At 32.8% G+C, this 102,758-nt stretch overlaps 3 protein-coding genes across 4 annotated transcripts; 2 read left to right on the top strand and 1 right to left on the bottom strand.

Annotated features, from left to right (window-relative positions):
* The first annotated feature begins 19,531 nt into the window (after nucleotides 1–19,531).
* Nhe2 (Na[+]/H[+] hydrogen exchanger 2) lies at nucleotides 19,532–37,894 on the top strand. Its single transcript, XM_090107875.1, has 19 exons — nucleotides 19,532–19,787; nucleotides 22,270–22,540; nucleotides 28,215–28,478; nucleotides 28,556–28,781; nucleotides 29,499–29,726; nucleotides 30,011–30,228; nucleotides 30,313–30,396; nucleotides 30,580–30,788; nucleotides 30,856–30,981; nucleotides 31,498–31,655; nucleotides 32,457–32,595; nucleotides 32,794–32,934; nucleotides 33,460–33,550; nucleotides 33,876–33,965; nucleotides 34,751–34,951; nucleotides 35,417–35,470; nucleotides 35,654–35,830; nucleotides 36,346–36,694; nucleotides 37,002–37,894. The coding sequence occupies exons 1-19, from the start codon at nucleotides 19,677–19,679 to the stop codon at nucleotides 37,192–37,194; spliced, it is 3,330 nt and encodes a 1,109-aa protein (XP_089964001.1). The 5' UTR covers nucleotides 19,532–19,676; the 3' UTR covers nucleotides 37,195–37,894.
* On the bottom strand, nucleotides 25,603–28,023 carry LOC149903905 (uncharacterized). Its single transcript, XM_090108177.1, has one exon. It carries the CDS (start codon nucleotides 28,021–28,023, stop codon nucleotides 25,603–25,605), a length of 2,421 nt encoding a protein of 806 aa, XP_089964303.1.
* A 9,454-nt stretch (nucleotides 37,895–47,348) lies between the features above and the next one.
* MYPT-75D (Myosin phosphatase targeting subunit 75D) lies at nucleotides 47,349–96,650 on the top strand. 2 transcript variants are annotated; one of them, XM_090107738.1, is made up of 10 exons: nucleotides 47,349–47,583; nucleotides 48,921–49,012; nucleotides 72,397–72,548; nucleotides 74,117–74,565; nucleotides 76,111–76,236; nucleotides 77,067–77,142; nucleotides 77,453–77,594; nucleotides 79,283–79,400; nucleotides 94,994–95,447; nucleotides 96,423–96,650. In XM_090107738.1, the coding sequence occupies exons 2-10, from the start codon at nucleotides 48,933–48,935 to the stop codon at nucleotides 96,647–96,649; spliced, it is 1,824 nt and encodes a 607-aa protein (XP_089963864.1). In that variant the 5' UTR covers nucleotides 47,349–47,583; nucleotides 48,921–48,932; the 3' UTR covers nucleotide 96,650. The 2 variants fall into 2 exon arrangements, with proteins under 2 accessions (XP_089963864.1, XP_089963863.1); XM_090107737.1 differs by having other exon boundaries at nucleotides 94,994–95,486.
* The last annotated feature ends 6,108 nt before the right edge of the window (nucleotides 96,651–102,758 follow it).

Genomic DNA, 102,758 nt, shown 5'->3' with positions numbered 1-102,758 from the left:
TTTTATGTAGGTACTTGTAGGCTACGAATAATTAATAAGTCTTGTAGAGGTAGGTAAGGTAACGGCACCAGTCGTGGACAAGCATCCAGTAATGGACAAAATAAATATTAAATTTAAATATTAAGACCAAAATTAACGTTATATAATTTGGCAATACTTAAAATAAAAGTTTGGTTCATAAGCTATCAAAATACGACATTTCATCTTATTCGGCCAAAATGTTTGAAGATGGCAGAACGTTATGTTTAGTTGCTGCGACCCGTTTCGAAGAAATCCGTTTTTACTAAGAAAATCCTTAAGGAAGTGAGGACACAATTTTGGTTATAAGAATTTTTGTATAAATGTCAGCAAAATTTGATATTACATTTATTTATAGTAGTTAAGTGTACGAAATATTATACGATTTAGTATCATGATTAGGTTATGTTGTTTAAATAAAATTCATTAGTGTCCATAACTGGATTTAATTCTATGGATATATCCATTTATGGACATATGTCGAAAATAAACTTTTTTAAAGGTATTAATTACATGCGCTTTTCTGTATTGTCTTTTCTTTCTGATTAATAATATACCTATCACGACCATTTCAAACAAAGGGTTCCAATATTGTACAACAATTGTCCATGACTGGATTTGCTTTGGTTCCTATAATGGACATTGATATTTTTTGTTAAAATTACACTAATGGGTCCAAAAACATAATATCTATCTAAACATGAAGAATATATTTTAGAACAATGGGTCATTATGTGCTGTGCGACTCGTTCTCGGCTTCATTCTCTATCACTGCGTAGAGAAGTCGCATACTTATGCGTATTGTAACGCATCTATCATAGAGAGTTCTCTGATGAACTGTTTGGATCGTTGTCTGCTGCTAAATTCCACCACCATATAGCACACACGCTTAAATTTCATCCACACCATCTTGACAACAGTTTAAAAAAAGCTTTTCGCCTCGTGCTACAATTTGGAATCCATATCGATGGACCGATCAGATTAAGGCTGCTGGCGGATTCAGATTGGCGATTCACTTCACGAGTGTAGCGGAATGCCAGGAAACAGAGAGATATGGCGGAACATCGTGAAGCGGGTAACATCTACCCCCCTAGAGTGATATGACGAAGAAGAAGAAGTCCCAAAATGGATGGAATGGCAGTACTTTTTTAGTTATATTTTTCATCCCTGACTTATTGAGAAAAAAAACCATATTGGTGTTTCTTAGCGGACATAACTCGTATTTAACGATGCATTTGTCCAATTATTGCCTAGAAAATGGAAATTAAGACTGTTTTAAATATTGTAAGTATGCAAAATAATTAATAAGTACTATTTTTTATAAATACATCCCCGATTTATTGTATTCCAATCATCATTTTCAAGATTCTATTGATAACTATAAGTCTTCTCCATGTGTAAATAACTGGAGAAACGAAATTAGGTACAGTCCATAAATGGGTGTTCATAACTGGATGTTGTCCAAAACTGGGTGTCCATCATTAGATTTTTCACTGTCCAACACTGGTGCAAAAAAGTGGTTTTTTAATTTATAAATAACTTCATTATTTATGCATTGTAATCTTTTTTCTAACATTGGTTACGTTAAACTAACATAGAACTAAAGGTATAACTAAACAATATCCAATAAAGTTAAAAAACCTACGAGAAATTTGCAAAAAACTTCAATTTTTTCCTTAATCTGTACAAGACTGGTGCCGTTACGTTACTCGTTTTAAGATAAATATTTTGTGGTTAAAACCTACATATATTCATAAGTATACGTTAAATTAGGTGTATTAAATATGCTTGGAAATAAGTTGCGACATTTTGTATAAATCTGGAAAAAAGTGTAAGTATGTTATTAATAGAGTTTCCTGTGGAAAATACTTACCACAATAAGTGCAACAAAGTTGCCTTTTGAAACTACAGCCTAAAAATAAACGTTTACAAAGTAATTCTTCAATTCTCTAACAACATTCCAAGATTTAATAGTTTTATTTTCACTATTTTTAATGCAGCCATAATTTCATACCAAACTCAGAAATAATTTGGAAAATCCAAAAGTGCACGCCTCATAATTTTTTTTTAATAAATATTTATTAATTATTATTTTTGTTTATTTAATAACAATTAAACCACATCGAATCAGACCCTGAAAAATGAAAGGGTTCTATTCCTGAGCATACTCAAGCGTAAGAGAAAAAAAAAGACTCGATTAGTAAAGTATTTCGGTCGCTATCGTGTTAACAAGAAAAAGGATCCGCACATACAGACACACGGACGTCCAAGACAGAACTTTTTTAACCTGTTTTTTAACTAGTTTAAATAACAAAAATGACATCAAAAATATCATGAACGTTAAAAATAGTGTTTTTTCTTAATATGTGTGTGTATGTATCATGGAACTATATATACTACGTATGGAACCCACACTCCCTAAGAAAAAGTAAAGTCAAAAAATTTGACCTTGAATCTTATCGTTTCCCCTCCGTCTCTTTCTAGTTACGGTGAGTCATAATATATATAGTATGTCTATATTTCCGTGGGGTGAGTATAAATGTAAAAAATTCAGGATATTAAGGAAAAAAATAACGGATACATCAATTTTATTCGTATTAAAATTTTACTATAATACTAGATTTTGCCCGCGACTTCGTCCTCGTTGAAGTCATAAAACATAAAATCCCATTTATCCCGTGGGGATTTCGGAATAGCCTTTCTAAGTGCACCTTTAGGATACTCTAGATATACAGAGTGTGCCAAATTTCATGTCTTTAGGTCCAGTGATTTTAGGCTGTGCGTTGTCTGTCAGTCACTAAGTAACGGGAGAGTTTTATATTTATTGATTGATTGATGGTTGATGATTTACGGCGGAAATAAATTACGTAATTGCATTTATTATTCTAATATAGTTACTGTAGAATTTTTGCAAATAGATAAAAAATAGATATGTTCAAGTATTTAACATTGGAAAATTGTAATGTTCCTTTCAGCGTTTTTTCATGTTTGCGTCTTCCGTCTTGCATCTTCAGAACACAGGACCGCTATAAATTATGACAACATTTTGCTGTATAATTTGGCGTTACGTCCAGTCATTTGAGGAATTAATGAAGTAAAATATCAATGTGTTTTTATAATATTTATTTATCATTACAATGCCAACTGCCTTTACAAATTTGCAAATTATAAGATAATAACAATAAAAAGTAACGAAATCGGTTCACTGAAAATATTTTTATCATTCCATACCCTTAAGTATTTAAATAGTTTTAAGAGTACTTGAAATATGAGATCGTGGTCTAGCGCTTCCCTATCATACAATAAAAAACAAAATATAATATATTCAGGGTGTAATCGTTAAGTGTGCACAGGTGATTATTCCGTAACTATTGCAGGTATCAAAAAACTTTAAACTGATATCGATATGATACTGATATGATACTTTACCTAATGAGTAAAATAACAATAATAACTTTTTTTAAATATAACAAGAAATATCTAAAAATGTAACTTTAAACCCTCCCATACATTTTATTTCCCGTAACGTATATATTACGTTCCCACTGCTGGGACATGGCCTCCTATGAGGTTACAGCCACATCCACCACACTGGCCAAGTGCGGGTTTAAAATGAATGTTGCATATCTTCACTTTTTCAAAACAGGATATTTTTAATTCTACTATATTTAGCCGCATTACGTTCCGCTAGATTGGACGGAAACCTGTAAAGAGAAAAGAAGATTATTTGCAAAATATAAAAAAAAATGTCATTTAGATACAGATAACACAAAATTTGTGCTGTTGTCTTGTGCTTCTATTTCAGTAGGTACCATATATGTATGTACTTTGAGTTTTTGATTTTACAATATATCATTATATAAAAGTAGTAAACAACGTTTTTATACCATTAACTTTCACGCCAATTGAACTAACTCAAGTGGAGAAAGACTTCTCCTCATATAAAATACCATACCGAAATATATGTACACAATTTTATAAAGTATGGACACCCTAGTCTAATATTTATTACAATCATGAAACATTTAATAATAAGCAAATAACGATGTTAAATGGAAAAAACCTAATCAAAATTAACATTATAATCACAACTTCGATCTATTATTCCAGATTTAACAACAATTAAAGTAGAAATATTACTAAACTACAATTTTACATGAAGCGTAGTTTATGCATGGTTTTTTGTACTTACGAATGAAATATAATATCACATCCTGGATGCCATTCACTTTTGCAACCGCGCACAATATATTTACAACCATTTCTATTAATTTTGGCTCAGAATAATTCCAAAATACAAGAACAAACTCACGAAATGAACATAAACATCCGCCATTTTGCAGTAAACATTATTTGACACCTAGAATTGGGGCTGCCGCGCAACGATTTTCATAACATAATTCAAAATATGGGAAAAAAATTATGAGCGTGTTCGATAAGCAGTCCATTTTAAAAGTTGTAAACCTTTGTTATTTCAATGGAAAAGCAAACCTGCATGAATCTCGTTTAAATTTCATTTTTTTAGCGGATTTTATTAATGATTTATGTCATATAGACTATTATTACTGACAGTCGATTTTTTAATGCACGTCAATAGGGGAAAAATTTACAATCACGCTGGCTACCCTATGGGGTAAACAGGGGTTACTTGCGGTCATTCTATCAGTTTTTTATTTATTCTTAGGAGTTTGGGTTCCAGTATGACTATAGTTCCATGGTATGTATTATCTTACAAGTGCAATGTATGATACATAAAGACATTTTAAGTTTGAAAAATCAGATGTTTTGCGCGAAGTGACAGTAGTACCCACCTCAACGCTTCGCTTATGAGGCGTGCAATAAAAAAGCGTAAATAGTTGAAAGAAAGGTCTCGGAAGCATTTTCTATTGTTTTCACTGAACCATTTCAGTTAGTCCCTTTTGTTTTCATTTTCATTTGTAACTAACAATAAATGATATTTTTATTGATATATAATAATTCTATACTCTGGGAAACAAAAGCGCAGTAATTATTTAGTTGTATATACTTTCAATGTGTGTGAAACGAATTAATATTGATATAAAAACTGTCATGAAAATAAATATTGTTGAGTATTGAGAGAATTGTATAATTGAATAAGTATTGAGAGAAATAAGCCTGGTATGATAGTTAGAATGCGCTTAGCACGCAAAAACATTTTGTGTTTGCAAATTTTTTTTGCGATACATATTATACTTACTAATTGGAACTTTAAAATACTACAAAATTATTAATAACACGATAAATAGGGATATACTTCAATATGTAATTTATTTACAACTAAATTTAAATATTCTAACCGACAAATATAACGAACGAAACCACTACAACAATTAAAAAGATTTTAAAAGCTGGGAAAATCCAAAGCACACTCTTTTTTGAATTTTCTTTTGTAGGTGTTCGTTGAACATCAAGTGGGTCTGATGATTTAGTGGATGTGGAAAAAATAAATGTAAGAATATATTCGATCGATAGCAAAATTTTGTCAGGCTATATCTAGAATCGTCTTGTTATCCTTTACAATTGATGTTACTTCTGCCCACGCTTTTTTGGAAACCTATTTGCATAATCAATATTTCATTTATAATTCCTTTTATTCAGGTGTTACATTGAAAGAATAATAACCAGTTCATTTATTGGTCCCCAATGTAATAGGAAGAATAGTGTAGATTTAGTAATTTAACCAAATTGGCTAAAGTATATGCTTGGTATATTATGTCTAATTTTCGGCTTTAAAATGCCTGCTCGTACGTACACTCGATCAATGAAGCTTAGTGTACGGCGGTGTTATGTGTGTGCTAGTTTCACATCCATTACAAATTCTATTATTAGCTGAGAAGATAAAATAAACAACGTAAATTAGAATCATGTTCACGTGTAATTCATTCGGCTTCAAGTAAGTCGGTAGCCGGCATAAAAACACGCGCAGTCGTAGTTTGGACCGCTTGCGTCGGGCGGCCGCCCGCCCAGTCGCGGCTCACCCTGCCGCCGGCGCGAACATCGGGTGTCATACGCGATCGATACCCTCATAACCCTTAACCATACCATTAATTAAAATAACCATAACCATCATCGAACAACATCTATCGGTTGTTACGAACGCGTAAAAGTGAGTTTTTCAGTGATACAATTCGCGATGCTGAACTTGTCATCACCATTAATATGGCCACCATACCAAACACATGATCGTCGATACTAAAATTGTATTTTATGTGCTCGTCACTTGCATATATCGGCCGGTGTAACTTTGATGGATACGCGTGCTTTGCCGCGTTACGTAAATGTTACGGCGGACGTTTTGAAATCGATAAATTATTAATTTTACAGACCCGCAGACTCCAAGTGATGGGACAAGGAACGGTTTCTTTTTAATTATGTTATCGTGAGATAAACAAAGAAAATTAATATAAAATCATAATAAACGCTTGAAGGCAAAGCAATAGCCATCAAATTATTATTTTTTAATATTAAGTAGTATTATTATATTATAAATGAGCAATAAGTATTTGATGCGATATGATTTATAAGGCGAAAGTCATAAAGGTTTTTTGCATTATATAACGCTATCCTTGTGACGTAATTATTGTCTTATGAGTACGATACAAGTATATATAGCTTAGATACCTAGACTGGTTTTTATTAAATTGCATGCATATTTGCTCTTAATAATTTCTTATTAGCTTATATAAGTATCGTATGTGTATAATCTATCATTATTTAGTCTGGTTTCTGTCAAAGGGTGCGAGATATATAACATCTGAAACAGCTGATATCCTGCGGTACTTTTAACCTTGATATTGGAACATTGCTTGAAAAATGTTTTAAATCTTATAAGAACAACAGTAAAATATATTTATTTTTATATTACATATATATTATTGCTTACTGTCACATAGAAGGTTTATTTTTGATTTTTATAAATATTATTATTTATTATATGATTATTATTTAACTTGTATGTAAAAATAATAAAATCTTGACTAATTTACAACCGCTAGACTGTCAATTGTTTTAGTGATAATAATATATTCCATATTCTTCTTAATTTAAATAACTTTTAAAATATTTTAATAGAATGAGTACTGCAATCAAATATTGTTTTATTTTTATTTTGATTTGGTTTTGAAAAGCTCTTAATTACTCAGCTTTTTTTATTTGCATCTAAACTATGCAAGTAAAATGTAGCGAAAGAAATTTTAACAGAATGTAGAGTCGAGCGTCTCAATCTTTCCTTTAAAGTTTAAATGAAGCACATATTTAATATATAATCAAAACGGTATTTTTCGTCATAGTTCTCTTTTTATCGTATTACAGTAATTTGTTTTCGAGCATTTTGCCCCTGAAAAACTTCAAGCGGCGACCTCCATATTGGCCTTGTATATTCGACCCCTGTATATTTTGCGGTTAAAAAATTGCCAGCTCATCTAGGTCTCATTTCAAGGATGTCTAGGACTGGCTACTGAAATTTCAGCCTTAACTCTAAAACACGTAGGTGGAATAACTGCTCGAGGCGTTATAATCTTATAAACAGCTTTGTGAAATGAATACTTATCTTTAATTCATGTAAATCTTTTAAACGTTAAGTTTATTTTTTTTTTATGTAGTCCTACGATATGAACTTAAGTTCTTTAGTTCTAACCTTAAATACACAAACAAAATTAAGTCATGATTGATTAAAACAAAATAATTAAAGTAATGGTAAAAATAACACCTCAATATAGATACAGCTTTAAGTTTGTAACGAGATAGGACCAATTTCCCTTTGTTCATCGATACAAACCCTTTGATTAAACGTAAGAGTTACGGCATCTTAAATAGCATTAAAACTTTACCTGTGTAGATGTGACTGATACGTAAACAACTAAGCATGTTATTATATTAAAAATAAACTTATTTTTAAACTGTTATTGTAGGATACAGTAACAACAATGGTAATTGAAAATAGATTCATAGTCTTCAGTTTAAATGAATATTTACTGGTAAATGAACCTTGGCGTGTATAATGTTTGCTTTACCAGTATGCAAACGGCTACGGCGTCAAAGAAAAACAAACAAACATACGTAAATACCGTTGTGCCCTTCGATTCCGGTAGTGGCTATTTACGTCAAATAAAGAATAGGTCAAAGGAGTTTTTTATCTATGTTATGTTGATCTGAAGTGATAGGTACTGTATATTATACAGGGTGTCCCGTAAGTAGTGGACCAACGGGTTATGGGGAGTAGAGAGACTTACATAAAATACCAAAATTTATTGTCCTAGACCATAAAGTTTTTGATTTATGCTTTATTTTCAAAATTTGATAAAAATATCATCCACATAAGCTAAATATGAACTTTTACCATTTCTGTTTTTTATTTTATTGTTCAAGGTATTTAAGAATACATAAGTCTTCCTGATTAAAATGATACTGAAGCATAATAATAACAGCAACAAGAAAATTAGACCAAAAAATAGGTAAAAATTTTACGTTTTAAAGTTTACAGACTAAAGTTTAAACAAAGCTGGTGTAAAAAAAATGTATGGTCTAGGACAATAAATTTTAGTTTTTTTGTTAGATAATAAGTCTCTCTACCCCCCATAACCTTTTGGTCCACTACTTACGGAAGCACAGATACTAGGTATAATAGTAGTATATGCATTAAAACTATATGTATTCATTCACGGGATTTTACTAGCTAATGCTTTTATTCTGATCTTAAATATTAAAAGCTACTGTGATAAAATGCGCCATAAATATTTTTGGACATAGGTAGGTATATTTATAGGAATTCGCATAGGAAGAAGGTAGAGGTATAAGATAAAATAATAGTTTAAAATTAAAATTTGTTATGTGAAAGATTCATAGTATGTTTTGTATTTAAATAGGTACTTGTGACAAATTAGAGCACATGAAGCAACGATAGATATTTTAAATGACATTAATATCTTCTATATATTTTTAATATATATATAATAATATATTCTGTACTAAGTGTGCAATAAAGTATTTTTCTTTTCATTTTCATTTCATTTCAATAATATATTGACACATCAAATAAAAATAAATTATTTTAAAGATGAATCTTGAAAAAGAAATATATATAACAATTTTGTTACATTTTTTATAAAAAAATACCTTCACAAATAGGCAATTAATATTACATAAGATACAATTTCTAAATATAAGAACGTGTTTGATGAATCGGAATCGGTAGAGACATCGTTAAAAAAATTCTTTCATCTTGGATTCTTCGTAACTATAGGAATGAATTCTGCGTTATTATTTCCTCCGTGAGTAGGTACTTTGAGAGGTAAGCTCTAATTAGGCGCAATTAAAGTGGGGATTATCATAATTACCATATTATCCTAACAGCGAAGGTACGTCATAAATGTAAAATGAGCACGAGCATGAGATCCAACGTGAAATTCATTATTTAAATAATTAATTGAAACGTACGTCATTAACATGGCCCGCAATAAGGTTTTATTGAATTAAAAATAAGACTAACTTTCCTTTAATTTTCAGAAAATGTTGTATGTAATTTATATTGTCTAGTGTCTAGACTCTAGGGAACAGTTTCTTAATTTGAAGTTTGAACACATTTATTTATAAACAGAGACAACACTCTTATCATTATTTTAATTTAAAAATGACACATTGTACGAGAAAATGAATTATAAAACATGATAAAAGCGTGACGCTGACAAAAGATTCGATTAATCTTTTTTTATTTTCACAGCTTTTTTCACTTTGTTGTCCCTTGTAACACCCACTCTAAAGTTCAATGATACATTTTCTTTGTACAATTATGTTATGTACATTGTAGGTTGTATTGTAGATACTAAATTAAATATATTTATTTATTTATAAAACTTTATTGCACAAATTGAATTATGACAAAAATAACATTAATACAAAAGAAATGCATAGTTTGTACAAGAGGCGGCCTTATTGCTAAGCAGCAATCTCTACCAGGCAACCTGATGGGAAAGGAAATGTATGAAGTTAATGGGATATTGCATATAATAACATAGATAATTAATAACATACAAAATTACTAAGAGCACAGGTAATATAATACTATACGTAAGAGTTACAAGTAGGTACTATGTTGTATTTTTTTCCAATTCTAACTGTTACAGTAAGCTAATTTCAACTTCGGCTGAAACTAGTTATATTCAAGGAAGGTTATCTGATTGTTATTACGAAGCCATTTAATAGAGCATAAGAAATAAATGTACAATAATACAAACAATAAAAAAATATATTCATCATACATTTGAATCAGCTTTTATGATGATAAATTCATATTAAGTGAAAAGCTCTCTTGTATATTGTTATGATAATAAAGTTAATAAGATACTTATCTCGGATAATGCATTGAATTGAATTCTCCGTAAATAAGATACTTCAATGTTCCGAGTTTATAGCATACTAGCGACCCGCCCCGGCTTCGCACGGGTGCAATGCTGATACTAAATACACTACAGAAAAACTTTTAACGTTGTTTATAAAAACAGCGGCCCAGCCGGCCGGTACCGCGACAAACGGTACGTCCCGCAATTTTTAAATCTGTAATATCTTCGAAAATATTCTCTTAAATCATACGGTGTAAAGGGCCATATAGATCTATATTAAATGAACAATGTATTCAAGGTATTTAATTGGTTAAGGATTAATGCTGTATTGGTTAAAATCGCTTCGAAAATTAGCCATTATTTGTCGTAAAAAGTAAATGACAAAAAAAAGTTATTGTGGGTTATCAATAAGAGATAGACATATGCCATCGCGGACTTTTCTGTAGACCTTTTCAATGTGTACAATACTTAGTACATTATTTTGATAAAACTCGTAGGGTTCAGCCTGCGTTTGCAATGTAAGCGGAAAAAATGTAATTATTTACGACATAACATTAGAAACCTCAAAAATAACAGTACTTCTCCACTATCTCGTCGTTTCAGCCGTGGGACGTCCACTGCTGGACAAAGGCCTCCCTCAGGGTTTTCCACCACGACCGGTCACCGGCGGCCTGCATCCAGCGGCTCCCTGCCACTCGGACCAGGTCGTCTGTCCATCTTGTGGGTGGACGTCCCACGCTTCGTCGCCCAGTACGTGGTCTCCATTCGAGAACCTTTCTGCCCCAACGGCCATCGGTTCTGCGGGCTATGTGCCCAGCCCATTGCCACTTCAGCGTGCTAATCCGGCGAGCTATGTCGGTGACACCGGTTCTCCTACGGATCTCCTCATTTCTGATTCGATCTCGTAGGGAAACTCCGAGCATAGCCCTTTCCATAGCACGTTGAGCGACGCTGAGCTTGTGCACAAGGCCCAGGGTTAGAGACCACGTTTCTGTACCGTATGTCATCACTGGCAACACACATTGCTCGAAGACTTTTGTCTTCAGGCACTGAGGGATTTTGGATGAAAAGATGTTATGTAACTTCCCGAACGCTGCCCATCCGAGTCGGATTCGACGATTGACCTCTTTCCCGAAGTTGGACCTGCCTAATTGGACCGTTTGTCCGAGGTAGACATATTCGTCAACAACTTCGAGAGTAGAGTTTCCAACAGAGACTGGAGTGGGCACAACATGGACATTCGACATGATTTTCGTCTTGTCCATGTTCATGCTAAGGCCCACTTGTTGTGAAACTCTGTAGAGGTCATCGAGCATTGCATTAAGGTCTTCCATGGATTCTGCCATGACTACGATATCATCGGCAAAACGAAGATGAGAGATGTACTCGCCGTTAATATTGATGCCAAGTCCTTTCCATTCCAACAGTTTGAAAGCATCTTCCAAAGCAGCGGTAAAAAGTTTGGGCGAGATCACGTCGCCTTGTCTAACACCGCGCTGCAATGGGATTGCCTTTGTGCACTGATCTTGTACTCGGACTGACATTGTGGCGTGTTCGTACAAGCTTCTCAATACTTCGATGTACCGATAGTCAATACGGCACCGCTGGAGAGACCTTAATACGGCCCAGGTCTCGATCGAATCGAAGGCTTTTTCATAGTCCACGAACGCTAAGCATAGTGGCAAATTATACTCCTCGGTTTTCTGTATAATTTGCCGCAGCGTGTGGATGTGGTCTATGGTGCTAAAGCCTTTACGGAAACCGGCTTGTTCGGGAGGCTGGAAGTCATCTAACCTGCGTTCGAGACGATTCGTGATAACCCTTGAAAACAATAACAATAAAACAATACTCTATAATTGTTCTTCAATAGGGTCTTATCCCCCTTTTTGAAGAACAGAACAACCACACTCCTGCTCCATGCTTCAGGCGTTGTGCCCTCGAGCAAGGCGGAACTGAATAGCCTCTGGAGCATTCTGAGGATTGGTTTTCCACCCGCTCTCAATAGCTCAGAGGTAATTCCGTCCTCACCCGGCGCCTTGTTGTTCTTAAGCTGTTTCAGAGCTATCCTAATCTCGTACAGGCTGATGTCCGGGATATCTCCACTATCTAATGGATGTTATTATACATATAAACCTTCCTCTTGAATCACTCTATCTATTAAAAAAAACCGCATCAAAATCCGTTGCGTAGTTTCAAAGATTTAAGCGTACAAAGGGACATAGGGACATAGGGAAATAGGGACAGAGAATGCGACTTTGTTTTATACTATGTAGTGATAATTAAGATGAATGACGTAGGCAACTTGGATGTATTAGTATACATAAACGGTAGAACAATAGACATTAAAAGCTTCTAGATTATTCTTCTCGAAAATAATTACCTCATTTTACTATGTTTCTAACAAAATGAGAATTTACTGGCCGAATACGAGATGTTTCACGAGATTAAATGTGCTTTTATCAAGATTATTATGATATTTTATGGCTTAATTTACGCTTTATACAATAATACATATCTATAATTATCGTGAACAAAGCATATTAAGATTAAATACCTTATTACTATAATAACAATAAGTGCATTATTTAAATCATAATTATGTGTGTACGAGGGTATGCAATTAAATTTCTTGGAAATAATAAATTACTTCAGAATCTTTTTCAGATAACCTTGAGGCAAACTAGCGACGTTCAAAAACTGCTAGCTCATACCTCGATTAAGAAGCCTTGAGGGGGTGTAATATTATAAGACGTTGAAAGCATAAGCCTTAAATGTGGATAATTATCTAATTTAATAAAACTGAAACAATAAAAACGACCAAATAACATGAAATAATAAAAAGCAATCAAGAAAAAATTTATACTTTAAATTGTAATTTTATCAACATAAATTTGAAAAACCGTAACATGCGACATGTTATACCATTGTTATACGGTTTCGTATTTTAAATAACAAAAACACCCAATTTCTTACACCCTTAAAAGTACATTTCAAATATTTTGTTGAAAAATGTACCTAGAGTAAGAAACATTAACAGCGTCACGGTCAATTTAAATTGTATACCACGGTCCACGTGAAAGCGTGACTTGAAGCTCGATGTAAAATTTTTCATTAAAATTTGGTTAAACTTGCACGTGTACGCTTTCCCGTTACGAAACACGAACCTTGGGCGGGTTACGCAATTGTTTTGGCTTAAATGAATTCGGATCGATTCGTCTAAAGTTAGTGCCGATTTAAATATTGAGACTATAAAAACTATCGGCCAACCCGAGATGTTTAGAAACGAGTAGTGAAAACATCTCAACCAGTTTTCAAATGCATCTGGTTCACAAGGGATCGAAAAAAAAACGCCTACCTATTACTTTAATTTCTAATTGTTTTTCATAAACAGTCTAAAGTCTTCAAATTTCAGTTCAATTTGAGATGGTCACTAACGTACCTTTCAGTATATAGGCTCGAGTAGTTTAACTTTTTTCTTTTTTCTTCAGTAAAGTACGGAACATGTACGGACCCAAGTGCATGCTATAGGTATAAATATGCTATATAGCACGTGCAGATAAGTGCAATGTACCTATTATTATATAAAACTAGCGGTCCGCCCCGGCTTCGCCCGTGGTACATGTTTACGTTTTCTCTACATAAGAACCATCTTCGTACTTCAAGGAATATAATAAAAAAAGAATTATCGAAATCGGTTCAGCCGTTCTCGAGTTATGCGCTTACCAACACATTTTGCGATTCATTTTTATATATAAGAAGATTAAGCTTTTCATTTTGTGTATCTTTTAATCTAACAGAGTGTTAGTCTTCATATCTTTAAAAGACATCGTAATTTGTGATTATGGTATAGTTGTTGAAAAAGCGATTAAAATAAACTAGTAATAAAATTGACCGATAGTTTAGATTTACATACTGTGTCATTATAGTTAATGTTCTATAAAGCCAAGTGACCAAATCAGACCAATGTCCCTATAATAATTCCACTATGTCCTCGAGCTGTATTTCTATATTTGATTTTATAAACCATTAGATGTGACATCGCAAGGTTATCGTTATTGTATGCAAATTGACAGTCTCCCTAGTTATGGAAAGTAGAAATATGAAGTTATACATGCGGCCAAGGCTAACGGAAAGCTCTATCTATAGTGGTTAAAGGCATATTTGCATATGATAGTTAAGACGCTATGGGGTTCATATACAAGTTGTAAATTGTCACGCATCATAAACTATAAGTACAATACAATACGACGACTTTTATACCATGACTTTTCGATGTTAGTATAAAGCTTGCTGAGACGCTCAATTCTCAAAAAGAAAATTTGGTACTTAATCTTAAAAGTATATAGTTCCTTCTAAAACTAAGAAGAGTGTACATCATGAATTTCATCTCGTTTATACCTATAGATTAAATTTGACTAAACTCATTTAATTGAGGCAATAAGTTCACAAAATATAATATACAGCTCGTACATAAAATGGTTACGTGTAGGCTTGATATACCAGCCGCCTCATCTCAATAAATCTCAATATCTAATCTTATAAAGTAGGTACCCACCATGTACCCACCTACGTCATCGAATCTATGATACGCTAAAGGCATATTGAATTAGTTAAAACACGACGTTGAAAAGCGCTCTTGGAATCGGAACCCGACTCTTCATTCTGATTAAATTCCATGGAACCACTCTGTGAAACTATTATTATGTAGTATTTTGTACAAATATTCCACTGGGAGCCAGTAGCTGTCAACAACAGATGACCAATCGAGCATTGTAATGGCAATGGCAGCGTAAATATCTCACCTGTCGCAAATAATGTCTACCTATAAAATATGATATCATCTGTCCCGACAATTCGATAGAAAAGCGTGAATTTACTAGTAGAAGAATCCCGTTCCGTTAGTTAATCAAAACATTATCGTACTTGAGTACGGAATAACCTTATACGGTTCTATAAATATTTACCTAATTAATTTTCTAATTCAGTTTCTTCTATTGTTTTAACGCTATGAAAGACTTATTGACGTAGGACTATTTAATTAGTGTTAAAGTGTTGGTAAATCAAATCAAATCAGTTTATGTATGTTCATTCAACGTTGGCTGGTTTATTCCATTAGCCGCTGTTTAATGGCTGGTTGAACATAAGGTTTTGCTGACTGTTAGTCGTTTCTCTTGAAATAAGACAATCGACTGGCGACTGGCGACCTAGTTGTGAAATGACAAACATAGTGCTGCCCTATAAAAACTGTTTAGGGTTCAAATGGGGCTGAAGCATGAATGCTACGTTTAATCGTGGGTAAAATAATAATTTTTCACACACATTCCATACTTATCGTTAGATTGGATCGATTTCTCGAAAGAGAAGCCGAGTGTAATACGATAAATCATAGCTACTACATAAATTCTGTTTATTCTGGTTATATGGTATATTTATTTAACTGATGAACCGCTTAATATCGGTTAGTACCCACGTTCGCTACACGTGATGTTAGCTGTTTGGATGTTTTGTTTGTTTAACTCTTTCGCATTAAGTATCCTCACAGTACGCTATTAACGTATTTAACATGTACAAGTGCAATTCGATTCTGATATTAATTAGAATAAACATTTATACCACGGCTACTAATGAATATTTAAATTGGAATATGGCTATATATGTATTTATATTCTAAATATAATAATATAATAATTATTTTATGAATCTTGAGCGATTGTTCTAAAGCTTATTAAGTAAATAATAATAACAAGTTTTAATAAAACGAACAATGTTATAATAATATGTTTCACTTTGATTAAAATGTTAATACAGCTTACTGTGAAAGCGATTAAGCATAACAACTTAAATAACATCGCGAGAGTTCGAGAGGTAAAACTCTGTAAAATGTAGTTTTAACGCGAGCTTTTTGTTAAAGATTACGATGAAGAAAAACACATAGGTACCTATTATAATTCTGTCACACATTTATGATAATGGTATTGAGATTGATTTAAAATGTAGGTATAAATACAAAAGGGGTAGTCAAAAATGGTTTTGACCATAATACGATAGCTATACAAATAATTAGGATTTTATAAACGTTTAAGCGGGATACTTTCGAAACATATTTAATAGTAATAAATAATATCTTGTAATTTACTGAAGTTATGTCTCAAAATATTCTAAAACCGTATGAAACTTTGACTGAACACTCGCTCTTCTGATGAATGCTATTGATCATTTTCGGCACATTCTCCAAACTTCACAATGGTAGCTGGAATTCGCATCACAAAGTTATTTGAATAACACAACTCCAGTTCCAATGAATAATAATTCATTTAAAATTGTTTAAATCAAAATAAACCGTCAGTGAAAGCTAATTTTTTTGTATTAACTTTTTCCTATCATTATTTCTCACCGTGTTATGATAATCGTTTATTATAAAGGCATTGTATCTTATTACTTACTAGCTTTCCGCCTGCGGCTTCGCCCGCGTTTTCAAAAAAAAACCCGCATAGTTCCCGTTCCCGTGGGATTTCCGGGATAAAACCTAGCCTATGTCACTCAGAAATGATGTAGCTTTCCAACAGTGAAAGAATTTTTCAAATCTGCCAAGTAGTTTCGGAGCCTATTCAATTCATACAAACAAACAAACAAACAAAAAATCAAACCTTTCCTCTTTATAATATTTGTTTTATTACTTAATACTGTATTACATAAGCTAGTATATAAGTTATTATAATATGCATCGGTAATCTTCTCTTATATATATAAAAATGAATCGCAAAATGTGTTGGTAAGCGCATAACTCGAGAACGGCTGAACCGATTTCGATAATTCTTTTTTTATTATATTCCTTGAAGTACGAGGATGGTTCTTATGTACAGAAAACGTAAACATGTACCACGGGCGAAGCCGGGGCGGACCGCTAGTATGACATAAAATAAGCTCGTCATGCTTATCTGCTACGAAGCGGCTCTACATTGTCTACGCGTCTACGTCGTAGCTGGTTTAAAATGATTTCGCGCGGCCTAATTTCCCTATTTATAGGAAGATATTGTTCTTTTGAACATCGGAATAATAACAGAAAATGAAACAGTATTTTTTATATAGATCTTTATCTTAAATGTTAACATAAAAGAGACATGTGCCAATAAATGTTTCAATAACGTGAATATAATTTTATGTTCAAAGCAATGAATAAAAATAACTAAATGAAACTCATATTTCGCAATTGCTTTATAGAAACATATTTATTTTCTTTCGTTATTATTTCACCTCAGAGAGTGTGAAAATAATCTACAGAATACATATAATATAAAAATGGGTTTATAAATAGCTATGTTATTTCGTATTAGCTTTCCACCCGCGGCTTCGCCCACGCAGTCAAAGAAAACCCGCATAGTTCCCGTTCCCGATAAACCTATCCTATGTCCCGGGGTAAAAATTTGCCTATGTCCTTTCTCAGGTATCAAAATACATATCTCCATACCAAATTTCATGCAAATTGGTTCAGTAGTTTAGGCGTGATTGAGTAACAGACAGACAGACAGAGTTACTTTCGCATTTATAATATTAGTATGGATTATGGATTATGGATTAACCTTATCCATAATTGTAATAAGTATAATTAAAGCATTCAAGGTTAATAAAACAAATTGATGTAGCTATCGTGGCCATGTACTAATATAAAAATAATTGCTCGAGGTGCACTAATAAGGCGATATTACAATACACATAGCTTTTATACTTACCGTATTGTGTATTAGTAGTAGCGATATTACAATGCTTAGACATGGTGTATATATGTACTATAATATTATAAAGCTGAAGAGTTTGTTTCTTTGTTTGTTTGTTTGAACGCGCTAATCTCAGGAAGTACAGACTACAGGTCCGATTTCAAAAAAATTTTTCGGTGTTACATAGCCCATTTATCGAGGATGGCTATAGGCTTATCATCACGCTAAGACCAACAGGAGCGGAGAAATGCGAGTAAAACTGCGGGGCACAGCTAGTAGTACTATATGTACTAAATACTAATGTCCTGGAGCTCTAACATTCTTGAGTCGAGGGCGGCGTGGCGCCAATTGGACGGCATTTGTCTTTGCTCCTTATACTTGTCTAGATAGTAGAATTTCCTTCATAGTGAAACATATTAATTATTCCCGTGACATTTATGATAGAAGTTCATTCTGTATCGCTTGAAGGAAATTTTATTTATGATGCCCTAAGGATGCGTTTATTAAGAGTCATTTGTCTTAATAAAGCCAGGTAGTTTTAACGCGTGAACTTTTTAAGAGTGAAAAATACCGTCAGTCAAAGTGATCTATGGTAGTGATCCATAGTGTGGTATGGTATTGAAAGTAATGATGTTCTATAGCTATGAAATGGTAGCGAGTAATTTTAATAATTAATCAGCATCAATCGGTACATTGAAGAATAATGAATTAAGCTCTATCATGCTCGATCTCTATCATAAGTTCTACCGAAATATAATTACACAATATTAAACTTAAAGGAATATAATTTCTACAATGTCTACATGAAAATTTTGTGGTTTATTATTTTATTCTAAACTAGCTTACCGCCCGCGGCTTCGCCCGCTTTGTCTAAAACCGAATAAATTATATACTAAAACCTCCTCATTCAAATTCTATAGTAAAACTTCCTCTTGAATCTATTACAAAAAACCGCATCAAAATCCGTTGCGTAGTTTTAAAGATTTAAGCATACAAAGGGACATAGGGACAGAGAAAGCGACTTTGTTTTATACTATGTAGTGATATTGTTATTTATAGCAAAACACATTTACTCGCGCTCAAGTAAATTAATTTCCGATCATTCATATCGTAGACTGTTTCTCCGATATGAGTGACGATATCGTAGAAGCCGTTCCTACATCACATGTTTATATGGGTTAGGTTGGAATTTGTAAAGCAAATCGTATTATTTGATGCCGGTAGAGTTTCAATTGTTAAATAAAACTGCACAATGCCTCTATAGTTTAATTTTTATTTAATATGAATAAAATAATATTAAAATTCAACATTAAATAAAAATTAATGCACAATATTTAACGTTGATTTACCTCACAAAGGATCCATTATTTCAGAATACGACGTACAGCCATAAAATTAACTATGCTTTCAACTTATCAGCATCGCGAATTACAGAATTTTTAACCTGCATGAGCTAAGAACATTTGTCCGTTATCCGCAGTACTGAACAGTTAAATAGTGATATTTGTGATAAACCAAAATGCACAAGAAATAAGAAGTAAACTGGTTTAAATAAATGTGTGGGAGGTGATTTGGATTAGAAGATATGACGTCGCTAAAGCATGGCGTCAATTTGAGCCGGCGGGCGTGCAGGCATTCGCTTGGCCTGCTTACTGCCGCTGTTCTTCTCTCAATTGCTAACTCAAATCCTATCGAAGTAAGTATTCAGTTAATTAATTATAAGTATGTCATAAATGTATAACTGAAAAGTAAGGTTCATTTTTAAAATATTGCCTACCGATATCTTAAAGTATGAAAACGTTAGAATTTCAAATATTTTATCATTCAGTCAGCAAATAATCTATTTTATTTGTTCTCGTAATAGTTCATTACTTTTCACGGTCGTTTTCCTAACAGTTTGTAGAACTTTAAACGACAACGTAAATCTGTTATTTTAAGTATCAGTAAAATCTTAGTCAGAAGTTTATATTTGTAGCTCAGCAAAGTTCGATTTAGTTAACGTAGAGGCAGGTACTATAACAAATCAACTAAATAAGCAACTATTATTTTTGATTTTGTACTTGATCTATATACAAACAAATATTTTATTAAATTACAACTCTTTTTATAAAATGAAATCTCCCATATTAATACACCAATCTTTATACGAAAGATAATCAAATGTGATTCTATGTATAGAATACGAACATATTGTTTTTATATAGGGTAGACGTATTTCACATTCTTTAATCTTAGTTTTGTTTTCGTTTTTATCGATATACGATTTTGACTAGAGCAAGTCTTGAGTAAAAGACTTACTCAAGGATCTAATCTACAACTATTAAAAATTATTGTAATACTCATCTGCTGACTACTGCTACAAGAAAGCTTCAATTGTCTTGTTAAATAAGAATTATTTTAGTTCAATTCCTCTCGTTGTGCGAACACAGCAAAATGTAAGCTAACAATTTTTGCTTACAAATATTTAAAGCGAAATATTCATGCAAGTAAAATACTGCACGTGTTTTCATGGTTGTGTTGACCTTGCAAGAATATAATCGATTATTGAAGTGACGGTATAAACAAAATGTTTATATGAATAACTTTATGGCTGAGAAAATGGATGCCATATTCGTATTTTATTGGTCTGCGCATATTTATAAATAACTAAAGAGAATTTTCTTCTACGTTTTCTTATCTGAATACACTAGTGTATTGGAATATATTAAGATGCTTTTCATGTTCTTTTCTGTGAGATTTAGAAATAAACAAGCAGTTTTTAAATATTAAAGGATAATATTCTTGCAGTTATTCCGTATAGGTACTTAGGTAACTCAATGATAGGATAGACGATAGTTATATAGTTTAGGCATTTTATGTTAAATAAAGAAAACTTAAATCTATTTAAAATAATGTTTCCATGTTTGCATAGAGGTCTATGTAGTGAATTACGGACTTCAATTATAATTCCTATTGTCGTCTATAATTTCATTTACTCTCACAAAAATATAAACGTCCATTATAAGTTGAATGTTCAAGAAAGTTCTAGAACAAAGAATGTCCGGCCAAAGGTCAAGATGAACCTTCAATGGCTTGTGGCTGGCAAGAATTCAGCAATAGCGCAACGCGATTGCCTTCTCGACAGAGAGAGAACATCTAATCCAAATTTTATTGTATTTAATATAAAAGATAGACGTAATATGAAATAAGTTAAGAAATAGGCTCTTATTGAGTTGGTTATTTTTATTCATCATGTATCATGTCGTATGAACATGCTCATTTTCGAAGTGTTCGAAAAATGTAGAGTTTATGTTTTATACATATATGTACTTACATAACACTTTTATAACCAATATCATCAATCTTAATTCAGTCATTGTAGGTTATTTTTAGTTCGCAATAATTTATCACACTACTGGAATCGTAAACAAATATTATTTTCTTACATTTATCATGATTAGTTTGTAAAATAAATAAATAATTGCACTTCCTCGAACCAATTTTTATCTAACAAATATTCTACGTAAGCCAGTACAACAGAAATATTTCGGAGACTATTCCCGTAACATGCTGAGTGCTGACACAGGATTAGATAGTAATCCGGTTTATAGAGGATTGTTATATTCGCTCAGCATCCCGCAGACTTTATTTTATACATAGGTACCTTTGTTGTCTGCGATTCAAAGTTGCAAGACATTTAATATTTAAAAAGGTTTATTTATGTATGTAGACTTATAATTATCCAGGCCCCCTAGTCAAGTGGCTTTCTGTTAGCGTAGCGTTCAATAGAATAGACTACGAATGTATGAGATTGACGTAAGCTGTAGATACGTGGTATGATAGGGGGGGCTGGTCTCCCATAAAAAATACATAATTATAATATATACAAATATTGAGACTTTTAAACCAGTATAATTGTGAACCTTGTCTTGATTTGTTGAAAACCATAATGACCTAATGATAAGGATTTGTTTTTGATAGACTTCACGCGAATAATACGTAATATATATCATTTAAAATACGATAACTGTGCTTATGCATTTAAGTGGACACATTATCTTAAAAATACCAAGATTATTTTTAACTCAACCGACCCAATTAGCCCAATGTTATTTTTTAATTTCCTTGCCCATATTACTGTTTACAACGAATATTTTTACGTGAACAATATTCAACCAATAAAAACACCTGTTCCCCAGAGCACCACAAAAGCAAGTCCGTCCATAGCAGTCGATGGGATCTCAACGTATCCGGGACTCGGTTTTGGCCCCATGGGTCCTGTGGCACCCCTACCTGGGGAGCCGCCGGGCACCCAGCTCCAACAGAAGCAGGAGACCACAACTGAATTACCGGTCACTCAAGAACCCAAAAAGGAGAGTACACTGGTGATAGCCGCGTTCGAATTCCATCGCGTTGAAACACCGTTCCTTATTGGTGTATGGATATTTTTTGCCAGCCTCGCTAAAATTGGTAAGAGCTTTTTATGTTCAAACATGTTTTTTTGTTTACTAAATTTAGTCTTTCGTAGATGTGCTATAGTTATGTACTGATATGACGTCGTTGATGTAATGCGTGTTCGTAGTTAGTTCAAACTAATTAGGGACTTTAATATACATTTCATAATATATAGCATACAAGTTCTAGTAAAACAAATTCCACAACGATAACAACATGAACATATCAACAGTGAGGTTTGATATTACTTCGACATTTGTTAATAGGAGCAGTGTTGCCAACAGAACTGGCCCTAATGTCGCCGTTTTTCATGCATGAAGTAGCCTAATATCGCCGAATTTCAGTTGTAGTAGCCTAAAGTAGCCCAAACACCAAAATATCAATATGAATAAAATAAAATGTAGTTTTCATCAATTTATCTATACTTACTTATATTATAAAGCTGAAGAGTTTGTTTGTTTGAACGCGCTTATCTCAGAAACTACTGGTCCTATTTGAAAAATTCTTTCGGTGGTAGATAGCCCATTCATCGAGGAAGGCTATAGGCTATATATCATCACGCTAAAGCCTAACACTAACAGGAGCGGAGCCACGGGGGTGAAACCGCGGAGCGCAGCTAGTTTATAATATGTTCCAGTGTGATAAATAGACATAAGCCAAGTACTAGTAAATTAATCGGTTAATTGAAATACAACGTCAAAATAGACGGGAGTCAAATAATTTTACTAATATCTGGCGTCTGCGTAAAGCTTCGACCATAAATTCCAAAAACGGCCTGTGTCCGATTCTAGGACATGAACTCTCTTATTGAAATGAACGTTAACATTTTAAAAACTACATATTTTTTTTTATTTTTGAAGTGAAACTTCTTTATCGGGGTTGGAAAAAAATTTAGTGTGACATTTTTTCGTTACGCGTGACATTTTTCCGTTACGCGCCATCTTTTTCTTATCCCTACCACGCGTGATTCGACGTATTTCTGTAAAGTTGCATATAGTAAATTATTTTTTGAAAAATAAGGTCATAAAGAAGTTTCACTTCTTACGTGTGTACACTAGTACACGCACACATTTTTTTTAATTTGTTTATATAATAGACCTAACATGTACAATTTGTTTATATTAGGCCATCATTTTAAACGACGTATAATCTAGTTTCAAAATGAGTTAGTAAAAGTGAAGTCGAGGGCATAAATTTGTGGTAATAGAATTAAATTTCCAGAAAATCCGTCCAAAAAAAGTACAATTAAGTATTTTTTTTTTATTATATTAAATTATAATAATAATAACCGTGCGGCGTGACCTGTCCCGATAAAAACGTTCTATTTAAAATCTAAATTTTTTTCTAACCCCGATAAAGAAGTTTGACTTCAAAAATTTTTCCCTAGAGTAGCCTAATCGGCGACCAGTCGCCTTTTAGATTTTTTCGTCGCCGATTCTCGTTCTGAGTAGCCTAAATGGCGAAAATTCGCCTACGTTGGCAACACTGAATAGGAGAATTACTATACCGGCTCGGCGAATGATGATCCCTATGACACTGACAGTAGTTCTCAAGAGACAAACTTGTAATGGCGTCACCATTAAATTAGAAAGTTATTGGAGGCGTCTAAAAATAGCATTTATTAATTTTTACGTAGCTTTATGCCCTTACAATGATATTCCGTTGGAATTATAACAATTCTTAACATTTACGAGCAATTATATCAATCTGACTTTACGTTACTACAAAACGTACATCGTTGGCATTTATCGACTAGTGCGGAAGTATCGATTAACAAATTTCGATAATGGAAACGAGTTCACATTTTTTCCATGCTTAAGCTTTAGTTCATTCACTATTGAGTGGAACAGAAGATCGCAGCATACAACAATTGCATACTCAAGAAAATTAAAAAAATAATAACTATAGGACAAAATGAATTAAAACAAAAGCTGTTTAACGATTATTTTTATTTAAATCTGATGAAATCAGTGCTTGTGCCTCTAATTCAGAATCAGAACTGCAACTGCTGTCGCCTACGTTTATTAATAGCGGTTGATCTACAATGGTGTCGTATCGCACATCTCGATCCCAATCATCGTAGCAAAGTTTTTTAGTATATTCTACGAATTCCCTCCAATTATCCGGAGTGACTTCACTGCAAGCTTTTTCCAATAATGTCAGCATTTTATTGGCTGTAAAACAATATTTATTTAGATTGACTCAAAGTCAAAGAGTAAGACAGAAGTAAAAGTATATAATTTTACATTAATTTACGTTGTGACAAACCGACCAAATAGTATGGTTATATCATGGTTATATCTAAAAAAATGTTAATTTACTTATCTATGATAATATAAGTTTTTTAGACAAATTAAATGGGGGGCTTCCATTTTCTTGGTAAAATAATATACACTGTGTTAAACGGGTTAAAAATTACGTGAAAATGATAAGGTGCATTTTTATGTTTTGGAAAACTTTCGTTTTACTTACCTACTTAATCTATGCTAAAAAACTTAAATTAATACAACAACAACATAATAGACGTTAAAAATTTTAGTTAAAAATTCAGTTTTATGTTTACCGACGTGGCTGAATGCAAACCACGCCTTTGCCTATAAAATAGTAAAGTATCGACACGATCACACGACCCATCATACGAGCAATCACTAAGACGAACTGTCATACGGATCATCATTCGCCGAGCCGGGTATAACTTCAATGTGCATATTCATGATGAAAGCTCTGTTTCTGCTCACTGAAGTTTATTATTAGATTCGTTACGACACAAGCCAGTTACTCTATGTGTTGAGAAATCCTCTTTGGTTCGAACTACATTGCAGTAAAGTTTATTCCCGATCATAAACATATTATTAAATGCCATATCGAAATAGAAATGTTGTATTGGAAAATTGCATGCGCTATTAACTGAGCTTTTCTTCTCTAGTGTTAAATACAAAAAATAGTCTATAAATTACATCTATTTTCTAGTTAATGAGGGAAAGGTAGGTAGTAATAAAACTTCACTTTCAAACAAACGGTTATATATTTTTTTATCATAATAACAAAATATATAAATATAACAACAAATAAAAGAACTACAACGTATTTTTGTGAGATGAAGGCTTCGCTGAGCTTAAGTTGAAAATACTTTGATAACTAAGTCGAGATTTTCCCCGTCGTCTCACAGAAAATACTTTCTTGCATTTATTTCTGAGAAAACTATTACGAGAGCACACTGGGTGTGTGTGTGACCATTTTCGTGATTTATGACGTAGTTTTTTACTTAAATTGTTGCTTTTGGAAACACACAAGTTTAAGATAGGATCCTCCAAAAAGCAATTCGCAATAACGGGTGATTGTCTCGGTTCAAACCCCGTTATCGGCTTAGTATCACTAATTTTTTTGGAACCTTTCCCGTGGGAGGGGCAATGAATATCAATTTCAATAGAACTTGTTGATACTGTAGACATGGAATGATCTCCACATGATAAAGGATTAGTAAATTTATCCTCATATCGCAATGTGTGATAGTTCGAATAAAAGTTGCTAGTTTTTGAATGATTTTCATCAAATGAAGCATTATACGCTTTTGAGTGCAACAGTGAATTATCTTGTGAATTATGTTTATTTCTAAACTGACAGCCAACGTCTCTGATATAAATTATGGCATCACCACCAACATTATCTCCAGGTTCTTCTATTCTATTTCTCTTGGAATATGTGCATTCGTATTGACAGTATTTATTTGATTTTGGGAAATCGCATGGCATTGTAGATGGCATTTGATAAGGAGATCGTGATGGCGAAGTATAATTCATTTGAGGTGCAAAAAAATATCTTGGTTCATACTCATTCATATATTCACATGTATTCTGAGTTGTGTGAAAGTGATGACGATGTTCCAAGTCGCTGTTAAGTGAATCATGCTGATGTGTGGGAACGTATTTAGTTGGAGTATAAACAGGATATTCTAAATTATTGTCTTCTTCATTAGCAGTTTTGTTTATAAGTTCATCGTAGTTCAGGGTTTTGGAAAAAGGAACACATAAAGGTAGATTGATGCAGCGTGGTCGGTGAAGGCAGGGAGGAATGTATTCACAATTGTTTTTTAATACATTAAGCCTTTGACAGGAAGGTGCGACAGTGCATGGTGGATGGTGTCGGCAAGCTTTGGTGACTTTAATTGTTCTTGGCATATTCTTTAGTTTTGGTGGGTTATTAAAACATTTGGTAGAATTACTATATACTTGTTCGCAAGGAAGAATTTGACAGACAGGAACAAGTTCACAAGGTGGTTCATGTTTGCAACTATCTTTATCTGCTATAGGTTTACTTTTTTGGCTCATGTTACTGACATAAGAATACTGAGCTGGACTGAAATTTTCTTGCGTTCGATGGATAGGCGAGAGATTTAGATTTAAACTTTCTTCTTGCTCACTTATAGTTACGATTTCAACTTTCTCATTACAATTTGGACATAAGTATTGCCGAGGTTTTTTACATCTGTATTTGCCACTATTATTAGATTTAATTTCGTTACAAGTGTTGTTTGACCCATTTTGTTTTGAAACGCGCTTTATTCCCTCATCGTGTTTATTAGTTGATTCATACTCTACGTGTATATTGCTTGCTCTCGCACTTGTTTCTTTGTCCGCTAAAGTTACAGCAATATCTGACTTCACTTTTTCTTTTTGGTACGAGCCCACTTTCATAGCACTAACCACTTGATTAGCTACAGTGATAGTTTTACTATTACCGGCTAGTTTAGTTAATGATTTGTTATCAGTGCATGGGCAGGCATATGAAAATAATTGACATGGGCATGGATCTTCAGTGCGTTTACCACGATCCGTTCTCTTAGTTTTCTTTTCTTCAGGAATAGGTTTAGTGTACTCAGTACGATACTTAGCATATGACCAAAACTTCTGCTGTTTTTCATTAAACTTAATATTCTTATCAATACATCCATTATCTTTAAGATATATTTCAGATGAGATAAGAGATGCATTTGGTGACTTTTTTACTTTTTTTGTAATGATTGCTACACTGTCTTTTGCATTTATTCCTGTTTGTATATCTGTAGCACATTCTTGTCCTATTGCATCTGATTTTGTATCAAACCCATTACTTTTACAGTCTTGAACCAAATTAACGATATTATTAGTAGATATTTTTACATCCGAGCCACAATGATATGAATGTCGTTTTGCTAAATTATCTAGATCGTAAAAGAGAGTGCTAGTTGAACGAACAATTGATTTGTCGCTCGATCTTTTATTGAGAGCATGATATTTTTCGCTAGTAACGTATGGAGTATTATCAAATGTATACGACTCGCGTATTTCTGAATATTTTCTATGGGGATCATTAAAAATTTCTTGAAAGTTTGATACCTGTTTAGGTTTTGAATAGCAAGTTTCATTTTCACGTGTTTGTACAAAAATATCATAAATACTCGTATAGGATTTCGCTATGTGATTTCTTATTTTGTTTGGAGATTTTTTCCTCTCTGCCATTATAAAATAATAAAGGATTCAAAACACTAAACTAATATTTACAACTAGAAAATTTATCGTAATTTTTTTTGGATTTTTTGTTTGTCATATTAAAATCATAACACATAAAATAGCCACAGACATGCAGGAAATGTCAGCTTATACATTTAAAAAATAAAGAAGGTTTCATAATACATTATCTTTGGTTGCAGGATTTCACATGGCTCCCAGATTTTCGAAGATTTTTCCGGAGTCCTGCCTTCTTATCTTTGTAGGAGTACTTATAGGCGCTTTGCTATTAAGCACACATAGTGTTCATGTGCAACCTCTAACGCCTGATACATTTTTTCTGTATATGCTGCCTCCTATTATTTTGGACGCAGGATACTTCATGCCTAACAGGTTATTCTTTGACCATCTTGGAACTATACTGCTGTTTGCAGTTGTTGGAACAGTTTTTAATACTTTAACCATTGGTAAGTACGACAATGTTATTTTTTCAAATTCGGTTATAGTTTTCACTGTCATTTTATTCGAATTCGAATGTTTATAGGGTTGTCGTTGTGGGCTTGTGGCCAGACAGGCATGTTCGCGTTTCCAACTCCCCTTTTGGACATGTTATTATTCGGGGCTTTAATATCGGCTGTGGACCCGGTGGCAGTTCTAGCGGTTTTTGAAGAGATTCACGTAGATGAAATATTGTACATAGTAGTGTTTGGGGAATCTCTTCTAAATGATGCCGTTACTGTTGTTCTTTATCACATGTTTGAAGCTTACACGTATGTACCCATATCATTTCGTAATCTTTGCATGGTTTTTTAATGAATGTGAAATGTATTTTCAAAGTTCTTCTATATGTATGAACGATTAAATATCAGACCTTGAAAATGATATTGAAAGTAAGAAAAAAATTAATTGAACAAAAGTTTGTATTTTGGATCAACACAGACCCTTCCTATTAATTTATCATCCATTTGCCAACAATTCCTATCTCTTCTGAAGGATTGTCGTAATATAATAAAAGCCCATTTCAATAAAAATTAGAATGCTTTTAGTATAATCAAATATAAAAGTAATAAAAAATGAGGGAAAAAATTGACATTGGTAAAATCGACATTGAATAAGATATAAGTGTAGGTATGTTTTCCTTACTTTTGATTTATTTTTAACTAGCTTTCCACCCGCGGCATCGCCCGCGCAGTCAAAGAAAAACCTGCATAGTTCCTGTTCCCGTGGGATTTCCGGGATAAAACCTATCCTATGTCCTTTCTCGGGTATCAAAATATCTCTATACCAAATTTCATGGAAATTGGTTCAGTAGTTAAGGCGTGATTGAGTAACAGACAGACAGACAGAGTTACTTTCGCAATTATAATATTATAGTATGGATTAGATAATAGAATATTTATATTAGCTCCTACTTAGCACTAATTCTTGGCGGAGTGCCATCCAATATAAAAAAGGTATCCAAATAATTCTTTTTTATTTCATTGTAGAGAAATGGGGGCATCGAATCTAATGTACACTGACTTCCTCGCAGGCTTTGCGTCTTTTATAGTGGTAGCTTTTGGTGGTACGTGTATTGGAGTAGTTTGGGGTTTTGCTACAGGCCTTGTTACAAGGTTCACACATGAAGTGAGAGTGATAGAGCCGATATTCATCTTTGTGATGGCATATCTTGCATACTTGAATGCTGAAATGTTCCACATGAGTGGAATCCTGGCGTAAGTTTTCTTTTCCTTTTTACACGATTACGAAGCAAAAAACGAGATAAAATACTTTATACCGTATTACTACAAAGCTCCTTCAAACTTTGCAATCTTATTTCACTTTATTTCTGAAGTTTGTCAGTAATTAACTTAAGAACTTCTTTTTCAAGGGAATTTAATTTTGTAGCTCAGTTCATTCGTTATAATGGAATTAGGGATTTTTAAACTCAATATAATTTAACTGATTTAAAATATAAACTCTGTTTTGCAGAACTTAATATCATATTGACTATTTTTAGGATAACCTTTTGCGGAATAACGATGAAAAATTACGTGGAAGCAAATATATCGCACAAGTCTCACACCACAATCAAATATACAATGAAGATGCTATCATCATCCTCAGAGACTATCATATTCATGTTCCTTGGTGTTGCAACTGTTAATAATAATCACGTTTGGAATACTTGGTTTGTGCTATTGACAATTGTATTCTGTTCCGTTTTTCGTATTATAGGTGAGGTGAAAATATATGATGTCTCTATTTTTGTATTAATATTTTTGATATTAATAAGGTATTGTGATCATTTTCTTGTTTTAGGTGTGTACATATTTAGCGCTGTAGCAAATAAGTTTAGGCTGCACAAATTAAATACGGTTGAGAAGTTTGTCATGTCTTATGGAGGTAAGTAATAGTTAATTATATCGGTAGTAGTAGGTAGATTATATTTAAATGAATTTGTATTTTAATCGTTTCAATTGTTTTGTAAAGTATTATCTTATATATCCAGAGTCTGCTAAGCGTATTAACTGGGTGTGTTCAATAACCAGCACTAATCCATATCTAATTATTTTCCGGAAAATATAGGTCTCAGGGGAGCGGTGGCATTCGCTCTGGTGCTATTAATAGATCCGAAAGTGGTGAAACTGCAACCAATGTTCGTTACGACCACGATAGCTGTTATATATTTCACTGTATTTATACAAGGGATCACGATAAAGCCTCTAGTAAAGATACTCAATGTTAAGACGGCCGAGAAAAGAAAGCCTACTATGAATGAACGCATACATGAAAGGGTAAATGAGATTCATGTTCTAGTATTTATAAACTAGTTACTTGTACTACAATGTTTATATTTTATAGTTTATGGACCATCTCATGGCGGGAATTGAAGATATTTTGGGTAAACACGGGAATCATCACATGCGTGATAAATTCAAGAGGTTCGATAATCGATTCATAAGGCCGTTTTTGCTGAGAAATTATCAGGTATTTGTTTTCAATATACTTCATCAGTTTCGGGCTAAATGTTTAAAGTTCATTTATAAATCTTAAATTATTTGTTTTATTAACGGTTTTTGTATTTCGGTCCTTTTCACTTATTTCTAAATACCAATTTCCAATAACGTTTGTGATATCGTGACTGATAACTTCCTGTGGACAGTCTTGACCCCATTCGCGAAGCTTTGTTGTTCTGCCACTTTAAGTTTCTTTTTGTATCTTATAATATTGATTTATTACAATGTTGTATGTAGATTATACTTGGATATTTCTTTTATCTTTATAAGTGGCAAAATCAAAACAAGATTTTACTAGCCGTAGCAGTTTAAATAATTATTCAATGAGTCATGTACTACCAATACATTATTCAACTTAAAATTTTGCCCTTTATCTCGATTTTATACCTACGTATACACGTACTGTAGTTGCTTACTTATCATGTGAATCCATTAAGAGATTACCTAGAACTGTGTTTTTTATGGAATACAAATGATTTGTACACAGGGCGCGGAGCCAAAGATTCTAGAGACTTATTCCAAATTGGCCATGCGAGATGCAATAGAGTACATGCAAAGAAATGCGTCTACTATTGGAAACATTTCCGGTGCAGAGTCGATGTCGGGTATATTTAAAAACTATGCAAATGCTAATTTAAATGGAAGGTAAGTACATATATTATACTAATCTTATATTATAAAAATGAATCGCAAAATGTGTTGGTAAGCGCATAACTTGAGAACGGCTGAACCGATTTCGTTAATTCTTTTTTTATTATATTCCTTGAAGTACGAGGATGGTTCTTACGTAGAGAAAACGTAAATATGTACCACGGGCGAAGCCGGGGCGGACTGCTAGTCTTCTTATATATAAAAATGAATCGCAAAATGTGTTGGTAAGCGCATAACTCGAGAACGGCTGAACCGATTTCGATAATTCTTTTTTTATTATATTCCTTGAAGTATGAGGATGGTTCTTATGTAGAGAAAACGTAAATATTATGTACCTACCACGGGCGAAGCCGGGGCGGACCGCTAGTATTATATAAATTAGGATAATTTACCTTTGATATGATGACAATGATGCACTGTTTCGATATACAAATTAAATTATAATTATTATCTAAGTTGATTATTATTTTTTATGAATTAAGATTGTGGATAATTTGAATTGAATTAATTTTTAAGTATGTACTTGTTTATAATTTATTAACTAATAATTTTGGAATGTATTGAATGTGTTGTAACGTATTTTTTATAGTGCATGCAGTGCTCATTTTTTATTGGTTGTCCATCATGTTCTTTATTTTTTGTGTATTTTTTATGTAATTTCATCGATGTACAGCTGCTAATGAGCCTTAATAAATAAATAAATAAATACACTGTTGAGATACCATAAAATTCCATGCCATTAAATGTTTCTTTCTCTTTCTTTTTGGAATGTTTCATATTTTCTTATTCTTCCAGTCCAAGCTTCAGTCAATTAGATTCGTCAACGTGGAATATAGATATGCAAGAACTGGAATATAATCCGTCCAAAAAGGATTTAACAGATGCTAGAATTCATCACCTTCTTGCTGAAGAATTGTGCAAACCTTATAGACGGGTATGTAAATGATGATTAATTAATTACTTGTATAAAAAACAAAAAAATATATATAATATATTAACTTCAATTGAAAGGAAAAATTCAAATTGAAAAATCTTCATCACATCTTTGCAAGAATTTCCTTTCTCATATAGGCATATTTTGATTTCGTTTTATCTTTACGAATCAGTGAATAAAGGAACAACTTTCTTATAGCATCGTCGTCTGAGTTATAGCCGCCATGCCGTAAATGACCGTGATCTAGGAATGCAAGTGAACTACAAAACGCACATGAACATTAGAAGGCTGGTTGGCGATAGAAAGCACCACCATAAGCGTAGTAAGCGTGGGAAACAGGTAATAGAACCAATAAGTTTTTATTTTCCACTCTTGTAAATTTGATTAGAAGATGATATAGTAACTAATTATAATAATGGAGTGGTATCTATGAAGTGTGAGTAAACATGTATCTAAGTCGGAAAAATTTGGAAATCTTGAAATTGACCAGATTAATATCGGTCAAGCATTCCAATATGCTATATTAATCCGTATCATCCATAATCCGTTGGTACATGCGTATTGAGAATTCTGAATTACCTAAGATCGATTGGCATAAATAATGATTTGGAGTTCAGCCAAATATGACAGTAGGTCTCATTTACGAGGACTCTTCTTTTATACATAGCATTGGTTTTTATGCAAATATCATGAATATTTTTCGCGCTGTATTATACCTAGGCAATTAGGTATATATATTCATGACGGAATATATGTATGTAATTTGCCTTTTATGCAATAAACACATTTTATAATACCGAATAAATAATTTTAAATATTGGCCGTTTTTCATGAAATTATAAGTAGTTATAATTTGTTTTTCAGGATGGCAAAAACCATGTCTCCTTCCCAGAATTCCAGCAAAATGGTTCGGCAAAACAGTTCACGCACGGTAAAAAAAAGTATTATAGATTAGGTACTTAAATAAATTACTTACTAATATCACGAGTGTCAGTCGCATGCAAGCGTGGGTTTTTGGTATATTTTTTTATTTTATACTATCTATTTATTATTTGCGAAACTGTTGTGCTTCTGTGTCACTCGTATAGAGACAACTCTTCTTATATTACGAAACATTTCTATAAATGAGACTATTTTAAGTTATTACGCTGCTATTTTTAATTTTAATGCATGTGCTGCCCACACTTAGGTATAAGTAAAACAGATAAAGCGATATTTTTACACTGTATTAAGTATACCGTAATATGATAAATTACGTAAACCATAACTTTTTTCCACAGATTATATAGATGAGGTTTTGCAAGAGGATGAGGAGACGCCAAGGCGGGAAAATGATGATGGTGGTATTACCTTCACTGCCAAATCTCCACGTAGGTATTCTGCATGTTTGTGTGATCCCTTTTTGAATTTGAACATTGCTCTCACAATAGTTTATTCTGAATATAGAGCAAAAACGGTTATAATAATGTCTAATTGACGATATTTAGCTGTTTATCTTATAGTGCGTAATAGAATTGATAACTTTTTTTAGGGAATTAATAATGCGTATTTAAAATCTCCCTTTTTCTCTTTTTGCTCTACTTTCGAATGACACTATAAAAACGAGAATTGAGCTCGTTCTTATTTCGCAAGTTCAAATTCGATTTAATTGATGTTGTAAACAAATGTTTGTCGGTTTTTCATTCATTTTCTTAACAATACTAAAATTATAAAATACTAATGGATAGTGTGAATTGGTATGTACATAAACAAAATTATTAATTATACTACAGAAGATTTTATTTGGTCATCTAATATCTTCCTGCATGTGTGAAGTTGTTGTTTTCTTCATTTCTAAATAAACAGACTTTTATGGATTTCTTTGAAATGTTAAATTTATTTAGGTTTTGTTTTAATTACGCTCGACAGCTTGCTTCCTAAAAATGTTTTATTTTCTAATTAAGTTAGCTACGTTAACTATACTTCAATCTTTTTTATCTTTAAAATATCTAGAAATAGTAACAGTAGCCAGTTTTCAACCTAGTATATTTTCTTGCTCTTTCCGCTTGTTTTTATATAATTTATGTTTGATTGTCGGTTTCTTCCCTTCTGGCAAATTTCATGTGGCACCGAAAATTCCTGATAAAATCATCAACTGGCTACCGAATTGAATCAGCCGGGTATAAACAAATAAGTCCAACATCTTCGCATAAAGAAAACAGTAGTTCGTTACTGAACCAGTTGGCAAATTTGCCCGGATTCAATCCGTTGAAAGCGCGGATCGTTAAGCAGTATGCTAAAACACCAGAAGAGATACTACCAACGGCTGTCGAAAAGTCTTTACCGTGGAGAAGAGACAGATCCACGTACAACTTCGGTATGTGTTAATGGAGACCAACGTAGATAGCACCACCAGCTTATCAGATGTTTTGTTCGCATATGTCTTATTATTTTTTCTAATTCACTTTACGTATTTAGTTGTCAATGTTGATCTTGTCGCGTTTATATGTACCTATTGATTTTTATTTATTGTAGTTTATGTATATACATATATTTTATGAGTTATAGCTTATGTGTTACCTATTCGTATCGTAAGTATATGTTATGTTATTTATAATTAGCGTAATTACTAATATTGCATAACGTAACTATTAATGGCACCATTTCATCAATAAACGACTGCCATCTTGGTATCACATAGATGTAGAACTGCATCTTTTGATAATTTGCCAGGTTTAAATATAGCAATGGGAACTAACATTAGCCGCATGCCCATTCACACAAAATAATATTTACAAATTCATAGTAAGTTGCTAATTTTCATTGGAAAATTTTCTTTTAGTACCAAATGAGGATATACTCGAAGAAGATGAAAGGAGAATGTCCGATGATAACGGTAATTAACATTTTAACTTGCTTCATAATAATACAAAAAAAAGTTGTATCTCCGAATCATTAATTCGTAAGCTCTATCCCTAGAAAGGTACTGTTTAGCATTAGATCATTCTTATTTATTATAAATGATCTTTTATTGGGAATTCTCAATTTGTCATACACAATTAATAAATCGTAATTTCAGATACATACATGACGGTAGCTGAGCAAGCGCGCGTTGCGACCCCAACGGCTACGGAGACCATGTTGCCATGGAAACGGGAAGATACGGAGGCCAGTGCCCTCAAACAATTCGAGTTCCCCTCTTGGGCGTCTAACAAGGAATACTTGGCTTATAGCTCACCCTCCGCTACATTTTTAGGTACCTACTTAATCAATGTTATTAGCGGATTCATATTTTTGATGTTGAATATGGAATTTTTTGGACTTTCAATCTATTTAAATTGCTTATTAAATAATATGGTTAAATGACGATGGATTGATGATATTAAAAAAAAAAGCTTGCTAACTATTAAATCGCAAAAATGCAAAGACAAACGGTTATCTAGTACCTAATAAGTTCTTTATTATACACGTTTAACTTTAAAAAGAAAACGCTCTACTTACGACTTAACGAATTCTGCGCGAGTAGCATTTTGACCTAAAGTTAGCAGTTGTATAACCTATACCCCTTGAATTATTTTTTATTTTAATATTAACTGCATAATATGAGCACAACATGCCTTATTGCACATTTTATCCTTTCAACGTCTACAATTTTTGCTCACAGCTCAACAGAAGCAATGTAGACATGATACCCTAACTTATTAGTTGTTAATTTTTAAAACTTATTTATTTCTTTTTCTTTCCCCTACCCCTCATTCAACTATCACTCAGGTGGTATAGAGAAGCCAAAACATCCGAAATCTATCATAGGTTTGTTCCGAAGAGAGAGCTCTAGTTCCACGCAAGGTGGGAGTGAAATTCCTGTGATGTCAGATTCTGAGGGTAAAGCGGAGTCGAGCAAAGGGGACACGTCTTCGAGTAGAGGTGACATAAGTGGGCTAGCAAAGCAAGGCCCTAGTCTACTGTCAAAGAGGAGCACGAGCTTGGGAGGACCAACGGTGCTTCTTATGGAGGACGTAGCTCATTCCGATCCGTTGGGCGCGTCGTCAAGACCTGCGAGCATCATGCAGGGCCCACATAGAGGGCAGTGTCGACGAGGATCGATGTTAGAACTTACGGGGTAAGGTTTAACTAGAATTATAAGCTCGATTATGTCACTTTTGTCACATTTCTCGGCAAACCTTAGTGGTTAAATCTATACTGATTTTGTGTGCGGCAAATCAATCCAATCTGGTAAAAATAAGTCAAACTCATTATTATCTATTAATGAAATCGAAACAGCCAACTTTGGAATGATCTCTAGACTCTATTACAAAATTATACAGACAGTATAGTAAAGACTACAGTAATGATTTTAAAATACTGACTACACAAATAGGTGGATTTTTAGCAGGATAGAGCCTCAATTTTTTTTGTATCGATTTCAGTTCACTGTCACGGGATGCGATAACCAAAGAGAAATGCAGCAAATCTCTACCAGAGAGCGAGCGCATGGGTGTTCGCCGTCTTGCGCTCGGTCAACAGAGCCTTCCCCGCGAGACCTTCAGCCGACAACACACCCTCACGTCCAACGTTCTCACCAGCTCATCGTCAGACGACTCCTCCGACGAAAACACCTGAGTATCAAGACGTGGTGACCCAGATCGGTTACCACTTCTTAAATATAGGACGTTGAATTAAAAGTTAGCTTTTCTGTATAGCATTTATATAACCCGGCTAGATTCATTATTGAAAATGAAAACTTTGCTTTAGAATGAATTATCGAAATAGCCGTAGAAGTTGTTTAGCAAAAGTTGAACGATTTGACGTATACTTGTAAATATATAGATGCTTAGTAAGTAAAATCGATACCGGTATTACCCGATGCTGTAATCAATTTATATTAAAATAAATAATATAAAAAGCATAATATTCGCCTGCATTTGTGATATTATAATATTATTAAATTTCAATTTGAATAATTACAGGTTTTTATAAGAGATGGTTTTCATTTGTGTACCTAGCCGTTTTATTTTAGATGTTTCGTTGAGAAAAATGTTTCAACAGTATTTTTCTATGCAATTTGTATAATAAAATACAAATTATACAAAGTACTTATGATAAGGTAGTGAAATTATAGACAAAGTTCTTGTTATTATTTATTTAGGAGAGACGAAATTTCCTATTACGGTACCGGTTGCCAATGACAATACAAATAGAAATAGTAATTAACTGTTTGTAGATAATTAATTTGTTGTGTATAATATATAATTCATAGTATTATGTATCATAATTCATTAATTCATAACATTGTATAGATATAGTTTAAGCTTAGGTCGGAATGGAATGGAACAATTTCTTCGCAATTTTTTATCGTTTATATTTGTTGTGTAAAAATAACCACCAATTTAAATCACTAAACTACAAATATTGTGAACATAAACTATTAAAATAAAAATAATATTTAAATCCTATATTGCCTTTTACCTATTAATGATACCTTCATTTTGTGCAAGTATGAATTACCTACTATCATCAACATTTTTCAAAACACATTTTTTTACAAATAACATAATATTTATTACAAAATATTATAGATTTAACTATCTTAACTGTCATTGGCAATGTGATATTGTGTGGTTAAATCATCGGTTAAGGGTGCTATAACAGTTTTTTAACAAAAACCGCTATTTTACGGTACAATTTTAACCCAAAGCACTTACACGTGAGAACAAAGTAATATCTTAATTTAAAGATAATATATTCAGTTATACGATCATCTTATAAAAATTGTACGACGTCATACAAAATTGTCACTGAAATACGATTTTCCCAGCACAATGATCGCATAAAATGCAAAAAAATGGGGTCTAAACCGGTACACTTTTAAGAAAATTAAAAGCCTAATCTATCTTCTTACCTATAAATTATTGAGGGATATATAGTCCTTTATAGATTGTGATAATTTTTTTGTATCTAAATCAAAATTTTATTTCAATTATAAGCTAAATTAAAAATACTTGTCGATTTCTTCATACATTTTGCTCTCGCGGGTCGTCAGACCGCGCTCAGAAGCGCTCTTGGAAGGACGGGTGTATCGCTCCTCGTCCCAAAAATAAAAACGAATTAGAAAAAGATTATTGTGTGTATACTGTCGTTTTCGTGATTTGAAATATTTGATACTTTATAAGAGTAAACTGTATAAGTTTCATATTCCAGTTATTTGTAATTTAAAATTATGTTTTAAAAATTATGTTGACTGAGATCCTCTTTTTTTATGGGTTGTTGAACGGATTGGTGGGGTAAAGCAATTTGACAAAACTTAAATCCAAAATGGCGCCGACGAAAATTTGCCATCTTTTCGTCATGGGTGTCATTTTCATGGTTTTTGGGGTAGCTATTAACCAATATGAGGTCAAAAATAAAATCCAAGATGGCGCCGACGAAAATTTTACATCTTTTCATCATGGGTGTCATTTTCATGGTTTTTGGGGTAGCTATTAACTAATATGAGGTCAAAACTAAAATCCAAGATGGCGCCGACGAAAATTTTACATCTTTTCGTCATGGGTGTCATTTTCATGGTTTTTGGGGTAGCTATTAGCCAATATGAGGTCAAAAATAAAATCCAAGATGGCGCCGACGAAAATTTTACATCTTTCCGTGATGGGTGTCATTTTCATGGTTTTTGGGGTAGCTATTAACTAATATGAGGTCAAAACTAAAATCCAAGATGGCGCCGACGAAAATTTTACATCTTTTCGTCATGGGTGTCATTTTCATGGTTTTTGGGGTAGCTATTAGCCAATATGAGGTCAAAAATAAAATCCAAGATGGCGCCGACGAAAATTTTACATCTTTCCGTGATGGGTGTCATTTTCATGGTTTTTGGGGTGGATATTACGCAATATGAGGTCAGAACTAAAATCCAAGATGGCGCCGGTGAAAATTTGACATCTTTTCGTCATGGGTGTCATTTTCATGGTTTTTGGGGTAGCTAATAACTAATATGAGGTCAAAACTAAAATCCAAGATGGCGCCGACGAAAATTTTTCATCTTTTCGTCATGGGTGTCATTTTCATGGTTTTTGGGGTAGCTATTAACCAATATGAGGTCAAAAATAAAATCCAAGATGGCGCCGACGAAAATTTTACATCTTTTCGTCATGGGTGTCATTTTCATGGTTTTTGGGGTAGCTATTAACCAATATGAGGTCAAAAATAAAATCCACGATGGCGCCGACGAAAATCTGTTATTTTATTTTAGTTTACTTCTTTATTATTAAGAAAATTACACCTATGACGAAAAGATGTCAAATTTTCGTCGGCGCCATCTTGGATTTTGGTTTTAACCTCATATTCGTTAATAGCTACCCCAAAAACCATGAAAATGACACCCATCACGATAAAAGTCAAATTTTCGTCGGCGCCATCTTGGATTTTGGTTTTAACCTCATATTCGTTAATAGCTACCCCAAAAACCATGAAAATGACACCCATCACGAAAAAAAGTCAAATTTTCGTCGGCGCCATCTTGGATTTTAGTTTTGACCTCATATTTGTTAAGAGCTACTCCAAAACCTTGAAAATGACACCCATGACGAAAAGATGTAAAATTTTCGTCGGCGCCATCTTGGAAATTAGTTTTGACCTCATATTGGTTAATAGCTACCCCAAAAACTACCCACACTTGCAAATGTGTTTGCTACGTAGGAAAAGTTCAGATTTAAGAGTATCCTAGGTAATGTGTTATGTGACGAATACCTATAATTTATTTCATTCCGACTATTTTTCGGAATAACATACATTTACTAAGAATTGTATACAATGCCGGATTTAATACAGTGCCGGTAACATCATATGTATGATAATAATTCTACATTTCTTAAAAAGCTTTGATATTGTATACAATTCATAGATTATTATTCAATGAAATAATGATGTAAAATAGTCACACTTTTTTAAGTTGTTTGAATATACTAACATACTTATTAGGATCGTACCTACTAATAAAAGTAACAAAATGAATTTTTAAAGTTCCTAGTAATCTTCTGGAATCAATTTCAATAAAAATACATAATATCAAAAATTAAAAATAATATCAAGTATGAAGATGGTCTATAAAATGGAATGCGCTATGTTTACGTGAGCGTGATATTGCCGCGAACAAAGTTACGTCGTTAGATACCTAAATTTGAGTAACGCAGATTTGTGACAGCGTCCTTAAATAGGGTGTGTATAAGGAGGTCAGAGGTCTAGATAAACATAAAATTTAGTGGCTGCTATTGAATAAAGAAAACAGTATTAAAAATCAACTTTACAATTTAATTTTTTGTGTTAACTACAAATAAAAGGATCGTTGTTTTTTTCGTAAAATATATTTTTATTAAAGAAAATATATATATTTGAGGCCCAAATAGAAAACACTTAACGTGTATTACTTATTATTTATTCACTAGAATTGTGATATTGTAAATAACACATAGGTAATTTATAAATTTAGAATAAAATGAAGCTTAGGTTAGTGAAAGTAGGCAAAATTGACAATAGAGTAGAATATTTTTCCTTGCACCTTAGTACTCACTTTCCTAAATTTTTTAATAAGATATTCGAATAATTTTAATAAATATAAGGCAGTAGATCTTTATCAGGTTTAATAGATAGACAAAATTTGTTGTTGTTATATTATTATATACCTATACCTTTTTAATTTATGCAACAGTTCAAAAGTAAGTAATATAGGTACATATTTCGAATCCTCCCTGAAACATTACTTAAGAAGGGTGGAAGTATTACTTTCCGAGAGGCACTTTGTTTTATGTCCCTTTCGTACCTAATTGGTTATAAAAAATAGCTGTTGGATACTTAGGCACATGCTCATATATATTTATGTATTCATAAAATATACTGTTCTACAATCGTGTTCATAATATTAAAATAGGTATTGCATCTTTTAGAACGAGATCCGGCTGCAGGATCAGTGCGTTCATCGGTTTTTTGCTGAAAACCGAATTTTTATGTATATTTATAATTAGGAGAATATATATCGACTAGGTTGCCAGTCAAAATTTGGCCGCAAGCATGTTTAATTAAAATTTTTCTAATCGATTTTTGGGAAAAAAATTCGTTCACTTGTTTTTTGAATAAAATGTAGTCTACATCACGTCAAATGATATAAAAATTCTAAAAAATCACGGTTGCCGCTTTTCACCTGGCCGCAACATCTTGGCAGCCTGGTGCAAACAGGTATGATTTCGATTTATTTTTACGTTCATAACGCACATTATTGAATCATATATCAAATTAAAGCTAATTTTTTTCTATTTATTATCATATATGGTTGCCTAATTAAATCCGGCCGCAAATAAGGGTTGCTGGGCGCTGGCTTATAAAAATTATAATAAATAAATAATATAATAAATCTGTAAAAGGGTCAATTCTGTACATTAAAAATATTGAAAAAATAAATAGCAGGGGGTGTTACTGGATCGATATCAAACCCAAATATGTGATTAAAAAAATTTTTGTCTGTCTGTCTGTCTGTCTGTATGTGAAGACATCACGTGAAAACTAACGGTTCGATTTCGATGAAACTTGGTATAATTATACCTTATTATCCTGGGCGTAAAATAGGATACTTTTTATCCTGGAAAAATACGTAGAAAAAAATTATCTTAATTTTTCTGTTTTATCCATAGACGTTGTTCTGTAGAACCGCGAACACACGTTGCGTATTATTATAGGCCTAGCCGTATTTGGGTCCAATAGATATTAATAAGATGTCATTGTCAGAGTTAATGGAGAAATAAACCATCCACGCGAAGACCGACATCCGCGCGGACGGAGTCGCGGGCGGAAGCTAGTTATAAATATAGGATAAGTGCGTTCATCGGTTTTTTGCTGAAAACCGAATTTTTATGTAACTATATGTATTTATAATTAGGAGAATATATATCGACTAGGTTGCCAGTCAAAATTTGGCCGCAAGCATGTTTACACTCAACCTTAAATATTCAACATCTTTAACAGCCGGCAACCCTTATTTGCGGCGGGATTTAATTAGGCAACCATATATGATAATAAATAGAAAAAAGTTAGCTTTAATTTGATATATGATTCATAAATGTGCGTTATGAACGTAAAAATGAATCGAAATCATACCTGTTTGCACCAGGCTGCCAAGATGTTGCGGCCAGGTGAAAAGCGGCAACCGTGATTTTTTAGAATTTTTATATCATTTGACGTGATGTAGACTACATTTTATTCAAAAAACAAGTGAACGAATTTTTTTCCCAAAAATCGATTAGAAAAATTTTAATTAAACATGCTTGCGGCCAAATTTTGACTGGCAACCTAGTCGATATATATTCTCCTTATTATAAATATACATAAAAATTCGGTTTTCAGCAAAAAACCGATGAACGCACTGATCCTGCGGTGGGATCTTAGACTATTTTATGTTAAATATTTCATAAAACACTTCATACCTACTGGTATTATGTACGTACCTCATACCTGACACCTGTATAATATATTATTATGTATGTATAAATAATCTAAACCTACCTACCTATGTTGGAAAAAATAAATGATGCGTAATATTTAATTCGTGCACATTATAATCTCACCTACATCTAAAATAAATCTATAAGTACATTGATTTACTATAAAAAATATACCTACTTACTTAAGTAAGCTTTTTGAATAAATTTGGTGTGTCAATTGAAGAAAATAGTGCCTAGAATATTTTATGAACGCTCACTGATATTATTATAAACCTTGAATTGAGTATTGTTAAATAATTATTGTAAATTAGACGTATAGTGTGACAAGCTATGTAAAATAATGAAAATAAATAACGATTATTCAAGTCTGGTTTTTTTTATTTTAAATTACCCACTTACTTGTTTGTAATCCAAAATATGTATTGGAACATTTTAGACATTATTTGCATGGTAGTATCATCATTTAATCTGTGATTTAATCCTTTTATTTTGTAAAAATAGGTAAATAATTACCTTCTAAAATTGAAACATCGCGCCTTTTTTCGCACTATGATACATTGTTTCTAATACTGGTGCTGGCTGTCAATTATGAATAGAAAAAGAAATAGGCTTTATCCTTAGAGTATATACTACACTCTAATATATACACGTAATAATTACAGTAGTATAGAGCGCGTGTACTGCACAAATTGCTTAGTGCACATCGCAGATGAGCTATAGATACTATATAGATGTGTGTGTGACCAATAGGGATGGGTAGGTATCAATTGCGTGTTGAGCTATCGATAAGTTGTGTAAATAAATATGTATCATAAGAAAATTTTATGTTCATTATGTTATTAAAGGAGAAATGTATGAATAAAATATAAATATGTAATTTTACATTTGCTTACCAACTGAATAAAGTGCGTTTATTCAATTTGAATATTTCTTGTATTAATTATTATAAGTACTTTAAAAAAATATGTTTAATTGGAATATCAGAAATACGTGTAGACTTCTCAAATAATAATGTTAATAAAATAAAAGATCAGGTTTAGTGCAATTTTTTTAAATAATAAATCAAACAATATTAAGTAATAATGTTTTAAAAATGTTAAATAAAAATAAGAAATAATTAATAATTAAAAATGATAGTATAATAAATAATATTAATATTTTTTTTATTTAATTTTATCCATTCTACTATAAAATGTTCAAAATCAATTTAGCGGTTCAGAAAATATATCGTAACGTTACATACTTTACATTTACACTATAATACATTCGCATTCATAATATTAGAAAGTCTATCATACAAAACACACCACAAATTTATTTATAATACATTTTTAAAAGAGTTTTAATTTTAAAGTTAAATAAATAATTTGTTAAAATATAGTTCTTCTAGTAAACTTTATATCGAGTACGGCGTTGGTCAGGTCCAAGTCAGGTCACATCACTACGATCACGTGGCGGCAGTGAGGCGCGCGAGCGAGCCTGCGCGTGTCCGCCTCCCACCCTCCCTTCACCCCCGCGATGCTCGATTTATTTTCATAAAAATAAGGATAACAATCGACTTACTGATGAAATGTGATAATGGATTTCAATTTTGTGTATTTTATAGTATCGTTTTTGCAAGATAGAACTGCATATTTCACTATGATTATTCGTAAATATGAATAAAATTCCAGAGCAACGCACTTCGTCAGCAATCAACCACGACTACGAGCGCGCGCGGCGGGAACGGGGAACGTCGTGTTGTTCCCACCCACAGACATGTATCAAGATAGACTAAGCGAGTGTATGTACTTCCCGTGTCCAAACTAAGATTATGAAACTTACTTGACGCTGGCCTACACTCAGTCCGCGCTTGCAGTTCGCCAAGGAAAGACGTGAAGCTGAATAAAGTAAAATGCCGAATTACGCCGTTATAAACTGTAGAAACTCCACAGCTGTGAGTGGCCGAGTTAGCAGAGATGTTTCCTTCCACCGGTAAGTAATTTTCTAATCAGAATATGCACTATTTATTTTAAAATCAAATAAAGAATATCTGTGGAAAACGATCGTGACAAAAACGGATACCAAATCATACGAAATGATTCGGAATACATTGCGGCTTTTACTTGGCACGGTAAAGATCAAGTCGTATGATAACAAGCAATGAATAGCGTCTTCTCATTTTTCTGTTCTCATTTTTCTGTCCAATTTTGTGGTTAGTGATGTTCATTTGATGCAACAGTTCTCGATTCTAATCGATTTTATAATCGAACAGAAAAATGATAATTTGAAGGAGCAATTTTTCAGAAAAAAAGGCATAGATTTTTTTTGTCAAAACTCCTCATTGCTTAGACTATGTTTGTTTTTTCAGTTTTCCAAGTAACCCGAACATAAAAGAAAAATGGATTGATGCAACGGGACATAAAGATTGATTGATTGATAGTTTCATTACTTTCTTTCGATGGCCTCTCTAGTACGTAGTACACGGTAACTCAATGGGCATATGTAAGAAAAAGCTAAAACACATTAGTTTACTTGTTAGAATATTAAAAGGTTTATAAATTTATTTTATCATTCCTCTGTCTATGGTAATTATCATTTTTCTGTCTTGAATCGATTTAGTAATCGATTACGATTCATTTATTTAATTACCTCTTAGACATAGATCTAGTTTGATCTGATTTCTTTCGATTTACTTCGATGGGATAGGACGATACTAGAATCGCCGCGCGAGTGGCGTCCTAATCGATTTAGCGTAAAATGAAATTACCATCACTAAAAAGCGCTCGTGACGTCATAACGCGTCAAGGTCAGTACAAAAAATATGACACGCTTGGTTTTCATACAGATCGCGGTACTTGCGTAGTCTATCTATGTCTGTGTTCCCACCTGTGCCTACTGTTCCCACTTGGTTGTTCGCACTCTATAGATACTATATATACTCTAAAGGCTTTAAGATGAAATCGAATACAAGGCTTTTGTACACATGAGATGAGAACTAAACTGATACTCTGTACATAATATTACATTATTCAATAACCACTTGAGAATAAGGGGCTCTCAGGTTACAAAAAAAATTTTATGCTTATCAGTCCGTGTAACAACCGTGCCCATAAATTATACCTGTCGTAAAGCTTGCCCTATTCAAATTTGGTTGAGTATCTGTGCCACAGCTGTCACATTTATTATCTGGAGAGAACCAGAGACTACTTTAGAACAAAGGTTCATACAATTTGACGTCCTGTTTTAATGACAGACCAGTTTCAAAGGCCGTCATTTTTTCACCGTGCCGAGCAAAATATCGCTGCGCAAAAATGGCGTGATTACTTGAATGTTATTACTTCTTCCTTTGTGTGTTATATGTTATAATTTTCTATATAAAATTCTCTTTACAGTGATATATACGTATTGTAGTATTTCATTAGCCAAAGTTCTTATTTTTAACAAATAATGTAGGTCAAAATGCGCGTTCCAAACATGGCGGGTTTCGGTGTTGTTTACGAATTGTTGAAACTATATTTTTATATTTTGATACGTTATATACGTACTAGAAACTATCTAGATTAAGTAATTACTAATATAAATCTATTACATTCTTATATTTACGCAGATTCAACATTTTAAAATATTTGAAACGTAACAATGGCCAAGGACGTAACGATCCGGATAGCGTGCCGAGTCATTTTTATTAGTAAAAATAATAGACATATCCTGTATAATTTGTATATATTATGCATTCATTTTAAAGGAAATATAGTCTAGTTTTAAAATAAATAAGTAAAAATGAAGCCGAGCGCATAAATTTGTCGTAATAAAATTAAATTGCGAGAAAATCTAACAAAAAAAAGTACAATTAAGTATTATCATTTTTTTTTAAATATGAAATTGTAAGTTCGAAGTATATATTTTCTACTCTAATGATGCCTCATTTCATTACCTATCTAACAGTATTTTTTTTTCGTAATCTGAGCTATACTTTTCTTTCAACAAACGTTTTTGTAGGGATGGGTCACGCGATTTTTTTTTGAGCAGATAATGAGAGATATAGCGATAGCGTCGGACAGAGATCTCACGCGTCAGTCTGACAGCTCGGACCAGCTACTGGATAAAAAAAACATGAAATAAAATGAAAATTTATAATAATTAACATTATAAACATATTTGTGTTAAATAATGTTTATAATTAAAGATAATAATTTTATTATCTGTGATACCTAGATTACAATTAATCTTTCTATTTGTTATCTGTTTTTATTTCACTGACATACCGACGGCGACATATTCCGGTTTAGTCTGTGTCTTTGTGACAGTAGTTGCTCACTCGGCTGCTTGTTGTGTCTCAGTTTTTCTTTATCGAGAAGTGTTCATAATTTTCATGAAAAATAACGGAAAATGCCGTGTAACTGTAATAATTTATGTTGAATCGTTCTGACTTAATTAAAATAAATCAGTCAGCGTGTACACTTAGTTATAGTGAATTATGTGTGTTAAACATAACAAGACGGGAATGAAACATACTTGGGCTTTGTAGTAATTAAATAAACAGGTATGTATTTAATAAAGCTTTGAAATTTAAATAAATATTTGTAGACGCTTATTATCCTTTACAGTACTGATAATAAAAAGTTTAAAGAAAGCTAAGTAAAGGCTTAACATGGTTGTCACCTTTCTAATAAGTTGTTGACCGTTCTTGATATTGCTCAGAAATAGATTTTGTTTACATTGTCATTGTTATAAATATTTCAATAAATATATTATGAACGATAATTTCGTGCATGATTGTAAGAACACTGCTAGTCACTTATCTTATCAGTTGTTGAATTTATCAATTGAAAAGCCACTTCAGATATTTTCTTATTAAAAATCAAATTTGTTTTTTCAATAAAATTGCTGGATGTATGGATACATAGTTTTATATACAAAAAAGTTATATTTCATGACATAGTTTTGTTACTACAGATCATTTCCTTACATAGTTTTGGGATATCAGTAAAAATGCAATTAAAAGAAAAAAGATCATATTGAGTTCCAACTGAACTTGAAATAATAAATAATGGTATAAAAATTGAGTTGTGTATTTTATCATTACTGTATTATTTGTTGAATAGTTACAACCATGTTTTGATTCAAATTGGATTATGAAGGCTTTATGCCACTTTGTTGTGAAACCTGGTGTAGGGAAAATCTCATAAGCTTCTGTTTCTATAGTTGTTATACTAAATAGAGCAATCTTAATATATAATATATAAATCTCGTGTCACAATGTTTGTCCTCAATGGACTCCTAAACCACTTAACCGATTATAATAAAATTCGCACACCATGTGCAGTTCGATCCAACTTGAGAGATAGGATAGTTTAAACATGTAGGTACCACGGGCGAAGCCGGGGCGGACCACTAGTTCATTATAAAATTATTGTTAATTTCTACTATTATATGAATTTTCTGGTTCAATTGGTGAAGGAAATGTTGATAAGTAAGTGGCATGTCAAAAAACCAAAAAGATTGATAACACTATCAAACCCGGCAAGGTGGATTATGGCCTTAATCTCATTGGAAAGCCATGTCCCCAAAGTTGGTTACCAACCAATGAAGGTGATGATAAAAAGAAAAATGATTAAGTATTTATAATGTTTCTATATAATAAAACTAGCTAGGCCCAGTGTTTTTCCCGCATCACTCTGCCCCTGTTGCTTCCTCGATAAATGGACTACCTATCTGTGAAAAAATTTATCAAATCGGACCCGTGTTTCCTGACATTAGCGTGTTTAAACAAAATTCGCTTTATAATATTAGCATAGATTTATTTATAGAGAGCAAAAAAAATTCTGAAATTTTGTATCCATTTTTCATGAACAACCCTATAGAAGTTTTTCTTTCTAGATATCGGCAATTATGGAGCATGCCGATCTGGTGTCAGAAATGGCACAGGTGGAGCATCTCACAACACAGGAGAGGCTTCACCTAGCTCGCAGGTAAATATATATTTTTCTACATAACAAAACTTTAACAGCCCTAAACTTTTTGTCTGTTTCTTGTGACTTTTCAAATTTTTAATGTACATTATTATAAATATTGTATATTAATTTGAGTCATATAGGTTTTAGCTAGAGATATTTATCAACCACATTATGTTTACTACATATTGTTGACTAATCAACCTCTCACTTCAACCTGCCTTTCCTTTACTTTTATTGCAAGTGTCGAAGTTACATACATAATTGTATGATATTAGTTGATTGCTGTTATTTGTGCAATTGCTCTGTATCAAGGGCGGATCCAGCTTTAGTGCCAGGGGGGGGTCACATAGACTCACGTGGTCAATTTTCAAAAGCTATATTTTGGTAATTTAATTGATACGTAGATAAAAAAAAAGGTCAAGTGCGAGTCGGATTGGCGAACCAAGAGTTCCGTACAAACATTTTTATATGTTTTAATATTAAATTTATGCTTTTTGCGATTTTTATTTTATCTGTGCTATAAGACGTAAACGTTTCTATTAAATAAAGATTAAATATCAAGATTCTGTGTTCACGGGAAGTACTCTGTAGGTTTTGATTCCTGGCAACACTTGCGAATGTTGATAAGCATGAAATGTATGTAAAATAAAAATAAAATAAAATAATATTTATTTGCTTAAAACATGGTACATAGAGATGTCAAGTTTTAGCAATTTTTCCTCCATCTGTGCTGACATTTCTTTTAACCAAATTTCAGAACTCTGTGTTCACAGGAAGTAGTACAATACCTATAGATTTTGATACCCTTGTGTTAATGTCGAAATTTGCGATAATTTACGGCATAAACGGCTGTATCTTTTGATTGCGTTGGCTTATATGTTGATTTTTTCACAGCTATAAGGAACCGTAGATTTGAGTATTCGGTATGAATTTCAGATTGATACCTTCACGCGTTCCTGAGAAAAAGGGTCTTGACAGGCAGACAAACTTGAAAAATATATATTTTTTGCAATTATTCCTGTATCTGTTCTATAAGATGTTGCTTTGTACCGAATTTCAAGATTCGTTGATGAGTTTACGGGAAGTACCCTGTAGGTTAAGTTTTGATTCCCTTGCGAATGTCGAAATTTGCGAAATTTTTCGGCATTTATGGCTGTATCTTCTGATTCGTTGACATAGAAGTTTGATTTTATTATAGCGTAAAGGTATTATAGACTTGAGTTTTTGGTATGAATATCAAGTTAATATATGTCAGCGTTCATGAGTAACAGGGTTGTAAGTTAAATTTTTTTTTAAATATTTTTTTATATTATAATCTAAGAAAAAATTCATGCTTTTCGAAATTTGTAAACAAAGTCGTTGTCTCTGCGCCTATGTCCCTATGTATGATTAAATCTTTAAAACTACGCAACGAATTTTGATGCAGTTTTTTTTAAAGATAGAGTGATTCAAGAGGAATAGTATATAATTTATAAGGTTTTAGAGAAAGCGGGTGAAGCCGCGGGCGGTAAGCTAGTCTGCGTTATAAGACGTTTGATTGTACTAAATTTCATGACTCTGTGTACTCGGGAGCTACCCTGTAGGTTTTGATTTCTTAGGGAGTGTCGAAAAATTTCAGCAATTACAGCTGCATCTTTTGATTGCGTTGGCTAAAACGTTTGAATTTTTCACAGCATCAAGATTCAAGAGACCGTAGACCGTAGGATTTCGACATTAGCAAGGGAATCAATACCTGCAGGGAGCACCCTGTCCAGTAAACACAGTCTTGAAATTGAGTAAAAAGTATCGTGTTATAGCACAGATGTAGTAATAACTGCGAAAACCCTAATTATTTAATTAAATTAAATAAAAATATATTTTTTTTAATAATTTTAAACTTACAATCCCTTTACTCATGAACGTCTACATGTATTTAATTGATATTCACATCAGAACTCAGGTCTATACTAATTAATAACTTAAATCTGTTATTTAATTCAAATTCTATGTCAACGCAATCTGAAGAAAAAACAATTAGAGCCGCATATTCTGTAATTCGCAACTACTTGCAAGGGAATCATCAATCAAAACCTACAAGCATAGAAATCTAAATAACAAGACACTAGAAGTCGTAAGCGCGCGTGACCTTGTCGCCACTCAGGTGACTTTCACATCACCAGTGTGTTCGTCACAGTTCAGTTGCTATGGAGACGTATGTGTGTAAACATGGTGTGTTTCAGCATTTCCCATTGCGGAAATTCTTCCACAAGTTGTAATTATACTAATAAAGGAATAATATTTCATCGGTAAATTTTTTTTTTTAGAAATAATGCCGTTTTTCCTTAAAATTATAGAATATTTACAAGTATTACGAGTGTCACCATAGTAATCGAAATAACAATGAATGACACAGTTTCAACCTTATTGGAGCAAAAAGAAACAAAACGTCTCATATACTTAGGGATGTTATTCTAAAATAAACCGTAAATTCGTGCGTTAGGATACATATTAAAAAGCTTAATTTAATATTTAAGTTAGTTTTCACTAAAATCAAGTTGTCCAATAAAAGGCAATAGTTTACTTGTGTGTATTGTTTAGCTATCGGTTTAAATGTGTTGATTTTGGCGACAGCGGTTTTCATACGAATTATGACATTATAGCACTTCTATGTGTCTTGTTATTTAGATTTCTATGCCTACAAGGTACTTCTCGTGAACACAGTCTTGAAATTTGGTTAAAAGCACTTACAAGCACAGATAAAGAAAAAAATCCTTTAAACAAAATTGTAAGATACAACATAATGAAAAAATATGTTTGCTCGGAGTCCTCGGTGCGCGAGTCCGACGCGCACTTGGCCGATTTTTTGTTGTAATTTGACTGTATTTTCTATTGTTCATTTAAAAAAAAATTGCTATTTTATGTCTTATCCACGAACTGGGATATTGCGATATTTGAGGTTTTGTGTGAAAAGTGTAACAGCAAAAGTTGTAGAAAAAAAATTAATTACTTACATACAATGATACAACTTTACCATTACACTTTATTCCGCGGTAATAGTTTTTTTTTTAAATCAAAAAACCTGTTATTTGTCCTTAAATTACGACCATAGGTCGACCCTAATAAACTTTTTCTATAATTTTTGTTATATTCTCTTCCGTTACCGTTTGTAATTGATTTCAATTTTCATTGTTCTATATAACTTTTATGTCTCAAAATTCAATAAAAACATCATATTGAACGGTATTAATTTGTTAATTTAAAAAAGTTAATATTAAATTGGTGGTCCACTTAGGTGGTGGACCTATCACCTAGCCCAGGGGGGGGTCATGACCCCGTGACCCCTCCCTGGATCCGCGCTTGCTCTGTATAAGGTAAAGTTAATTCCATTTTAGAGACTTGTCAAGTTTGTCTTGAGCTTCGAAATATTATTTAGAAATAAAAGGTACATTACTATTATTCATTTTTTAGCAAGATGGTGCTCATAATTTAAAGTCTAACCTGATCGAATTTTTTCATATTGCCAATATGTTAAATTCCTTAAAGGTGTCAAGATATTTTTTTTTCTGTAATGCCTTTGGATATTAAGTTATATCCGGATTTCGAAATGCCCTTGTCGTACACACTCATTTTATTTTTCAATGTATTTTGTTTATTGACGTAAAAATATTTGTCAGGTGCTCAGAAAACTTTTTATGAGTTTAACAATATACATATTATATTATGATACTAGGTTTGCGCCCGCGGCTTCGCCCGCGCAGTCAAAGAAAAACCTGCATATTTCCCGTTCCCGTGGGATTTCCGGGATTGCGTCATTTTCCCGGGAAAAAAGTAGCCTATGTCCTTTCTCGGGTATCAAAATATCTCCATACCAATTTTCATGAAAATTGGTTCAGTAGTTTAGGCGTGATTAAGTAACAGACAGACAGACAGAGTTACTTTCGCATTTATAATATTATTAGTATGGATTATGTCTACTAATATATAAACAAACAAAGAATGTTATACAATTATGAAAAAAATCCATAAAGCTTTTACATTTCGCATTACAAAGGCATAAAAAAATTGCGACATCCAAGTTCTTGGCCTTGCTTATAAGTTCAGCGTTGCATAAATGGATTGCGTTTACGCGAGGACAATGTCTTTCTGTGTTATTAATTTTTATCCGCCACATCTAGCGCCTTTTTGAATTTTAATCGAGTGTTTGTCCTTTTCTCTATGGAAATGTCGCAGTGACGAAGATTGTCGAGACAAGTAGGACGTTTATTTTAATTATCTCTGCGAATCTACACAATTTGCGATCTTTTATTTCATTGTATAATTTATTAAGCATTTATGGCAGCGGTTTTGCATATCAAGTAATCGTGTGTATTTGATTAGATTGCTATTTTAATTTTCTCTACTTAGGTTCATTCAAGTTTTCTGTAATCTGTCGGAACGTGTATCCTTTTCCATAGGAAAATTTTGTCTTTATTAAAATTTAAAAGTGGTCAAAAATCGTCTTAACATTTTAATCTTAAAAAAGGATGTAGGTATATATCCATATTCCATACTTAATATTATAAATGCGAAAGTAACTCTGTCTGTCTGTCTGTTACTCAATCACGCCTAACCTACTGAACCACTAGTATTATTATATATAGAAACTTAGCGAATTTTAATAATAATAAAATGTAGGTAAATTGCACGTCTTTATATTTAATACATTATACAACATTATCTATAAGATAATGATGTCATCAATGCGGTTTAGTTCCGTTTGTATACCTACTACTACTTTGTATACATACTACATATGGTGCTCGTATGGAACCTAACACGGTCCGTTTTACACGAGACAAAATGTGGTACCTGCCTCATGCCTAACCGTTCGGGTTGAGTAAATTTGATTTTATACGGCAACGGGTTGTGCTTTCTACCGTGAAGAGGGGCCACCCTAGAAGTACAGTTTGTTATAGGGATGTAACGATACATGATTTTGCCGATACGATACCGATACCGATATTTGTAGTAATGTATCGGCGATACCGATACCGATACCGATATCGATGGCTTGGTAGAAAAATAAATAGTGAATTATGCATAAAAAGTTACCAGCATTTAACAGAGACTCAACTGTTAATCGTATTCTTTTAAATAAAAATGCCAAATCAAAAAACAACAAAACCATTTATTTTAGTATTATTATTTTACAAAGTCAGTTAAACTTTAAGTAATACACATACAATCAGTACCTAATAAAAGTTTACTATTGGTAGAGTTTTTTCAGAAAACAAAGTGCGCACGCGTGGGCGGCCTCCCGCATCGTTCATTGGGCGCAGTTTTTTGAATTGTTTGATATCGGTATCGGTTGTTTTATTATCGGCGATACCGATATATCGGCTTGCCGATTAATCGGCCGATATATCGGTATCGGTATCGGTATCGTTACATCCCTAGTTTGTTACATGGAAGAATGTTCATTGTTCAAACGAAAATACTCCTTAAGATGAAATCGTATGGTTTAGTTTGCTATGAGCTAGTTAATGTGTTGGTAGAACAGGATTGCTGTTCTATAAGTAATAAATATTGGATTATATGTAAAATTACGATTTACGATTGAATTTACTGAAGTGTAGGAATGTTTTTATTGCATTGTAAAATCTACGAATGAATTATTATTAATTTATTATCAATTTATCAGTACTTAAAAAGTTAAAACTTTAAACTATATTTCTATTAATGTTTATATTATATCAACACTGGCTGGAGACCGTATTAGCTAAATTAATTAACACGTGTTTTACACATAATCGTGCAGATAATCTCTAGGAAATAATAAAAACAAGATAAATGTACAGTATTACCTGTAATGCCATATCGCTAAATGTGTTTTTGTACTAGACTTAACGATTTCGGAAAAGCTTAAGCTAATAAATGATAGCGTAATTTAAATATCTGCTCAAATTCCTAAATCCATATTGTACTAGCACTTGCTATCATGTGATACAATATGTGTTTGCTGATTATAAACAAAACACATATTATTATAGAATATTGTCTGTAATTCCCCTTACTAAAGGTTGCCTATGTCACTGTCATACTGTACTGCTGGTATTCATGCCTAGTAGTTGGTCCTTTGCGACGTGAACCCCTTTCACGAAACACGACAAACTGAAATACCAACTGACAAGTGATCCATTTATATCACAGGTGTAGATACATTTCTTCTGAATCTATATACCTATTAAAACAAGGAAATGTTATTCAGGAAAAAAGACTTCGTATAGTAAGTAATTTTCTTGAATACTTAATTGAAGAATTGACTTAAAATAACGAAAGGATTGTATAATATCGAGTCATGGTTTGGTAATGAAAAGGAACGAATGTTTTAATTTACAATGATTTAAAATACAGGTTTCGTTGAATTGATAAAGAAATCTTGTTTTACCATTTGCCTCATAAATTATAGATTAAGGTACCTACAATAAGAGAGACATAAATATTAAATACAAATATCTTAAAATATGCTACTTTTATCTGTCTGTAGAATGTGTCTGTCTACACGGACTATAATAGTATTCTATGAATTTAAGATACAATAACATCGACGAGCGTGTTTACCAAATATACTTCGCTATTTCGAATATTTCCCGTAAACGAAAGGTAAGGCCTATGTTTCGAAATAGTATGCATTTTTAATTAATTCATGGCCTCATGTATCATGGTACTTTGCTGCCATTTTGCCACTCATTGTAGAAGATAACTAACTATTACGGCTGGCATTAATTGCACATGCTGAAGCTAACTAACATAACTCACATTGTTTAGCAGAAACATCCATGTGTAGATACTTTGTTTAATTTATTACAAGGAAAGACATGCAACAACTACGAACAATATTTAAAAATTAAGTATGCATATGGAGAATTTAATTTCGAGACAAGATAGTGCACCCAAATAAAGAAGACTTTTAGAGCTAAAACTGTCGTGTGAAAAATGTATCGAAAAGCTGAATATATCCATAAAATAACCAACTTAAATTGTATGAATGTGAGATCTTTTAACATGTTTGGTGGTTTTGGTACGAATTGTCGTGAACATTGTCTGCTTTAAGACACTTGAAGCTATTTCATAGAGGATATCTATGTTATCATTCGCTCGCTAGATAAACATGATATATTGAAGGAGTTATGAATATACACAGATTATTTAGTGATACGTTAAGATATCGGCCTGTCGATTTACTCCGATACAGCAGATATTAGATAAATGCTACACTATACTCATTGATATATTTAAAGAACGACCCCGTGGACAGTTTCCAATCTAGATAAATATGTTTTTACTAGCTGTTGCCCGCGACTTCGTCCGCGATTCGGTCGTTTTTCGTCATTCGTCGTTAAAAAAAAAACCTGACACTTTATTTTTGAATGTTCTTAATTGTCTCTTATAAAATTTAACAACATTAAAATTGAATACTCTGATAAGAAAATCTTAAAATCATCGAAAATCATAGACATCGAATATCTGAGGAAAACATGAATGAATGTGATTTAAATTCTACATTTCTTAGTAATTAAAATAATAATCTAAATTAAATGTAGATTAACAGTTTGAGCGCACCATTATAGAATATGTACCTAAGTAATAAATTACGTTAGTTTACATAGTAACTTTACTAAAAACACGATGACTTTCTTTCGCGCTCGGTACCACAAACTAAACATGTTTGTGGTACGTGGCCCGCGTCACTTTACCCCCCACGAGTTCCCCTCCGTTGCTATGCGAAAATACATTCGTCGCCCTACTGTAGGAAAAATTGTAATACTGCGGCCTGGGCGTTATAACACGCTCAGGGAATTCCTGAGTGCTGATAGACTTCCGTCTATCGGCATTTATACCAATTTTATATTAATATCACCATCTTGAGGAAAAGCTTCTAATATCGATTTAAAACGCATATATACAGATTAACCTGATGAATTAACATGTTCTAAAATTGTGAAATGAGTTCAGTTTTAAATTCGAGAAATATTGATTTCTTGTATTCGATTATTCGTCGTAGTCGAATACAAAATATATTTAAAGAAACTTAGGTTGGCCTTCAGGCAAAAGGGATCCTATCAAATGATAAACTTGACCTTGTATCTTAAAAGTAAGAATGAAAGGAGCATCTGATAATTGTTGAGCACCAAAGGATCATTTAAAACGCAATACTATAAGAGCTAATATTGTCTAAGAACTGTTTAGATTGCACATGTTCCTCTAAAACTTAAAAGTAGTGATTTCAAAGGTTCCGGCGTATCTTCAAACGAAAGCCGACTCCTTACTCCACTTTAAAGCATTACAAAAAGAACATACTACGTTAATATCGCCTATACAGAAGATGATCTGTAATCGATTGTGAGGTTATAAGCAAACCCACTTTTATATTATTTTGTCGGACCACACCAACGAATTTGTAGATTGATCTTCTATGTTTACCTCTAAGTCATTAAGACTATGTCGAAATCTGTCTGCAATAAGACGGGCCTCTCGCTATTCGTCCGTTTAAAGAGACCAATAGTTTCAATTCTTAATCTTTCATTAAACAAACTTATTAATCGTTCTTGTCTCAAATAATGGTAATATTCGCGTCCCTACTCTAGTCATTGCTTATGCTCATGTTCATCTTCGAGAGATCGAATAATATTATGGTGCACCCTATTATTTGTCAAACGGTCTTCATATTGAGTAAAAGTTTCAGAATTCTCGAGATAAAATATGACGATCGTGATCAGCTGTGAGACGTAATTCCCTCTCAGTGAGGGTTTCGGTCTCACGGGATAGTACAATATGCCATTTGCGATCAGCTGTGAGACGTTATATATACCCTCAGTGAAGGTTTCGGTCTCACAGGATAGTACATGCCGTTCGCGGTCAGCTGTGAGCCGCAATTCTCGTTGTGAAGCGGTTTCAGGTTCGGCATAACACATGTTGTTTTCGGTCAATAGTAAGCCTCTTATCTCTAACGATCCTTGAGAACTCTTATTTCTCATTTTCTTAACTTTGCTTGAATTTCGATATATAAAGATTTTTTAGGTGGCACTGATGCGGGTGAATAAAAATTAAAACGGACTAAGAGTGTTATAATCTCAATCATCATCATCAATACATATAATAAAATTGTGGAAAAGTGATGTCTGTACAATTAAAATATGTAGAAAAAAATTAGCAGGTGTTATTATTATCGAGAAATCGAGAGAAACCATTTTTTTCTCTTAAAAGCTCCCCCCCTCCCACTTCCCGAACTCCGATTGACCGTAATTTATTTTTCCTTACATTTTTATCATATCCTTTTCTAATGGGTTTCATCCTACTGCGATTTTTTTTTGTTTCAAAAATTATCTACCCTGGTGTATAGGTAAATTTTCCACATAAAATGTCCTTTAAATTATGTCGTATTATATTTTTAACCCCCGACGCAAAAAGACTGGTGTTATGTGTTTGACCGCTATGTATTTCTGTGTGTGTGTGTCTGTCTATGGCACCGTAGCTGGCTAACAGGTAAACCGAATTAGATGCGGTTTTTTTTTGTTAGGCAGAATATTTTCCGACGCTGGTTCTTAGATAAAGTGTATCAAAATTGGTTCATCCACTTATTATACCTACATAGGGGTAAAAGTGGGAATGAAAAAAATGAAAGTTATAATTTATTTTTAAAGATCGTCGGGAAGTTTATGAAATTATTTATTCCTTTTTCTATACACTTTTCTTCGTCTAAACGGTTTAGTTACGTGCTCTCTCTCTCTTCAGCCTTTAGTTACGTGCGTGAGACAGGAAAGATCTAATTTGGATTTGTTTCTGGATTTGATAAAAACTGAGTACTATCGATTAAGCTGATCAGTGGCTACTGGCTACACCATAGATTATTAAAAACATCCGTTTAAGAAAGGAAGGAAATAGAATTTGCTCCTCTCCCCCCCCCCTGGTTCCTAAAAAATAATATGACATAATTTAAAAGAAATTTTACGTAGAATTAGTTAGGCATTTCTTTTTTGATTTTCGATATTATATACTAATCATAATTTTTAATTACAATATGTAGTAACTATTTGGTTATAGGTTAGGCATTTCATTTCTTGATTTTCTTTAATAATTTGGTACGTAAGTTTTTTAGCTCAGTTTAGTAAGAAATTTTAATAACAATTCTTTTAATTATTTATGGTAGTACAACAGTACAGTATGGTTGTACGTATTTACTCAATAATTGTATGTTAAGTAGTAATTCAGCATGGGCGTAGCCACGGTGGGGCTGGGTGGGGCGCTTACCCTGGCTTTGATCTGGTAGGTACTAATTGTGAAGGGGAGTGGGCGTGGGCGTGGGATTGGGACTGAACGTGGCATATGGCGTGGGAGTGCGAGTGGGCGCGGGAGTGGGAGCATGAAAATAAAAATGATTTTTTATTGTTGCCCCACCCTGAGCCCATGGTCATAGGTCCCATAGTCACTATTCCACGCGAACGAAGTCGCGGGGACAGCTAGTAGACAAATATAATCAGAAAGCTTTGAACTCCTAAGCTCAACCATAAAAGATAGACATTTATGATGTCGGGAGATATTTTTTATATAATATGGAGAACATTTCTTTCATACTTGATTTCTGTGTAGCTTTAACCATTAAGATACACGCATTAAGAACGCACACGCGACGAAAGCTTAAAAATGGAGTTGCTGCTCTGCTCACGAATATGAAAAATAATTGTACCAAGTTTCGTTTAAATCCGTCGAGTAGTTTTTGTTTCTATAACGGTTATACAGACAGACAGACGGACAAACATTTTTGACGTCGATGTCGATCTCTAATCACCTCGTGATAGTTATTTAGGAAATATATTTCATGTGCAGAATTGACCTCTACAGATTTAATATAAATAGGTATACATATATTTAGATTCCAATTTCCATGTAACGTTAAATTCGACTATATAATAATTAACAGACAACGCAGGTTACTCTCGTTTCCGTAAGTTGAGGCGGCTACATATTCGGTCCTAATAACATGACTTTTTGTGAACGAAACGACAGCGCGGTTTAATGCGATGGCAACACCATCAGAAAAAAGGAAATATTTTTAACTTTGAAAAAATATTATGATTTACACTATTAATACTATTTTAACATTAACACAAAATATAAGACTGTGAGTATGTAAAAATAAATCCAGCTAGTTTCACATCACACTTATGTTTATAATTAGGTATACGACATGAAAATATATTAATTACCAAGCAATAATCATACAGATAAATACTGAACAAAAGTATTAACAGTCAAAGTATATTTTTACTAACAACATGTAAATGATGAAGGAATAATAATTATCAACGAACTAACCTTTTTGTATTAGAGTCCCGCCTCGTGATCGAATTATTAAAACACGAAGATTTTTAAAAATGTAACCAATGAACACAATCAATATTAGATTAACTGTAATGGTGTCTAGTTTGACTTAAAATAATATACATCTACCCTCACTTTTAAAAATGTAGTATATTCACACGAATTATATAAGCGCACCTTATAGGGAAGGGAAGATTTATTATGGGTTAAAGAGTTAAATAAATAAATAACATAATTATATTTAAATTATTAATTTTTAACATTGGGTTCAGTAGTGTTAACATGTAAATTGATTTGATTTTTACGAAATCTCATAGATGGCGCTGAATCAAATTTGTCTTTATAGTACAAAGATTCATTAAACAGTTTCTCTGCCCAAATTACGTAAATGACGTAGTTTTTATAGTGTAAAGCTAGATAATAGCATGGCTTACTCAAAAACAACATTTAAACATGAGTCTTTAGATTGTTCACTGTCGTAGTACACGGAATACGTAAGAAAAGTAAAGGTTCACAGCTCCTCCCCCGGAGGTGATAGCATGATAATATGTTTAAAAAAACCTCACACGACCTGTTAGTAATATTCATGCAAAATTTGAAGTCAATCTATGCAGTACTTTTCGAGATTAGCTCGGACAAACATACAGACAAACAGACAAACAGACAAACAGACAAACAGACAAACAGACAAACAGACAAAAATTCTAAAAACTATATTTTTGGCTTCTATATCGATTATAGATCATGGATTATGTATTCTTTTAAAAAAATATTCAATGTACAGTTTTGACTTTCCTACGATTTTATTATATGTATAGATTATAGAATATGTACAATGAAAACTGAAGTTTTCATGGAAATTTATTATGTATTTTCAAAGTATACCTATTTAGGATTTGTATTTTAAAATAATAATAAAAAAATATCAGTACGGTACTTGTTGAAATTTATTTGTAATTAATTTGTTATTTGTAAGATAATAATATTTTCTAAGAACTGCAGATACCATCGACTAAAGAAGAATTAAGAAGATATATAATATTATCACATAACACATTATTGTCTTATAGAATATAATAAAAAAGGACCACTAAACAGATAAGATACGATTCCATGAAATCAATTTATATTTATGTAATATTTTACGACATTGTTAGGTTTTACGTTTTCTTGTTCATAATAATTAGCAATGGCTACTGAAGTTTGTGTACTAAATATGTAACAAAATAACTGATAGTATTGGCCTTTTCCCGTCTCTCTTTGATATATTGTGTACCTTCAGGAAACATGCGTTATTATCACGCATATTTATGTCATATGTGCGTTTGTGATTTGTGCTACGTTCGTAGATCACGTTTTGTACTAAATTAGTTTCTTCGTGATTTTTGTCTCGTTAGCAGACGTGTCACGTCTCCGTATCGCAAAGATTATATTTTATCGAGAGGATGTTTGGTGGAGAAATGTAAAATTGCAATCGTGTATCAAATAACATACAAGTATATCCTCCTCGTTCATTCTCCCTAGTCAAGAATATTTCGCTATGTATAGGAAGCGGTATGTACCTACTTATAGTTTTGATATATCGTCAACATCTTATTAGGTCAATATTCTGTAGTCAAAAATGATTTTGCTCCAATAACAATAACAAACTTACCTCAGTCTTCAGATATTTCATCTAACTATACTGTTGATTAATGTGTTTTCACTTCTCAATTCTGATAGAATTTGTTCTTTTATTGTTTCCGTAACATATTGATATTATACATTAAAACCTAGTTGTTTATTAATATCCTTTTCTAAATATAAGTCACTCAAGTGTAGGTGAGGACTGAGGACTGAGCAATGTCAAAAAAATAAATAAATACGAGAGATAACCTTGAAAATCCTGAAATGGTAACTACTTGATACATTTTATTCGCTAAATTTAAAAGGCGCGTGAATAAACATGAGCGTTGCTAATAGTTACCTAGACCTAGAGTTTATATGAAATTTAAATATGTATATTGTATATCAAGTCTTTGATGTGTTTTAAGTTTCTGAGATTTAAGAGAATCTGAATTACCGACTATTCTCTGAAAGGTCTGCCTTCTGTGTAAGATATGATTCAAGAAATATACTTATAATAGAAGCCTTATTAAATATGTTTAAATGTTTAAGTTTTATTAATTAAATGATTCTATGACCCTCGTACTAGTTTATATGAGATTTTGTCTCCTGTTCATGCATGAATTCGTATTATGATTGATTTTTCAGTGAAATGTATATTATGTAATATACCTAGTTAGTATAATAATGTGAATGGGTTTCAACTAAGGGTTTCAATCCAAAACAGTATTGTCTTATAACTAATTGCTCTCAACAAAAGTTACCCAATACTGTAGTAAAATGAAGATGTAGCGTTCAAACTTCATTGTTGAATAATAAGAAAACAATTCAATATGAAGTACAGCTGTTAGCCAATGATAAAAGGATAAAGTATTGATATGTAAGCTGTGCCGTCTTTAGGATCAACGAGGCTATGGGCCAAGGTACTGGCTGGGGCCTATGTAAGGGATGGAAAATCCTTAAATTTTAACTTTATCATTTTTCAGTTTACAATAACGCAATAGGCTAAATCGTAACCCCGTCTCTTAACACCCCACATATGAGAGTTCAATAAATAAATTTTTTGAATCTTGTTTCTATTTTACCAAGTGTGTGATTTGATATTTTTCTTATTATGTTATAAAATTTGTTGTTGTATATCGAAAATTTTCAGAATTGTGGGGCCCCTGCCTACCTCGGGGCCTCGGGCCAGGGCCCTGCGGGCCCTGCCTTAAGGCCGTGTACGCGGTCCGTGCGCTGTTTGGCTCAAATATGTGATTTTTCAAACCAGATTGTCCATCAACCACTTATCTTACAAACATATGAATTACTAATAATTTTAGGAAATTTTATTGTCTATGTAGTTAGTTAAGAGTTTTTTTCAATTAATACAGTATTTCTGAATACCATCAAGATAACTGAGCCGATGATTCCTTGATTTCACTTTTAGTGTCAATTTCGAAGCTAAAAATATCTGAAATTGCTGACAGATCTAACACACAATTATTTTTAACTAACTGCAAAAATCCTTATTAAAATAGTTAGTTAAAAGATTTTTTTATTTTGGACTCCTAACTTACGAAATTAAAATCCGAACAATGTGAATTTTTTTAGAAATTATAGTCGACAAAATGATTATTTTCACCAAGATATTTGACTTTATTGAATATAATTTATACATATTGCAATAAAAGAATGTCTTATTTATAAGATAAAATTTAAAAAATCAACTAAGGTACCTCTATTGTTTTTCTACAATTTTTTTTAAAGTACTATAAAACACTGCGCGCGACCCGATTAAAATCAGTCGGCAGCGAGCCTTTCCAGAGGGAGGACATGTTGCTCGGCGCTCTCCTGTGGACCTATGCTGTTCATAGTAAAAGGATAGCGCAAGCCGCGATCTATCGTAATAGATCGCGGAGTTTTTGACTTGCGTTAAATAGAATATGCGCTCTTAAAGACGGCACTGTATGTAAGGCACTTGAGAATTGATATAGACGACGTAGAGGAAACTTTCTGGTTGGCTAGACTTGTGTTGTTATTTTAATAAAAAGGAAAAATGAAAAGGATATTCGCAGTGTTTTGTATGTTTGTGGCTTTCTTTATTTCATCTATCTTCTAAATTCTTCAACAGTTTTGGAATATTTTCTCTTTTCTTAGCTGATACCTGCCTGTTTGAACCAAAGACGAAACTATACACGCTGTGCAAAATAGTATTAAGATCTGTTGAATCCTCCCCCATTTCCCGAACTCGGATCAACCGTAATACATTTTTCGTTTCATTTTAATCACACCCCCTCCTTTTCAAATGGGTTTCATACTACTGTGATCTTTTTTGTTTCAAAAATTATCTGCACTGATCTAATATAGTAGTTTACGTTTTTAAAAATAGATTTTACTTATTTATATTTAACATTTGTACGCAAAACGCTGTTATTCACGAGATGTTTCGTTTAATACAAAATTAAGAAATCAATTAAAACTGTTCTCAATGCTCACGCAATACTTTCTTTACACACGTTTAGGAAATGATGAAAGTGGCGAACACTTTTACTACAAAATGTTAGTGAGACTATAATTTTATTCAGATATACAATGAGATGTGTTCAACAATGTGTTACGTGTATGTAGGTATGATTTTATCGGGCTGATAAAGATGGAACAAAACAGTACACACTATTTCCTTTTAGAATCTCTGTTTATAAATCGATTGACATAATTTTATATACTAAAAATGAAGGTATGTTTTCTGATGGTTGAAATATTAGCAAATTGAATAAAAATGCACACAACATACATTATATTATGATTATGGAAGGTATACTAATATTTAGTAATTACAGGCTATAAGTGTCTCTCCATTTCAAGTATTTGATAGTAGAGAATGCTATTGTATAAATAAGTCATTATCTATATACGCGGCTTCTTCAATACGGACCTAGGAATAAATAAGTCTGAGCTATGTAGCATGTGTACATACTATTAATTACTTTACCCACTTTACTAATTAATGGCTTTAATTAATCTAGACAAAAGGTACGATACAACGTTAATGTAGGTTCAACCTGATATGCTCTCCGCTTTACCTTGTTTCTGACAAGTTTATTATTAAAAACTAGCAAACCTGGCGAACTCCGTTTCGCCACCAGCAGCACCGGCTTCGTTTTAAGTATGTAACATTTCATTTTTTCCCGCTTTTCTGTTGAAATTTTTCCCGAATTTTCTTTGCTATAAACCTCACGGAGCCCGAGACCTTTCCAACGAATGCAAAACCGTGGAAATCGGTTCGTGCTTTCTGGAATTATAGCGTCAGGAAGGAAAACCCGACTTATTTTTATATAGTAGATATGAGCAACATATTCCTAGACTACGTATTTATAAAAACAAAACAAAATCGCTTAGGTACTTGCGAATAATAATTTTTGAACAAGTCATTTTTGTTTGCCTTTTATGATAAGCATGCGTTAAGGCCCCTGGGGTTTAAAATACGCAAGTTCCTTTGAGACAACTCTCACTTAAGGACTCGCATAGCATTGATAATTATGATTTCATATAATATTTTATTAATTTTAGTCAAAACACGCCTAGGAATGCGACACAGTAATTTCCAATACACAGTACCTAATTATATAATTAATTATTGTCATTATGTATAACTAGCTGTGCCCTGCGGTTTTACCCGCATTGCTCCGCTCCTGTTGGTCTTATCGTGATTATATATAACCTATAGCCTTCCTCGATAAATGGGCTATCTAACACCGAAAGAATTTTTCAAATCGGACCAGTAGTTCCTGGGATTAGCGCGTTCAAACAAACAAACAAACTCATCAGCTTTATAATATTATTAGTATAGATAATAGTTTATTAATTTTGAAAAACTTCACACTGTAAGTATTGTGTAAACTATTATGTTAGGTTTATAATGTAAAATACACAAAAAATAACAATTGCAATATTAACGAAACATAATTAATTCTTTCTCTACGTTCTAATTTACAAGTATCTCAAGAACATCGTGAAAATTTTAATTGTTTCGCCCGTTTGCGTCGGTAACACGACAGAAACTAATTTATTTTGCGGCTTGAACGCAGACGTCATCAAATATCATATATCTTTCTTATTTTTGGATTTAAATTTGTTGAATTTTTAGTTTAAAATACTTAAACAAAATTGTAGCTTACTTTTTTAATTTTGAAATGATTAGGTAATGTATTTAATATGATGAGAAAAATAATGAAAGCCTTTGGTGTTATTATTACAATTTTTAAAAAATATATTTATCTCATTATACGTTATTTGCTTCAATTAAGATTCAATATACATTATACAAGGCTTATTTTGAGGAAGGTACAGCTACATAACTGCTGCAAGGTAGACTTCATTAAAAACGTTCAAAAGATAGGCAAAAATCTAATAATGTGTTTATATTAAAACAACGGGTTGCAGTTGAGTTTTTGTACATTAATCGTTCTTCAATATGAATCGATAAGATCTGATATTAATTCGTGACTATGGCTCTACTAGACGCTAATCGTAAAACAAAAAGAAAAAAAATTGTACCAACAAAACGTTTTGTTTGGTTTCTAAATCGTTTACAATTTTATCGCATGTTATTTGTAACTTGTAAGCAGGGGCGTGCACAGAGTTTTTCGACAGGGTAGGCAGAAATATTGTAATGATATTAAGTCATAATAACGAATACCTACTGCAATGTTTATATTTTCACATTGCTGTACTCATAATATATGAGATTACAATACGTAGTATTCCCCAAAATAATGGAAAATATATTACGATTTACACACCTAAGTACCTACTATAAAATAATTTTCGAAGTCCCTAGGTATAATAACTAGTGTTCTATATTATTAATATGAAATTAACGATTAACTTTACCTTTGTGTATTACAAATTCCGGTATAGATCGGCCCTTTTTTCTATCACTAAGTCTCTGTTTGATAATTAATGTTTATTCATAAAACAAAAATAAGAATTTTTCGTTAAATTATACTTACCTAACTAATTATCTTACAAATTAATACACTCACTATAGACATAATCTATTTAGTTACTCCCAAAACACTTCACTTGCAAATTGTCTTATTTAACATTATTAATTTTCTCAAAAAACAAATTTAACCTCAAAGTAAAATATTAAATAACGTTTGTTATTTCCAAAACAAAACAAACGAATAATGATACTATTTGCAGATGATCTTTACCGCTACAAAAATGTATAAATTATCACACTTCTTAAATTGGTCGCATATTCAACTTCAGTTTCGATTTTCGATGTGGTTCCGAATTCGGTTCGTACCTAATTCGTATATCTTCGTAAAAAGACACTGCCTACCTTGTGTGTTTGTGTGCGTGGTTTTATAACATCAGTGTGCCGTGTTTATAGGCACGCACACATATAAAATATGCGTAGACACGCAGAGCACACATATAAAAACTTAGACACGGATAGTTTGTGTCTTTGCCGTCCCGTGACGTACTGGGTCCCGTGGCGGCGCTAGTGCAGCGCATGCATAGTGACTTGAGCTGTGTTATAGAAATTAGATAATAATGCCACGAAAATACCAATAGATGGATCTGAAATATATTTGAAATATTTTGATTTTTGTTTCATACTACCTACATGGCGTAATTAATAAAATATAATGACGCTGTGAATTTCATTTATGGATATTAAATATTGATCAGAGTTTGGTAAATGCTAGGGTAGGCAGTGTCTTTATGTCTTTATGGAATGCACGCCACTGCTTGTAAGATTAAGCGCTAACGGCATAAGGCTGTTGCGGAAATTTAATTCGTGTAATTGACGTTTACTCGACTTAAATGTAATTGAATTTGGCCCAAGAGAACAGGCGTGGACGTTGACACAAGGCCAATTTTTTCTTTTTCCTTAATGAATTGGGGGATTGTATGTGAACATGTTTGCACTGGGTTTCTTTGTACAAATATAGAGATAGGATAGAGTCCGTCCTAACATTATAAATACGGAATATCTCTGTTTTTCTGTTTATGTTGCTTTCCTACTTACATTCATACTAGTAGAACTGAAGCTTTGGAAAAGGCAGAAGATACATTCTATCAAGAAAACAAAACTTGATACAAGTGAAATAGGGGATGGAAATATGTACAGTCACGCGATAGCGTGAAACCAAGCGAAACTTGGGGCGGAAAGCTTGTATACCTATAGGTGTAATGCTGAATGCTGATAAAACAAAATATACTGTATAGATATCTGAAATATAAACCAAATGGGGAGGTCTGCGTTCAATAGATCCTTTTAACGACATCATTTCTCACGGAAAACCGCAGCGCGGCGAGGGCAGGTCGTTGGCTATTTTTTATTATAAAGACCTTCCTCTGTTCCACTCTTATATCCGATTGACCTTTTATAACCTACGTAGTGGTTAAATTACCGGAATATGTGTGAAAAGTTCTATCAAGCATTTTCCTCTCTGATATAATTCGTTATAACATGTTTGGAGGTGGCAGATAAGCGGCAAATAGGCAAACATATATTACTGCAAATTTTAATACGAAAAAAAAAGATCAATTACATTCAAGATTTCTAGACAGTCTACAGAATAGTCTCACTTACCTGTGCGTGCTGAATAATATGTTTACGAAGTAGTAATATCAAACACATTTAAGATTTAAATGAGTGTCTCTATAAAGATTGTTATTTAAACGCAGGATTTTATAATGGAAGTATACATTTAAATCCATACTAATATTATAAATGCGAAAGTAACTCTGTCTGTCTGTCTGTTACTCAATCACGCCTAAACTACTGAACCAATTTTCATGAAATTTGGTATGGAGATATTTTGATACCCGAGAAAGGACATAGGCTACTTTTTATCCCGGGAAAATGACGCAATCCCGGAAATCCCACAGGAACGGGAACTATGCGGGTTTTTCTTTGACTGCGCGGGCGAAGCTGCGGGCGGAAACCTAGTATCTTATAAATAACATAAACGAAGCCGTATTGCATACACACTATTTTTATTTTCTTTAAAATTTATTTGTAATAGATAGGTAATAGACATATAAAAATGGAGAGTTAGTTGTGAGGTGTTTTGTCACTACATAGTATAAAACAAAGTCGCTTTCCCTGTCCCTATGTCCCTATGTCCCTATGTCCCTATGTCCCTTTGTACGCTTAAATCTTTGAAACTACGCAACGGATTTTGATGCGGTTTTTTTTAATAGATAGATTGATTCAAGAGGAAGGTTTATACGTATAATAACATCCATTAAATAGTGGAGAAGTACTGTTATTTTTGAGGTTTCTAATGTGATGTCGTAAAAAATTACATTTTTTCCGCTTACATTGCAAACGCAGGCTGAACCCTACGAGTTTTATCAAAATAATGTACTAAGTATTATACACATTGAAAAGATCTACAGAAAAGTCCGCGATGGTATATGTCTATCTCTTATGGATAACCCACAATAACTTTTTTTTGTCATTTACTTTTTACGACAAATAATGGCTAATTTTCGATGCGATTTTAACCAATACAGCATTAATCCTTAACCAATTAAATACCTTGAATACATTGTTCATTTAATATAGATCTATATGGCCCTTTACACCGTATGATTTAAGTGAATATTTTCGAAGATATTACAGATTTAAAAATTGCGGGACGTAGCGTTTGCGGCGGTACCGGCCGGCCGCCCGGCTATCTACAACGTTCACAGTTTTTCTGTGGTGTATAATTTAGTATCAGCATTGCACCCGTGCGAAGCCGGGGCGGGTCGCTAGTTTCACAATAAAATTTATTAATTGTGATTCAGTTTATTTACGTTTCAATTCAACAAGATGCAGTGTAAATTGAACAGCAATTGTGACAATAAAGACATGACAGGGTAGGATTGTTTTTTTTTAGTTATTTTTCCTTTAATTTGAACTGAAACTGTAGTATTCTGTGGTTAAATTGTGATGTAAACAGAAAAAAATATAATTATTTGTATGAAAGTCTACGTAATTTGAATCGACCATTATTTACTTGAATAATTTATTCCCTCTAAGATCTTGTGAACCAGCGGAGCATGCAGAGGGTATACATAATATTCCAAACCTATAGGGATCAATGTTCTGGGCTTTTCATATCTGTAGCTGTTGTATTATTGAAAATCTGTAACTTACAAGGAGCCTTTGTTAAAGAAATCAGACTATAGTGACATTCTTTTTTGTTTTCTAATAAAGGCTTTTATTTATGCCCTCAAAGGTACATGGATGACTGAGACATCAGCTAAGCAATGTGAAACATCTAATAAAACATTAATCAGACTATGACAGTTTTCCTCAAGAAGTGATACCCTTTTTGGAGCACAACTTTCACTCTTTAGTCGTGAACTATACGATGCTTGCTCAAACCGAGTGTTATTTGCCAAAATATGGGCTTATGCTGATTTGTGTCATAAGTTCAGTCACTCGTGTCAAATTGATTGGCACCGCAACATAGAAGTAACTTGGTGAAATCGTTTCAAAATGAAATTACCATGATTCATACAATCGTTACTTTTAGCGCATTCATATAGATTATAGAGTATGGCTTAATACGGTTGGAAACACAAGTCTAAGATGAGTTTTGTTTAAGGGTAAAAGAATTTCTGGTTGTTTTTAAGTTTGGTTATTAACTTAAATGTAACAGGAATGCCTCTACGGTTATGCGGCGTCAAACTATATTATTAAACCAAAATAGTCTCCACTCTTCATACTATACAATGCTATAATGTACTTACTCACTAATCTTATGGACATTATCATTTATCACACGCATAAATCTAAACATAGTCTACGCCTGCATGCGAAAAAGGAAACTAATTAATGTACTCCTGATAAGTTGTATATGTAAATACTAAAATTACTGATACTGTTATGATTTACTGATATGGCCATTTCATAAAATATAGATAGTTGTGATTAAAATATACGTGCATATGTAACTGTTTTACTGCATCGTCGTGTCCATAAAGTTTTATTCGATAGCGTATTGCGTTAGAGCGTGCGTTTCGCGAGTGACCCAGTTGCTGAGCTGTTATAAGATATAACACATTCGTATCCTGGACAAATGCGTGTGCCTGTCGCGTTCGACCGGTTCTCGTACTGTTTATATTGAGGGCCGTTTGTTTAATGACGAGATTAACAGCTGACGGCTATTGGTCGTGTGTGGTTAGCGGTTACCTTAGAAAACAAGGTTTAAACGTGTGCGGAGATTATACTCGGCTGTGTGATGCATCCTTCCTTCTCTGGTTGATGCTTTTAAACGTGTGCGCATACACTAGGAATTTGGCTGTTATTCTTGTAGTTTAAACTGGTTTATTTGCGATCAAAGCGCAAAGACGATTTGCATATTAACTTACCTTCACTATAATTTATTTTAAACAGGGTATTGAAACATCTTGTTAGTTAAATTTCCACTTATTTAACGTAATTCGTAAAAGTAAAGAAATAATTTACAGCCAGTTTTTATCGTAATATCTTGATAGTGCCGAAAACTTTGCCGTTCGATTGCAAGATATATAATTTCAAAATTCAATCGTGAATCAATTATTTATCTATGTTATCTGACAAAAGTATCGTCACTATACAAATGTCATTAGTTTTGGCAAACTGAAATTTATTTTTATCACTGTTTACCAATTTACAAGTGCCTACTGTTTTATTATTTGCGAAGTTGTAATAGGTACTATCTTAATCTATTGGAATTTAAACTATAATGCACCCGCATGAAACATTTAGTTTATCTTGATAAGAAGTATTATGGGGGAATACCGTGTAAAAGTCAATTGTGGAATTACAAATAATTTAACGAAGAAATGTACTGGTTCAAAAGTAGGTATGATGAAGATTCAGATTTTTTGTTTGTTATATGTTGGTTGATGGAAATTTAATTACATATTTATGAGTATAGGAGTACTTAAAAACATTTTAAGGCGTGTTATGAACGAAGTTTTGTCCTTATATACCTACGATAGAAAATTGTTTTCATTAGTCAAAAGGTTAACACTGTCCCTATTCATTCAATTCAAAATAAAAATGATTACTAAAATTATTCCTCATCGTCTTGTACCTTCAAATAACACCTTGAACCTACTCCGTCAAGCTCATTAACCTCTGCGCCAATCGGCTTGTCTTCTAATTTAGATTTAGTTACATAATATATGACACTAATTTCTGAATATATCTATAGGTATAGGGTGTGTAAATTTTTTGATTATGGATGTTTGTTACTCTTTCACGCAAATGGTACTGAACCGACTTCAATGAAATTTCATATGTAGGAAGCTGAAGAACCAATATAAGACATAGGTAGACTTTTTATCCCGGAAATCCCACAGGAACGGGTACTATGCGGTGTTTTTTTGAAAACGCAGGCGAAGCATTGGACGGAAATCTATTTCTTAATAATATCTTAGTAGTAATTATTCAATTATCATCATTCCAGACGTCGCATGCAACAGCTCAAAATATGGCAGCAAAGGGAAAAGGAGTGGGCGAGGATCAAAACGAAAAGGGAGAAGAGCAACAAGAGATGCATATATTTCAGCGACAGCGTGATGCTGCTTGAAGCTGCCGCGAGGAATGATATCGAAGAAGGTACATACATTTGATAGTAAAAGTAATTTGGTATGTAAACATGCATTAGAATGATGTCATTTTTAGAGGCTACAAAATTTTGGTGGATTTATTTCGTTCCCGGAATTAACAAAATGGTTATGACAAAATCATGAATGTTTAAATGCGTTTAATATTGTTATTCAGAATCCGTGAAAGTGTTGTCAATAATGTAGATTGTATAATGTATAGGTATATGTAATACTACCCACTTTCACTTATTATCCTTATGTCCGAATTACAAAGTCTCGAGCGTGGTTAAGATACATAAAAATTCTTGAGGTCAAAGGGTCGCTTGATTATTAGAATTATGTTTTGTATCTAGCAGGTCATCCTACGCTTTAGATATCTTGTTTTGTTATCTTTATCTCGTTTACATAAATTTAAAAATATCGGCCATGAATCTGTCGTTACAGGACTTGGCACAAAACTCAAATTCAAACATTTATTTATTCAATTAGACTTCTTCCAGAAGCACTTTTGAATCGTCATTACATTTTTAAATTTACCACAATCGAGCAATATTCTTTTAGGTAGGTATAATTTACTTTCACTCAGTTTTTATTGAGTTTTATCTTTGTCTTCACTACTCTAGACGAAGTAAACAAGTAATAAATTGAATTGTCGAGTTAAGAATAGATTCTAATAATACACTTAATTGAGTCGTTGACTGTAGAGTGATAAGCTGTTTAGAATGTCTCGTGTTGTTTAACTTAGAAATCTTCGACTTGTCGGGATTAGAGCGAATTAATCGCTTCGCTTACATTATAACATCAAGCTAATAAATGATGTCATCGCCTTGGAAATTATTTATTGTGTCTATAGCTCACAATATGTGCATTATTAAAGACGTTTACACGCTTTGTTGTTCGTATTACGTTACACCGTTAAGTGATAAATTAGCGTTTCATTATTAATGATAGCTATACATTATCATCTTTTTATGTGTTTAGGTTGTAATGCTTAATGTATCTACGACAAAATTGCACACATTTAATATAAAATAAAATTATTACACCGTTCTGCTCTAAAACGGCTGCATTGATTCTCATGAAATTTTGTGTCTGGTCTGAGAATCGGACTACATCTATTTTTCATACCGATAAGAGTAGGTAATACAGAACAACATTTGCTGAGACGGCTAGTAGTTTCTGTAGTTATGTTTGTTGCTTGAACAGCTAAACCGATTTTGCATTTAAATGGATTTGTTTATATACGGTTTTTTTAGATTTACATAGATAATATGATTTACTTCACATAAGCTGATTGTTATAAGCTGTGTATTTTGTAACGGCATTGATAGCTTGAAACCATAGTATTTCAATCACAGACTGAATAATTGTTTTACAAAAAACTAAACCGCCTTCAAACTGACTAGGTAGGTAGGATAGGTATAATACTAAAAGGCACCAGCTTTTTAAATTTACCCATTCGAAAGTTCTGAGGTACCTAACAATACAAAACATATACAGTCCAATTGAGAACCGAAGAGAGAAGAGAATTATTAAGTGGTTGAAACTTGAAAATAATATTCGTTTCATATATTTCAGTGCGACGTCTTTTAGCCCGTGGCGTGACGCCAGACGCAACAAACGAAGACGGTCTCACAGCGCTCCACCAATGCTGTATAGACAATAACGAAGCTATGATGCGTCTTCTACTAGACCACGGCGCGAACGTAAACGCAGAAGACAGCGAGAAATGGACGCCATTACACGCGGCAGCTACTTGTGGCAATCTCAATCTAGTTCGAATTTTAATACAACGGGGAGCTAATTTACTAGCCGTTAATGGAGATGGGAACATGCCATATGATATATGTGAAGAGGAAAGAACATTAGATGCGATAGAAAGTGAGATGGCAGCTAGAGGAGTGACTCAAAGACTCATAGATGAAACTAGAGCAGCTACAGAGATGAAAATGCTTATGGATGTCGCGGAAATGGTCAAACAGGGGATGGATCTGGATGAGCCGAGAGATAACCAAGGTGCGACGTTGGTGAGTAATTTTATGGCTTACTAGATGGTAATTAGGAATCATCTGTGTGTAGTTGACGCTATTTTTGACAGCACGTGATTCTGACTAAATATATTGTTAATTAAAATTTAAATGGAACACAAAAATTAGTCTAAGTGTATTTTAATGTAGAATAGGAAGAACATAGTTTTCGTAAAGGAAAACTTTGGTCCAAACATATTTATCAGAATGTATTGAGTTATCTATCTAAACGCTATGTTTTTTTCCAAGAAAATGTGTAAATTTGTAATCGAATAGTAAATCCCTTTTCTATCCCAGATTAGATAATGATTGCCATAATCTTACAAGGAAACTATAAACGTATTTTATTATATTCTATTCGAACACTTCGTTACCTTAAACATTGAAATTTTTTTAAATAGGCAAAGACTATTATTGCAAGAAATAAATAAAATCAATTTTCTTACTATATAGAAGTCTTGAAAAAGAACATACAAATTGGTCCTAATTATGATTGAAATAAACGACCTAAACAATTTGAATTATTTGATATTTCCTTAAGTGGTTGTGAAATTAGAGATGGCCCCCAAGTGTATGCTACTCCATTATGAGTAATGAAGAAGATGACATTGTACAGGGTCGTGTTACGAGTCGGAATAATAAGTACTATTCAAATAGACATATAACATGTTAAAAGTGACATTCAATGAAGGTAGTTTGTGGCTTTTTGATATGCTTAGATATAAACGTAAATATCATTATTATCATTTTGTTTATAAACAAAAAAAAATTCAAAATCGATTCATTAACCTCCTCCTTTTTTGGAGTCAGTTAAAAAGGTATAGAACAGAATCTCATAGTAAAATTGAAGAACAACGTTACCTCCTGATTTTGAATTTCTCGTTTGAACCTATAGCATCGTCATCATTGTCATATAAAACTTCATTGCGTGTTCATAGACTTTCTTTCATTTAAAAAAAGGAAAAAAGATCTTGTAATGGATACAATTAATTATACAAGTTCGCGGCTTGCCTTCATCCGCAATTCGATACAGTATCTAAACCGCATCTTCGCTTTACATGTCAAATTCCTGTTTCTTAGTTGAATAATGTTGGATTTCATAATATGTATTTGTGTTTATGTCTAAATGAATGATTTCTTTATTTAGCAAACAAAATGCGACCTTTTTACTCCGGACAATTGCACTTTGTTTCTATGTTTTCTTTACAAAATGTTGATAGCGAATTATTTCCAAAAACGAAAATTATAGAGTCATTTTGGCTCCTGAGACACAGTATTTAACTAGTTCGGGAGCCGAAAGATTCATTATTTTGACCTGTGTAATTATGTCAATAAAGATTTTTATTATTTTATTATTTATTTATTTATTATTTATTTCCAGCCCATACAAAGATGTCAAGATATCTATTTAAAAAAATAGTGCACATTCAAAATCACGTATTTAATCATTCGACTAGGATACTTACAAAGTCACATAAATACGATTCACAATATCATCCCCAATCCTATAAGCATCTATAAAAATATACTTTTACATTGTTACAGTTGCACATAGCGTCCGCGAACGGTTACATCAAAGTAGTGGAGTTCCTTCTAGAACATCGGGCGTCCACTGATGTGGTGGATCATGATATGTGGCAGCCGGTCCACGCGGCCGCTTGTTGGGGACATGTGAGTAATGTATCAAATACTTATTTCTATATTAACACTAGCTGATCCGGCAAACATTTTTCTGTCTCTTAAGTGGGTAAATGCTTCCCACTTAGAGTTGAAAAAATGTATTAAAAATAAGTCAATCCGGTTTGAAAGAGTGTGGAAACTAATACTGAAACGAGAATTCTATATACTTACATGTATCTTAAGATCAAAGACCGAAAGCGCTCATAGATTAAAAAAATATCTTATAAGACAACGCGTTGTGGTAACCGTAAAATTGCACACAGGTAAAGGCAATATTGAAATGTCATGACGAGGCTTGAACATAAATTGGTTGTGGATACTTCCTTACTAATAATATAAATGCGAAAGTTTGTTTGTACATTTGTTTTTCTTTCTTTTTAGTCGCAACGTATCGATTTAATGATATGATTCGAGTATGTGGGGATAGTTTGGAGGCTACAGAGTTGTATAGGGCACTTCAGTATCATTCCAATATCCATACGCTGCGCTTTTGAATCATTTCGTAATTCATAATTTCCGATAGATGGCACTTATATTAAGATGTATCGTGTATGACAATTACTATTTTTTGACCACGTGAGTGAAGCCACGAGCAGAAAGCTAGTATATTATAATGGTAAAGAGTTGGGATGTTTGAAGGAAGAAATTTCAGGAAGAACGGGTTAGGATTGAAAAGATTTTGTGCTGGATAGTTTAATTATCGAGGGATGAGAAACATATTAGCGGAGCATCAATTAGTAATCTTTAAAAAATATTCCAATTGGGAGCAAAGATTTCAAAGTAGCACCTAATAATTCATTCATTGTTTTTATTTGTTGCAGTTAGAAGTGTTAGAACTATTAGTACAATATGGAGCTGATCTCAATGTAAGAAATAAGCACGATGAAACACCTGCAGGTTAGTGTTACCAAAAAATTAGTAAATCAGTAATATATTACAGTACAGTAGTATATTTAAATACTATATTGAAATATAAATTTTGTTTGACAAGTGAAATTTGATTTTTTGTAAGCGAGAAGGTGTATTATTTGCTCAGAAAATTATTTTAAAAAATTTGAAAATAAATATAACTTTAATAAGTATGATTGCTTAGAAATATAGGAAATTATTATGTATTTCTAATATGTACTACTTAGGCATAACTTATACTAAGTTTAATGTATAGAATTACAACTTCATAGTAACAAATACAATTATATTTCAACAGATATATGCGAAGAAGGCGAGATGCGTGGTCGCATAGCTCGTTTAGCGGTAGAACAAGAGGAAGTACGGAGACGCGCGGCCAGCGGTGCGGGCGACCGGCTGCGGACTGCACGACGATCTAGTTCTACTGCTTCTACTAGCAGGTTAGTGCGGCAACATCGCTTGCGGAAGTGTAGATGGTGTTAGTGCCGCAACGTCGCTGAACGGAATGGTACAGGTTGTGTTTAGCGGCAGAACAAGAATTTCGGAGGCGCGGTGCGGGCGACCGGCTGCGGACTGCACGACGGTCCAGCTCTACTGCTTCCACTAGCAGGTTAGTGCGGCAACATCGCTTGCGGAAGTGTAGATGATGTAAGTGCGGCAACGTCGCTGTACGGAATGGTACAGGTAATGTTTAGTGGCAGAACAAGAGAAAGTACGAAGACGTGCGGCCAGCGGTGCGGGTGATCGTTTGCGAACTGTGCGCCGATCCATCTCTACTACTTATACTGGCAGGTTAGTGCGGCAACGTCGCTATAACCGTGTACACGCACAGTATGGTGCGGCAACATTGCTTGTTGAAATTGTAGTACTTACGTTGGCGATCGGCTGCGACCGACTGCGCGCTGCTCTAGCGTGACTCTGTGACTTCTTGTGTCACAATAAGTCTGCGGTATGAGAACACACACTGGACAACAAACACTTCATAATATTTGACCTACTACAAATCCTTGCCAGAGAAAAGAATTTTTTTCCAAGACTTGTCCGCGATGTTATTGAAATTTTTAAACATACAAATTTGAATAGAGAAGATGCTATGAAACTTTCTAACACCTGTGATCCCGTTATTAAGAATTCCCATGTCGAACATACCAAAAGACTAGAAGACACGATAAGCCAATACTGCCAACATCCGGAAAAATACTCCACATATCAACTACGGAGAAATAGGTGGAGGTAGTTTAAAAAAAGCAATTTTTGAATGACCGTCAAGACGTATAACATCTTAGTCTCTCCGTGACCACGCTCGCTATATGTTTGCGAAACGTTGGGAAAATAATAGGTATAATGAATAAATCGCGTTTAAAATCCGTTACAAGCCCTTATTACTATTTTTTTTGTTAATATCGCGTATTAATATTATTTTTTCACTCCTACCAGAGTACGGTCGGTGCGTCGTACGTCATTACGCGAGAAACAGCTCGCGGCGAAGGCGGACGCGCGGGGCGAAGCGAGACTGTTACCTATTCGTATCTAAATTTATAGTTAAACTACTTATTTAAATTATAAATACTATAAGTACTAATTTAAATTATAATACTATAAATACTAATTTAAATTATAATACTATAAATACTAATTTAAATTATAATACTATAACTACTATATAATATAATATATAATATCTATATATATATATATATATATATATAATATAATATATAATATCTATATAATATATAATACTATATAATATCGCGTATTAATATTATTTTTTCACTCCTACCAGAGTACGGTCGGTGCGTCGTACGTCATTACGCGAGAAACAGCTCGCGGCGAAGGCGGACGCGCGGGGCGAAGCGAGACTGTTACCTATTCGTATCTAAATTTATAGTTAAACTACTTATTTAAATTATAAATACTATAAGTACTAATTTAAATTATAATACTATAACTACTAATTTAAATTATAATACTATAAATACTATAACTATTTATTTAAATTATAAATTTAAACGTTGGGAAAATAATAGGTATAATGAATAAATCGCGTTTAAAATCCGTTACAAGCCCTTATTACTATTTTTTTTGTTAATATCGCGTATTAATATTATTTTTTCACTCCTACCAGAGTACGGTCGGTGCGTCGTACGTCATTACGCGAGAAACAGCTCGCGGCGAAGGCGGACGCGCGGGGCGAAGCGAGACTGCGAGAGACGTTCGATTCCGCGGTCGATGATGAGTATCAGGTTTGTAGTTTTTTTTATTTATTTTTATGTAAAAAAGTTAGGATATCATTGAAAATGGATAATAGGATATAATAGGAAATTTTGATTTTTTATTTAAAGGCTCTTAGACTGACTGGCCGGTTGGTTTGGTTGGCAGTGGCCCTGCCTTCCAAGACAGAGGTCGTGGGTTCGATTCCCACCCGGGGCAAATATGTGTGTGATGAACATAAATGTTTGCTCTGTGTCTGGGTGTTAATTATCTATATAAGTATTTATTTAAAATTATATATTTGTATGTTTATCAGCCATCTGGTTTCCATGACACAAGCGAAAGCTTAGTATGGGATCAGATCGTGCCGTGTGTGAAAATTGTCATGGAATATTTATTTATTTATTACTTTCGACATCATCGAGAAGTCAGTCACGATAATAATAACGCTACACTGTTTTCTGACAGTTCTAATACTACGGCCACACTACCGTGATATGCCAATAATTATTGCCACAACTTTAACAACACCTAGGTGTAACCACGACTTATGGCCATAATTCTACAATGCCAATCAATATGACAAATGGCGGTAGGCAATAGCTCCGGCGGCGGTATTCTTTCGAACATCAAAGAAGATTACCGCGGTTATTATTGCGTATGCGGTCACACTACCGTTTGTCCAGTGTGCAATATGAGCTCACCGGCGACGCACGTATCGACATGGAGTGGTCAAATGAAAAAGCGCTCGATGGCGCTCGAATTTTTGGAATTATATTCTAATCCAAACCGTCTCTTTGGGATACCCGACAGAAGAACTATAAAAATCGCAGTGTACCTACTACACATCGATTTTTATGTCGGATCAAACAAAATTTATCATTTCCAAGTATAAGAGATGATTTGAAAAAGAAAAAAGAATCCTTGATGAATTATTACAGAAACCATATTATATATTAATTAACTAATATTTTTTGCTGTGGTAAATGCCAATAATTACCGGCATATCTAGGTAAACTCTAGTGTAACCACACCAGTTCATGCAGTAATTTAGACGGTAATTTAATGCCATAATTATTGCGGTAACAGCCCGGTAGACGGTAAGGTAAATGTGGCCGTAGCATAAATGTCTGCTTCGAACTATTACCGCCGCAAAGGAGTATTTTTTGTCGTCGCAATACAATCTTCTGTTTAGGATTGAAAACAGAATCGTTGAAAAAATGAATTCGAATAAATCAATCAACGAAAAAAAGGGTACTTGTTTATAAATTAGCATAATTTTTAATTCGGTCTTGTAGTTCAGTTTCGAGTTCATCTCTATACGTAAAAATACACTTAAATGTTCTATGTGGGTTATAAATAAGATTGTGTGCTGCGTTAGCTGCGTATCACAAGCAATATTTCCGTGTCCACGACATATAAACTAAAAAAATAAAATAAAAGCCGTCCCCTGTAAATACAGCGCATTTGTCGTAGTAGTCGTGAACTCATCGTTAATATTGCAGCGAAATTCCGGTAGATGGAGTTGATTTATATTACGTGTGTATTACCTTTCGTAACAATAAATTAAACATTTGAACATTGATATAAAATAAAATGAGTTAGGATAATTTTTGGATTTTAAATATTGATCTTTGTTTGATAATGGAGGCAGTGTCTTTATGGATTGCACACTACTGCATAAAGGTCATTGACGTTTCTTTTCATAGGTGAATCGCATAGTAATTCAATTATGTTTGCAATATAAATACATAAATTCAAAATAAAGTACTTATGTTAATAAATAAATTTTAATCTGAATGTCTATTAAAACGATTGAGCATTTATTCTATACTATAATTTTATACAATAATTAATTATAATCGTTGTATTTGTTATTATGTAGTTCTTTCTGGTAGTGCTGAAACCGAGGAAAGAAATTCTGTGACAAATTTGTAAATTATAAAACAATGCTATATTAATAATTTTAATGCATAATATGTAACCTAAATGTAATGCACCACCACCATAAAATATGTAATCCTTATGTTTTTGGGTTGTCTGGCAGAAATCGCTTACAGCGATAAGACCGCCCTCTGTACATATTATAACTTGTATCACTCTTATTTTGTAATCTTGTATTTTTGTGTGCAATAAAGAATTTTTCATTCATTCATTCATTCTTATATTTCTCATATTATGAATAACTTTGTTTCTGTTCATATCTTCCTTAATAAAGGACCTATGTATGTAGAGTGAATATAATTTAATGAACATAAATATCAACCCACACACTGTGTGTTAGGATGTAAAATGGGTATATTATATATTTTTGAGAATAATAACTAGAAATATATAATATTTTTATTAATTTAATTATCGACCAGTTTTGCCTCCTGTGCAAATTTAGACATGGTGTGCACTGTATAACATGGCCATAATGCGATATTTTATTTATCAATAGCACGATCACGATCCTATAGATCACGGGCTTATTCAACGGTGACATAATTTTTGAAAACGGTGTATTGTTTCCAGAGGTTAAAAAATAAACTCTTCAGCTTTATGTTAGTGTATAAAATAGTGTGTTGGGTATTTAAACTATAGTCCTTTCCACCTAAGATGATTTCTGTGACACATCGATTTTTGACACGTCACGTCTTTACTGAAATGATATCAATTGTTTCCGATAATCGATAATATTTTATATGGAAATGAAATCGATTTGAATAAAGTACCAAAATTAGTTTTTTCGGCATTACGCCAACAATTAACTAAGGAAACTTAGCAAACTACAGCAACAAAAAGTCAACAATAACAATTAGTAACAATAACAGAATAACCAAGTAAAGTATAAATATAAAAATGCAACTTGTATACAAGGCTGACGCACTCGTACAGACGATTGACTCGATTGACAAACGATCACAAGATGGGCGCCGATTATATGATTTTCCAACTCTATGACTTTTCAACGATCCATTTCATGTACACGAATTGCGTAGGTATTATATTTTTGTGTTATTTTATTTTATTTTTCATTATATTAAACTAAACAATACTGTTTTTGATTTATAAGCTTAAGATGTTTCATTTTTATATTTTTGGTAATAATGCCGCTATAAAATAAAAATATTATGCACTAAAATTATTTTGGCGTTTTAAACATAAAATACGTAATTCGGAACACAATGAAGTGTCACAGGAATCATCATAGGTGAAAAGGACTATAATATACGAGGAATATTTATTATTCTTTAAAAAAATATCATTTTGCACGCCTCATAAGCGAAGCGTTGAGGTGGGTACTACTGTCACTTCGCGCAAAACATCTGATTTTTCAAACTTAAAATGTCTTTATGTATCATACATTGCACTTGTAAGATAATACATACACACACATATTAAGAAAAAACACTATTTTTAACATTCATGATATTTTTGATGTCATTTTTGTTATTTAAACTAGTTAAAAAACAGTTTAAAAAAGTTCTGTCTTGGACGTCCGTGTGTCTGTATGTGCGGAGGATTTTCTTGTTAACACGATAGCGACCGAAATACTTTACTAATCGAGTCTTTTTTTTTTCTTACGCTTGAGTATGCTCAGGAATAGAACCCTTTCATTTTTCAGGGTCTGATTCGATGTGGTTTAATTGTTATTAAATAAACAAAAATAATAATTAATAAATAATTATTTAAAAAAAATTATGAGGCGTGCACTTTTGGATTTTCCAAACTTTTTTTATATCCGCATAATAACGATCCACTATATTATATGCCATTTTAATTAGCCTTTCCAATATTAATCTTTAACAAGCGTACATACAGTAACAGATAGGCAGGCATAAAAATTAATGTATGGTTTTGGTAGACCTAAAAACAATTGACAACATTTCATTTTTTATAAGGCCATGAAAGAAAAAAACCGTTTCTTTATTTTGCTCTTGCGATTACAGAAAAAAAATTATTTCATTTTTTAATCGCATATTTTAAGAGAAATTAAATAAAAACGATAAATGTGATGATGACGTCATACATACGGAGGAATAAAAATGCGCCTTAGCCTAATTTAAAAAAAAAAACTATCACTGACATTTACAGGGTATGGCATGTGTCAAATTTCATATTAATGTCATTTTTGTGAATTATTCATGTAAACAAACTTTTAAATCGTGTTATTGTGTTTTGGTTTTCTAATTTAATCTCATTAGCGTGATGTTTGTTTGATTGGAGTTGGACCAATTCATTTATATTATACAAATATGTAGTACCTATAGTGTTCATAATTTTCTTGAAATAAATGACTTTGTTTACTTACTAAAAGTTGTATTTATTTAACACTTTCCAACGTTTTTGGGATAGTATATTTGTTTCCCAGAAATTTTCAGCACCCCTTAACAAATCCTGCATAAAGTCATCATCATCAGTACTTGTGAATAAGTTTCTTTTGTTTAAAATTTGGATCAGCAAATAACAAATAACAATATTTACAAAACTTGACGAATCAAAGTGACAAATGTGCCAAAATGTCAACTGTCAAGATTTTTTTTTTAATTTAAACTAGGTATGTGGCAAAGGAAAAAATGTATTCCTCCGTATGTATGACGTCATTTGGCGCTTACGACATTTTAGAATGAGATGATTTTAAAACTCAAAAAGATGAATGAAAACTTCCATATTTAGAAAAAGCAAAAAATACGTGTATCATAATTTTTGATCTAGTTTTCATTAAAATAAAAAAATAAGTAGCTTAAAATTTTGAAATGTTGTCAATTAACATTTGAGGAATATTAGTCGATATGGTTGATACTTGAAATGGCATAAACAGCTTTTGAAAAATGACACACAACCAAAAATGATACCTAGAATAAATCGGTACCTATAATTTTTTGGATATTGTTTTTCATAAATATTTAATTAATACAAATTGCAAAATGAATACGTCCCTTTATATTCTCCGCCATTATTAGACTATTGACGGAAGGTTCATTTCTAAGATCGATTCCGTAGATTCGATACAATAGCATCGATATGTTTATCATTCAAGCGATAATTTTGTGCATAATGCGTGTAAACTAGGCCAGCGGCCATGAAAAGGAAACCTGACCATGTCGGTTCATTGGGCATCATGGTCAGATTCTTTAATGTCTTCTTTGAATGGAATTCAAGTTTGTATGGGAAGGACTAAAAGTTTTAACTGGAGAATCTTAGCTGTTAGGATTTTCAACAATTCTTTCGAGATGGCTTTGTATAGGAAGGACTAAACGGTTTTTGAGAATTGCAGCTGTCAGGATTTCCAATTATTATTTCAAGATGGCGAATTGAGTAAACTGAAATATTAGAAAATATTCTATTCTATTCTTGGAACAATACATACTCCACTATAAAGAAAAAATATTGGAGATATTTATCTCATTTCAAATGTACTTGACTTTTATAATGGCGATAATTATCAGTTTGAACGAGACGTGATACTTTTTATAAGATTTTGATGACATTTTCGTAAGCACAAGTAAATTTTGATCTGTAAAGAAATATGGGGGTTTATGTATTGGTATATTATTTTAGAAGTTTACTGTAACAAAGTTCGATTTATCAATTACGGAGTTTTGACCTCCGCGTCGTCTACCATGAGTCAATGTAGCAAAAGACTGACTTGAGACCTGCCTTTTTTCGTAGTCTATGAAATATTGGATAAATAGATTTTGATTCTTTTTAAATATGAGATGTATTACCGTAAGAAGAAATAGTCATTCCCTGTATAAAGTGACAATATAAACCCATATCCTCTATTATCGGATCAAAAATTTGAGTAACTGTATGCGGTTATATGCTTTTTTTAACTAAGCATTAATTGTCCCGATTCTTCTGTTATCTATAAGTACTTATCTTCTATAAAAAAGAGAAACATTATCAGCCTAATACACTGATGATTATATATTTGAATATTATGATTAATTTACATTACTTATGTATGCAATGTGCAGATAAAAATACATCGCGCTTTATTAATTACGATTTATGGATGAGAAATTTTGCATCGTGCTACCAGATAACTCATACAAATTTCTTGGAATGTCTGAACACGCATAATATGTAATGCTATGTTAATCAACGTTCATTTCAATAGTATATCTGAATGGATTTTTAGGCCATCCTCAAGATAGTATCTGTGTTGTGTAATTGTTATATGCTTTTTGTATTAATCTGTTCGTTGGAGTAATTATTATTTTTAGAAAAATAATAGTGCAGCATTATGCTCTAGGAAATGTTACTCAATCGATGCAGGTTGTTTTGGAGCATGTATTTAATTGTCATTTCCTGTTTATTTAGACTTTCCGATTGACCGAGAATGAGTTCAGTCTCAGCTAGTCTTTTTTCTAAGGAAATTATCATAATTTAAATGGTCTACAAATATCGTAGAATAGCGGTACCACGGTTATGTTTATGATAATAGGACCGTGACAGTTTCCTTTTTTTTTTATTTACCATCAATATGTTAGCAGCTCTAATAAAAATATTTGTAAGAAAGAAAGAAAAATATACATTTATAACAAAATAGAAATATAAACAAAAAGTTCCCAATCAAAGTAGATAAGAACATAATATAATACGGAAAATATATTCGATCATTGTTTTTCTATTTTCGTTATACCAAATTAGTGAACTGCGGTTACTTGAGTGTAATAGATTTTTTGTGTTATATTACTAATTTTTTTTCTTGTTTTTAGGATGTAATAGATTGGTGAATTATGGCAACTTCGAATAGATCGTTTTGATAAAAAGTTTACTGATTTAGCGTTAAATTAAAAGTTTTAATAAACATTTTTAAATTTTGTCGTGCTGTAAATATAAAGACGAAATGAACGGTATACGAACGCAGTAAAAAGAGTTATTAATTTAACCGGTACTTCGTTTTTAGGTTCACACTAGAATTGGTCGTTGTCAATGTTTCTTTTAATTTAGCATTTTGACTTTGATTAAAAGAACCATTACTTTTCTGAAGTGGGGTGCTTTTAATTAAAATAATTTACATTTAGCTTAAACGAGCGAATGCTCATTCTAACCCCACCATTTCAAATTCTTTTAGTGTTAACAGACGTAGAGCTTCTTTCGTTTTTCTAAGTGCGTTCGAAAAGATTCTATGCAATGTTCTAATACTGAACAACACTAAAATCTGAATACGAGTTTTCGTTTACACTAAAAGATCACGAAAGAATGCTCTTGCTCTAACTTTAGCTCTATGTTCGTTTGGTCTAAATGCATCGTAACATCCGTTTTGGGTATGTGGAAATAGTAGTGTCCGACCGAACTTTCGGTTTCGGTTTCGGTTTCGGCCGAGTTTCGGCCAAAAATCAAGTTTCGGCCGCAGTTTCGGTTTCGGCCAAAATCGGCCGAAACTTTTGCCGAAACCGAAACTTATTTCGCAAGTTCAGTGAACTTAGTTCACACACGTTCACGCTCGCCTAACTTCGTTTTCCTCGGCAACGCTTTGACGGACGCTGTCAAAACGTTGGTTGACCCACGCTGGTGGAAACAATTTTTGATTATCTATGTTGAGATTGGAACTGGGTGTAATAGTAATTAATAATTATTATTTTTATATAAGAGGTACCTAAAAGAGACTGATTATTCTTCTAAAGTCTTCTAAGTACAAATACCAATCCAAAGTATTAAAGACTCTTTAATAAAGAGAAAGATCTCAAAATACCAAAACTTAAGTATTTAAAGTAACAGTAACAATTACTGATTTGATTTAGATGACTGATTTTACTGAGAATTTGATTTGAAAAAATAATAAAAATTAAAATTGTTATATTATTAATATTTGAAAAATATTATTTTTTTATTTTATACTAGATTTCCACCCGCGGCTTCGCCCGCGCAGTCAAAGAAAAACCCGCATAGTTCCCGTTCCCGGGGGATTTCCGGGATAAAACCTATCCTATGTCCCGGGGTAAAAAGTAGCCTATGTCCTTTCTCAGGTATAAAAATATCTCTATACCAAAATTCATGCAAATTGGTTCAGTAGTTAAGGCGTGATTGAGTAACAGACAGACAGACAGAGTTACTTTCGCATTTATAAATTTGTTGTAATCATTTATTTAATCCATACGATTAAATAAATGATTACAACAAATTTAATATAGGTACTATGTTTTCATTTCATGCCCTAATTAAGGCAAAATAATAGGTAAAATGCACCAAAGTTCAGTATTTTTAGAAATTTCATACTTGACCACGTGAGTTTCGGTTTCGGTTTCGGTTTCGGCCGAAACTGAAGCCACGGCCGAACATTCGGTTTCGGTTTCGGTTTCGGCCTGGAAACCAGTTTCGGTCGGACACTAGGAAATAGTAAAAACGGGAACCAAACAAAAATTTAATTTTCTGTATCATTAAAGACGGTGTATTCATGGAACTAATGTGTTTGTCTATTTCCTTAATCCGATAATTATTAGAAATGTCTGTTAATGTATTAGTACGAGTATGTGGATATAAGAAAATAATGATATTTAATAACTTGATAATAACAAGTAGAACGGACATATGCGCGAGCAGCCATTGAGATCGGGTACAGAACTAATTGGCAGAAAGTATTTACTGCGGCCCGGGTAAGCTTAATTGCTATTATTTTAGCAGATCACTCTGCAAACCATAGATCTTATGTGTGCGATTCTGTCTATGAGCCGATAAAGGTCTGAGTTATGACGTAGCTGTATGGGAATACATTATAGGTTCATTTGTTTTCTTTTGTTGCGCGTAACGATTATCTTGTATAGGATTACAGTAGAGCGTACCTATGCTTAATAGAGATGATGTAGATGTATATGATGAACTAGATACGTATATTGTATTTTGTATATTATGGACATAGTTGCTAAAAATTTTATTGAACGGTCTAAACGGTTACTACAGGCGTGAGACAGGAAAGATCTAATTTGTATTTGATGCTGGATTTGATAAAAACTGAGTATCGATTAAGCTACCAATACAAGGAAGGAAGCAAAAGAAATTTGCCAAAAAGTGTTGTTTTTTTAATATACTCAAGAGATAAGATAGAGGGATAAATGAAACATTTCGCCTTGAATTCAGGATGCTTTTGTTTATTATTAAAGTACAGAGAACATCTAAACCAAACGGAATGGATTGTAATTCCAAGACATTTCGTTATACGCATCTAATGGTGGTATGAGGAAGTTTTCAATTATACCGTTAATGTTTATTACTGTCATTCATTCTTCACTAATAATATTAATTATATGTTGAAACCATAAATCGTAAGTAGTTGGCATTAAAACATGTGCAAAAATTCCTTTATCATAATAAATAATATTCACTGTAACCGTTTTTACGCTGGCCGTACTTTCTCTACTTTCAACGTCAGTCCGGATAATTAGACGTACTTAGATAATTAATTTTACACCTTACATGTTTGTCTGTTCACTTTGAATTTGGTACCTTATTTGGTACTAACTCGTTGTTTTCGTTAGTTCCACGGTCTTAGTAATTTCTTTAAAAATTCGCTTCTTCGTCTTTATTTAGATTTTACACGAAATTAAAGTGAAAAATCAATCTAAACGATGATAATTTGATAATCACTTGAAAATTGGAAAATTATTATAAAATTATAGGTTTTGTTCTATCTAAACCAAATCTGCGGATTAAATCTACAAGGCTCGAATTAAATCACGAAATAGCGCGCTTTTATTGCACTCTTAACACGTTAGTTTCAAAATTCTCTCCATAATTACCCATAAATAGGGACTCTATATGATATATTTAAATATCTCTCTAATATTATTAAATGTTAATTTCGTAAGGAGTTATGAAAATCGCCGGGGCGCTGTAATCGCGAGCGGAATCCCGTTCCGTTGAACGCATCGAACTTCAATCGACGTTTTCTTGCGATTTCCCTCCAACGCTTATCACGCACGCCGCCCGTACGCGGCAGACGGTTTCAGAACTGAACTATACGCGCCGCGCAAAATTATTCTTTTGATAAATCGTTTATCGCGCCGCGCAATTTTTTTTTATAAATATAATGCATTATGATATACTCAAGTGCCAAGTTTGAATGTGTTTGTGCTAAAGTGTTTTAGTGTGCGTGCGTATTTTTCAAACGAAAATGTCGTTGGATATTATGTTTTTGACGAACGATAATTTGCACCGCGGCCGCAGGGAGCCAGAAGTACTTGGTCTTAGATATAGGGTATGTTTTGATGTAAACAAACGAACACATATTTTTTTTAAATCGATATATTTAATAGTATACATAATTTAATATTAATGAATAAATGTATGTTTCAATGTTATTATCTAAAAATTTGCTAAAATTCCTAGAGCGAAATTTACGAGAGCAATTTAATATTAGTTCGTGATTATAAAATAAAAAGTATAAATTCTTTTAGAAAGGAAATAATTTTCCAACCATCCGATATCATAGTTTTCAGCGTTTTATTAATTATAATTCCTTAACGAGTAATTAAACACATACGTTAATTATAGTTAGGGAGCCAGGTGCAAATTGGGTTCATTATTTCCTCTCAAGAGATAATTCGTCAGAAGCATCAGAGTATAGTATTATAAAGCCTCGTGAACGTCAGCTGGCGCTCGGCTGGGGGGGTGAGCGGTTGTAGCCTCCCACGCACGTAGGAAAAAAAAATACATTCATTCATTTCCTCTCAGCTAAAAATTTGTCAAATTGTAGCTAACCCAATATCTCAACGAAAAAAAATAATCAGCTGGTTACAACGTGGTGTATTATACGTCAGCTGGTGTCTCGAACATGAAAAAAGAACAATTATTTTCCGTGATTTCCTCTCAAACAAAAATTTACCTGATGATAGCTTATATGTAACTGTGGATAAATATATAAGTCAGCTGGCTGTATCTTGGTGGAAAAACCGTCAGCTGATACTTTGAAAGTTATTACATAGGAGTTAGACAGAAGCATCTATTGCCAATTTATATGCATCAGCTGACTAGGTTTTCCTCAACTTATTGCTAGCTGATTTTTTAACCGACTTCAAAAAAAAGGAGGAGGTTATCATTTCGGCCGGTATGTTTTTTTTTATGTATGTTCACCGATTACTCCGAGGTTTCTGAAACGATTGACGTGATTCTTTTTTTTTTGTTTGATGCGGAATGGTGTCGAATTGGTCCCATAAAAATTCGGATTCGGATTTATTCGGATAGGCCCAGTAGTTTTTATTTTATGAGCATTTTTGTCTAATCTCGATGACTTAATTGAAATGAAGCAAGTAAAGTTGATTCACTTCCTGGTAACCGATTGAGCAGAAATTTTGTATACGTATGTAAATTGGATAGCGATGAAACATTATCATGATATAGAGCTGATTTGATGATGGAATCGGAAGGTGGCCATAGGAACTCGGTAATATATTGACTCAACTTTAGGTATCGAGTTTGGGCTCGTTGGATTCGTGTTGAAAAATACACTAAAAAGTATTAAATAAAAATAACTACGTTAATCATTGATCTTTTTTAGACGATTAAATCCGTACATATGGCAAACAAACTCTTCATTTAACATTTATTAACATTTACGAGAAATTATTTCAATCTAACTTTATGTTGACGTCCTGCAAAACTTACATCGTTGGTATATAACGACTCTGATAATGAATCGGAAAGAGAGGAAAGTGACTCAAGCCAGAGCGAAAACGAATAAATCATATTGTTCTCATTATCATTTTTTATCAAGTTTATATAATAAATATTATTTATCGAGTAACTAGTTCATTTATTGCTAATTGATTATTTAATTATTTAAATATATAAAATTATTTGATTACATACTTATTCGTTTCAAAAATATTGATACTGAATGTTTATTTCAACTTAACTCTTATATTGAAGCGCAATGTCGAATAATTAAAGATACGTCATTTCCTCTCAGATGAAAATTTGTGAGCTGATTGTTAATATACTGATGCGATAAATAAAAAAAATCAGCTAGCAATAAGTTGAGGAAAACCTAGTCAGCTGATGCATATAAATTGGCAATAGATGCTTCTGTCTAACTCCTATGTAATAACTTTCAAAGTATCAGCTGACGGTTTTTCCACCAAGATACAGCCAGCTGACTTATATATTTATCCACAGTTACATATAAGCTATCATCAGGTAAATTTTTGTTTGAGAGGAAATCACGGAAAATAATTGTTCTTTTTTCATGTTCGAGACACCAGCTGACGTACAATACACCACGTTGTAACCAGCTGATTATTTTTTTTCGTTGAGATATTGGGTTAGCTACAATTTGACAAATTTTTAGCTGAGAGGAAATGACTGAATATATTTTTTTTTCCTACGTGCGTGGGAGGCTACAGCCGCTCATCCCCCCAACCGAGCTCCAGCTGACGTTCACGAGGCTTCATAATACTATACTTTGATGCATTTTACAAATTACCGCTTGAGAGGAACTTGGTCATAAAATCTGCTGCTGGCTCCCTAACCATTATATTTGTAACGGAGGATAAAATTATTGTGTCTAAAGTTATTTGTGATTGAACGAATGTTTGTGTCATTGATAAATATACACTATGATATCAACTTTTATTTAACTGTTTACTTTTAAATTGGATCATCATTATGTTTCGTTATATTGAAAATATATTCTCATAGTAATTACCCGTACCACGTGTAGGAACGTAGAACGTAGTAATAATATGAAGAGATTTTTTTTTTACTTTTTATCTTTTTCATAGTTATGCCACACATACACATAGTGATGTGTATTTTATGTACTTACAAGATTTCCTTGTATGTACAAGTGTTGAAAATCTGTTTAATATAAGCATTCTATAAATATTAACTAGAATCAAATAAGGAACGATTATTTATTGCTTGATCGATTAACATAACGTACTTTTGTGATGAAAATAAGTGAGTAAGAATAAATTATTATAAATCTTCGAACTGAAGTGTTCTGAAAACTTCGTATATGAAAAACATTTCTCGTCTTTACGTATTTAATATCATCCAAATCTAAGAATAAATATTAAGGAATATATACTAAATAATGATCAAACCTTGAAACTATATACGAACTACAAAGGCTCATCTCGCTGTAACATAATATATGATCTAGTTTGTTTGCGCTATATTCCAAACATTGGCTTTGGTTCATCGCAAACAAAATATGATGCAGTTATTTATGTAGAAGATTAGTTTGTATCGCGATTTATAATTCGTCTTAGTCTTTAGTTGTAAATTTTGTAAGATAAAGTTTATGGAGCAATTTGTCTTTTCTCTATTATAATATAGACTACAAGCCCGCATATGAAAAAAATATGGGTCAAATGAACCACCACGGGACATATCTAGTACGAAAGAAGAGCAAAAAATAATAAGATTCATCACTATGCCGTCACTTGTAAGCTCTCCAACTGAGTGCAGATGAGAATTGAAAAGTACAGGTAGACTCGGTAAATTTTGGTCATATATTTTTGTACGGCATTCTTAACCATCGATAGATCCATTAAAAATAATAAGAAACCGCTCAGTGCCGTACAAAAATGTTGGTCCACCAAGTCGGAATTTTTATTTAATTTCCGAGAGTTACCGGGGGTAAATTTGGTCATTTGACCATGTACGGCATCTGTGTCATACTATTGCTATACTGCTTTTAATCCATTATTCCGCAACGCCGTACAAAAATCATGGGGACAAGGGGAAAAAATCGAGGGTTGCAATCCCCTCTCTTTCCCCACTCCAGGGGGTCATTTGACTAAGTACGGCTTCGGTTCCAAAACATTATCTAGCACTCAAAAGTACTATTAAAAGCAATGCCGTCAAAAAATAATTGTTCTTTTAAATGTATACCAATAATCATCTTAATTTCATCGAATTCTTGATATAAAGAGCTGTAAGGTCATTTGACCCTGTACGGGAACTTTTTTTTTAACATGATATTGTAAAATTCAATTGTTGTATAGTATTGCCGTTCAAAAGAAACCGTTCTAAAAAAAGTTATAGAGAAATGCAAAACCAGAAATTTTGTTAAAGTTTAAACATCGTAGATTAATGAAATATAATAGTTTTCTACACTTTATTCGTTGTTTTAAATAAGTAGTATAAACATAGATAAATTAGGAAAAAACGATGCCGTACATTTTTGTGCAGACCACATCTTTTAGGCTGATGAAAGCGACGAAAGCTACAATTTTAAAGGTGCTTTATGGCCATTTGATACAGTACGGCATTAACATATTTTTACCCAACTACGGCAAAGCAAAAGGAGGGTTATGGTTTTGACAGGTCATGTATGTTCATCTATTCCCTCGTAACTTCTAAACTACTTATCAGAATTCGACAAATAACATATCATTAGAAGCGTCTGAATTGTTCACTGGATAACCAGCGACCAGCTAGCTAAAGGCTATATGGGGTTTCACAAAATCTAATGTGGCGCCCTCTAGCGGACAAAACATACAGAGTAAAAAAATAAAGTTAAGATAAATATGCCGTGTTTGGTATCATTTGAAAGCGCTTTACTTGTACATTTTGAATATGTATATATTACTAGCATTTGCTTGTGACTTTACCTGTATTCATGGGCTGATTGCATATAATTCACATCTTTTCGTTCATAGCTTTTTTATTAGTTCATCAATTTAACGGAGTCCATTCCACTTGACTCCGACTTTCCAAGGTGATAATTAACCACCTCGAGCTTCTTAATATTAATGTATATTTATATTTTATTATCAAAATATAAAGCAAACATATCGTTATATGGATTTTTTCTTTTTCAGATTTTTCCCCTTTGAACCAACGAAAATGTACGGCACATGAAAAAATATTATCTATGCATAAAATACTTTAAAAATAAATTTATTTCGTGTTGTGTCAAATGACCCCCTGGAGTGGGGAAAGAGAGGGGATTACAACTCTCGATTTTTTCCCCTTGTCCCCATGATTTTTGTACGGCGTTGCGGAATAATGGATTAAAAGCAGTATAGCAATAGTATGACACAGATGCCGTACATGGTCAAATGACCAAATTTACCCCCGGTAACTCTCGGAAATTAAATAAATATTCCGACTTGGTGGACCAACATTTTTGTACGGCACTGAGCGGTTTCTTATTATTTTTAATGGATCTATCGATGGTTAAGAATGCCGTACAAAAATATATGACCAAAATTTACCGAGTCTACCTGTACTTTTCAATTCTCATCTGCACTCAGTTGGACAGCTTACAAGTGACGGCATAGTGATGAATCTTATTATTTTTTGCTCTTCTTTCGTTCTAGATATGACCCCTGGTGGTTCATTTGACCCATATTTTTTTCATATGCGGGCTTGTAGTCTAATAGTGCGGTTTTTTATAACACTTTTTGAAGTAATTTTTGATATATCGAGACGCTTTAATTAATCTTACTTTATTTGTTAGTCGTGACTTACTGCGCTTAGTGTGTGTGCTAGTTTTGTCAAAATAAATAATATGATATTGATTAATTTCACAGAAATTAAAACCGTATTAATAAAACAAACAACATTAACATTTTAATCGAAGTCTTGCCGTTTCCTTACAGTGGTTCTGACCTCTATACTAATAATAGTTATCAATGCAATGTTTACTGAAGCGATGGATGAACTTGCTTTTGTTCATTTCCAGGGTTTGGCGAACGGCGTCGACAACGACCCGAACACAAGTCTATCAGCTGACATATCCAACACGAGACTGTCCATCAGTTCAACGACCTCCAACCAGAGCTACGACTCTGAGAACGTCGACTACGCCGTGCCCAAACAGCCGTACCCGCGTACACACCGCACGAACGACATCGACGCGAACGAAACCCCGTACGGCCAGCCGAAGATTACGAACCCCCTGTTCGGTGTGAACGCGGCCTCGCACTACTCGCCGGCGCCCATACAGACCATACAAGAGAACGATGGTAAACATTACGAACGAACTCTGCCCAACGGTGTAAGGAAAGCACCCGAAGGCCAAGACAACGAGGCGTTCAAGAACGAAGACCAACTCGATGGTAGGAAAGAGGTGGTAATACCAAACCAGATTGCGATCGCCGACGGCAGTACGGCGACGTACACAACAGACAATAATGGTAAAATCAATGTTCATGTCACCGTCATGATTAACGCAGGTAATTATATGCATCCTTACGAACATTTTGCACTATATGTTAATTTGCACATGTATACGTTACGGCTAAACGCGGGTGTGGCTCGGTCTAAAACAACATAATAAAAAGACTAATGCACTGAAAAATCCATACATTTGCTTATGTTATATTGTTTATAAAAACATGAAATTTGATGTAAGACCTAGCCACACCCATCGAATATGAAATAGCCGTAACATATAATACATAATTGATCTAACAAATTTTGCACAGTTTTATATATAGAAGGGATTGACAGCGGAATAGTGAGGGCGATAATCTTGAGGATGCATATTGGAGGCAAGAGGTCTCTGAATAACTGTAGAGTGTAGATGTCTAGTGTTCCTTACTGTGATATCGTTTAGTTTGGTGTAGTTAAGTGTATAGAGATAGTGCAATGTAGTGTCCGATAGATGGCTGTAGTGTCGTTTCTTTCCTTTCCAAAAAAATCTCAATCAAAAATCTCATCTTCTGCATGTTTTCACGCCACGATGGATTTCCATCGCGTCTCAAGTAATAATTGCGTAATTTTTATTGCTTATTTTACTTTCGAACGTTGGCGTTTTTATGAAAATCACTATTTATGCCCATTAAATGCACGTGAAAGTGTATGCGTTGAAACACATTCCGTTACACTTGTGCATACATCATTGTAAATAGTGTTGTTCTAATTTACATATTTGCAGACTATTTTCTTCTTCTTTTTATTTGCTGTACACGTGGCCTTTAATTGTTCTTTATTTGTATAGTCATTCTAGATAATTAACATTTTATTTAAATATTCAATTTTAATCATTCACGTACGTAACTTATTGTTAACAATCAATATTACAATTACATTTTATACATCACAACGCACCATTTTTCATTTAAACAACAATAAAAACACCAATTATAATAAACATCATAAAATTACAGGAACGCTAGCGGATTTGAAGAAACAACGCGCCCAAATAAGAACAAACGGCAGTCCAATAGAGTCTTGTATGAATTCCAATAACCACAGTCTAAGTTCGATACCAGAATCGAAACAGGAACATAACTCAGTACTAACACCTAGTACGGGCGCAGTGCCAAGGTTTTCAGGGCATACGAGCGATGTCGTTGGAGATACTAAGTCTCATCGGTGCTGTATAATAATGTAATAATAAATTGGTTGTCTGTAAAGTCGGTTTACTGACGATAGTTGAACGTGACAACGTCCGATTGTGCTTCTTTGTCGCTCGTTCCGCGCTCTCGCTCGCACTTCAAGCCACATGGAACGCCTCAGAGCGAGGTAACGCCGCATGAGTCATGTTTTTTCGTGCGTGCAGCCGGCTCTATCGAATTATAAGACGTTGTCACGTCAAAAAAAAACAGATTTCAAACTGATGGTACTGACCGTTCTATGCTCTGTGGTCTATGCTTTTATTATCTGTAAATGTTGTTTACCACGTTTTTACTCTGTGACCACAGCCTATGGCAGCTTTTTTGTATAGATGATTCCTTTGACGTTAGTGTAAGAGACTTTAACCTTTTATACTCTCTGATCTATGGTTTTTATAATCTGTTAAAAATGTAAGATATAATGCGCTTTTATAGTCTGTGGTTTATGGCAGCTAATTTTATTAATCTGTGTTTATAAACATGCGTGTTAATTGTTGTTTGTTGAATTCATTGACACTTCAAAGATATATTTTATTTTAAAAGTGCAACCGTCGATTCGACCAATTATAACTTTGTGCTCGTAGTTCTGTAATTAAAAAGAAATGATTGTATGTAAAAATTTTCATTGTACAAATATACTAAATAGCTATTAATTTTTCTGTATATAAATGATTCTGTTTTCAGGAACAAGGCCTATATTAGATTTTCAATATGATAATTTCCTTCTTCAGTAGAATTGAATGTCCAAGATTCACTAAACTCGGTACAAAGTTATATCTATCGAATCGCGTATTGCTATAATTTTAAATCGATTGTAAAAAACCGATTATTATCGATAGAAAATCGATTTGCCGATTGAAAAATTGCCATTATCTTTCGCAATGTGCTTAGCATGTGATAGTTTTGTAAGATGGTTATCGTAAGGATTATGGTTTCTATGTTATAATATTCGTTAATTTTGTACGAGAAATTATTGTAAATTTTATGAACCTTTTTCCTTAACGAACATTCCAAACTGTTTTTATATGTTGAAATCAGTTGAAACGTCATTTTGATTGTTGAAGTATCGTTTTTATTAACTTTTAGATTAGATTTTTCAATCGTTGGTTAAAACTTATTCATCGAATAATGTATTAAACTACCATTTCAAAAATGTATTCTAATTGTCCGTATTTGACAGTTCACAGGTGACATTTTAAAATGTTCGTGTAATACTTTATTGGACGGATAAATTTTAACCAAGGATTGAAAAATCGGCTCTTATATGAAAAAAGTTTTGGATGTGAGAAGTGCCTGGAAATAACTAGTGTGATATATCGATAAAGGGATTGAAACTATGTATATAAGATATTACGACTTACGCGTGCATTGTTCAGATGGGTTCATGGTATCGAAACTTTTTTCCAATTTCCTTATCACGTGACCTGATTTATATTATCTGTTGAATATTTCTTCCTAAGGAAATTTTCAAACAAGATCCTTATATTGTTGTATATAATTCTATTAATTTATATTCGTGTTACATATACAATGCTTCCTTATACATTATAGTTCTTAGAGTTTCGAAACTTAAGACTGGAATTGTTGTGTATATATTATTGAATTTAATAATAAATGCGTAATGGAAATGACGTAATAATATTATGATTTTTTTATATTCGGAACGAGGGATATAATAATTTCTCCAAACAACTGTTTATATTTGAAACGGTTTTATAAAAGTAAATGAAGAGTAGCTCTAATAAAACGCAGCTACGGTTGATGCAAACGAGGGGGCCATTGCATTGTACTATTTTGTTTCCAAACAAAAACCCCATTACACGGTAGACTATTTATTGTTTTACAAATATAATTCTAATGTCATCGTTTAGCTTAAATTTTTATATGTACATTCTTAAACCTCGCGCAATGTAGATGTTATATTCATTAAAACTTCGGCGATTATACTCTTGTGTGTGCCAATTATTGTCATTATATTCTTTACGTGTACTGTTTTGATGGTAACCCTTCCAATTCGTGAAAATATATGTAAATATTGTAATTATTACCTTGGTGTTCAACATAGCTTAGTATATGAGGTGGTTTGATGTTACATAGAGATGTGTGTTATTGTTTATTGAATAAAAATTAATACAATAAAAATAAAATATTAATATTAAAATTTCACCTCGGCATCCTTAGTGAAAATTTTCAAATCATTCCATTGTTTTATAATATTTATGTATAGGTAAACCAGAATCTGATGGCAATTAGGGAAATCAAAATTTTGAGTGTGCATCCCTAGGGAAAATGGACTGAACGATCTTGATACTGCTTATTTTTTATTTTGTCCTCAATATCATTATTCACATTACATAAGTGGACAATACTGTACTTAATAATGAGATATCCACTTAATATTATGTAGGTACATACTTACATGTATAATATACAATTATACAAATTACTTTTATACAGGTAATACATATTATTATTTACACATACCTATAACCTATATTTGTATATATTCATTACCAGTATGCCATGTGAAAATATCAATATAATGATAATGTAGATCAAAACTGCTTATAATTTTTTATAAAATAAAATAAAATAATGTTTATTTTCGTAAGTATTAACAGACACACATTATAAAATTGACTTGGACAGCTTGGACTTGATGAAAAGCCGTATTGGAAACTCCTGTAATAAGTTTTCATAAAATTATATTCTAATCAACAAACAATATTATAGTTACCTACATATAATATTTTTTAACTTATAGTATCAAAACGGGTAAGTCCAATTTACCAATAAAATCTTCAAAATTGAAAATTGTGATGTGTTTGACCCTTCTTCATCGAATGTTTTTCTATACACATTATAAAACAACACCTCTTGCTTGTGAACGCAGCGGCTTTTTCGACATTTTCGAAGATTTTTAGACAAAATCCTAAAAATTATTCATCAACTGCAAAAAAGACAAATAATTTGACATCCAATTTGATAGTTGTCAAATAAGTTGCCACATAAAAATCTTTTATTTCTTAAATATAAATATGCCATCAGATTCTGGTAGACCTATACAATACTTTTGGAAATGTATTTATTAGATTAAGTTTCTTCCAGTAATGAGTAAACCATTCGTCCATATCATAGTCATTAGGATAAATCATCGATTACTTAAGAAGTACTTAAATTTGTATTAATCAATCAGGTGTTTCAAAACATCAAGCAATACGGATGGCCTTACGCTAGCACAATATGGTTGTTTATTTGTTTTTCGGTACAGTATTATTTTATAACGCATTTTAAATAATTTGTGATAGTTTATTTATTTCATCGGACCCTAAAGCATTTATAGATATCGATAAATTTATTTTTAATATGAATAATAAAGTATACGGCGCAATTGAAACAATATTTATATTTGAAAGGTATATTTACTGGTTTTAAAATATTATTGAAATCGATTATTATTATTATGTTTGAATAAAGGAAAAAATATGTATAAAGGAGCAGTGAATATAAAATTATGTGAGAAATATTTTAAATTATTATATTATGTTTAGGAAGTCATATCAGTGCCTCATAAATTCTTGCCTTAAAATTGAAAAATGTAATTGATTTTGCTTGAATACTCAAAAGAGTTTATAACTATTTTATGCAATATGTTGAACAAATTAAATTTTAAACATATAATTATTTTGATTGGTCCGTGTTCGTGAACTAAAAAAATTTTGGCCATACGAACTTTTTATTTCAAACTTCTTTAAAGCGGTTTTAATATAGCCGTATTGATTCATCTGTAAAATAAATATATCTTAATGTAAATTAATAAAGAGAATACGTAAAATACTTGATAGAATTGATAATAAAACTGCACATAATATAGTCACAAAATTTCTTAACTTGCCAGTTTTATCTTGCCTTGACTCTGACCAAGTTTTCAAATTGATCCTAAAATATTTACAATTTTAACCAGAAAATACGTTTAAATTACAAAAATTTATTGTTTTTAGTAGAATTTTAAAGGCACAACACTATGGCCTAGACCAGACGTTTCTAAGAGATATCTAGTTATTTTGTCTAGCTCAAAAGCATTTTTACTATCCTAAGCGGCACTATCACCTTTAGAGTATCACTGATTTAAAAAAAAAGTTCTCTATAAAATCTATGTCTACCATTTTTAGACCGAATATGAAAACTTTTTTATTCACAAATTATGTCTCTTCGAACTTTTTGTAGATAAAAGCATATGTGTTCCCCTTGATATACTAGTAGGATATAAAAATATTGATTCTGAGAAAGGACTTCATAATTTGTTATATTTGATACTTGGGTCAAATATAACACTCGTTTATTGACGTAATTTCAGCCCCTGTCTAAAATATACAAAATTATTATATAATAAGGTTGTATCAGTTATTTTATCCAGTTAGTGCGGTGTTTTGTCGTTATACTTTCCAGATATTGTGATCCTATAAAATTATTGTATTAATGTGAATTGAAAGAAATATATGTATTGTTTAGTTTTAGTGTCGAATTCTGAAATGGTACTTAATTTTGAGGCGGTTTACCTTAATTGTCTTGTATACAGTGTATAAATGGCATGCCATAGCATATTATTGCATAGGCTTTTTTACGTGAAGCAACGTACAAGGAAAAAAATCTTGAAAATGCTTAAATTTTAATAGCAATAATATGTTCAGGCATGCCTTAAGAATATTTAGACACGCCTCAAAATTAAGTACCGTCTAAGTGTTCGGAGGTAAGGTCTACTACTGTTTAAAAGTCACTATTTGTATGGTACAAATGTTATCCCTTGTATAGGTGTCTACATCAATGCAATTTTATACTGTTGTAATAAAAATTTCCCCTTTGCTCATAATAATTTACATATTTTATTTATATTATCTTGTGTACTTAATGACGTTTAAGCAGTAGTTTTATATATTATTAATCGTGATTCCTACTTCCTAAAATGTGAAAATAAATTTGTTATTGAGATTATACTTTGTTTTATTTATACAGCCTGAATATAGTTAATATCAATTCTAAGGGGATATTATCTAGTGGAACGCCAATACAGTATCGATCCGTGTATTACAGACCGGGTTATTTTTTTATATTAAAATGTCAAGGTTAAATTAAATTCTTGTTTTTTATTTGGGGGTGGCCACGATTTGTGCCATATAATAATATTGCACCTGGCCTAGAGTAAAAAAAATAGTAGTTAATCCGTCAGTCCTCGGATCACAGACACAATAGAAAATCTATTGTGTCTCGGCCCGATCGAGCCGCTTGGTGGTCAATGGGTTAAGTACATAATGAAGAATGTTACTAGGTATGCCAAATCCCTTGAAATTGTGTCTCAGTAAAGCCTGTATGTATACAAATACACTAGTTTTTGTCGTAGTCAAAAATACCAAGTAGTTTTGATTTTATACGCATTCAAAGTTTCGAAAAATATCGAGTCCCGCTAATAGTCACGTGACTGCTTGTGACGTCACGTCACAACGCGCCGCGCGGCCGCGCTTCCGCGCGTATCAAGTCGGCAGCGCTGTAGTAGGTGTTATAGCTTGCGCAGTATTTTGATGGGTTTTCATCCGCGAATTTCGTTAATAGTCCAATAATAGTAATTACTAATTATTATTCGTTTAATAAAATAACAGTCATGCCAAAGTTTCATCTTTATTTAATAGTTTCTCAAAATATTCTATACGATTGCGTTTTTGCACTGCTGATCTCTGAGGTTTATCTTCATTTTCCTGTTGACATTTGAATTTGTGTGGAACTATACCCTGTTTTTGTTTAATTCTTCTCCCGACCAACTTATATTTTAGTATAGTTCTCCATATCATTCTCAACTTAAAACAAGAAAAAATCTTACTAGCCATCTACCTATACTTAGCCCATACGAGCAGAGCAGAAGCACAATCTAGTAGATATAGATTAAAACTTGTATAGAAAACAAAGGATAACGCAAAACAGCTGCAATGTTCTCAAAATATTATAATATGTAGTACTATGTAAGAACACGGAAAATTCTGACACCAAAGGTTTTGCACCTCTGACCATTTTTTGTTTACGTCCTTTGCAACTATAAAAAACAACCTATCCGGCGAA

Source organism: Colias eurytheme, chromosome 12 (genome assembly GCF_061535395.1).
Source record: "Colias eurytheme isolate Ceu_HAF_F1 chromosome 12, ilColEury1 Martin Lab GWU primary, whole genome shotgun sequence".
NCBI lineage: Eukaryota > Metazoa > Arthropoda > Insecta > Lepidoptera > Pieridae > Colias > Colias eurytheme.
Note: the sequence above shows the minus strand (reverse complement) of the source record. Positions and strands in the feature narration are given on the sequence as shown.

Excerpts from the sequence above, each read along its gene's own strand:
- MYPT-75D (XM_090107737.1), top strand. The coding sequence starts at position 48,933 with ATGGAGCATGCCGATCTGGTGTCAGAAATGGCACAGGTGGAGCATCTC. Across the intron at positions 72,549-74,116 it reads GAGGAATGATATCGAAGAAG|TGCGACGTCTTTTAGCCCGT; the intron begins GTACATACATTT and ends CATATATTTCAG. Across the intron at positions 95,487-96,422 it reads CACCGTCATGATTAACGCAG|GAACGCTAGCGGATTTGAAG; the intron begins GTAATTATATGC and ends ATAAAATTACAG.
- Nhe2 (XM_090107875.1), top strand. The coding sequence starts at position 19,677 with ATGACGTCGCTAAAGCATGGCGTCAATTTGAGCCGGCGGGCGTGCAGG. Across the intron at positions 35,471-35,653 it reads GAGAATGTCCGATGATAACG|ATACATACATGACGGTAGCT; the intron begins GTAATTAACATT and ends TCGTAATTTCAG. Across the intron at positions 36,695-37,001 it reads TCGATGTTAGAACTTACGGG|TTCACTGTCACGGGATGCGA; the intron begins GTAAGGTTTAAC and ends TATCGATTTCAG.
- LOC149903905 (XM_090108177.1), bottom strand. The coding sequence starts at position 28,023 with ATGGCAGAGAGGAAAAAATCTCCAAACAAAATAAGAAATCACATAGCG.